The sequence below is a fragment of the Cryptomeria japonica genome, chromosome 11, assembly GCF_030272615.1.
Source record: "Cryptomeria japonica chromosome 11, Sugi_1.0, whole genome shotgun sequence".
NCBI lineage: Eukaryota > Viridiplantae > Streptophyta > Pinopsida > Cupressales > Cupressaceae > Cryptomeria > Cryptomeria japonica.
This window is the reverse complement of record NC_081415.1, coordinates 698,675,797-698,819,975: the sequence shown is the minus strand read 5'-3', so window position 1 is coordinate 698,819,975 and position 144,179 is coordinate 698,675,797. Positions and strand designations below refer to the sequence as shown.

Below are 144,179 nucleotides of genomic sequence, written 5' to 3'. Positions count from 1 at the left end.
AGGGTTTTCTAGGTTATCCCAATCAATCAGTTCTGGATGAATCAAGGGTAGGTCATAGCCATCGTCATTGTTGGGTGTTTCAAGGTTCATGATGTGATATTCATAGTTTGGCATAGTCTCTCCCAAGTGCTCTCCAATTAGCTCTAACGAAATCAGGATTGGTATTTTGTGATTCACTCTCAAGTGACTCATCATCTAACATTTGTCCCTCAAATGAATGAATTATATCAACGCATACATCTTTGATACTACATGTTCCTTCTTGGTTACATTCAATAGATTCATTTGTGGCTTGAAGTTGGCATACTTGTGTACTTGACATAGAGGATTGTTTTACTATCTTTTGTCTTCTCTCGAACTCAACTCCTTCTGGACTAATAGTCATTCCTGCTTGACTTTCTATTAGCCCTTTTATGGTTCTTCCATACCTTGGTATTTCTTGTTCAACATTTGATATAGATCTGATATTTTGTTGATCTTTTGATGATTGATTAATGACTATTTGTGTTTCTTGTGATGTCACTTCTTGATCTTTCTCATCTTCTTTCCTTTGTTGTCTTGCATATTCCTCTTTCCTCTGAATTTTGATTTCTTCTTGTCTTCTTTCCAACTCTATTCTTTGTTTTGTGAAAGATGAGTCTTCATTTGTAACAACTACTTGTTCTTCATCCTTTTCTTCCCCTGATACATTAGATGATGGATCTGGACACTATTCATATTTGTTTGAATATGTTTCTGAATCATTGTCTAGAATCACACCACTATACCTGACAAGAATGTTATATGGTGAGAAGAGTTCTTTTATTTGGCCATCTGTTCTTTCACTGCATTTGGAATATCTTGATCAGGTTCTGCGCTTGCTTGTATTCCTTGGACTTGTTTGCAATATGCTTCTTCTCTTTTGATATCAAGTTCTTCCTGTTGTTTCTCATATTCTTCTTGTTTAGCTATTGTCTCTGCTGCTTGATGTAGCCTTTCTTGCCATGGTTCTTCTTTAGGGATTGCTTTCCTTCGCCACTTTGGATGTTGATAATTATGTTGCCCTTGCTTTGATTTGGGATACCTGTTGGATTTTGCCAAGATCAAGAAGTCATTGAAATGTACATGAAAGAGACATAATATGGGATAAGAATAAACTGTATTCTCATCAATAGAAAATGATCAATCACTTGTTACATACAATGTAGATGAGCCTGCTTATATAGGCAAGGCTAGGGATATGTATGAGCACACAAATATGACATGTGGCTCAATAAGAAACAAGGGTAGGTAGGAAATAGGTGTGGGTAGGTAGGAGAAATAATATAATATTCCACATGAGGTGGATCACCCACCGAAGGTGGAATTATCACTCCACAATAAGTGGATATGATAGTGTAATAACAAGATCAACACCATAAGAGGTGGAATTTCTCCTACACACACTATCCCAATGTGGCACAAACACCCAAGTGTCTCATATCCAAACTACTATGAAATGCATTATCCTAAGTAAACTTAAGTAAGTGTAATAATATCCATGATGAATAATTATTTACACCAACACCCCCCCTTAAGTGCAACTTAGGGGAATGCACTTAAGTCTACAATGCAACTAAGCAATGCAAGATGGGTCCCGGCTACGAGGCCATGTTAGGTACCCATGCACAAATGCAAATGCATGCAAACCAATGCAATGAAATCTCTCACAAAGTGGGGAAAGAGAGAAAAACCCAATGGGAAAAAACCCTCCCCCAAAAAGAGAGATGAAAGCTATACAAGAGAACTCTCAAAGAAGTATGTGAGGAACAAAACCCCATGTGAGGAAAAAGTCCCCCCCATATGAGAGAAGAAGAGAAGTCAAACTGTGATCATCCCTCAATGAAGAATCTGCACCAATGATAGAAGCTCGATGTATGAAGAAACTGCTCCACGAACGTCGAACAACATTCCTCCCCTTAGGAAGAAACAAAACCAAAGGTGTATCCATGAAGTCTCCCCAATCATGAAGGGAAGATGAATGAAGAAAACTCATGATGAAAGGAATCTCTGAAAACTGCTCAAGTGTCCCCATGTCGATGCTGAAAGATACCCCTTCCAAAGATGGTAAACTGTGCCATACTGCTGAAAAAGGAACTCCAACATCTAGTGGAGATGGATGTAGAACAATGTCCAAAGACTCATGTGTCTCCTCAAAGCATAAAGAGACCTCCTCCAACTGCTGTACATAAGTATCCACAATCATGTCAACCTCGAAAGAATGATCATGTAGAGAATAAACAAGAGGGTCAGAGTGTGCCCTCGCAACAATCGAAGAAGGATCATATTCATCAAAGAGAAGATGTATGTCATCAATGATGTCTCCCAAATCTGCAATGTAGGATTCCACAAACAAACCTGCAATATCTGTCATGTAATCATCCCATGAATCTGAAGCTGGAAGACAATGTATATCCTGCTGCACTGAATCACATGTAGGCAAAACTGTCGCACTATCTGCATCATCAGGTACAATAGGTGATGTGATATCAATATGAGGAGATGAAGTACAAGACTCAAGAACTGGGTTACATGTGAGAATCCCCAAATTCAAGTGTCCAAAGTTCTCCTCAAAATCTGAACCATCACAATAAGTGTGATCATCATGTGTAGAATCATCAAATGTGAAATCATCATCATCAACAAAATTTGAAAAGGAGTATAACCGAGATGCATGATCAACCACCCCAGTTGCAATGATAGCTCTAGTCTCCATGTCTCTAATAAAAACTGAGTCAGGTGTGAACTCCACAACTCTCTTAGTTGCGCCATGTGTGATTTGATAGATAGAAAGGAGATTGTTTGTCAAGTGGGGTACACACAACACATCATTGAAGGAGTTATCCCCAATGTCAATAGATCCTTTCCCAATCACATCCATGTATGTATGATTGCCCATCAAAATCTGTGGCATGGTGCAAGGCTCAAATGTAGAGAACATAGACTGCGAAGATGCCATATGATGAGAAGCCCCTGAATCTAGAAGCCATCTCTCTGAAGTATGATTTGTTGTAGCACATAGAGCTTTTCCTTTTCTTGTTCCAAAAGAGTGAGTTTTTCCACTTGTAGAAGCCATGAATGCTTGCCCTTTTCCTTTTGAATGTGAGGAAGTGGAAGTTGATGAATCATCCTTCTTGTAGACTTTAGGCAAATCAATGTTATGCTGCTTGATGATATGTGTGAGCTCATCAATCTTCTTAGTATGGCAACGATGTTCCTCATGACCAATCTTTTTACAATAAGCACAAGTAGGTCGCTCCCTCTTTGGTGAATTATCTCTCTTGGAAGAGGATGAATCTCCTTGTTGTGGAGAAGATGGTGCTTTTTCCTTAGGCTTTGATTGCCATTTCTTCTTGTTTGAGTTGTCCTTTCCTTGATTTCCTTTGTTCCCTTGATTTGCCACTAATGCTTGAGACTTAGAAGAAGCCTTAAGAATGCCCATGCTTATCAACTTAGTTTGTTCCATCATCAACATTTCATTGAAAGCATCAAATGTAGGCATTTTGTAGCTTGAACCCATTGTCATCCTATGAGTTTGGAAACTAGAAACAAATGCTGCATATTCTTGTGGAAGCTTCCCTATCAAGTTGAATATCAATTGAGTATCCTTTTTATTAATGCCACAATCTTTGAGTTGTGCCCTCAACTCATTTGCCTTAGTGACATAATCTTGTATAGTATCAAAGTTCTTGGGATCTAACATGGTGAGATCACTATCAATTTGATATCCCCTAATCTCATCAACTTGACCATACAAGTCTTGAAACTTTTGCCAAGCATCCTTGATTAGAGTACATTTTTCAATATGAAAAATGAGATCCTTTGATACATACTTTCTTAAGGTACCAATTGCCATGATATTTTTAGTGAGCCAATCTAAGTGACCAACTGGATCAGCCTTAGGATCAGCTGGAGCAACAATAGTTCCATCAATGTAATGAGTGAGTCCTTTTTCCATAAGTTTACTCCATGCATCAATTTTCCAAGTAGCATAGTTATGTGGAGTTAAGAGAGGAAACTTAGAAGAACCCATAGCAGCAAAAAGGAAAGAACACAAGAGCACAAAAGCACAAGAGACACCCCCCTAATTCAATCAATCAAAGTACCCCCCCAAAAGTGATGATTTTGGCACTTTATACTTAGTGCGATTACAATGAGCCACTTGCAAAACAAGGCAAAGTGGGCTTATGATGCAAATTTTACAACTTCTCAAATGAGATACAAGAGACTTCAATCAATAGTGCAATGAATCTAACTGAGATTCAAGCAAATATACAAGTACCAAGAGAGCCAAAAATGGCCAAGATCTGAAAGTACAATTTCTACTGACAATGACATCAATCTGATAGCATCATGTGAAAGTAGATGAAAAAATATGCACTTTCAAAAAAAACGGCACCTAAAAAGGAGGTCGGATGACCCCAAACGAAGCCTCTGAAGTTGCAAAAACTGGAATTACTCAGGGACAGTCACCAAAAACTGCATTTTCTGAAAAATCCATGCATCAAAATCAAAAAATTCTTTCACCACTGCGGAGAGCACGAAATTCTAGCCCATTTCAAAAAAAATTGCACCCAAAAAGGAGCAAAAATGAGCAAGTTATGGCCATTTGAAGTTGAACTGCAAAATCAAAAATGCAAATGAGAGGGGGTCAAAAAATTTTCAAACCCTGCTGATGTGGCGCTGACGTCAGAAAAACACTGTGTTAAATTTGACGGCCGTATGACCGTCGCCAAAACTTCGCTGCCTAGCTGACTGGACGTTCGTACTGTACGGACGGATGACTCGGCCTGCTGACTGTACGGTCCGTACTGTACGGAATATGATGTGGCAGGTGATGTGGCTTCTGATGTGGCCGTACGGATTTGACACGTGGCGCTGTACGGAAGGTCCGACGTGTCTGTACTGTCTTCGTGTGCTGCCACGTGGCTGAGCTGTCTCTGGGAACCTACGTGTCCGGGTGACGTGGCACTTGCTCGGACGGGCTGCGTGGAGCGGAGTAGTGGGCGCGTTGCTGGGCGCTGCGGGAGCCGCTCGCGGGAGGCGGCGGAACGGAGGTGTCCGCAGCGTAGGAAGCCTGGGAGCTGCGGCCGGAGCATGGCGCGGGCGGCGCCGGGAGCAGCCGGAGAGGAGGTTGCTGCGGACGCCGGGAGGCGAGGACGCGGGGAGCTGCGTTGCCGGAAAGCGGAGGTGGCGCCGGGGTCGCAGAACGGGCGAAGGTCACTACCGGAACGAGGACGCCGGACGCGAGCAGTCGGTCGCCGGAACGGTACGGTCTCTGCGGGAAACCTGCAACCTGCAGGTACGGAGGACGTCCAACTCTGCAGACAGGTACCTGCAAAATCTGCAGGTCACGGAGGTACGGGGGGGTCTGCGGACCCCCCAAAAAAAGGATTTTTTTTTTTTGATTTTTTTTGCTTTTCTTTTCAATTTTTTGCTTTTTTTTATTTTTATTTTTTGAATTTTTTTTTTGATTTTTTTGAAAACAATTTTCAGAGAACAATGAAATTTTTTTTTTTTTGAAAAAAATTATATAAAATTCGAAAAATCCGTACGATTAGCAAAATTGGGGAAAAAATTTTTTCTCACCAAAATAGGCCAACTTTATAACCAAAATTCATGGAAATGGCCTTCCGGACGCAATGGCGAGGTCGGATCTCATCTAGGATGCCTCCAAATGACGATGCTCCTCAGATCTGCCTCTTGACGTCACAATAATGCCTCTTCAAGACGAATCAATGAGACTCCAATAGCTCTGATACCATGTTGGATTTTGCCAAGATCAAGAAGTCATTGAAATGTACATGAAAGAGACATAATATGGGATAAGAATAAACTGTATTCTCATCAATAGAAAATGATCAATCACTTGTTACATACAATGTAGATGAGCCTGCTTATATAGGCAAGGCTAGGGATATGTATGAGCACACAAATATGACATGTGGCTCAATAAGAAACAAGGGTAGGTAGGAAATAGGTGTGGGTAGGTAGGAGAAATAATATAATATTCCACATGAGGTGGATCACCCACCGAAGGTGGAATTATCACTCCACAATAAGTGGATATGATAGTGTAATAACAAGATCAACACCATAAGAGGTGGAATTTCTCCTACACACACTATCCCAATGTGGCACAAACACCCAAGTGTCTCATATCCAAACTACTATGAAATGCATTATCCTAAGTAAACTTAAGTAAGTGTAATAATATCCATGATGAATAATTATTTACACCAACAATACCCAAGTCCTAATTTATCTTCTTTAGATTGTGTGTGTGGACAAATAGGTTCTGAAATACCTTCTTGTTGCTTGCCAATTGGTCCTTTTCCTTCATATCCCTTTTTTTGTACGATCTTGTAACCATTGCCATATTGTCCTGTGGGAATATCAACTCTTGCAACTGTTTCTATCGTTTCATTTTCATCTTTGTACAACCAACTAAGAATGTCTTTGTCTTCAATTTCTTATGCAAGTGTTCCAACTCTAACAAATGCTCCATCAAACATTTCAACTGATTTCTGTGTGATTTTTGGTTGAGCCTTTGTAGGTTTTTTAGGTGAAAGTGGTAAGTTATGCAAAGAATACTTTCCCATTCCATCATCATTTAATTTGAGTTTTTTCTCAAAGTTTTCCCATAATTTTTCTTGAGTTTCTTTAGTGGGATAGATTGCTTCTCTGTTATGTGGAACTGTTGGATCTTGTGCTGGTTTCAGATTATTGCAATATTGATTGGAATCTGTTGCTATAGTGATTTCTTGTCCATTATGAGGAAATTTAACACACTGATGATAGGTGGAAGGAACTGCTTGCATGTCATGAATCCATGGTCTTCCCAAAAGAATGTTATAAGATAAATTCAAGTCCAGAACTTGACACAATGTATCTCTTTCTATAGGTCCTATTTTGATTGGCAACACCACAATCTCTTTAGAAGAACACTCTTCCTCATCATAAGCCTTGATAGTTATTTTATTTTTTGGATCTACTGCATTTTCCGAATATCCCAAAGCCTTTATTAAACTTAATGCACAAATTTTTAATCCAACTCTACCATCTATCAGTACGCGTTTGACACGGGTTTTATGAATGGTGACTTCAACATGTAAGGGAGCATTGGGAGGGTGTTGCAAGGATGTGTCATCATTTTCAGAAAAGGATAAGCAATGTGGGGATATGAGGTATCCCACCACGTTTTGAAATTGATCCACATCTAGGTCTTTTGAAACCGTTGTTTCCGTTAGAGCTTTTTCCAATATTTCCTTATGCATAGGTGAAACTTTTAGGAGCTCCAAAATTGATATTTGAGCAGGTATCTTTTGCAATTTCTCCACTAAGTTGTATTGTCTTGAAGTGGATATTGATTCATTTATTATACCCGGAAATGTAACCTTCACTTTGCTTCTTGTAATAACGTTGATTGGTTCTGAAGGTGCGTTGTCTTTGACAATGATGACATTTACCACATCATCATATGTGTAAGTGTAGTTTACTTTAGCTTTACCTTTGTCATCTTTTGGTTTGGATTGTTCACCTTTTTCATAGTTTGGAAGTGGAGTTTTGAATGCTATATGTGATTCATTCATCTTATGACCATCCACTGTGACAGTTTCATAAATCTTGAAAAAGATGCTTCAATCTTTGACAATCATTGGTTTGGTGTCCTTTGTTTTGATGATAAATGCAAAAATGATTCTCATTCCACCAATTAGGTTTGACTTGAGGTTCATAATTTCTTGCTTTTGGTAAAGTAATCAATTTATTTGCAAGAAGAGTTTTCAAAGCTGATTCCAAGGGTTCCCCAATGTTTGTGAATTTCTTGCGAGTATTGGAGAAGAAAGACTTAGATCTACTATTCTCTTGATTGTTGTTGTTTGATAGCATTGTTGTCATCATTTCCTCCATTTGTAACATTCCTATTCTTTGACCAAAATTTAGGTTTGTCATTGTTATTGTTACCATTATTGTTGTTGTTGTGATTATTATTGTTGTAGGAACTGTTGCAAAACTTTAACTCTCCTTTCTTTACCATTGCATCGTCTATCTTTAGACCATTTTCAATCATTTTAGCAAAAGGAGGATATTGCATTTTAAGATGGTAACTCATTTCACTGATAAGGTTGTCAATAAATATCTATCTATTGAACATTCATTTCCATCGTTGTAAAAAGACCATGAAAGGTTCACCATTCTTTTGCTTGACATTACATAGATCTAGCATTGTTATCTCATTTCTTACGTTGTAGGAGTATTGTGAGATAAATATGTTCACAAGCTCTTCAAAAGATTTAATTCTAGATGGTAGTCATGAGAACCATTCCATTGATTGTCCACTTAAGCTTCTACGGAATAGACGCATCAGGTAAGTTTCATCATGTGCAAATTCAATACTCATGGTGCAAAATTCCCTAATGTGATCTTGAGGATCGGATTTCCCATCATATTTATCATATTTAGGGATTTCAAAATGTTGTGGGAATGGTATCATGTTTAAACTCTTGTCAAAAGGATATGGGCAGATGTCCTCCAACGAATATTTCTTGGAACTCGTTCCATTCTGCATATCCTGTATTTGTTGTTGTAAGGTTTGTATTTGTTGAGCGAGAGTTAACAAAGGATTATCAATACAGGTTCTCCTTGCATACTCATAAGTTCTTCTGTCACCACACTCTCTTCTTGTATCATCATGGTATTTTCTTGTTTTATCTCCTCTTGTTTCCTCATGATTTACTTGATTTACATCCTCGTTATTGGGATCATCAGTGTTTTGATGGTTACTTGTCTCTGCATCTTGTTTCAAACTTTTTATGTTAAAGTCTTGTGGCAATTTAGCTCCTGATTTTGCCAACATTAGGATGTACTTTTCCTTTTGTTTTTCCAATAAATTTTCCATTAGTTTGTCAAATTTATGCTCTTGTTCAAGGTCTCTAATGGTGTTATTGATTGCCTCTTCATCAACATCCGTGTATCCAAAAGATTGAAACATTGAATCTTCTTCTTCAATTTGTTTTTGTTGTTTTCTGAATTGCTCGTGTTGAGATTTAGTTCAAACTGGCATGTGATTGATTTGGACTTTTCAAGTTTTGATCTTCTAAAATTACACTCAATAATAAGTGATCACTAGTTTAGGAAGATAAGCTTTGTTGATTTTACCACCGTTATTAGTGTGTTGCGATAAAGTGTCTTGTTGTTGAAAGGCACGTGCTTGCAAAATTTCTCCGTCAAACTCCATTTTGTAGCCACATAAATAGTGACAAAAATGGTGTAGGAATGTCCTGTGTTTTAACAAGATTTTACGATTGATGTACAAGAATCTTGCCTTCTTAAAAGTAGCCATATAACTAGGTTTTCTTTTCTTAAGGCGATATTTAAAATTCATATAAGCATGTGATGGTTTACAAGTTTGTTTGATTCCAATGTGATTGCAATCTTTTTTGTTGTTGTTGATATAACCTAAGTTCAAATAGGAACGATATATCCAAGATAATGAACAAAGGTTGATATGATCAAGTTATGTGATAAAGGATTTGATATATCCTGATGAGAAACTGATAATGATGTTAATTTTTGCACTTGAGATGGTTGAATCACTAACTTGTTGGATGTTTTATGCTTATGAAAACCTTTGGAAATAGCCCATTTGATTGATAACCTAATTATTTGACTACTTTGAAGACCTATGATAGTTGAAGACAAATCTACTCGAAAAAGGATATCTGGAAATGATATTAAATTTTTGGTCTGATATGCGGAAATGTTCACTGTTACAAATGCGGGAAAATTTTTGCGCTAACCTATAGATTAAAATCTCTAACTTGCAGGACAAATGTGTTGTTCTGTGAGATAAAAGCACTACTCTATATCATAAATGCACTAAACTATGGTGCAAAAGCGTTGTTTTAATGAGAAAATGCGTGATTCTAGAGCTTAAAAGCATTGTACTATTGATCAAAAGCACTGTTTTGTGCAACACATGCTATTTTGCATAACAAATGCGTGATTCTGTCTGTGTTAAAAAGATTTTTCAATTTTCCAGCAAGTTTGTCAGATTTTTGACTTAATTTAGAATGATGATTTTTTAAGTTTTTGACCATTTAGAGAACGTTTTGCAGACATAAAAGACACAATGTTTGGAAAGCAAAGTGCACAAGTGAGCACAAAACTTATGGTAGGATGAGACAATAATTGTTGAATCTCACATGGGGTTTCCCCTCGAGGCTACACTATTCGAAGTGGATATTTAGGTGCTTGACCCCACTAGCTCCACCCTCGGCACTCACTTCTCTGGGGCAGCCAAGCACCAATTTCCATGAAAACTCCCCATGACAAACTTCATATCTCTACTAAGAACCATATGTGTGTGAGCCGCTTCAGAGGTTTGACCTCCCGTGCCAACAATTATAAGGATTTTGGTAACTAATACAAATGGTTTTTTAGTAAAGGCTTCTATTCGAAGATACCCTTTAAAGTCATGCAAGCGCGATTGAGGCCTATAGCCCAACAAAGTACCAAACAAGATGTAGTCACACAAGCTTGATTGAGACCTCAAGGCCCTATAAAGTGCTCGATATGAGATAACTCAAATATACTCCGTCCCCCGAGATTTTCATCTCAAAAGGCGATTTGATTATAGTGAGTTAGAAAACTTGGTTTTAGCCGTACTCACTTGGGTCGTTCTCTTCTCACTATCCCCTTCAAGGCATTCAGGAAGACATGCCCTCTAAAGGTTACACATAAAGGAAGTAGGTCTGGTTTCCTGATCACTGCATGAGGGTGAGAGCATACTTTCCTACTACTTCAACATGCACAAAAGACAAAGGTTTATTTTTAGCCTTCTAAAATCTATGTGCAACTACTTTAAAGAAGACACTCAAATGCAAGTTGCATGTTGTTGATTATCCTCCTAGTTAGACTAGATGAGCAAGATATGATATGTTACTCTCCAAAATAACTCTCTAATTAACTAGATGTGTAAATGCATGAAATTTGCTTCAAAATAACCCTACACACACAGATGTTAGTAGTTTTTAAATGCTCAGTTCTTGGACATTCGGACCTGCAAAAAAGTTTATTAGCATACATGAAAATTCAAAATTTTGCATTGGAATAGAACAAAAGCGCTAATATAGCGAATGCACTATACTAGAACTCAAAAGCGCTAACCTAAATGATGAATGCATGAACCTACTACACAAAAGCGCTACTTTGAGAAGTAAATGCATGATTCTTTCAACCAAAGCGCTAACCTAATTGCTAAATGCGTTAACCTACTGCACATAAGCGTTAACCTAATGCACAAAAGTGCTAACCTACTATACCAAAGCGTTGTCCTGTTTCACACAAGCGTGCAAACAAGTTACAAATGTGTTAAACATGATTTTATCAAGAAAAAGATAGAATATTAGAAGTTTGTGCAAGGCTTGAGCCCCACGGTGGGTGCTAAAAATGTTGAGGCTAAAGTTGAACTCCAAATAAGTATCCTGAAACTTATTAGTCCATCATACAATATAAATGAAAGCTATAGGAAACTTAGCTTCAACCAATGAAGTAACATGAAATAAACAAGATTATACCTTCCATGATTTACACCTCATTGTGTCCTAACTCCACTGTTCTTGGTTGCAGATGATTTTGCTCTCAGACAAGCACTGGTAGCTTCCAAGATGACATATGAAGAATGGACTGATAGTTAACTGATACTATGATATGCAAATGATATTAAGCTAGCATGCTATGAAAATGATTTATGCTCAAAACTCTAAAAATGCTATTTGCTTCAAACTCAAACTCACGGATGCAAGATAAAGACTCTTAGAATGACTGTAAGATTAGCTAATTAGACTATTAGACTATTAGTTTTTAAAATGGCTTAGGAGACCTCTATTTATAGATTTTTTAGTGCATAAGATTAGGTGACAAAGATCAATGGTCATGATCAAATCTTGCAATTTTGGATGGATATGAGCAAGAGGTTGGGATGTGAGAGAGAAAGGTGGAAGATTTTCCTCCTACTCCTACAAGATGGGGGAAAAGGTGGAAAGGGAAGGCAAGTGTCATTCATCTCATCTTGACTGACGATGAAGACCGAGAGAATATAGGATAGTTGGAGAAGATTTAGGGATAAGAGGACAAGTGGACTCAACTTCCTCCAAAGATGTAGGAAGGTTGGAGAGAATATAGGGAGGTTGAGGAATGTGTGTGCGTACACATTATTTGGAGAATGAAATGAATGTTGAAGATAATGATATATTAATATAAAAAATATTAATATCTTTAGCCACATGATGGATGAGTTGGCAAAATAGAAAGTGATGTGGAGATGAGGGGAGATTTAAATAATTTAAGGAATTATTTAATTAAGAAGACTTATAGGATAGTAGATAGAAGAATAATTAAATATTAGATATTTAATTGATTAGAAGAAATGCTAAATGAATTAATTAATAAAATGTTTTAATTAATTAATAGAAGAATGAATTAAATAAATTAATCTTTTCAAATTAACTATTTAATAAAAGAATAATTATTAAATAAATATAAAATATTTATTTAATTGCTCATAGCCAATTTTATGTGTATACAACTTCATATGTCAAAGACTCGTTGTTCACGGGCATGTAGTGTCATTTAAGTGGAGTTCAAAAGCAGTGACTTGCATGTCAACTGCGACTCCCACCATTTTGCAAATGGGCTATAGGCATAGATTATTCCTAGAATATAGGAAGTAGGCTACTATAATTGTAATGAGTTAGGCCATTACAAGGTTCTGAAAATTGAAGATTGGAGGCCATAGTTAGGATTTTGTTTACATTATTCTCATTTCCAACATTTTAAGTTTCAAAACTTGTTAAACTTTCTAAGTATCAGTGCTCACTAGTACCATTATTTTCACAATTAATCAATGCAAGCTACTTTGTGGATCATCTGTTCCATGACCAGTGTTGAATGGAGTTAGTATTTTTTTGATATGATCTATCTTCTATAATTATAGATAGCACAATTGTTCTGGCTTTTGTGGATATTCATTGCTATGGTATGTGAAGTTGCTTAATCAACTCTTATTGCACATAAGATCATAGACCGTACATGTAGATGGAAGTTTCACCTACTGCTATCTAATTTGTTATAAAAAATATTTGGTATGTGAAGTTTCTTAATCAACTCTTATTGCACATAAGATCATAGACCTTACATGTAGATGGAAGTTTCACCCGCTGCTATCTAATTTGTTATCAATAATATTTAATTATTTGAAATATATACCTTAAGTTTAACAAGCGCACATGGTTATTTCCATTCCTTCTTTGTCCTTTATATCGTTTTCATTTTATTTCTAAGTTATTCTTGTGAATGTCTTCTGTAACCAACAATACCACCTTGGATGAACAAGTAACGTGAACCTTGAGTTATCTTAGCATTGTTGTGACCCAACAAATAGGATGTTGGGGAGTAGGGATATCGTATTCCTAGCTCTTTTAAGGAGAGGCTCCGCTTTGCGAAGCCTGCATGTTAGGTGATTATAAAAGACCCATAAACATAATGACCTTGAGATAACACATGCCAAATGCACAATAAACTCTTATTCGACTATTACTAGGCATCCAAGTATTTTCTTGTCATCGAAAAGGATTTCACACCTTAAAAATAAAAAAATAAACCAGGTAGAGATTAAGTTGTTAGGATAATGATATCATGCAAAGTGAAGGACCAACTAACTCTATTAATATTATTTAAGCTAGGTATTATTTTATTTTATATGAAAGCAATGTGATGACAATAGGTTGAAAAAAATGTAAATATATGACCTTATCCCATATGCGCAACATAGTCAATATGAAAATGAGGACAATGCATCATAGCCTTAAACATAAGCTAGAATCTACACATAAGAACTATTAGTAGATGATATTTTATCTAATGTCTCTTTTGTTTGGAGTTAGGAGATGTGGATATCTTGCTATGTTGCAAACATTTTCCAGACATGTTAAGTTGTGCATGTGGTCTTTTCTCTTGAGTGCTTGATCTATGTTCAACTTCAATACACATTTGGTGCTCTCTATGCCTTATGACATGTATGGATTGCCACATGACAGTTGCTACCGTGGTGTTGCATTGAGATGCATGCATATATGATGGTGCCAAATTGTTTGTGGGAACTTAAAGTATTCCCTACTAATTATATGTCATGAGATTAATGTGATGTGGTTCTCAAATGAGTTTATTATGTTAAAGCAAATGATGTTCAAGATGTTGTTTTAAAATGATACTATATGGATTAAATGTGATCATGGCATTGAAATGTATGTCAAAGTAAAACCATAATGTGATTTTAATCTACTATGTTTATAGATATTAATAATGATGTGATTTGATTTACTATGGTAGAGATACTAAAACTGTTGTTGAAATGTAATGTTAATATGACTAGTTATTAAGATGCAATTAAGCTATATTTATGACATTTTACCCCGTTTGGGAAGTTGTAAGTGCTTTGGCTATTATATCCATTGATGTGTGTTGAGTGGTTGAAGGTATCGAGTATTGACTCCACTTGGCACCATGGGTTTGAGCATACCCTCCCCGATGGTGGTTAACAAGAGATAACACATGAGTCAACTGTCACCAAACCATACCCATCATACTTTATCGAGTGTGAATTCCTATGTATTTACCAATTTATACTGTGGCTACTGCAATTGATAATGTCCAAAAAATCCTACCATCCCCTTGTGGTTGACTAGTAAAGAGTGTTTGCATAATTTGGTTTAATTGTATTTTATCATCAATTTTAATATGGAAATGAATTTCAAAGGGTTTTATTGTAATTTAATATTTAAAGAGTAAAATGTGTGTGTATTAACTGTGATGGTTGCATAACTAGGCCATTTGGGTAATTGGGAAAATTAGAAAATAAGGTTTATTTTATTATTTTCAAAAAGAAAAAAGGTAGAGGGTTTTTATATTGGGAAAATAGTTCATTGTAAAAAACTTAGTCATTTTTAAATATGGGAGATCAAAAACCCTCATACACATGGAAATTGAGATGGATTTTTGAGGAGGAATTTGTGAGAAGATTTTTGTGGGCAATCTTTTATTGGGATAGGAATGTGATTGTTATCTTGATAGTCTTTGGATTTGGAGATTCATCGTGACTTGTTGAAGATTTCCACCCTTCAAATTTGGTGTATGTGAGAGGTAGGAACTCTATTATCTCTTTGTTATCTCATCAGTTTGGAAAATGAATGATTTTAAATGCATTAGATTTGTATTAGGAATGTTTCTTTAACCCAAAGAATTGCATTTTATGGATTGAATCAATTATTATGATAAATTTTTATGAAAATTGCATATAGAAAAATTATCATGTCAAAATTCCTATTTGTGGAATTTAGTGCGGAAATGTAGTGTTGGGTAATTAGGAACCAAAAGATCCTTAGAATTTTAAGTTTCACATTTTGAAATTTTAGTGTTCTTCAAGCTATTTTGAAAGTGGAAACACTATTCCTTGGTTTTTGGGAAAAGTTTGGATGTGAGGGAAAAGGGGAATTCGCATATATTTGATGTTAAGTTGTGATATGGAATGATGGAAAAAATATATGTAATTTAAAATTTGGATCGGTTCAGATTTATTTTCATGGTGATATCAATGATTGAGCTATTGTGTATAATATGTGAATAGTGATGATATGACATTGTATCGAGTTTTTATTTGGATTCCTCTTTTGTGTAGAACTGGATGAGACTTAGGACTAGGTACTAGAGTGGGTCTAGGGAGTGGCTCCCCAACATGCCCTCGACCCACACGTGACAAACTAACAATCGTGGTGTAGGGGAATCTTACAATCGAGTGATAACTAAATACACGAGAAACAAAAATAACCAATATAAGTGGATGCCCCTTGAAATCCTTGAGCACTCTTGTAGGCTAAGGATGGCTTGGGAATACATGCTCAGTCATGGAGTGCTAAGAATTTTCTTGGAGATACATGCTTGCTCACAAAGCATAGGGACTTGTATGACTATATATTCTCATTTGTATGCAAGGATGCTTAGTTTCATGTGATGTCATCCCTTTGTGCACACGTGATGAAACTCCCTATTCTTGCACTCTAGCATCTAGGTCCTAGGAGTTGATTAGCACTTGAAAGATGTTCATTCCTTACCTGTTAGTGTGGAGTAACAGATTATCATGTGATTGCCATGTATGATTGACCTTGTATGTTATAGGTCAGCCTGTGTTTGGATGATGAGTAATTACATACTTTGATGTTGTATGTTTTGCATACTATTATGATTATTATCTACTTTCATGTATAGATTTATGTGCAATCAAATGTATGGTATTTCTCCATGTTGGGAATGTTTACTCTTTGATTGTGTATGATGTGTGTACTTCATGTATGGTTTTTCTAAGCGTATACCCATATGTATTCATTGCTTAAGAGTTTGGACCATGTGAATATCTCCATGAGCATGGTGGGATGGAACTTTGGGTTCCACATGGTTGGGTGGAATTTCTAACCACCATTAGGGATGAAAGATTATGGCTTCAAGGATGGAATCAAGTTCGATCTACTCTCCTTCTCTTATGTTCATATCAATTCTTGCAAATGTAACATGGATATTTGAATCTACATTATGTTATGATGTACATATATTGAACACTCCTCATGGAGGATGATTTAATCATGTGATTTTAGAAAATGGATTAAAGTAGTTTTTATGTTCTGGTGTTGATATCAAGCACGAGCTATCATGCATTCTTTCCTTATGTTTTAATGTGGTACTATGGTTTATGCTTAGGAATAATTCCTTTGGGTTTCAAATGAACTTATTAGTGTTTTGAGTCATCTTGGAGGACCATGTTGGAGTCTCCTCATGATGTTTTTGTGTAGCCTTGTGGAGATTCGAGTAGCTTCGAGTCAATCTAGGTTTGTTTGGAGAATTTTGGATGTGTCTTGTGTAGTCTTGTAAAGTATCCAAGCATTGTAATTCTTGGTTATCTATGTGTTTTAGCTTAGGGAAATAGTTTAGGATGTTGTGGGCGTGTTTGTATCCCTTCCCATCCTCTCCTTGCACACATTGGCAATGCCCAATGTCTAGGGAAGTAGTTTGCATACTTCATCCCCTAGTTCTTTTTAGAATTTTTATGTTCGTTGGACATTCCCAAGGTATTTTTATACTCCAATGTGTCTATGGGACCGATAACTCACTTTGGTTTACTCACTTGTTAGGACACCAATGTGAAATATAGGATGACAATGGGAGTCTGGGCTATCAAGTACACTAGTGCTCGAAATGGACACTAGTGCACCTAGAGGATGCCAACACACCCAAAGCATTAAGGCACATTGTTCTAGTGTCCTTTCGACATGAATGTGTCCTATCAGGGTGCCATAGTCCCTTGTGTGCCCCCTAGTCCTAAGATAGTGTCCAACAAGGTTTTCAAGGCCTTGAAGGAGCAATTTGAGTGCATTGAAGGTTTTTTTAGGGCTCGGAGAGTCAAGGGATTGTCTAAGGTGGTCCAAGTGTATGTGAATGATTCTAGTTGGTGTCAATTGCATCGGTTGGTGTGTTAGTGATCGTACGAAGATAATTGTTGCACTTAGGATCGAAAATAAAACCTAATTTTTTTAGAGAAGTCTCGTAGCTTCTTGTGAAGTATTGCAAGGGTTAAAATTATTTTTTGACCTTACCTAAGGTGTCCTAAGCCTTCCCAAGTGGTTCGTTGGTTTAGGGAATTCAATCTTCTTGTGTTTTGTCAAGTTGTGACAAGATGTCGTATGTTGGTTGTTGAGATAGTGGACTTCTATGGGTAACATTAGTGTTCGTGGCTTGAGTTGATCGACCTAGTGTGATGTACATTGGAGGTTGATGAATCCCTTATCCCATCCTAGTGTTGTTTGGTGAGAGGATGAAATCTTGGTATGTGTTGATCTCTATTGCAGTCATTCTTCTTCCTCTCTCTATTTTATCATTTCTTGTGGTGAGTGGTGGTTTCATTGCTTGTCTTTTTTTATCGTAACCTTTCTTTTATGATGGTATGGTATTATTTAGGTGTGTTGGGGTTTCCCTTGCGACACTTTGCTACATGTTGTTGTGCAAGTGTGATATGTTGTGTCTTATCTCAGGCATGATAGTTGTTGAGTTTATCTAGAATATTTAAAAAAAACATTCCAATTTTTTTTCTTGGCTAGATTCCTCAGGGGTTCCTTGGTGGGGCATTACATCTAGTATGAGAGCCCATGATGTAGCATGAGTACTTGACACACAATTGCATGAGTACTCGTGTTGCGAGTTGGTTATTTGAATTGTTGCTTGGGTACCTTGTATGAAATTTCAATGAGATTAGTGTGAGATAACCCAAGTAACATGTTGTGGAGGGAAGTTACCTCCTAGGCCCTTCTGCACCTAGCAAGAAAGGATAGATACCCTTGTATGAGAGTCTCAAGAGAGGGCCAGTGATCAATTGTTGGTGTGTCACTCCTTGTGTAGGATCTCTTGTTGGGTCTTCATATGGTTTGGAGTGTGTGAATTATGTTGGAAAGAGTGGTAGTTGTTTCTTTGTTTGACCTAGCATGATATGTTTGAAAATTTTGTTGGTTAAGGGTTGGTTCGACCCTCACATGTGCCAAGAAGTTCCTATTAGCATGATGGTCTCCTCAATATTTGATTTGTGCTTAGTATAGATGTTTGGTTTCCCTTGAGTGGTATTTTTTTCTCTTATGTGCTTCTAGTTTAGATGATTGAGATATTTGTTCGACTTGATTCAAATGCCTATTGATAGATGAGTTAGCATTGTGTTTTGGATTACGTGATTATTGCATTTAAATGTGAAAGAGAAAGAAATTGATTCATGTTCATGATATGTTGATATGGTTTATTCTTGCATCGAGTGCATTGTGCATCAATCTTTGTGAGAATGAATTGTTGCTTACATGAAATGAAGTGTTCATAAGTGAAAGATGTGCGAATCATCATAATAGATCATTTTGATCAATGACTCATACCCCTGAATTTGTAGTGTTCATTGTATTCATATGAGAACCTATGTTGCTTATTTCCTTCTAACATCATGAAGAGGTTTCCTCGATTCATCTACATCATGTGTATCATACATTGGTAATTTGTAATTTCATCTTGACCCTAATCGACATAGTGGGTGTAATTGAGTTCATTACGTAAATCCTACATCATGATAGCATTGTGTTGATGTTGCCTAGTGCCTTCATTGTGTTGTCCTTGTTTAGTATGTGGCTATTACTGTACCATAGCCTGTGATAGTGATTTGTGAGGTGAATATGTGCATGTCCCTTGTGTGGTTTCATATATGGTTGAATGTTAGTCATACCCTATATAAATCAATGTGTAAAGTGCCCTTCCATTGGAATCATAGTTTACCTTATTTAGGCTTCATTTTGTGAATATGTGATTAAGGTAACCATGCATATCATATCCATGTGATCATAAATTCCCTCATTAATGTGGTGCTCTAAGTGAGCTTGATCTGTGCATTAAGTTTACCCTATGTGGTTGTTTTAGAATACTCCTACATATGTCTCTTTCCTTAATGAAGTGATTGTACCACATTAAAGTGCAAATGTCTGCAAGTTGAGTAAAAGAAAAAGCATAGTTGAATGTTTTGGTGCTTAAATATTTCATAGTATTAGATTCATAGATGATTCATCTGACTAGTGTCCTTGGGTATGTTCTCTAATGCACTTGGGATGTTGTATTATTGGGTGTCATGTAGCAGTTACTCCCTCAAATGTGGTTGATATTAGTCACTATGTTATGTGAAAGTGTTTCATGTTTGATGATTTATTTTTGTTATTGTTATTGTTGTTATTGTTGTTATTGTTGTTGTTGTTGTTGTTTTTGTTTGTTTGTTTGTCTTTTTTATTTTTATTTTTTATTTTATTTTATTATTTTATAATATTAGACATTGTAAACAAAAATAGATTACAATATAAGGAGTTGGGGTTCCAAAGAGGTCTGCAAGTCAATATCCAAAAACCATATTGATGTTCAAAAATTTCAAAAAAGAGATGTTCAAAAGTTTCATTATGGTCACAAAACCAACAAATATTAATAGGAATACTGAAATACTATAATTAAGAAGACACGACAAGATTTTTAAGGGTGAATATCCACCAAAAACAAGATTTTTTGGTTTCACCAAATTTACTCCAAACAAGTTTTAAACACTTGACCACTCATGTCATTCAACATTCCAAACATTTAGCCAAGCAAAAAATTCCTTTTGAGTTGAAAATCATCGTACACATTTTTTTGACAATATTGTGCTCAAATTTGGTGTCATAAATCCAAGATACCTTGGATAATAGAGTAAAATTTTTATTAACATCTATAGGGGAATCAAATTTAAGAAAAGCACATCATAACATAGAATAGGTCCTTTTTCTGAGAATCTGGTAGATCAAAGGCTTGCTATCGGTCTTCCAAGCATTCAAGATGTCCACTACGTAAAATATTAGCAAAATCATAGATACCAGTATCGTTCCTATTTTTTAAAAGAGCAACCCTAAGTAAGGGCAAGAGGCTTCTAAGCATCCCCCAAGTTTCACCAACATAACAAGAATCAAAACAATTTTTGGCCTAAAGAAAGGAATCAATATGCTAATTTAACGAATGCTTAACTTGCCCTCAAGCCATCCATATACTGATGAAGACAGTAAACCAAAATACTTTGACCTCAACATTCTCAATAAGTTAACCATAATTGTGAAGAGGTTTCCAATACTTGCATCTTTTTGGTTTGGAAAGGGTAACACTATTTCTAATAAGGATCTTCCAAGTTTGTTGACCTTCACAAGCCTTAATAATCCACTTTGTAGTAAGAGCTATACACTGGGTTTTTAAGTACTTAAGCCCCAAGCCCCCCATCTATTTTGGAATGAAACACTAGGACCAATTTATTGGGTGTCTCTTTTTGTTAGCCTTATCATCAAACCAAAGGAAGTTTCTTAGAATAGTTTTTGGATATTGACTTGCAGACTTCTTCGAAGCCCCAACTCCTTATATTGTAATATCTTTTCCTTGATGATATATAATAAAAAAATTAATTAATTAGAGGCTTGATTTTGTTGCAAGTTTCATCTCAGGAAAGGCATAGAGAGTCAACCTTTAGCCTTGGACCTGCAACTTGAAGGTCATGTCAATGTCACTAGAAAATAGTGACTTTGGACATATGTGTGATGACCTTTTTTGCAAGATTTTTTTTTACGAAATTGAAATCCATTATAGATGACAAACTCTATATTTCAAATTTGTAATTTTTTTACTAATTGGATTACTTTTTCTATTTTTCAAATAATCTTTGATAAAACTAGTCCATAAATTTGAAATAACATGTTTTCTTATTTTTTAATTTTTATATTTTTTACACTTTTGGAAAAAAATTTATATGACATCAATCTACACACAATTCTTATCAGAAGAAAAAAAAAAAGAAAAAATGATAAGTTTAGATCTACTTATGGTGGCCATACATGAGGAGTTTTCAAAACAACAATTCCGACCAATAAAAAATTACCAAAAATCATTCATAAAAGATTGACAAAAAAATATCCTCATCAATCTTTAGTGTCTTACAAGTCTTTTTCTGAGAGGATTTAGAAAATACTTTTCTTTAGGTCAAAATATGGTGGTTGTAGACATGCATGGCATGGTCCTAAAAAAGTGACTTTCAAATAGTGGTTTTTAGACATGACATTAAAAATTAATTTGTATCATTTGGATATTAAAATAAATTACACATTTGGAAACTAGACTCTAAGTAATAAATTTCATATTTTTTTTATTTTTTTAAGATTCAGTCTATGCTTCAATTTTTTAGATCAATTTTGATAATCAAGAAAAAAACTTCCTTTTTTTGACCAAAAAGTGGACTCAACTTCTTACACCTACCCCACAACAATACAAAATTATGTCTCGTTGAAAAAAACCATATTGCATGCACTCACTACTTTAAGTATTTCATGAATTGCATAAAAAATATTATTACCTAGTTCTCGGTTGTGTCGATGATTACTTCTCTCTAACAAAAATTTAAAGCAAGAAAAACTAACATGATCATGCCCTTATATGGGTCAAAGATACTCCTAAACTTGATCATGCCCTTATATGGGTCAAAGATACTCCTAAATATGGTAAATGCAGTAATACTGAAATTGAAAGTTTGTAGACAAGTATATTACATGCAACACATACTTGATGACAAACTTGTAAAAGTACATCAACATTATTGTGCAGAAAGTTGTATAAAAACTAAAAAAACATATTACAAATACAATTTTCAATGTTGTCTATAAGAAAGACAACTATACTTGAGCCATTTACCAACAAATCTATATAATGTTATTTATTGTTCAAGTATTGAATAAAAATAATATAACCAATCTACCACTTTTAGTGACTTTCTAAATGAATTGAAAATTAACATGGATGATTGTATACAAGAAATACGATTAGTGTTGAAACAATTAAAATATTGGAGAAAGACCATGAAATTATTTGCAAGAATATGTTTTCAAAAAGGATCCCAAAATTATGACAAACAAATATTGATGCACATTTTATACTCAATTTATATATTGTAGCATCATATTCTTTATTTTTCATGACAAAAGTTGAAAAATTTAAAACAAATTCTTCAAGAGCATACATTAAGAACATGAAATGACAAAGATAGATGCTATACAAACAATGCATGTCCTTGAAAATACATTGTTTAATTTGCAACATCTATCAAGTCATCTTGCAATACACATCATACTTTTAGTTTTGTTAAATTAAAGCTCAAGAAAACGCATCTTTATAAATGTAGAAGTTGATGATCAACCACAAGAGCCAAGAATCATTTGCAAAAGGAACACCTATCACACAAAAGAGATCAAGCACATATAATATGCTTTATAATAACCAAATAATTCTATATTAATGCACAAAGAATGTTTGGAAATACAATTACAATTACAATGAGTGAACAAATGAATCCTTATAAAAGACAAATGAAACCCTAGGCGCAAAACCTAATGCTTAAATTAGGAGAACAAAAGAAATGCAACTTAGGAGCTAAATTAAGCTTAGCTACATCTAGAACTAATGCTAGAAAAGAAAACTCTAGATAATAAAAAAACACCTAAGTTTATCTTAAGTGAAAAATTAATAAAGGACATAATTAATAAATAATGATAATTGTCCTAATTACATTAACACCCCCCTCAAGATTAACTTAGGGATAAACTAAAGAGCTAATGATGAATGCAAAATGCATGCATAAAGGAGTCCCAACAAATAGGCCTGATTAGGTACTCATGTTCAAACCAATGAAAAGCAATGCAACTCACACCAATGAGGTCTCTGTAAATGAAGAAAAGGAGAAAAACCACATGGGAAAAAAACCCTCTTCAAAAGTGAGAGATACAATGAAATGAAAAAGGTACTACATGTGACTAAGGTGAAGTGCTCCAAGTGGCCCCCAACTATTGAATCGGCCAAATAAGTACAATCAATATCCACCCCATAAGAGAGAAAATAAGAGACAATTATCCCCCCCATAATGAAGAAGCTCCAATGTCGAAGATTAAGGCTTGGCAATGAATGTTGATGAAGATCCAAGAGCGACAAACCACATATCTCCCCTTAGGAAGAAATAAACCAAATGTCCAAGGCTAAAACAACTCCATGAAAAGAGATGGAAGGAATAACCTCATGATGTGTGTCATGGAAGACAACTCAATTGTCCAACGGTTTGAATCAAAAGATGCCAAATCAATTGAAGCAAATCCAAACAACTGTGGAGATACCTGATGAACAACCTCCAAAGGCACTGAAGATTGGATGACAAAATTAATCAAACTACCATCAAGGAGGAATGTAATATCCTCAATCATGTCCCTATTGTCTAGAGTGTGTGATGTTTCAAACAACCCTGCAATATCTAGAAAGTACTCATCCGACTTTGATGAAACTGAAAGGGAACAATCAACCTACTGAATTGAACTGATCTCTGAAGAAGTTGGAGGTGGAGGAGGATAGAAACAAGTCTCGGGAACTACTATGGATGACTGAAGCACACATAGGTTCAAGTGACCAAATCTCTCCTTAGATTTTTTATGCACTCTTGATGCATGAGAGATAGGACCAGATACATGCTCAATGGGAGCAAAATGGGAGAACTCATATAATCAAGATGCATGATTAACACTGCCAAATACAACAAGCTCTTTACTGTGCAGATCTCTGATGAGCACTTAATCAGAGGTGAACATCTCACTGTGAGTAATTAAGTAGATGGAAAGAAGGTTGGAAGATATTGTATGGACACAAAGAACATTATTGAATGTGCAACTATCAACCTCAATAAAACCAATCACATTAACAGTCATGTAAGTGTTATTTCCCATCAAAATCTATGGAAAAAGATGAAGCTCAAAAGAAGAGAACATACCCTTCGATGATGCCATATGATGTGCCACTCCAAAATCTAGAAGCCACCTAGAGGACCAAAGATATGTTAATGCAAAGAGAGGATGGCCTTTCTTCTTTGTCTTCACCATATGTAGATGAAGAAGACCCAAAATGTCCATGTCCTGAAGTGGTGGAAGATGATGCAATAGATGAAGGCGGCTAAATATTATTCTTTCGAAGAAGTTATTTCAACTCACCAATCTGCTTTGCATGACATTGATGCTCATCATGTCCCGACTTGGTGCAAGAAGCACACTTAGGCTTGTCCTTCCTAAATGAAGACCTCTTGGAAGAAGAAGAATTTGAATCATGTCCATGTAACTTTGAAGATGGAGTAGTTGTGTACCTCTATTCTTCTGCTTCTTTTGTTTCTCTGTATATGTAGGAGTCTACACAACCAAGGCCTGAGATTTGGAACCTAAAACTAAATCAAGTTGTGACAACTTGTCCTACTCCCATGTCAAGCTCTCACAAAACACTTTAAATGAAAGCATAGCGAAACCGATACTCAAAGCATCCATGGTGGAATATAATGATGAAGCAAATAACTAAAATTGGCCTTGAAGCTTGAACAAAATTGAGAAGATGCATTCCTTGTTAGTCCTCTTCTTTCCACAACCATGTACCTATGATATGGTGGATTTGAACTTCTCCAGAAAGTCTTCAATGGAAGGAAATGAATTGGGTGTCAATGATATCACATCTGTCTCAAAATGAAGTGCACAAATCTCATTAATACCCCTAAAAGTTTGCTCAAATTTGAGCCACATAGCCCTATGAGTGGTGTAGGAATCAATATGGAACTGGAGACTATCTGAAACATGTAGGCCAATCAAACCCATAGCACGTTGTCTTGTTCCTACGCTAAATGATCTCAAACTCACTAGTCAAGTTGGGTTGGGTCTCATTTAAACAAGACCATAAACCCCTAGACCGAAGCAATCTAATCATTGTAGTCTTCCAACTAGATAGTTATGATGGGTGAGTTTCTCAATAGAAGGATCTGGCATTAGGGTAAGGTAAGAGCAACACTGGAATCTAAAAAATGATGATTCTACCACCTCGCCCACCCCAACAACAAGAAAAATAAACCTTTTTGCACTTGTATTAAGTAGAGAAATCACAAAATTGAGATCACTGAGTACTTGGTAAATATTCCAGAAAAAATATGTCGATGTAAATAGGACTTTAAGAGCTTTTCGATGATATGCAAAAGCCAAAAAATAGAATTCATTTTCAATTGGTGCAATATCTAAGAAAACCACTAATAGATTCAAATCGACACCACAACCAACTTTTTGACAATATCTCGTTTGCCCTATTTTAGCTCCGTATCTTTTTAGGTCTTGGAAGGTCAAACTGGTCAAAGGATTGACCAACTATTGATGTGGCATCCTGCTGATGTGGCAAAAGAATCGACCCCCTTGCAAAAAAATCCTCCAAAATATGCTCATTCTAGCTAGAATATTCTTCAGCCAAACATAGCTAAGAGCCTCTAAAATTAGAAGGCCCCCAAATTTAAGAGCATTGTCAAATATAGTGGGGGCCACCAAAAAGGTCAAAGCTGTTGATTGTACTATTGATGCAGGTAGACTGTGTAGGTCCTAGTACGAATTTCAACTCTGATTTGACTCTTCTAAAAAAAGTTTAAAACCCCTTTTCACAAAGAATTTGAATCCCTTAATTTAAAAAAAAAATCAAAGTTTTAACAAAAATTAATAATTTTTGCAAACCAAAAATAATCGTGTGAGAGCAAAAGGTCAGCCTGCAATTGGAGGAAGGGAATCTGCACACCATACACCGTACAAATCCATACAATAGTACAATTTTTTGTTCAAAGTAATAGACCTAAAAAAATACCTCAAAATTTGTGCCCTACTTAGATTTTTGCAATTGGACAAGCAATTCTAGGGTTTTCGGCTGCTTTAAGCATGAAAATGAGGTTAGATTTGCTCCACGATGCCCAAATTTTTTTGCTCATTGTCGGATTTTGCCTCAATTTTTGTGCCCCCACCCAATTTGACCCAAAATTTCAACTACTAGATTTTGATGTAACAACAGTCGATCTTAAGGTTTTTCAACGCTGTGAATGTGATGGCAACCTCCATTTGAACCTAAAGTGCATAAAAAATTCACCGTAGGTTGGATCCATCAAGCACGTAAACATAATCTCGACAAAAAAACACTGATACCATATAGAAGTTAATGATCAACCACAAGAGCCAAGAATCATTTGCAAGAAAAACACCTATCACACAAAAGAGATTTAAGCATAAATAATATGCTCTCACAAAGAATGATTGGAGATACAATTACAATGAATGAATGAATCCTTATAAATAATTATTGAAACCCTAGATGCAAGACTTAATGCTAAAATTAGGAGAACTAAAGCAATGCAAAGTAGGAGCTAGATTAAGCTCAACAACATCTATAACTAATGCTAGGAAAAAAAACACTAGATAATTAAAAAACACCTAAGTTTAGCTTAAGTCAAAAAAGTAATAAAAGACCTAATTAATAAATAATTAAATAATTATCCTAATTACTCCAACAATAAACACATCTCCACCTCAAAATTAGATATACATTCTCAAGTATAGATCACCACTAAACAACAATCTAATAAATCAAAAAATATTGTGTCAATTATTATTGACTATTACATGCATCATTTAGAAAAGCTAAAAGACATTTACCTCAGTCATTTTGTTTGAGTTGATAAAAATGAACAAACTAAGCATCTTGATGATACCAACTATTACCAAGAAGAACTATAGCCAAATGTTCTCTTCCAAGATGATGAAAATTCATTAAAACAAGGATTCAAAATATTCAAACATGTATATGTTTTTCATGAAAAAATTATTAAAGAAAAGAAATCTAGGTAAACATACAACTTCATTTACACATTATTGATGTTGACAATGTACTCACAAAAAATGGAACATTGATTTCAAAACCTATTGTTGAGCAAGAAAAAATAAAAAATATTGCTAGAACATCTAGTCTAAAGACTTACAATGGTTGCAATCATTATCAACAAAAAAATATTAGCTTCCAAATTAGATAATATTAGAACCTTCTTGAGAACATAGAATAACATAAGATAAGACGAATGTTAAACAAAGTATTAACTGATAATTCTTAAATATTGCAATAAAAAAACACATCGATATAAATAAGTCATTATACCTCTTTTTAATTGCTTTAGAAATTGAAAAAATATTAACACAAAAGAAAATCTTCCAAATGTTAATAAAATTCAAATGCATGTTCTAATCCATTTGAGAAAAAAGAGTAATAATGGCATACACAAGAAAAACAACATATCATGCAAGTAAAACAACAATTCATTATGCATTCCTTATGCCATTTAACACATCTACCAATGTGAACATTTAACGAAAACAATGTGAACAATTACAAGTGTTGTTCATAGATGAAGCCTTTTGATAGGGAATCAACTCTTACATTCTATTGATTAAATACAAAAAATAAAATGAAAAAACAATAATATGATTAGACAAAGCCTATATTGAATAGTCTAATGTTTAAAAATCTAGTTAGGGACAAAGAAATAGTGCCACACAGTGATTCCAAAGATATACTACAATGTTATGAATTAAAAATTATTATGCATCAAAAAATAAAACATTCATTTGTATATTATATAGAAGGAGAACTAATTCATAAAATGACAATGACATAACATACTTAAACAACAATCAATTGACCCAACTTTTCCAATACAAATTTTATGGTTCTACATAACACTAAAATGTTACTAATTGTTCCAACTGAGCCAATTGTCATTAATACACTCAATGACATTGATGAAGACTGACAATGTAAACATATGAAAACACAAGTCTTTTAAAATAAATATCAATAATTTAACTCAACATGTTAGTTGAGTTATATGCTAGAAACTATGACTTGAAAGATGAATTAAAAAATGATGATGATTAAATATTTAAAGAACACGTAATAAAGATAAAGGAAAATAGATGTAAATATGAAATCAATTTAATGACTAAAAAATTCCAAGCAAAGCCAACACAAAAAACTAGATCTACAGAATAATTATATGCTTTAAGAAAGAAATATAAATTATAAATCAAATATACTAATAAGACTGCTTGTTAAAAAGTTGGAGTTGTAATGGTCAACTTATATTGACCATTTAATACACAAGCTTCTACAATAATTGATCTTATTTACTGCACACTATTTGGCATATACTTCGATTACAATCCACTACTTTGATGAATTCATATCAATATGTATAGATACGGTGTAAATTCAAACACATTTGAAAAATTTCTCAACGATAATAATATACATTTCCTATTAAACAAGAACTCTTTACTGGAATCTTTCATTGACCATGCTTTGTCAAACAACAAAAATAAATACGATTTCTTCAAAATGCACACATTGGAGTGTGATCACAACACCAATAATGGATTGTCTTTGGCACAAACACATTTAAAAAATTTCTCAACGATAACAATATACATTTCCTATTAAACAAGAACTCTTTACTGGAATCATTTATTCACCATGCTTTGTCAAACATCAACAAAAATAAATATGATCACAACACCAATAATGGATGTCTTTGGCACAAGGAATATTATTGTCTAAATTGCGAGGAAAAGGTCCTTTTCACTTGCAAGCATTTTCTTCTACGGACTTACTATTATTTGATATTTGCTATTGCAAACTCGTTACAAGCTTTTAGTTCACACGGTTTTGAGTGTAAGTTGCAGAAATAGCAATTCCCCACACTAATTACATGAAAGCTTGATTGTACCAGCCTAAATGTTTGTTAATTACTTTTTGTTATCAATTGCACGGCTCATTTTCATATGTTCAACTGTAAGACTTGTAGATATGTTCAAGTTTGTGATTGAGGAATGCATGTCTTACAAATGTTTTGGTACAAATTAATTAATACATTTGTATTTCCATCAGTTCAAATTGAGAGATGTGAGTTGGAACACAGGTAACATCACTATGAGAAGAAATACATGATATTTTAAATAAAAAATGTGCATCTTTCTAAAATAAAAACATGGCAGCTACTTCCCACTACAGGGCACTTGTTAGTATATGAATTTGAAACCAAAATATAGCTGAACTTGCATGTTTAATGGTTCAAACTTGACATCTTAAATTGTCTATAAGCCAACTTCTTCCATTTGGCTCAAATTTAACTTGAAAATCTTAGGAATTATTCTCTCCTCAAAATAAAAATAAAGAAATAAAAAAATTGTGCCTATCCTTGAGCTTGAATGTTTTATGGTGCAAACTTGACATCTTAAACGTTTGGAAATTAAGTTCTTCCATAACGGGCACAAGTTTAACTTAACCCAAGAAACCAGCATCTACCAAAAAAGTTCTGAATACTGATAAAAACATCTGTACAAATTTTCATTTCTACAAATTTGCATCTAATTCACTCTCAATCTGACACTTCTGAAGCTTTGTCAAAGCGTATACCAATTCATAAAGCCTGTGATCTGAATAAATCTATTTATGTATAGCAATTTATATTATACAATGTTCTTTCATTAAAGTTGAACAAACGAACTCCCAACTTGCCCACTCAAGGAAACCAATATGACATGGCAAATTTTAACCATACCTCAAAAATGAATTAAGAATGAAATGGTACATCATTGCCTACTTAACTATGAACGAGGTAATACATTGTACATACATTTACAACTTAATGCAATAGCTTACAAAAAATGTAGATAACATAATTTCTTTCAAGGGGATGAGGATGTCGTTTGCACCATCTCCATGTTTCTCTTGCATACGACTTGATCATTGCTGGAAAATTTCTCCAGAAGCATCTTCAAAATTCGCTCTGAAGATTCTCTCAAAAATAAAGATTACTATTCCCGATTGTTAGTCATCACACTAGAAGAAAAATAATTCTTGTTTTTCAGATAATTCTGGACCAACAACCATCCTTCTTACCAACCTCCTTGTCTGAATTCTATAGTAGCTTCTTGTAGCCTCTGTTTTAACATTCTGAAGCTTCTCTGACCATCTGTACCCCAACGAATTGATGCACTCCTTTTGAGGAGATCGGTCATGGATGCACCAGTAAATGGAGACATTGGTGATGATTCCTTACCAGGTGTATCATCATAAGCTGCCAGGAGAGAGAAGCCAGGCCCATGAAGCAGTTAGGTTAATATAACAAAAACAAAGTAAAGGTTTAAAACATATAATTAACCATGCGAAATTCATGAGGTGCAAATTGGATATAAAAAGGATGTACATAAGAAAAAACAAATAGGTTCTCGTAAGTTACTACCACAATTCTTGAACATTATCTGTCGAGTACTTTTGACATAAATATCATACTGACAGAAGAGGTCAACCATCAAGTATCTACCACTGGGAGAGCCACTTTTTATTTAAGCAACCCAGTTCAATGAGGGAAACAGAATTCTCATTTTGTAAAGGGCTGTACTTTGAATGAACAATACCAGTTTAATTAACTTGTTATTTCATACGCAAGTACTGGCAGAATTAACAAAACCTGTATGTTCTACAATTTCTGTCTGAGCCGGGAGACCCAAATATAATATATTTTTTAAGCAATCAATTTCAATCAATTGCTATTATGTAAATATAATATGGGTTTTGACTTTAACCATTCATCGTAGACATTTTAACAGACGAGTAGATTGCCATTATAAGTACAATGTTAAGTTTGATTTCCTCTCATATTAATAGGGCACATTGATCCTAGTAGTGAAATGAGTCAACCTACAATATCAGTTACTAGAAAAATTGCTATTACTAATTGAATGTTCATGAGTCGTACGATTGTTATGCTTGGTGCAACCCCAAAGTTTTACGGTAGGATATAAGCAAATGCTCTAACTAAATGGATTCCCCATTTCTTCCAAACACATTTATGACCAACCTCATAGAACTGTGTGCAAAGATTTTCTAAATTCTACAAAAGAGAAGTTAAATTATGTTGGCAAGGTAAGGGTTAGTGATGGTTGGAGATGCCAGAGTGCAGTTTTGGGAATGGCAAAAATTTTCCCAAATTTCGGAGAGTGGAAAAATAGCTAGTAAAATAACTTGAATAAACTAAAAGAAGATGAAATTTAAAAAGCAATACAATATGCTGAATTTATGACGACTATTCAGACTCCAGCAGGGCCCAGCAGCAGGTTACATCTGCCTACATCTTAACAGACCTAGCGTGTGAGTCTCCAGCAAGACTTGCAAATCCAGATAGCCAGTTTCCTCACCTTGGCTGTAGTCACATCATACAGTGAGGTCTTAAACTACAGGGGCAGCACATCCAACATTTACTTGGGCATCCAGGGCAGAGACAAACCAACTACCAGGAACCTGTCATCCTTAAAACCTCTTCACACAGGAAATAAGGAGATTGAAGATCTGTAGAATTGCAAGATCCTTCCACAGAACCCTAGCCCTCAGATCTGACTGGGGGGAAGGTGCTAAAACTGAAGTAGTCATCTGCAGGCGGCTCACTGATCATACTAGCAAACCATTAAGTTAAAGCAATTACTCAGATCGCTCCATCAAGTGAATTATTACCATTATACCAGACTATTGTGATATTTAAGAAACCTTATTTCAGTCTACAGATAATTACTCTCTTACTCGTTCATGGGTGCTAGCAGGTGGGTCCTGAGCCAGTTCCAGGGTCTGGGTCTAGTTTGTTGTGGGTCCAGACAAGGTTCCAGCCCCAGCCTGTTGGTCTGGCCCAACCCAAAACGAATTTTGCCTCCAAAAACACATCCACCGAATTTGGTGAGTTTCTATTAGAATATTTAATTCTTTTAGTCAGTTACCTTTTTAGTGGTTCTATTAATGATCATTTAGTTGGTCATTTAGCTTTTTAGTTCGTCATCTTAGTTGTCGACTTATTTAGCTTTTTAGTTCATCATTTTAGTCAATTATTGCTTCTTTAATAAGAACGCATAGTTTGCTTTTTAGTTTTATTTAGAATATTTAATTCTTTTAGTCAGTTACCTTTTTAGTGGTTCTATTAATGATCATTTAGTTGGTCATTTAGCTTTTTAGTTCGTCATCTTAGTTGTCGACTTATTTAGCTTTTTAGTTCATCATTTTAGTCAATTATTGCTTCTTTAATAAGAACGCATAGTTTGCTTTTTAGTTTTATTTAGCATTTTAAGCTTTAGTTTAACAGTTCGTTCTTTTTAGAACACCGTCTTGTAATTCCTTTATATACGGTTGTATATTCATTATTAATTCAAGATCATTCAATTAATTTTCAGTTTCCTTTTTTTTAATTACTTATTTTAATGCAAAAAGGTGATTTCGGCCCCCCAACCCTAATTTTTGCCATAGAAGACATCTAAAAGGCAAAATCTATCTCATTTGTCATGTTGTGAATGAAAAACAAAAATATTTTCCTCCATTGCTAAACTTACTTGACATTGCACGAATAGAGTTGAAGAATTGATTGTTGAATACTCCAAGCTGGTTGTTGTGCTATTCCTACACATTTGCAAATGTTGGTTTATCGTCAAAGAGATTGTAGAGGGAGATTTCTTCAAAAGAGGCAGGTTTTTAATGTTTTTGGTTTTTTTCCCTTACATTTCTTTTTTAAAAATGAACTCTCTCGTTTTGTTTTGAAATATTTTCTTTTTGGTTTCTTTCGAATGTGTTATTTATTGAACTTGTTGTCTTAGGTATTACAATGGCAACTATTTCTAGCTTCAAGAGCCAACCTTGCTTCAAAACAGACCCAAACTCTCCCCTTTGGAAATATGTTGAAATGGTACAACCTCTAGAATGGTGGAGCTACATTTGGATTCGTGGTCATTGCAAAGCATGATATTTGAGCTCATTCAATCGAGTGAAAGGCCATTTGTGCAATATCCCTAACCAAGGCATCAAATTTTGTCTTGGCCCAAATGATAATGGCCTTCCAGATGAACAAGTCTTGGCATATATTGAAGAGCAAGCAAAAGCAAGGCATAAAGTTGTAACTCATCCCTTGCGAAAAAGCCTTGAGCAATTAAGGCCCCTCCGCCACCTTCTCATCGTCAACCTATAGAAGGCCATCCATTTTTGTCCATGCCTGAAGAATAACCTATGACCTCTACACATAAGAGATCAAAGGAAGCATTGGAAACGGCATTTCACAATGAGTCTAGAGAGATTGCCAATGTGTCTATGTGAATGGATTGGCATTCAATGTTGTTTGCTCACCATATTGGCAAAAAATGATGAAATCAATTAATGAGGCTCCAAAGGGGTACAAGGGCCGTAAAATGCCAACTAAGATGTACAAAGCATCACTCTTACAAACCTAGGGTTATCATAAAAAGTGAGAAATATTGTAAAACAGTCAATGGGATTTGGAAAGAAAGTGAGAGAAGAAACCATAGTCTCCATTGTTTCAAATACGCTTTGTACAAATTCTGCAATACTAAAATCTTCAGGTAGTGGAAAATTCATCAATAAATGTGAAGTGTCTTCTTCAATGGCTTTCCTCAAGAAATTTGTTCATTATGAAGAAGGCCTTCCATGATAAAAAACAAGCACGATCCATACCTCAAAGATAAAAAATTTAAGAGAAATCAGATGAAAATTTGTACATCAAACAGGCAGTGGCAATCTATGTTGATGGCTAGATTATTACTGGAAGTTATCCATAACAGTTTGTAGAGTTGACAAAGGCTCTTAGTAAGTAGTTTGACATTGGCAGTCTCATGTGAGTTACCATACATCATTGGAATAGAAATCTAGTGAAATAATTCCAACTCTGTTCATCATACTTTGTCCTTATTTACTTTTAAGAATGCAGTTGAACTTATCTCAAGCTTCATAACAAATCCAAAGCAGGTTTACTGACAAACAAAATAGAATTCTAACATGTACTAGTGGGGCGTTTGGTTTTGGATTAAAAGTAAACTAGCCTTGGTATAATCAATTTACATATTCTGAATGAGGTGATGGTGATTGTGAAAGGTCAACAGGGAGAAAGACTGTTAAATAAAAGTTAATTATGAACATTGCAATGATGATATACATTGTAAATAAAAATAACTTTACAATGCTTATAACACTAAGTGATAGATTTACACCATTGCTTTAAAAAGAAGAATCCAAACAAGAGTACTTGTGCATACACAATATGAGATGAGGATACAAACCTGCAGATTTAGGCAGCCTGTATTGTTTCTTAAGAAACTTTGAAGCCTCTTTGTCACTCCTATGGCACAAAACACGCAAAAGAGTGTCTGCATCTCTGGATGATCTACTTCCATATCTTTTGGGATCATCTCCTATAGAATTGTGTTCGCTCTCATGCATCAAACTCTCAATAATAACTTCTGTCTGCATGTTTGATGACAAAATAAGCTGATTTATCTACATATTTGTTCAAGGTGACCTATGCTTTCTATGCACTAAAAGAACACATGGAGAAACAGTCTTGCCATAATCCCAATTTTTGAACATTTCCATTGAATTTAACTCACCTTGAGACCATATAACTTCACGATTTGTTCCACTGGGGCAAATGCATTTTCTACCACATTTTTTGGAAGCCCATCTCCGCCTGCCATGAAAAAATCCTACAACAGGAAATAAAACAACAATGAGAACTCAAAGAAACATATTCATCAATTCATTCTATTGGCTTTGGTAGAAATCATGTTTGGACCAGCATGAACTTAGCATTCCTCTGATCCTTGCATGTTGTAACAGTTAAACCGAACTCAGTGGGAATCACACTCAAGGTTTACAAATAAAAAAAAAAGTTGGGCATTTACATCAATGCAATAAGATCAAATGTGGCCTGCTTACAATATTCTCTCATTACAGAATTCCAAGTACTAGCCATAATTTATCGTGAATGCAATTTTTCCTTTATGAAGTTGGTGATTCATTTTATTGCATGATTTTTGTATTGTGTGCCCTTTTCATGAACTTCAAATAATTCATCTTATATTTTAAAATAATTTATTTTGTGCCACGTCTAAGCATGACATTTTTTTTCTTGTAATATGCTTAAACTTAGTCAGCAAAACAAATTATTTGATAAATCATAAAACAATTTTTTTCTTCATGACAATCAAATAATGACAATGATGAATTGAAACTCTTAGAAGTAAGAATGCCTCCCTTTTTTGAAAAAAAGATGTAATTCAATATTTCTACAGAACTAAAAATCAAGTTCTTCATTGCCATAAAAAATCTCGAGTTTGTATTGAACATAATTAACTACCATTAGTTGCCAAAGGTCAACATGAATGGATACAATCTATCACCTTCTAGGTCCAGAGCCCATGGCACATTTTATATATTTTAATATGTAAATATTTGCCATATTAACAAAAGTCTGCATTTCCCAAGCTAAATAGAGAGCAATTTGGATATGCTTCTTGATCTGCCTATTACCTCATGGGCACATGCTAAAAATGAACCAATTTTTGTTGTATACACACATTAATATATATTTATATAAACCACAGATAAAAAAATTGAGCAAGCACTCGCAAAAAAAACAGGCTTGGCATGTAACTCACCAATAATTTGTGGATCCTTGAAAACAACTTGGTCAGCATATAAAAAATATCAATCCACCACTAAAAAACAGTCAAATTTCTCATAATTATCACAACAATCATTTGACAGTTATGTAACACTTTTTCTATTTTTTTTACCTTCATTTTAAATTTCTAGCTGCTAGGATCTACATTTTTTAAATTTTCTTTCTGATATTCAGTGAGTTTCTAATAGTTCCTAGGGTTTTTGTTCAAAATTTTCAGTTTTATACATTTTGCTAGGGTTTTGTTTATTTTTTCTTAAAAAAATGTATCATCTAGTGTTGCAATAAGCCCCTATTGGGAGTGACTGGTCACTACATTCACCATAGCAGGTAAAGGTCAAGGCATTGGATCCTTATGAGTTGAGAGAACCATTATTGGAGGACGCAGCAAAAAAACACTTCTTCTAGCTGATGAACAAAAAGAAATTTCGAAAAAGAAGCACTGTAACATTTTATCTTATGGACGGACAGATGGCAAGAACTGCACCCTAATCAACCTCCTCGTGGTTTCATAAGGTCATCTAGTGTTATTGAGGTTAATTGCTGCCTCCAATGAAATAAAAAATGTTATGATCTTATACAGCTTGTTTGATTAGTTGAGGTTATAAATCATAATATAAGTAGGAGTAGAGAATATTGACAAGCCAACTTGAGTGAAACAAATTGTTCCCACTTGAAAGGAGTTTCTTCACCCAAAGTTTTGATTACCACATCTGTGAATTGCTCCACTAAAGAGCCTAGCTACCAGTTTATAGAAAAATTACAAGTATGCTTGGTTGCAACCTTTTCCTCATTTTGCAACGTCTGTGATTCAATGTTATAGACTAGAATCAACAGGGTCACTATATTTGCTCAGTTAACTAGTATAAAAGTCAAGTAATCTAAGGAGCCCAACTTTATCACATTTGACTAGCACCAAACATTTCAAATAATGTAATCCTTTCTTATTTAGCACAATTATATTCACCCAAAGTACCAAATCAACTCTTACTCAAGAAAGCTAAGATTTAAATTCACTTCTACTTAAGCAATCCTATAAAACAAAGAAAAATTTAATTAAAGCAAAATTAGCTAGTTATTTTTAAAAAAAAGAGGTTTGAAAAAAAGAGCGAGCCTAATAATCAAAGCTTGATGACCAATGTCTTAAGTGTTGTGCCCATGTCTTATATGTCCATGATGCAACCAGTTTTTACACAGCTCAACACCAGGATTATGAAGTTACCAAAGGTATTTCAAGAAAGATATGAATGCCTTATAACCAAGCAAATAAAGAATAATCCACTCTTTCCTTTTCTTTTTGTAAAGCTCACCTCAAAATAATATCCCTTGGAAAAACACAGGTTTAGTGATTCTTAAGTTGGTAGAGATTGGTTATCATAATCATTCTTTAATTTCTACAAACTTACAACCATTGCATTGACATAGCTTTGAGGTCAAGTGAGCAGTCCTAGCCCCAACAAAGATTAACTTGATTCGCTCTAAACAATGCTCTATTGCTAGAAGAATGTCCATGACCTGATATTGTTGTTTGAATCACCTTCGCAAATTTTAGTGTTCTCACTTATGATGCTATATTCACGTTTTTAGAGCTTGGAACCAAGGTTGCAAGTCCCTAGTAATTTTTCAAAGAACCATTTGTTTAGTAGCATAATATAGGTTTTATTAATTATTGAAAAGGGTTTGTATTCCTCTGTATTTTAAGTTACTTCCCTTGTAACTTGACAACAACGATCCATGAAAATTTAAGTTTTTCCAAAGGATTCCTCTATCCTTCCAAAGAAAGGACTCCATAAATACAAATTCACAAAACAACCACCAAAAGATTACCATTTGGGTATTTTCTCCTAATTTGACATAAAATGAAACATGCAATTGATTATACTCTATGTTACCAGTCCAACAATTGTAGAGCCTGGGTCTCAGCCCAGTCCAGTCTACGTTCAATTTCGTTCCTTGTGGATCTCAACCACAGTCTTGTTCGAACCCTACAAATCCGTCCTAGGCAAACCAACACGAATTTGGTAGGTACTCATGCCAATTTCGCCCATTTTTAATTTCTTTTTTCTTTTTTCCCCTAAAAAGTGCAATTTGCATCATCTAGGTATTATTGATCTTTAAAAGGTTAGGTAATCTTTTGTATTTTAAGTTACTTCCCTTGTAACTTGACAGAGTACAAGGATCCATGGCAAAAATGAAGCTTTTCAAAAGATTCCTCTATCTTCTTCCCAAGAATGTTATAGAATAATTAATTCTTTTAGTCAATTACCGTCTTTTGTGGTTCTAGTAATGGTCATTTAGTTAGTCATTAGTCAACTATTGCTTCTTTTATAAGAATGCATAGTTTGCCTTTTGGGTTTAAGCTTTTCAGATTTATTAAGCATTTTAGCTTTTTAGTTTTCACTTAAACGACTAGTTCTTAATTTAGAACGTCATCTTGTAAACTTTTTATATACGGTTGTATATCGTTGAATAGATAATCCAATTATTTGAGGAATCAATTTTTCATGGTATCAGAGCGGGTTAATGGGATTTTTTAAAGTTTGGCGAATTTTTTGATAAAAAATCCTATAGGTGTTACCTGGAATTTCTTTCCAGAATTTTTTTTTAAGTGATTTTTTTTTATGAAAAAAATTATTAGTGCTTTTGGGAATCGCGAACTAGGGTTTTTCGGTGTTCGTGATTTGTGCCTGCGCAGCTAGGGCACAATATTTTCTGCAGATTTTCATGATTTTCGTGCTGGTTTTGTGAAGGATTTTCGTGTGAGAAAAAAAAGGGGTCGTGTTTATCCCGACAGCATCCGGTTCTTCTGCAACTGCCGGCATTTCTTTTGGGCTGCCCTCGTGTTTTTTCAGAGACACTTTTTTTTCTGCCCGACGCGTATTTTTCATGGTCTGCGCGTTTGTTTTTGCCCTGTAAAGGTTTTTTTGGGCATGATCTGTGTTTGTCTGGCCGCGTCAATGTTTTTTTTTCTGCGCAACCCACGTCTTTGTTTTTTTCACCGACTGTGTTTCATGGCAGAAGCGGTTTTAGTGGCAGTTTTCTGCATATTTTTGCAGAGATTTATTGGTGCATCTGACAGGGGTGTGTCGGATTTTCTTTTGACCTGCGACTTTTTTTGGGTGCGATTTTCCTTTAGCTCGGATTTATGACCTCCACCTGACGCGATTTTCTGGGGCTGATAAAAAACAGCCAGGGCTTTTGGCGATTTCTCCAAGATCTTTTTTTTAAACTGAACAAGGGTTTCTCTGACGTTTTTTTGTGGATAATCTTCTCTGTTTTTTTCAGCACATTAGGGTTTTGCAGATTTTTACCAGAAAAATCAGATTTTTTCTGCACTGTACTAAGATTATCAGCACACTTTTCTGGGTTTTTCAGAATTTCAGTACCTTGGGTTCCGTGCCCAGATTTGTGCCTCGGGATTTGTCCCAAATTTTTTTAACTGATTTTTTTTTTTAAATCAATATTATTTTCTGCCAATTATTATTTTTCTGTCAGGTTTTAAATTAGTAGAAAAAATTAATTTCTGGGTTTTTCAACAAACCTCGAAATTCGCACATTGGAATTCGTGCCTTGTTTTCCACTCGAGGGTTTCAGATTCATTTTGCAGCTGCTTCTAGTCTGATTTTTAATCAAATTCTTTTGTCTCGTGCCTTCACTAGGTTGACCTAGTTCAACTTCGGTTTTCGTGATGGCATCTTTGACCAACATCATGTTGGAACACAGTCAAAAGTTCAATAGCGGCCACAACACCTGAAACAGCGCATGTTCGCGATATTTGATTGTCGTTGCCTTGATCAACTTGATTTGGGCCAGACCTCTCGTCCTACAGGGCCCAAGGTTTTCACAATTTTCTCCTAAAAAAATTGTCTGTCGGTTTTCTGATTTTTTCCACAAAAAATCATGGGAGGGTTTGGAGTGATTTTATTCCTCAAAAATCAAGATTTTGCCGCGCGACATTTTTAGGGTTTTCACGATTTTTTCCTCAAAAATTGTTGGCAGGGTTTATAATTTTTTCGGAAAAAATTATCATCTGTAATCCGCAAAAATTGCCTAAGATTTTGGTTATCTGGGTTTTACCGTTTTTTTCACAAATTTCTTGGTTTTTTTATTTTCTCCTCAAAATTGTGAATTCTCTTTTGGAGGGTTCCTATTTCAAGGTTTGATGGGTTTTTCCACAAAAATCATGCTTTGTTGCAGTCAAGTTTGGGTTGCACTTGGAGTTGCCGGAGTGAACATCTGCAACCATGGTATCTTGCAGTCTGTTTTGGAGTTGTTGGAGCAAACAGTGCTCAATACTCTTCTGCAAAAGTGTTTGCCAAATTTTCCTCAAAATCATGGTCTCAGGCTTCTATAATTCGCATGTGAGGGTTACATCAGTTATCCAAAATCAGCTATTCTTGGTCATCAACACTTTGCAGATGTTGGGAGGGTCTTTGTAGCAGCAGAGTGTTCTTTGCATTGCATTTACGATCACATAACCTGCAGTGTCTTACAATGACCATTAAGGGAGGGTATTAGAATTATTAATTCTTTTAGTCAGTTACCTTCTTTTGTGGTTCTATTGATGGTCATTTAGTTGGTCATCAGTCAACTATTGCTTCTTTTATAAGAACGCATAGTTTGCTTTTTAGCTTTAAGATTTTCAGCTTTATTTAGCTTTTTAGTTTTCACTTAAACGACTAGTTCTTAATTTAGAATGTTGTCTTGTAAACTCTTTATATACAGTTGTATATCGTTGAATAGATAATCCAATTATTTGAGCAATCAATTTTTCAAAGAAAAGGCCCCATAAATACAAATGCATGAAACAACCAAAAACAACCCAAAAGATTACTATCTAGTTACTATCCCCTAATTTAACATAAAATGAAACATGTAATTGATTTTACTCTACGTTATTGATCTAGCCCCTATAAAACCTAGGTGTTGATCCAGTTTGGCCTAAGTTCAAGGTTCGAATTCCATCCCCTATGGATTCTGGCAAGGACCCTTTTAAACTCTCTGAGTCCGTCCCAAGAAAACCTAGGCAAATTTGGCGAGTACCTGCATCAATTCACCATTTTTTATTTTATTTTACTTTTTCCCCTAAAAAATGAAATTTGCCCCCCAAACCCTAAAACGTGGTATACAAAACATCCAAAAGGCAAAAGCAAAGTCATTTTTCATATTGTGAATGAAAAATAAAAATATTATCCTCCATTGTAGGACTTATTTTCTTGCTTGCCATTGCACAAATAGAGTTGAAGATTGATCATTGTGCGTTCCAAGCTGATTCTGATAGTCCTACATATTTGCAAGAGATTGCTTGTTGTCAAGGAGATCGTAGAGGAAGATTTCTTCAAAAAAGGTAGTTTTTCAAGTTTTTGCTTTTTATTTCATACATTTTCTTTTCACAAATGAACTCTCGTCTTGCTTTGAAATTTCTGGTTTGTTTTCGTGAGCCAACCCCACTTAAAAATAGAACCAAACTCCCCCCTTTGGAAATATGTTGAAATGGAACAACTGAAATGTTAACCCCTAATTTTATTTTTTCGAAAAATTATGCAGAAACAATATAGAAACCAAGGCAGCTTGGCTACTAAATGTAATATCCCCTACTTGGAAGCTGTCATATTTCCAACGATTATCATACATTACTGAATGCATTACCAAGTTATTAACTTGTTATGCCTTTTAACAATTAATTCTACATTTCCATAGCCTTCTATATTATGATCTAACCTCGTTACTACTAAACCCTAAGGGAGGAAGGGATGATTATGTTGCTAGCGCACTGAGAAACCAAACTACAACAGGCTCCCTCAAGGTTTATGGATGCAGACCCTTACTCCATCTTGGGACTATACCCTCAAGGTTTATGGAATCTGTTCCTTACCCCATCTAGGGACTACCTAAATGGTTGGAATTAGACAGATTATTCCCACCCTCCATAGGTATTAGCAGAAGTCTAGAACTGGGATATATATATGTATTAGTCTTTCATGTACTATGAATGTTTCTGAAATTAAGTATGACTGTCATACATATTGCAGTCTATATTAATATTACTACTAAATTCTGCATAAGAATATCATCAGGCTTCATATATTAAGCATACATATTCAGAAATTTCCCATGTATACCACCAAGAGCAAGGATGTTACTGCCTGTAACTTAATAATAATTCTGATCTAATCTAATCGATGGTGATCTCACTGGATGCTTTGATTACTTTCCTTTATATCTCTCAATGTGAAGGGAGATGTCACACCTCTTCATCATGTATGCCCTTTGGCAAGAGACGTACCCTTTCACCATTAGCACCCTTTGAAAGAGAGCAACTCTTCATTATTTCTGCCCTTTGAAAGGGACACAACCTTTCACAATCAGATCTGCACTTCTGATTCCCAAATTATCCCCATCCTCAAATGAGATTCTCTTCTCCCTTTTATATCTCATGGTTGATGGAGTCACAACTTTTCATTTTACGTCTTTTGACCATTCATTAACTTAATTAAATTATAATTTAATTTTTCATATTTTAATTTTATTATTATTATTTATTATTAAATTCTATTTCAAAGTGAGGACATTACACTAAAAGTTAGCTTCAGATGCATGCAATAATACAAAGCTTTTAACAGGAAATCACTCTAACCAATACATAACCATAGGAGATATTAGTATATACAACTACTGATGTTCAATTCCTCGCACGTGTTATAGCCCAAAACAATACCAAAAAGACAAGCAGCTGAAATCAGAATGTCCTGATAATAAATTGGAACATAATAAGGGCAGTAAACTTACTCCCATGGAACAAGAAAGGGCACATGTGAGTGCCAAACCAACAGCAATCAGCTTCTTAAACTTTACCAGCAGCTACCCCTTTTAATGATGCCACAGTATGCAGATTTTAGACCCCAAGTAAGACTGATTTGAACTCAGTCTGAAACACCAGCCAAGGGCAGGCGGTACAGCCACCTTGAGGAGCGATTTGCCCTAGTAAAATCTATACTTTGCCAAACAATGCAAATGATGGCACAAAATGGATCAGCCAACTGTGATAAGTCAACAGAAGTAATACCCAGATTAAAGAATCTCCAGCCTTCAAGAGATAAGTGAACAAGTTTGCTTCAGCTACTTATAGTAGGGCATTTTCCAGATTTCTGAAAATCAACTCCAACATGTAGAAAATATAACCAAGTCCACACCAAACCAACACCACACATTCAAACCACACACCAAAACTGGAAACCCAAATCAGAAAACCTTGAAAATCTTCATTATTCCATGACTGAAAACCCTACACAGGCCAAAATCACCGAAACTTCAATCTCTGATGCAATGACCAGTTAGGGTGGATCTCTCACCATCCAAACTAGTGTCCCAGATGAGGGTTTTCCTCCTCTAGCCAGCAGTTTCTGTTCTCTGGAGAAATTCCAGCAGCGTTATGTTATATTCACCAAAACAAAGATGCACAAATGAAGGCTCAATCTCCCTTTTAAAGAATGAGAGTGAATTACGGCAAATTTAGGGTTTTCCCACTTTTTTGCCTTCTTAAAATATTTTGTATTTTAAATATTTCCTTTTCTCCCTTAGGCATCCACTTTCTAAAGCATTATTTTAGCCTTAAGTCGAGGAAATATAATGGTCCCCATTTTAAAAACAATGTTATTCAACTAGGCCATGGTGTACTTTTTTGAAAGGCTTAAAGGCAACATTAAAAAGGATTGAAAGGGCCAATAACACAAATATTTCTTTGAAGCCTTTGAGCTCACCAAAGTTAAAGATAGGAAGCCCACACCGACTAAAGAAACTGGGGGTCCACTGACTTACTATAAATAGTAAGTACAAAAATAACTCCCTACCAAAAATAGAGAACTTTGTCGAAAAGCTCAAGAAACTCCTGCACGAACTCAACCAAGACACAAAGTCCCTTAACCAAAAACCATTTAGCCTACAAGGACTCGAAATAGGCTAATGGTACTCCCATGCCGACTAGGCACAAAGAGGGGACATTACAACAACTTCCAACTGGTGGATATGTTTGGATTTGTAGTGAACATGAAGTTAGATATTCAAGTGATAGGTCATTTGTGCAAGATCTCTACACAAAGCATCAAATTTTGTCTACACAAAGATGGTACTGGCATTCTAGAAGCACAAGTCTTGGCATATATTGAAGAGAAAGAAAAAGCAAATTAAGCAACAAGTCATAAATCAAATCATCCTTTGGTAAAGAAAGGAACTTGAGGGATGAAGACCCCTCCACTGCCTTAGCATTTTCAACCTATGGAGAGCCATCCATTTTTGTTCACACCTAAAGAACAATTTGTGGCCTTTCCACATAAGAGATCAAAGGGATTGGCATTCAATGTTGTTCGCTCACCACATTGGTAACAAATGGTGAAATCAAAGTTTTAAAACTCAGACTCACCACGGACTTGACAAACCAAAAAATTGGACTCGTGAAAGACTCGAGAAAGACTCGGCAAAAAAATACTGTAGTTTTACCAAAAAACATATTGAAATTAATGCATTTAGAGAACATAAGAGCCATATTTGAAACATTACACGTCATATGATCTACAAACACTCACTATTTGAAATTTCATCATTCATACTCCTAGTTTCAAACTTTAAAATGTATAATAGCAGCATAAGTTTATAAATGTTTACAAAATTACATATAATGATATGTCCAAATGTAAAAAACAACAATGAACAAACTAAAGAGAAGACTGCATCTTCCTCTTTCCAGCTCTAGTGAAAACCAAGGGAGAGATAGAACTAGAGGGTCTAGTTCTAGGAGTCCGATGTGGGTTCTCCAGCTCGCCAAAATTAGGTCGAGGGTAGCACCACTTACTGGGGTTTGAGGGTGAGAGAGAGAGGGGCAGAGAGATAGGTCTAGATCTTGGGAGAGAGAGGAGAGAGTAAGATAGAGAGTGGTAGAGAGAGGGGATAGAGGAAGAGTGATAGGGAGATAGATAGGTCTAAAATTCGGGGCAGATAAAGTGAGTGAGATAGAGAGAGCAAGAGAATGCTAATAGGAACCAAGTTAAAAGATCTTCTAAAACCTAGAATTTACATTATAACTCCTAGAGATCTGAAACTACTCTCAAACATCCTGCCAATATATACATAAAATATAACTTAAAGTATAAGTCACATTTCAATATGTCTTTCTTATACTTAAATGTTATATTTCATGTATATATTTTGATGAAGAGAATGAGGCTGTTTTAATCTTGTTTCCTCTCCTCCTTCAAAATCTACAAACTTGTTTTCAGCAAGCAACAAAGCCAAATGAATTAAAAAAGTTAAAAAACACTTAAAATCGTGGTTGGGCGTGTTCAGTGAATGGCACGAGTCCAAGTGAAAGACTCGCAAGTCCGAGTGAGACTCGCGAGAGTCCACTCAAAAAACTCGCGAGTCCTTGGGAAGGAGCCAAGTCTTGGCGAGTCGACTCGGCCCGCCAATGGACTCGCAAGTCTTGGCGAGTCTGTGGCGAATCCCACGAGTTTTAAAACTATGGGTGAAATCAATTAATGAGGCTCCAAAAGGGTACAAGGCCCGAGTTTTGAGGTGTGTAGCACCTTACTGGAAAAAGAAGTAAAATTTGTAGAAGACTCCTTGAAGCCCATAAGGGATTCACGAGTTGACTCAAGGGTGTCCATCGTTTTTGATGGATGGAAAGATGCAAAACAATGACCATTGATCAATGTTATTGCAATGTTCCCTAAAGGGGCAATGTTTTTTAGAGCTATGGATTGTGAAGGGTAGGTGAAGGATGGTGCATTTATTGCTAACATTTTTTGTCAATCCATCGAAGAAGTGGGCCCTCAAAATGTTGTGCAAGTTGCAATAAACAATGTCAAAAAATGCAGAACAACTAAGTTATTGGTTGAGGAGCATTATTCACATAGTTTTTGGACACCTTGTGCTATCCACTCCCGAAACCTTGTGCTACAAAAACATAGAACCAAAATTGATTGGATCTAATAGGTGTATATTGACGCTAAAGAGATCCATCTATTCATCACTAACCACCATATGTCACAAGGCATATTGAGAACATTCTCGAAATTGGAGCTCATGAAGGTAAATCAAATAATAAATGTTTCATTTTAGTAAACACTTTTAATATTATTTTAATTTTGATTTTGTAATTTTTTTTAATTCTGATGTTCAAATAGGTTGAGACCGTTTGCTTCCAACACAGCTATGTTGAGACAACTTGTGAAGATTCATGAGGCACTTTCAAACATGGTCATCAACCCAAAATGGTCCATATGGAGGCAATCCCGCACTATAAGGGCAGCAAAGACTAAGCAAATAATCCTAAATGACATTTGGTGGGATCGTGTTAAGTATCTCCTCAGTATCATTAAGCCCATATTGAGCATGATCCGTTAAAACGACATGGATGGGTCTTGTTTGGGTGAGGTATTTGATGGCATTAGCTCAATGATTGAGATAATGAAAGTCATCATAAATGCAAAAGAGCAAGATCTTGAAGAAAAAAAAATTCAAACAACTACACAAAATCATTGAAGCAAGATGGAACAAAGTGACCACTCCACTATATCTTCTTACCTTTTCATTGAGTCCCAAATATTATAGTATTGAGCTCCTTTCTACGACATTAGAAACTACAGCCTTTAATATTATAGTGCTGAGTTCCTTTGCAACTTCGTTTTGAGGAACAATTTCATGGACCTTGTCCCAAATTAAAACTAGGTCTGAAATATGAAAGGCATTCACTTTAGCTCTCTTGTCAAACCACATCTTGGTGTTAACTAAAGTATTGTTTGTTTAACCGAAATAAATTCAATGACCTAGCGTCAATTTTACCTTCTGCACCAACATACTCACACATGAATTGCACAATAGGAATCTTCAAATTAATGGGAAGAATAGAATCATATCCATAAACCAGATGATAAGGAGAGGTTTCAAAGGATGATTTAATCCTAATCCACTTAAACATTATGTAACAAAATGTCTTAAACAAATGGTTTTTTGTCTTGAATTTTCCTAATTACTTCCATCAATATCTTGTTTGGTGGACTCTACTACTCTACTTCCTTGTGGATAATCATCACATGGTTATTATAAGCCTATTAATAAATGCAATGAAAGCAAAAGTAGGGTCATTAATGCATATCGATGCATATGAAATTCCAAACCTAGTTATTATGTGTTCCTTCAAGTACCTAACTACAGCCTTAGTGATACAATTCTTTAAAACTTGGACTCCACTCCACTAGGTTCAATAATGCATTGCTATCAAAACAAACTTGTGGCCAATAAGAGAATTTGAGTTAATTACTTCAGCAAAGTCCAATCCCCATTGTGGGAATGTATGAGCTTCGCTAATAGGTTGGAATGGCATTGCTAGGGTTTGTTTTCAATAAGCAGAGGTGGAGTGATTTTGAATTTATTCGTACCAAAGAAGCACACGTTGACTCAAAAGTACTTGAATGGAATTGTCCTCGTGCGACTTAACATACAATTGCATGTAATGAAGGGAGAAGGACAAAAGACACTTGACCTTAATGACATCAATCCATATTCAGATTGTATTATTAAGGACATGGATCTCATGTTTAGTATTGAGTCATTAACGATATATGGGCAATAAATGTTGTAGCAAATGAGGCAGCAAAAGGTGAGGCATCAATGGGCGCTTCACTCCATTTACATCAAGATCATTTGCCTAAGGATTCTATTGAATATGATAGTTGTCCTCAAAAATAAGTTGCAGCACTACCATCCAATTTGAGGACACTCACACAGCCATTTAGAAGTATTAATCATCAAAGAAATTTTTAGATTCTAATTTATAAACATTGAAATTATACTTAACTGTTATTTATATTGAAAGTTGATATTTATTGGACTCATGTTTTAATCTATAATGTGTATTGAACTCTACTTTTTATCTTTATATGAAGGAAATCGGTAATGTGTTCTCTAAATGAAAAATTCAGTAATATTTCTGTTTTTTAAGAATATTTTACAAAATTTCTGTGTTTTTAATGTTGGAAAAATTTTGCAGAGTCCAAGTTTGAACTACGTACATACATAAATATTCTATATGTGCCATCTTGATGCCTTTCATGTTGATGGATTGCTGAACACATATCATTTTCCTTGCCCAACACTAAACTGTCTGTATTAGTTTCCAATTTTTTATTGTAAGTATTCATGTCATCTACTTAAAGATTTCTGCATAGATCATTTGGAGAATAACTGTAACAAAAACTTGTGATCTGAAGCATAGAAGAAACTATTTAGCAAAATTAAATTATGGAAGCTAAATAAAAGCATACTTTTCCCATAATAAAACAAGCTCTTCCAAAATTACCTCAAACTATTACAACTATTAATTATGTGCAATGCAAATTCATAGTTTATAATACACACCTTTAATATTTGCAAATCTTCTGCAAGCAATCTTCTATCATCTTGAGAAAAGACTCGAGAAGGGCCTCCATCCAGCAATACCCGAACATAACCATCCTGCAACATGTATACCTCTATTGTAAGGACTTATGAAAATGAAAATCCACAGATGCTAGAAATTAAATATTAAGCATGCATCACAAATAGATCTCTTTTGACAGCTCAAGACAATATTAAAATTAGTATATTGACAAACCAAAGAGGCTTGAAGAAGTCCAATAACAACTTGATCTCTAAGAGGGCTTGCAATGACATCACATAGTTGTCCAAGGACCTGCCATAGAGCCATTATCAAAAGTCAACGCAAATCTCTCAATTTCCTGGGTCTGCAGACCAATGCCTTAAAATATATGTACATGTTTAATTAGTTAAAGAAGCCTTTCTGTAAAAATTTTTGGAAACACATCTTTGAATGCAACAAATGCCTTCTACTTCTCCACAAAATATGTAACTACATATATTTTAGACACTAGATGCTTTAAACTGAGCCATCTTACCGAATCAAGAACTTGAATGACACTTTCTATTCGAGCTTGTGAGACACTGCCTCTATACAGATTGTCTATGAATTTTTCTCGCATATCCCAAAAGATTATCTTAACACCTACAAAGAAAAGGAGGATAAAGCCAATTCTTGAATTATTATTTAAAACAGGAGTACACTTCTTAGTCAAAATTCTTACATGTTCTAATCTAATTGCAATGCAAAAGAAGTAAAGGAATCCCAGAATTTGCATTCACATACAAATAAGGTCAAAGTTGACCTCTTGGAATCAATTTTTGAAATACATGCCAAAAGAAAATAATCAATAAACTGTCTAATAACTAGTTCACGAAGTCACAATGGACCATAAGAATGTCAAGTGGGAAAGAATTCATGAAAAGAAACATGAATATACTCTAAGATCAAACATTTTCTAAAAATTTAATAAAACAAAAGAAACAACAAGCTCGACTGACATTCAGGCAAATCCAGATTTATGCTTTAGACATGCCAAAAGAAAATAGTCCATACACTGTCTAACAATGTTCCCTAACTAGTTCACGTAGTCACAATGGACCATAAGAATATGAAATGGGAAATTGTACGTGAAAAAAAAAACACAAATATACACTAAGATCAAACATTTTCTTTAAATTACATAAAACAAAAGAAACAGCAAGCTCAAATGATCTTCAAGCAAATCCAGATTTATGCTTTACACATGCCAAAAGAAAATTATTCATAAACTGTCTAACAATGTTCCCTAACTAGTTGCACTTAGTCACAATGGACCATAAGAATGTGAAGTGGGTAAAAATTGTTACATCACACTTGTACCCTAAATATTTTGATGATGTTTATACGCTGATAATTGTCGCTTAATATTGTTGAATGGTGATTTGCAATGCAAATGTTAATGATTTGGTTCTAATTATTATGACACATGAGAATATTTTTTATCAATATATGCAAATGTTAATGTTATGCTAAGATTTTGGACTAACTACATGATTGACCTAGTGGATGCAAGAAAGTCGTCATCCTCCGAAAAGGGAGGGAAAGTATCATTAGGAACAAGAGGTAACAAAAGGACCTAATGCCATCTGGTAACCCTAATCTGTAAGTTTAAGACTAGGTGAGATGAGTAAGGTTTGTTATCATCATTTCAGTGTCTATCCAGGTAAACCCTAAGTTCAGTCTATTGGTTAGTATTGTTTCATCCTTGTCATGAATTATGTTTATTTTTTTAAAACAAATTATAATCTAAGACAATCGAACAAATGAATGTGATCCTTGGGTTTAAATCTTAATGATTCTTTCGATAGGATGAATAAATACATAATTATGTGTGAGTAGTGGGAAAATAGTTATGTGTGTGTGGTGTGTGTGTAAAATGACATTTAACACACACACACATATATATATCCTCACATAGGATAATGTAAGCATTAACCATATAGCTATGCTATGACATTAGTGGACTTTGTCCCATGTAAAAATAAGTTTGATTAACATCAAACTATTCAACTTTGGATTAAATACTAATTGCAATGTGTTGGGAGCCATCGGCTCTTAGTCGATCAAGTGAGAAGAATTCATATTTCATTCTAAATTATCCAAACTATATCACCGCCTTCACACAGGAGTGCCAATTAAGCGACATGGCTAGAATTCAATGAAATGAACTCTAATTACCTCAAAACGAATTGGGATGCATATAATTGTTTCATTAAATCAAGATGAGAGAAGTCTCTGAAACCCGTAAGTTATATGCGGAGAATAGAGTTATTTTGAAAACACACGGACTTTCTTTTGAAATAAACTTTCATTCAGGATATCTATCTCTTTATCCACAGTAGCTAGAAGCTTATGCTTTAGTAGTCTCATACTAAGCGTGTCTTGCAATAGCCATAGCCAGCTATTCGATTAAGACAAGAAAAAGAAGTACGTTTTCTTTCCTTTAATTTGAAAAAGCTATATATCTCTACTTAGATGAAAGCTGAATGAGATGGACTGAATTAATGGAATAATAAAAGATTATAGCCTTTACGGAATGCACAGTTAGTCTTTGTTAATTTAGTGAAATTTAATTATATCTATGGAAATCTTATAAGAATTTTAGAGTATGCATTATCATTGTCCTCATAAGAACAATACTACGGCTTAATGAGGCAGCCATAAACAGAGACAAGAGTACCATTGTTGAATGAAAACTTAGGAACCTGAAACAATACCAGTGGATGCTATGGTTCTTGGTGTCAAAACTAAAACAGCAATGAAAGGATAAAATTGGTTTATAATTCAACATTAATGTCAGTTATTAGTGGCCAATTATTGGCTACATATCATGTGTAGAGGAGGGGATTTGTCACCTCCAAGATGATGAATCTCAGAGGACAAATCGATCCGCTGCTACCTCTCTCAAACTGGCGCTAAGGTGAGCCAGGGGATAAAAATGACAAAGGTAAGTAGTTAATTGCAATCCGAGGCTCTCAGACAACTCTGTCAAGCCTCTGTCCAAAGGACGAGCGCGCAGGTCTGGACACGAGCACGGCGTGCTATCTCTTGTACGAACAAGGTACATAATTCGTACAAGGAGTTCAAGGTGCGATTATAATGCAATAAAACACGGAAAGTAATGAAGCTAAACTAGTAAATGCGATATACGAAATAACCAAGATAAAATGGAAGGAGAAAAAGGGAAGAAAGTAAACAAACAATAGGTCCACGCTACGAAGCCTCCAACCAGATGAATCTTCTCTAATGCAATCCTGCACACAAGCTAGAAGGGAAAATGTTGGGGGTTGTGTTTTGTAGTCTGCCTCAGTCAGACCCCCGTTTTAATGTTTCCACCTCCACGGACAACCCAGATAGATTGAAAGAATAAAAGATAAATGCAAGATAAAATAAATGATAGATGATAAATGATAGAAGAGGGATGTGATAAATCCCAAGATGCTCAAAGACGAGATATATAGAATGATTGAAAGATATTACCAAGGAGGCTTCAGAAAGCCAAGAGAGTTGCACGAGATATTATGAGAGCCTGACAGTGTTGTAGCAAACTAGAGATCGCTGTAGCAAGTGAGTGAGAGAGCAAGAGCAAGCTGTGAGAGCCCAGAGAGAGAGTCTAAGAGAGGTTGAATAACCAAGAGAGCTTGAATGAAGTGAAAGATGGATTTAAAAGAGAGAAGAGGAGGGAAAGAGAGGGTCGCGAGCCGTCTAGAAGATTCCAAGCCGTTTCCACTGACATGCGCATGTGACAAGTGGAAAGGCACACTCAGAACTGACATTCGAATGTTGAGATGTCGTAAGACTAATGCGTAGCGCGCGGACGTCCACGTGGCACGCTAGTGTCCAAATGAATCACGCTCGAAAACAGCGGGAGACAAGGGAGACACGTGGCTAAGAAGAAATAGAAGCTGAAGGATAGCCACTAAAAGGTGTCTTGAGCATCCTGAGAGGGAAAAGGCTGATGCAAGGGCTGAAATGAGCCTACTCAGGTGCTAGGGGAATGGACACCAAAGTGGTTACAAAAGATGTAGGTCGAATTACAAAGGGGTATGCAATTTTCGACACTACAATGTGCAAACAGTAATAAGACTGCTGCAATTGTGAATAACCATAACTACTGCAAATTAAAGACTGTTAAAAACAGATAAGAAATACGACATATTTAATGACGAATAGACGATTCTACTTAATTTTTATATGAAGGATTTCATTCTTGTACTCATGAGTGAGCAGATTGCCAACTTATGAGTACAAGCATGAATCCAATTATTAAATAATCTAAGTAATTGTCAAATGAAGGTTAAGCCGTAAGGGCAATTGTCACCACGAGTTTGTTTGATTAGCATGTGTAAATTAAGTCAAAACATGTATGTCAACCAATGAGCCTCCATAGAGTCAGTATGTAGTTAACATAAGAGACAAACATGATGACTTGGGAAACTTTCTAGGTATAAGTCTACTCGAGTAGGGTGATGAATAATGACTATAGGCATTGGTGTGTTGCAACTCATAAAACCTTTGGCCAAGGTCATGCTACAAACTATAAGTGTCAGTCAGTTCTTTTGATCAAGATATTCAACCCAATCAAAGATCATACTAGTTAGGAGTAGCCTATGGTGTGTGATCGACTAGGGATTGTGTAGAGTCAAACACTAGTCTCAGATGACATTAGAACCAACTTATTTAATTCCCTGTGAAGGGTCGGGCCTCTCCATTTTGGAAGTGGCACAGGGGACTAGTAAGTTCGTAGTTGGGCAGAAAAGCACCCTAATGAACTTTCCATCTTTCAACATGGTAAAGATTATCCAAAGTCAATGAAATCCAGGAATTGTAATCACTAAACTCCTCTTAAATATTTGCTTATGTTGTACTATATTATGTTTATGTAATCAATCTTAGGTATATGTTTTTCATCTTTTCTAGTTTAATTTCTGCTTTCTATTCAAAAAAGGGTTATCTAGATTTACAGTTACAATATTGCAAACTTCTAGTTGCTAGTTGTTGCAAGTTACATATGGTTCAATGTTGCAATTTTAAAGATGCTAGAATATGCATGTTACAAACATTCATGAAAAGAAACACAAATATACACTAAGATCAAACATTTTCTTTAAATTTAATAAAACAAAAGAACCAGCAAGCTCAATGTGACCTTCAGGCAAATCCAAATTTATGCTTTAGACTAGATAGTAAGTGGGATGAGAATTTCAATATAAAAAACCGATAACTTGAGCAAGCTAAGTTTACATACATATTCTAACCTCAAACCTGTTCAATCATTAAATTGTCAGTCAAATCTGCAGTGGTATGAAACTGTTAGGGTTGTGTTGTGAGGTATTCACACATCACCCCATCACAAATGGGGACCCCCACTTTTTTCCTGCTTTCTAGGGTAGTGTTAAAGTCCTTAGCAACTAGCCTTTGCATCGAAGAAGTATAGATGGTCAATAAGCCAAGAGTTAGGTGGATAGCCTTGAGTGAGTTTGTTAACCTTTAGTAAGGTCTAGATCACATGAGAATCAAGTCTATCATGAGTTCAAACAAAGAGTGTGAAGGACTGCTGGTTAGGGATACTTCAAGTACTCGAGGTTGAGGACGAAAAGCTTCAAGTGCTCTTTATGAGGAGCGAAATTCGTTTTGAAAGGTAAGTCAGAGTTCCGATTTGAAATTCACTTCATGTGCTTAGCCTCAAGAGCGAACTTCATGACCATCACTTTTGGAGTGAATTTCCCTTAGGAGCCTTGTTTGAGTGTGAATTGGAGCGTATGAATGAGGATAGTGAGTATGATTTCGATTTGACATCACATCAAGTACTTCTTCTTCAGAGCAAAGTTTACTTCATGTATTCTTTGATAGGAGCGAATCTTGCATTTTAGGCCTTCATAGGGAAAGTTTGATGATGAAGACTTGAAAAAACTAAAACTAAGGATTGAATTGATGAAAACAATAAAGTGATTGGAGGAAATTTTGTTTTAGTTTAAAATTCACTTTGTGTACAAGCCTAGGAGAGCAAACTTCATGTCTTAAGGATGGAGAGCGAACTTCATGTGCTAAGGATGGAGAGCAAACTTCATGGGAATGAGTTTGAGAGCGAATTTTATGTGGTGACCTCCAAGAGCGAACTTCATATCCAAAGGTAATGGAGCGAATTTTACTTCATGTACTCCTAAATAAGAGCGAATTTCTTTCATTTGCTCGAGAGATGATGTGAGAGTATTTATCTTGAGCCGATTTGATCTCTAGAAATAGTGATTTTGAGTTGAAAGTGAACTTCATCTCCAAGCCTAGGGGAGCGAACTTCATCTCCAAGCCCACGAGAGCAAACTTCATGTTCAGGCCAAGGAGAGCGAACTTTGGGTCCAAGCCAACGGGGAGCGAACTTCATGTGCAAGCCAGGCAGAGCAAACTTCATGTTCAAGCCAAGGGGAGTGAACTTTATGTCCTAGGGTAGGGGAGCGCCAAGCCAAGGGGAGCGAACTTCATCTCCAAGCCTAGGGGAGCAAACTTCATGTTCAGGCCAAGGGGAGGGAACTTCATGTCCAAGCTCAGATACTGGTTCTTGGGGAAAAAGGTTGGGCCCGGGTCCTGGTTCTTGCCCGAGCCTGGTTCTCCCTAGGTTCCACCCGAGTCCTGCCTCGGTGGTCGGGTTCTCTGTGGGTCCTACCACGCAGGACCCACAGAGAACCCGGCCACCTGGGCAGGACCCAGGTGGAACCCAAGGAGAACCCAGACAGACCCGGGAGAACCAAGGCCCGTGGGTTCCCAAAAACAGGGCCCATGGGTCATAAAAGTCAAAAAAGTATAACCAAACATGAAAATTATAGGTCAAAAAAGTTTAAACAAACTTGAATCAGTTTGAAACTTGAAACTTGAATATTATCTTTTTTGCAAATTATGAATGTGATATTACATTTACGGTATATGAATCAAAGAAACGGGAATCGGACTCGGACTCGGGACTCAGCGTCAGACTCGGCTCCAAACTCGACTGAACTTGGGAAAGTGAAAAACTCAAGAAATTTAGAGATTTTTAAAGATTTAAAACTTGTTTCAGGCACCCTTTATTGAATACACCTTAAAGACACAATAACATCATCAAACTCGGCTCATTTGATTACATACACAAGTATACATCAATCACATAAGCATAAACGCAAATTGTAGCTGAAAGAAATAACAAACATAGATATATAAATATTGTCAAATGTATACAATATTACAAAACTCATGAAATAAAAAATCCATGTCATCATATGATCATCATCAAATGTTTCATACAAATACCAAAGGTAAATACAACTACAAGCGCCTATGGCTCAGAGGAGCCTGTACCCTCCAGCCCCGGCCCCCTGCGAAGGCATCTAAGGTAGGTCTTGGATGATTCAACAGCCATAGCCGCTCCCCGTGACACCATGCCATGCTCACCAACATCAGGAACATCCGTTTCACTATCTGCCTCTGAATCTCATGTTTGTGCTCGTGCTCTCCGCTCCTCTGCCATGGCTACAGTCTCAGCCTCTATATCTACCTGGTCGATCCAATCAATGTCAAACTCGGAGCCTAAATTTTCCCTACTTCTATCGACGCAGTTTCCCCTCATATTTTTCGATGGGGGTTTGGGGGCAGCACCCCCAAGGTGGGGTCAAGGGGCAGCGCCAAAAAAACTTATTATTTAATAAAGGTGTCGGGTGTTATTTTTCTATTGGCTGACATGATGTAACCCTAATTTTTCTCATTCTCAGGCGAAGGTTGTAGTGAACAAAGACGATACCATTCATTTAAAAAAAAACTTTTTAAAATGTATTTTTTTTGTCATTTTACTAACCCAGCCAATAGCCGAGTTTGGGGCTCGGGACTCGCTGAGTTTGGCGAGTTTGAGCGAGTTGGTGAGTTTGCTCGCCAAACTCGGTGAGCATGACTCGGACTAGTTTAGGCGAGTCCGGGCAAGTCCCATTTCTAGGATTTGTATCCGTACCCGAATCGATAACTTAGTGTCCAAGCCAAGGGGAGCGAACTTCATGTCCTAAGGTAGGGGAGCGCCAAGCCAAGAAGAGCAAACTTCATGTTCAGGCCAAGGGGACCAAACTTCATGTGCACCATCCCTAAAGTGAATTTCATGTAGACCATCTTTGGAGCGAAATTGCTTACAAAGCCCACTTCCAAGTTAATTTGATGCCTCCACCTACATGAAGGATAAAGTATTCAAACCTGAAGTGATGAAAGACAGAATTAGACTAAGTTTGAAACAACCTCTATTGCCCACTCTTAGGAGCGAAACCCTCTTATCAGACCTGCAACACATGAAAAATCAGAGATTATATTAAGGTGTGTAAAAGCTATATGTCATGAGTATTTGATACCATACTTGTTTTGTTTTGCAAATATGACAGGAAGATGATGCAAATTGCAAAGCAGCACCTTGAAGGAATAGGAGAAAGGAGATTGCAAGATCTACACCATCATGCAACTTCAAGGGAAAACTTTATCAACAAGCACAGTGGTATCAAGGAAGGCGATTACACAAGAAGGAACTCAAGGTATTCAAGAACTCTCACTACATCATAATGACATGAGGAAGGCAAAACCCCAAAGTATAAGGGAGAGATTATACAATCATCTCAAGGCAGGATAAGCAAACAAGGATGCATGAATGATGCTCCCCACCATCACAACAAGCATTGAGCAAGCTTGTAATGTTGAGTATCAAATCTTCCAAGTCTACAAGCGAATAGAAGTGGCATCCTACTCATCATCCCAATCACTATCTCCACCAATCAAAGAAGTTCCACATCAGCACGTCCAAATTCAATGAACCAAGCTCGTCCATGGTGGCACAAACTTCGAGGCACCTACCCCTATTATCTATTGGTCGAATATTTCAGAGATGACATGTCTAAATGTTGTAATTATTTCATTGGCCAGAATAGAGTTTGTTGTAAAAAAACCCTAAATAGGGTTTCATTGTAAAATCTCGACCATTGATCTCAAATTGATCTGAGCCATTGAATTGTATTGAGAGCATTATAAAAGGCTCAAGCTCTTCATTTGTAAAGGTTAATAGATAGTTTTTGAAGAATAGAATAGTGAATAGCAATTAGAGTAGAAGTTAGATTAGGAGAAGGCAAAGATCGTTGCCAAACCTTGTTGTAAAGAACAATTGATTTCATTGAAGTTAAGGTGAATTTGATTTGTTGCTTCAACAGCTTGCATAGTCTTTACTTCTCAATTTATTTTCATGATGATAAGATTGGATGGAGGAAATTGTTGAATGCATTTATGTGGAATCCGTTTAATCCACATACCACTAGCCTCTTGCTGATTGTAAGTGCGCCTTGCGTGGTCAACTAGAACGATATGAGCTTAACTTCAAATTGTTATGTGTCCATTGTTTATGCATTAACTTGAATGGTGTTCAATGTTTAATGGTAATGATTTGAAGACCATTGAATTATCCCTTAGAAGATTGCACTGAGCTTGTGTCAAATTGTTCGAGTTGATGGTGAGACCTTGCCCAGTAGGATTCCATCTAATCATTCACCCATTTTCTTACATTTGCCCTCTTTTTTCAACTCAAGCTAGTTTAGACAAAAGCATCACAAGATTGCAGCATCGGATGATCGAGTTCTAGTGATTCAAGCATTCAACAATTCAACGTAAGCCCCTTTGTGATTCCAACAAAATCACATCAAACCAACGAGCTTATACACACGTCGTGACCCGACATACCAGAACCTTGGAGTTATCTCAAATGATCCTTAAGCTAATCTTCAGCATTTGAGAAACTTTGTTCAAGAGAGGATAAGATACTTTTAGGTATTTTATTATGTGTTCGCATGTGCATGAAAAACACATCAACAGGTTGCATTCATTAGGCTGGGTTGTTACTATTATTGTTGACAACTAAGTTAATTGAAGCAAACACTTAATCATGTAGAATTATATTTCAAAACAATGTTGCTCTAGATGATAACCTTTGTAACCTATTTACTAGTGTTTTTATACTCTTTATCATCAAGTTGTATCCAGTCAATATCTGACATATGTTTCTACGTGCTTGCTGAAATGTTGCAAATACATTAATAAATATTGCTGTTCAATTATACCATTAAATGCTTAGAATGGCTTTACACATATTTAAGGTAAATACACAGTATAATTTCAAGAGAGGATCTCAGGGATCATTTTTGAAAAATAAATCCTTCGTATATGTGAGTGTAAAGCTGTCCTGGGGACCAATATGCCAGTTAATTTCCATCTTGGCGTCTTCCATGTTGATTGAATCAATTTCCTACTTGGTTTAAATATCACAGCATGTGTCTTGTTGAACCCCTAAGGACTTCTCAGTAAATTAGGTCAACATAACGGCAATAATTGTCCAAGTTAATGTTTGTGACGATCGTCAGTATATATAAGGCCTAGTTTCTGTGTTCGAAATTAATTAGGGAAACAATAAACAACTACTGTTTCTAGCATAGGGTGAACACACCAGTATCTTTTTTTGCACATTGTTTTATATTGTTTGAACTTTGAATGACCAACAGCATAATAAATACCAAAAACATATGGACAATGTCATATACCTGTAAAATCACAAATTTTTCTTGTAGCTGCATCAACAACCTTTCTTGTTTCATCAAACATAGAGGAGAATCCATCCATCAGCTTGTCAGAAGAGCACCTGATATCATCATCAATTGACCTTCGCCCTGATGAAAAATCAAAGAAATCAAATTTTCAAAACATGAACTAATGAACACCAAATTTCATACTATTGTAGCCAACAAATTAAATTCCAGTTAGTTCTATGCTAATGTCTAAAGTTCTAATGCTCCATCTCAATATCATAATAGTAGGATAAGTTCTGAAAAGTACAAACTAAAAGGCTCCCATGCTAACAAATTTTAAAATCCAAAGGACAGTCAAAAGTAAATGCGTTTCTGTGAAATGCCATAAGTTTTGGTTTTCCCTGGAATAGCATCCACCCATTTTCTTACCACCTGTAAATGATTTGGGATCCCACCCCTGCCTTTATTTGGTAAGAAATCTGCTTTGAGAAATGTAGAAGGGCTTTCCAAGGATTTGGAAAATTGGCATTCTACCTTGGATCTTGAAAAGCATTAGAGAAACCTTCAGAGTTGCCATTAATAAAAATTTTGAGACAACTCTGCAGGAAGCAAAAATTGTTGTGATAATAGGTTTAAGTTCTCAATTAAACCCCTGGGGATGGTGTTAGTCCATAAGAAATGTTGTAATTGAAAAAAGTGTGGGTCCTATTCTCAAGAGACATGGCTAATAAGTTTCAAAGATTACCACAAGAGAACAGTGAACTCAAGCAAGAAGGCAATGGTGGAGCTCCTAACAACTACAGTGAAACACTGTGCTGGTAATCATGGAAATCAAATTAACAACATGACCTCAACTAAGAAGCTCTTTGAAAAAAGCTGGATCTACTTGAGATTAAAAGGAAACAATTTGGAGTGGTCATTAGGTAGACTTCTTATAAAATTCTGTGGGTCATCTATTTGGTCATTTGATCCTATGAACTTGGCAATGCTGCTAAGAAAAACCTCATGCTTATGGATTTCTGTGGCTACAGCCTTGAAATATTATTTCCCTCTTTCCATGTTTTTGCTAGGTTATTTCTGGATTATGGTGCAGGGCATGGAGTTGTATCACTACTCTATCTGAAGTAGCCATCCATACTGTTACAATTTATTCTGAGTTTTCATGGTTTATGTTTAAGGTTTTGTAGATGGGCTTAATTAATCTACCTTACTATTGTTTCTTTAACAGATTTTATCAACTGTAATGCTGTTGGCAATTACAGCAGAAATTACACAATGGATGACTGGTGGATGAAGAAATGCTTTTATTTTAGTTTTTACCTTAGCATAGCTTAAATTATGGATGGCAATACAACACTGTAAGTGCATTATATATAATTGTAAGAATGACAGGTTAGCAAGCTGAGTGAAAATTTTGAACCCTGGTCAGCCACAAGGTATTTATAAAGTAAGCTACGAGCTAAAATTTAAAAACATATATTTGGCTTAACGTATATTTATGGATTAATAAACATAGAATTTTTTGATTGCCTGATAGGTAATCTTGCAAATCTGGATGCAGTAATGTTGATATAGTTGCATGTTTGCCTGATTGAAATCCGGAAACTACTTTTCTATACAAGGCATATCTTAGAACAAATTTCCCTGTAAATAAAATACAATTTCCTTTTCTGAAAGTTAAATAATTATGGAATCCCACTGCAGGATGAAAGTTCTTTAAAAGGACGCAACTAGACCTATAATTTTGTTAGAGTTAAAAACACATGCACTTAAGCATAAATCTTACTTGGCCTTGCCTGAACCCAACGATCTTTAATATTGTCTTCAAGTAAATCCAGTTGTTTCAGCATATACTGCAGGCAGGAAACTACAGAAGTTAGTCCTTTGTCCTTAAGTAATTTAGATAACTTAAAAAGAACAATATGCTCAAACTTTCAGAACCTTAGTCCTTACACAGGAATTTGTATCAATTTTATCACTGAAAAGACGCTAATAGAAGGTTTTGACTATGATAATTTTCGATAAAAGAAATTGCAAATGGTATTTTTTAAGCATAAACAGATCAAGGTCTGTGGATTACTACTTGAGAACCAGCCTTCCAGCATAGCCTCATTCAACTTTGTTGAACGATTATTTACTATCCAGAATTTGCCTCACAGAATTGTTTAAAACATTCATCTTCTCCATCTAAATGTAAAATTCCAACTGAGTCAAGCTGATTCCAGAGAAAATGTGTTGGAATAGTTGTCATTGATGTCAAAAGTCAGAAGACATAACTGTCATTGATGTAAAAGGGAAATTAATGCTACAATGATCTAATGAATGGCAAGCAGAGTGAAGATGATACAAAGAGAGAGAAAATCAGTTATCAAGACATATGAAGAAGAAAACAATTAAGAGTCTCATTAAGATGACTCTATGACTAATGAAGATTATAACTATATGCTTATGGACCGCAATATATGCTTATAGTCGACCACCCACGAGCAAGCATTCAAGACAGCGGTTAAAGTCAGCAATGAATATATTAACAAAGTTGGTGATATGATAAGAAAGACGTTGGAGAAAAGCCTATCATACAATGATATAGCAATTCCTTGAAAGATGGCAGCAATTATTTTTGGCATTTACCTAGAAAGACAGTGTTGAGAATGAAAGGAGATGCAACTATGTTATGTGGATAACAAATGACATAAGGCAGTGATTGTGATCATATAAGAGCAACGAATTTATTCAAGAATCTACAATGACTATAATGCAGTGATTACATTTCACAAGGGAGGGCAAAAGCTTAGAGATTGTAAATTAGTCTCAAAGGGAATGAATGAGAAGTTTGCAGTGACTATAGGTGCAGCAATCCTTGCATGAAGAACGTGGTGATTTGTTGTAACAAACAATGTGATATGAAAACGTGGAAATCTGTTTAAAGCACAGTTTGAGGAACAAGACAGCAACCTCCTTAAAATGGACAACAGCTATTATGGCATTGATGACTAAAAAGATAATGTCACTCAATAAAGGAAAAAGTTTAATAGACAGAACTCAGGAAGAAACGATTAATATATTACAAAACGATTACAGCGATTTTATTAAGGTAATGGTTGCATTAGTGAAGGAAGCAATTTCATTAGAGAATGCAGTAATTATTTGAAAGACTATGATTACATGTTGAAATGCAAGCGAGATGTATTGAATGAAGGAAGCAACAATCCTTGTATACAGAATGAAGCGATTAAGGAAAGACTAAGGGAAACAATCTCTATCCTTTTTATTGATCTGCTTTGTGACAGAGACATCAAAACAATACAGCAATCAAGAAAAGGTGGCAGATGAACTTTCTTCAGCCATCGGTTACATAAAAGATGTATCTATGTTGAAATAACAAAAGCAGCGATTAGAAGATTAATCAGCTAAAACAGAAATCTGAGCAAAAAATGAATTGTAAAGGACTAGCAATTACAATGAATTCATAAAAGACAGCACGACTCTATTAGAACGACGAGACATGGTGTTTAAGATGTGATTTGTTTTATGTTCAGCCACACAACAATTAAAATTAAAAAGGCGTGATTATAAGTGTAATTAACAAAGGTGCGATTCTATATGAATCATGATTTGAATAAAGGCAGTAATGAAAGGGTGCGATATTTTATTAAGATGCAGATTTGTAATAAAATATGAACAAATATTGAAAAGGAGATATTACAAAGGTAATGCGATTTGGTTGTTTTTTCATTTAAAAAGTAAAGACCATATCCAAAAGGTACGATTAGCAAAACAAAGGTAAAATTATTTTTAAATAAGTGATGTGACCATTTAATAAATCGTGATGTCTCTTGAGAGATGTCTAAGTTCAAAAGATACATACGTTCAATGCATATGGAAGATAGATAAGGCAAATCTAAATTATTTTTGGAGTAGGTGTGTTGTGTTAAAAAAGGCAAATAAATAAGGAGCATACAACTAGTCAGGATGGTATAGAAGAGAGATCAACACACAAATCAAGAATATATAAAAGGAGTTAATGGAGCATATAGTGAAGGATTTGTGTAATTCTTGTGACTAATTTGTGAACAAATTATTGGCAGATTGGAAGGTGATATAAGGACTTCATAGAAGATTTTGTGGCGGAACTGTGGTCAGATTTATATCAGATTTGAAGGTGATTTCACTATAAAAAAAGAGTGAAGAGAATTTTTTGGAAGTTTTATACGTATTTCATAGCAGACTTAAAAAACAAGTTGAGAATAATAGGATCATCCATTATCCGTTAAAAGGTGGAAATTAGAATGAGGGGTTGGTGCCTCTAGTGCGTTGATAACTACGAATTTGTAAAAGAAGTTTTCTATATATAAGGAAGCTATTTTACCGTGGTTTTCTCCCGTAATGGTTTCCACATATATATCTCATGTTCAGCTTGTGATGCATAATAGTTCGATTCATGTTAATGTTAATATGCAATGAATATATTAATAATATTGAATTGAAAAGTAAAAGTTTGTCGTTATACTGATTCACATGCCAGACATCTAACTGGTAAAAAGGTTCTTGTAAGAGAGATCTGATATCTTTGCCAAACATTCTCATGCTTTGAAGTAACTCATACCCAACAGGAGCATAACAGAGTTTCAAATCATATAGCCAAGGAAGCTTTGAGTATGAGGAAAGCACTGACAAATATAATCATGCGTTTGCCATAGTTCTTTATATCCACTAATGTCTGGAACTTGTTGATGGGTCACATTGAGACCAAGGACCTTTTGGGCCAGGGGCACACCTACGATGGCAAGGGTTTTATTTTGAAGGATGGAGTTGCTTAAACCAGGGGCTGACATAGAGTATTTTTAAGATATCCTTTTTCAATGTGTTCTTCCCGATCATCACCACCATCATTGCAATGCTTTTAGGAGAACTTTTTCTCAAAATGATTTTAAAAATTGTTGAGAATCCCAAAGATGGAAATTTTTATTCAGGCTCCCTAAGCAGTCATGTCTAATCTTGCCCGGTCACCCACATGAGAGGTAAGGTAACTCTCCCTTTGCTCAAAAGCCCCTTTTCTATGCCTATTATGGCCACTTTATTGTTTTATTTTTTCATAATTGATCCTTTGTTTTGTAGTTTCAAAAGCAAGTGCAATCATTAACATAATTTCTTGTATTGTAGTCTATTGATTGACTCATGTCCCTTCAAAAACTAAGAACAGCACACCAAACTCCTCACCAAGGAATATCGTAAGTTTGATTTGCATGGCACAGAGCAGGAGTACCTAGCTGATAACAAGACCCCCAATGGTACTAAAAAATTTTATATCAAGGCAAAAATTCTAAATAGAACAGCAATATACAAAGAATCTTGAAGCTCACCAAACTCTCCTAACAAAACCTCTGGAAGGGATTCTATGGGAACTAGAATAGATAGATGTAATCAACCTAAGTTACCAAATCACCAGAAAACTAGGTTGATTTTGGGTACAAAAGGTCCCAAAATCGGAATCAAAATTGGCATGGAATAGACAGGGAATCTGCACACAATCAAATAGTTTTGTTTTTTGACCTCGAAATGAAGTCAAGTTAGATGACAGAAATGAAGGAACGGTCGGGATCTCCACCAAAGAATGTGCAAGTAGGATGGATCGAGTCCGCACAGCAATAAGGATGGATCGAGTCCGCACAGCAATAATTTTTTTCCTTTGATACCTCAAACATTTAGACTTGTTCTTTTTGACCTGAGGATGGGGATGAGAAAATAAGCGATGAGAAGGCCTAGTTATGACATATCTGCCCATTTGGGTCATTCAACCAATGGGTCTGTGTAATGGGGACTCGACTGATAAGGACATTCATCTCTTAATATAAAGTATTATTTTTTTATATTGCTAATCGTTTACAAATATTTTGCTCATATGAGCATCACAATGAGACCAATACAAGCTCTTGCAAACACAGCCAATAGACTGATGTCAGCTTCTTTTGACAAACCACGATAGAAAACACCTACGGAAGACCAAGAGTCACAACATAGAAATTCACTTATTTAGAAACCACTTGCACATTAGAAGCCAAGTATGCAAGACCAAGAATCATAACTTAGCATTCCATATTAGCTGTCTCCACATTGAGAACTCAATGCTTTAACCAATTAAGCTCAACCCCTCAGACAATGTATATTTTTTATTAAATTACATATTGATAATTATATAATTTTTATTATAAATTAATAATTATATAAAACAATTATAAATTAATAAAAATTTAAATTAAAAAATTATACATTAAAAAACTTATATAAGTTATACGTCAGTATTAAATGTTAATATACTTATTTTTTATTTATAGATTTAATTTTAATTTTTAATGTATATATTTATGATTATTATATGTTTTTTGTACAGATGTACCTAGCAGCCATGAAAATTTGACATACCACATGCCCATACCCATACTCGATTTGGCGACTTAGTGTTCAATAATAAAGAAGACATAAGCAAAGTGCTTTGGGAAAAGCTGCATAAAATTTAGAGCTTCTCTCCAGCTTAGGTGACTTTTGTTGGGATACCTGCAAGAGGTGAGAAAAACACCTTTTCCACTCCCCTTGCTTTATTTCTGCTAGTATAACTTCTCTAAAATTTGCAAAGTTGACTTGCCTTTCCAGCAATGAGGTGATTAAGGTGAGAACTCATCAGAGGATAACAGCCTCTCTGTCTAGCCATGCCAGATAAGCAAAAATCTCTTGAGGAAGTGAATTCCCTTAAGAATATTCCCAGATACCTCTATGAAACAAAGATGGACTGTAAGAAAATGAAGTGGTTTCCCTTGAGCAGGAGAAAGCAGATTCAGGAGGCTTGTTATTCCTAAAGGAGAACATTGGGGTTATAAAACCCCAGGCTATGGAACAAATTCCTGTTGAATTTAATGCTTTTAAGATGATTTTAACAGAGTCCTGCAAATTTTATGAGAAAGGCCCTTAAATTTTGCTCTTCATGGCTTTTGCAATTGGCATGCTTCCCTGCTAATAATGTTTTGACCTACAGAAAGCCAAGGTAATGTTATTGTGGCTGCCAGATTGAATTGAGTTTCTATGAATGATGGGGTTGCTCATGATTAGATGCAGATATATGGTGCTTAATGACAGCAAGGAAGCATTGAAGAACTTGATTACAAAGATGGAAGGCTCTTGCTTTCGTCTTTTTTCTCCAGTCTGTTAGTGTTGATTTTTCATAGTAGTTTTATATTTTAATATCATTTTTAAAATTATTGGTAAATTTTGATTGTGAGATCATAATTTCAGAATTTACTAAATTTTGATGGTGGGGCTTATGGCCCACCTGAGTGTACATTTTGATGCTTTTGATAATGGCTCTTTTCTAGATGCTTTAAAATACTTCTGAAATTTCAAATTATTGATAACATGCTTTCTCTGACCTCCCTGATGGCCAGATTGTAACATATCGCTCCTTTGTTTTATTTTTGAGATTTATAGATGTTAAATGACAAGATGAAATTTGAGATGATAATTTAACTCCTAGAATTATTATGTCATATCATTTATACAGAATTTGTATCAAATATAACTTTATATCTGCTTGTGTGTACTGTACACTCAAAGGCAATGGATAGCTCTTGTTTTTACATTTATAGATGTTAAAGGACAAGATGAAATTTGAGATGATAATTTAACTCCCAGAATTATTATGTCATATAATTTATACAGAATTTGTATCAAATAAACTTTATATCTGCTTGTATGTACTGTACACTCAAAGGCAATGATTAGCTCAAATTCAATTTTGATTTTATGATGACAAGGCTTGGACTCAGCAGGAACCATATGTTTATTAGCCTAAGAGTTCAACCTCTGCTGCTGGAGAATATCTCAAGCAGGAGATACACATCACAAATCATCAGCAGGTAATCACATTGACCTGAGGATACTATAGGCAGTAATATGATCTAAAATTCTCCATCAATACTGAGATACCCCTAATTGGTTTATTTCTACACTGGTCTTGGGTTATTCATATATTGCCTAATTATAGGAGGAATCTCAGTGGTGTAACCCCTGCATCCCTGTCACCTTCTGTTTACAAATGCCCATCCTATATCCCAAAAATGCTTAGTATTCATCTATGTCCCACCGAGTTTTTGAGACAGGGACTGCAGGGGGCAGTGGGACATGTTTCCAGTGTGGGGGTACTTTTGAGCCATTTTATGGGGGATGGCAGGGAATGGCTGTTAAAAAATCAGGGGAATTTTAAAAAATACCCAGAAATTTCAAATATGCATATCAGAACATTGATAACATTCATCATAGACATTGTAGAAGATTAATACATACCATTGAGATTCCACATGAGGATCAACAAACAAATTACCAAAATTCAAATGCTTTCATTGTCAATGTGCATACATATTATATTAGAATTATAACAAAAATGCCCAAATGCTCCAAGTATCAACTATGACATGACATAAACTGTAAACAATAAACATAGAAGTCCATAATCAGCTGCATAGAGCTAAGAAAATATATGGCTGACCATAATCAGCACATGGTAGGTTTAAGAGTCTAAATCAAAATCAGAACTCAAGTCTGAGTCACTGCTCCTTCTCTTGGTGCTCTTTTCCTTTGCAAATCTGAAAATTAGTGTCTTTTTCTTCTTTTTGGTTATTTTATGCTTAGATTAGGTTTTGGTATTGTTTAATGTGGGCCCAGCCAGCCTTTTTCCAAATTACAAAATATGGCTTGGGGCATAGAGGACGGCCAAGACGGCTGGATCACTCCCAAAGGTGTCCCAGGGACGTTTCTGAAACTCTGCTCAGTTTGGGGACGGAGATGGTACTGCTAAAAGCCATCGCTGCATCCCCCAACCATCCCCAGTATGGGAACAGGGATACGAGCACAGGAGACGAATCCCCATGGAACATAGGTATTCATTAATGATGCACTTCATATTTTTGCACCACGGAAATTATGCCCTAAAGGAACAAGGATATTGCAAAGGAAGTATGATAACCTCTATATGACAGACTAAAAAACAAAATTTAGGAACCATACATTGTCTAGTACTTTAAAAACAATCTGTACATTTGCAAAAATTATAAAGTACTCCAAATGGAATGTATCATAAATGGCTTGGACCATTGACAAGAATTTTTGTTCTTTTTTTCTCAACAAGCCAAGAAAAAGGTGGTTCGATATGACCAATGGCACACTTTTAACTTTTTAGATGTCCTAAAATTAATTCAGTGAATGTGCACCCATGCACATATACAAGCACAGAGTACACAATTTCATAGTTATCCAATAGCAAAATTGCAGATTACTGGCCATATAAAATCTAAAAGACAAACATGTTGACATGGAAAATGAATCTCAAATAATTTTAGGAATGCAATACTTGAAAATACATTTCATCACACATTGCAAGTAAATTTTTAATAGATAAGACTAAACTCACATTCAAAGAATTTAGACGAACACAGAGCTTAGATGTTGACAAGTCAGTAATTTCACTAACACGCCCTTCATCCCGTTCTCTGGTATCGCTTACTTTCTTCTTGGTAAAAGCATTGACTGCAGAATCCTTTTTGTGTCGTGTTAAAATTGGAGTGGGTGGTAGAAGATCACCTTTATCAACTGCATTCAATTAAATGTTAAATGAGTGTCACATTGATCCCATAGCAACCGATAATAACCCAAGGACTCTCCATAAACTAGCAAAGATGATTAATGAGGAAGAACAGAAGAAGAAAATATAAGGTGTAGAATATAATTATCAAAAGTTTAAAATATCAAAGAGAACTAAAGCTTGGCAAAGACGTATGCACTTAATAGAATTTCTTTTTATCTCTTTGCTCAGACCTCATTACTAATGTAAATCCAAAAGCAGGAAGCAATATCCAATTCCAAAAATAAAACCATTTTCCTCGTTGTTTTTCAGTTAAAAATGTACTTCTGTTTACTAAAAATTGGTGCATTGTTTGCTTAATCCATTTAATCATCTAACTGACTTAAAACTAGGCATCCTAATTTGTAAATTGACTCAAAAGTAAAACAGAAGCCAATAGTCGAATGAAGAAAAACTCAGATGTTCATTCACAAATTATTATTAACCAAGTAGAAAAGTGATTAATTCTTGAGAGCGTCTCACAGATAAGATGCCCAAATTATTATCAGACAATTCAGACCTTCAAGTCAAGCCAGCTAAAACACTTGCATACGTTCTTTAATAACTTTTTATCCACATTTAAGCTTTTTTTAGCCTGTATAGTTTTCAAATCATTCATCAACACAAGAGACTGATCACATTCTTCGTTGAAATGGAATACTTAATAAATTTTAGTGTTCTACTTTGCATATTGTAGTGATTTTCTTTCTAATAATTATAGTATATTGCACTTAAACATTCATCCAATATGCTAGAGAACGTTACTCAAGACAATGGTAGACGGTACTCATTCACAATGTGTGGTGACTCAAGGAATGTGCATTATCATCACAATTGATGGATGGCTTGACCAGCCTAGGTACAACGTCTTGCTAGCCAAGATTAATTTTTGTATCACTTCTGCTATTATTTGGTTCATATTGACTTCCACACAATTAACATCTCCTTAGTCCAAGTTAATCATAAGCATTCCTTAGTCTAAGTGGTTAAGTAAAACCTTAAAAAACTAGAAGGGATTGGCTCCCAATATCATATGAGTTCTGACAAAATGTTTCAAGTCCATGCATGAGACTTGGTCACCTAACAATTGTAGTGCCCCTCTTGTTTGCAGCCTTGAGGTGTGGATCTTGACAATGTGTCAAGGGATAGATAGGTCGTCTTTGTGCTTGTACTTCTTGTTGTGAATGGCCAACAGCAGTTCAGCTTCACCATTTCCTTTATTACTTATATTTTTTCTCTTTCTAGTGTGTTGGATCATCACATGCTCAAGATGTGGTTCCTCGACATGTCAGCCACTTGGTGTTTTGCAAGTTTAGATGCATGTTGTATTTGATGCTTCAGTTTAATGATGTTTGAGTTTTTCCCCAACGGTGGTTATTTCGGAGATGTCAAACTGGCTCACCCTATGGTGTCCCTCAATTGTACTCATATCAAGTATGGTGTGTGTCATGTTTGACCTTATATTAACGGTTTACCTGAAACCAAATTGGTGATGATTTCAGAGTTTGTTTATGTTGTGAATACCCGTAAATGTCTACTTTAATGTTTCTATGAAGTTCTATGTTTTCTGTAAAATAAATGAAGAAGTATGCTTTATGGAATTAATCATAAATTTAAATGTTAGACATTAATTATGGATATGGTTAAATGTCTTATGTGACATGGGTGAAAATTAGGGTGAAATGCAATTAAATGAAATCGAAATAAATTTATATTTTACTTTAGAAAAATTCAGTGGGTTGGGAATGCAGGTTTTGTTGAACAAAAGTTGTCATTGATGTCAGTATCAGGCACAAGTTGTCTCTAATTAAGTAGCTCATACTGACTGAGCTTGTTGTATTTGGAAGAGTGAAGAGTTATGGTAATGACATGCCATTACAGAGCATTTTGAGTAGTACCTAAACTTATGCAGTCCCATTGATTGATATGACTATGAAATTAATTGAAAAATGAATTGACGGTAGTAGTCTGAAAGTTTGTTCCAGAATGTTTGATATTGTTACCCACACAGTGAGCTTGTCTTGGTAATCTGCAAAAGATTTAAATTTTCTAATGAGTAAGCATAATGACCTGCAGTTTTAATGGTGAGTATGCCTACACAACATTGTTAGTATCCAGAATTTCTGAAATCTTGGAGTAGCAGAAGGTAGTGTTTGGTTCACCAGTTTGTTACTACGATGCTAACAAACCTGGTTTATGTTTCAAAATGTTGTGACTGTTGATTTGAGCATGGGTTATTAAAAATTAAGGATGGCTACTCTCTATGATCAGTTTGACTCTTGGCTTGCTCCACATGACAACTTCCTCTGTGTGGAGCTGAGTGTGGGTCATTTGGTCCAGACCTATTGGATGATTGATATGGCAGACCTGTGGAAGAATTGAAGCATGTGCATCTGCAGGTGATTACGCGAGGATAACATTTTGGACCTGTTTAAACTTCCTTGTGAAGTGTGTGGAGTGTTCTCTTGCATTGGGATGTGAATAAGCTAATTGGGACCTAGCCCACAACATGTTTGATGAAATAAATTGTGAGGCTCATTGTTGAAAAACTTGGACTCGGCAAAAACTAGATAATTTTTAGATAATTTTTTGACATGTCTCGGCATCTTTTTTTATGCAGTCTAGTTTTTACCGGACTCACTGAATTTTTGTGAAAAAATCAGCAAGTTTTCTTTGTGAGTTTCTAGCTGAAAAACTCGCAGAGCAAAAAAAAAACTCGTGAATTTTAAAAAACTTGCAGAGTACTCTACGAATCTTGCATTATTAGAATGGCCGACTTGTACATGTGGCCACCCTATGTTTGTAATTGTAATTGGATCTCATACATATGGGTGTCCTAGAATCATTTGTAAGGAAGTAGTTCAATTGTAATTTACTTTTGAGGATATAAATTCATAGCAAGCAAGCAGGAGAATGGATCAGGGGGGGAGTTCCTGATTCAAGTGCACCTATATCAAAACATCCTATGAGGAGAGAGCAAGGAAGTGTTTTAAGTTTAAATTAAGGAGTAAGCAGTATCAAAGGTCCTAACCTTATCTCTCATATTGTTGAGATTGAGGTCCTATATTCTGAGTTGCTGCTCAGACCTAGGCATTTGAGATTGGTGTCTCTAGTGTGTAGGTGCTCACAGTACTTCAAGGAGATTGGTGTCTCTAGTAGGTTGGTGCCTACAAAATATAGTAAATGATTTTTATTTGTCAGGCTGGATATGGGTAGTAGATCCAAGTAGCTATTCTCACCATGGTTTTTCCCATCCTAGGTTCTCCACGTAAATCTGGTGTTCCTTGTGTGAATGTGTGTTCATTTACTTAATGTTTCATTAAGTAACATACGATAGTAGATATGATATTTGCATAAATAAGTTATTTATGGTAATTATTGTTGGATAATAAGAAAAATTGAATATACTGATTCACCGCCCTCACCCCCTACTCTCAGTACATTGTGTGCCTATCGTGCGAATCGCACACCCATCCCCATCTTGGAGAGGGACCCCCAGTTTGTGCCTTTCTGTCCTTGCGGAAGAGGAAGGGGATATGAAGGGACAAGTGCTGCTAAAACCAAATTCGGCCTCTAAGGCCATATTGCGAACTTAAAACTCCCCAATTCTCGCAAAGTCGCCTAAATGTGAAATCCCGAAATTCGCCATAATGGGGCAGAAATGTCAAAAGTTTTTAAACCTTTCAAAGTGCCTAAAAATCTCGAAATTTACATTGGAAGGCTTAAACTGCGAAAATTTTGAACTTTGCAAACACCCTCAAATTGCCGAAGTTTGCAAATGGCTTTAAAATCGCGATTCTTTTTTCATGAAATTTCTAAACCTCCCCCATTCACCGAAATTCGCACTATGGAAATAAAGTGTTAAAAGTTAAAAGGTTTTCAAACTTTCCAAAAACGTCGAAATTCGGAACCCCCCCCCCCCCAATCGCGATTTTGTTTAGGTAAGTTGTGAAAGTTTAAAAACTTGCAGAATATCCTATTCTCCCAAAATTCACCATAAAGGCGTAAAGTGCAAAACGTTTATAAGTTTGTGAATTGGCTAAAATCCCCTAAGTTTTCAAAAGGTCTAAAAAACCCCGATTTTCACTGATTAAGGCAAAATCGCGATTTTTGTAAAGTTTAAAAAAAAGACCATCCAAACCCCGAAGTTCGCTGAGAAAGGGCGATTTCGCCGAAGTTTCAAGAGAAATAAAATCACAAAAGTTTTTCTAAAAAGTTTTCAGAACCCCCCTCATTTCGCAGAAATCGCGCCACAAGGGTAAATCACTATGTTTAAAGTTTCAAGAGGAAGGAAATCGTGATTTTAAAGTTTTCAGAAACCCTCTCATTCTCCGAAATTCGCCAGAAAGGGTGTAAGTGTTAAAATTTTAAACTTTGCAAAAGGCATAGAAATCCCGAAGTCTAGCATATCGCGCAATATAAGAGGGTTTTCAAAAGATCATAAACCCATTTTCAACGCCAAAGCTAAAATCGCACAGAAGTTTGAAGGTTTAGAAGGAGAGTAAAACGCCCAAGACGCCATACAGGAGAGAAATCGCAGAAGTTAAAGTTTGAAGAACCCTCCGAAACCCCCAAACTTTGCCACGTAAAAGGAAAAAGTATTTTAAAGGCGTTCGCAATTTGGCTAAGGAGTCGAATTTTGCCAAGAGGTCAACCAAATGGGAACTCGCGCAATTTAATCCTAAAGCCCTAACGAATTCAAAAGAAGTAGCCTCAAAACAAATCTCTCAACTTGCCTAAAGTCTTGAATTCCCAGAGGAAAAAGTGAAAACATTTAAAAAGATACATCTCACAAAGAGCTTCACCGAGACTAAGCCAAACGTTTAGAAATTTAATGTTTGATTTATTAAATTAATTAATTTTTCAAATTGATTTATTAAAATGGGATTAATGGTTTGCAGGTCGCAGGAGGCCATCGCAGAGAACCAGGAGAAGGCCTGAAAAAGCAAATTGAAGAAGGATCGCAACCAAGGCCAAGCATTGGAAGCTAGAGAAAAAAGATGCAACGCAAAATCAAAGCGATGAAGCATTGGGAAGCGTGCCACCTGGACAAGTTAAAGTTCACCACCAAAGACCGAAGAATACTCTGAATACTGCAAAGTATGCATTCTCAGGAAAAGTGCACAGCTGGATTTAATTCCAGGAATTTAGTTTTAAACTAAAACTGTTTTAATGTAAAACTGTTTGTTGTTGTCGAGTAATTAAGCAATAAGACATTTAATGTAATTAGAGTTAATGACGGCAGTTAACCCGTCGGTTGTCGACAGTTGACACCGGGTAACTGACCGGTCACCTTTATATATTAGCGAGTCCTTGGTCATGGTGACAGAGTTAGTATGGTCATTGTCATCGTACTGACATTATTATGAATCAATGAAGATCTGAGTTTCTTTATATTTTGTCATGATGTATTCTGTCATGTCTATTATTTCTGCAATGCATTGAATTACACTTTATTGGCAAAACATTTGTGGGCCCCACTTAAGATATTTTGATAGAAAGGGGAAACAGTCAGTTGTGAACAGTTATGTCCAACTACCGGATAGACTCAAATTAATGCCGAAAGAGTTGTAGGTGGTTGAAATTTATGGTTGGTTGGATGAATGAGAATTTAATGGGCATGGGTTAAAGCTGCCAGCTTCTGGAAGGCAGATCAGGACCCTTGGATGCAGTCCATCCTAGCCTTCGATTCAATTTTGTAAATTCTATAAAAGGCAGAGGCCTTTCTTTTGTAAAAGAGTTAGAGATTTTTGTTAGATAAGTCAGACAGTTGGTTAGAATTTTGTAGTTAGATTTTAGAAGGTAGAGTAGGTTAGATCTTAGCAGTAGCATAGAGATGCTGCAGAAATTGTTGTAATAGGCAGCTGAAATCAATATATAAACATTGATTTGGTGTTTATTGTCTTGTTTTCATCATGTTTGCATGGTTTCTTTCAGCTGGTTAATTTTAGAGTGCAAGGATTTTAATGGTGAAGTGTGGAGGGGTATTTGATGCATTTCTGGTTCATACCATTGGGGTTTGCTGATTGTAGGTCATCGTGCATGGTTAGTCTGAACCCAAACTGTGCTTAGTTCAACTACAGGCGTTCGTCTTAGGCTGCGCCAGAATTGGGTGCCTAAAACGAGTGTCTCCAGTCTGAAAATCCTTCATTCCTTGGAGCTTGCACCGTTTTTGTCCAGTTGTGAGGGTATTTCTGGCGAAACAAGAACTGGTTTATCGAAATCTGTCTACCCGCTGCATCAACTGTTATCATCCTTGTCCTTAGGCTTCCTGAACCTATCCCTTTTGATTTTATTTCGTAGTCTGAGAATCACAACAAACCACCTTGTTGCAAATCGTAAGTCCCCTTGTGCTCCCAGCAAAACACATCGATCACTGAGTTATCCTGCAGTCAAGACCTGACAATCAAAACCTTGAGGTCGTCCCCATTGATCAAAGAAACAGCATTAGGGATTTCCTTATCTCAAGAGAGGATAGGATACTTGGCGAGATCATTCTATTCTACGTTGGCCAGATGAAGTCGCAAGTTCAGCGATTTTAAACACGTCAACAGTGCCCTTATGTTTAAATTCAATTTAATTGTATTTGATTAATGACTACAAATGACTTGATTAGGAATGTCGTATTTGTGTTCGAAATGTATCTGGAAAGGTATGAATTAGAAAAATAAATAGGAAAAAGGAAAAAAAGGCTTAGAGTTGATATTCATTCTTTTCTTTTGGAAGAAATTGCTCCCAAAACCACCCTCTTGCCAAAATTGAATTGGGAGTGCAATTTTGGGTGAAATTAGATGGGATTTGAAGCATTGCATTAGGAAAGAAAATGTGATTGTGAATGTCATCTTTCTAGCATGCGTGATGTTCTTAGGATTTCAAATTTTGGCAAATTTGAGGTAAGTTATTTTTTTCTAATTATCCTTCATTGTTGATTTTTTTTCTTTCAAATGGCATCTAGAAGATTAGTGGAGTATCAAATGCTCCCAAAGCATTTTAAATTCAAAAATTGAGAAGATATAAAAAAATAATAATAATAATTTTCCATGGATGTTGTGTTCATGTTTGGAACTAGAGGGTATCTTTTGGTTTTAGAAACTTTCAATTTTTAGAAATTGTAATTTTTGAAGGTATTATATTGGTGGAATTGGGAAATTTCTATTTTTTGTGTTAATTGAAATCTGAGAAAATTTTAATTCTAACATAATTTTTGAATGTTTTGGAAAGGGGAAAAAGTGGTCTCCCTCGTGGATTTTCATAAGGATCATGTTGGAAGTGTTGGATTGGTTGAATAAACTGGAATACTGAGAGGGGGGTGAATCGGTATTCCCACAGATTCTAAAATTTTCACAACTACTTAACCTTTGATGATATATCAATATTATCAATTTAGTTCATCAACATGAAATAATAAAAACAAGAAACACAACCACAAGAGGAACACCGGATTTTATACGTGGAAAACCCAAAATGGGAAAAACCACAGAGAGTGTTAACTATTAAGATAACATAACTAGTTATATTGTGTTTACAAAATGAATGGCTCACTGCCAGATGGTTCACTGCCAAAATACAAAAGCGGCTCACTGTAGAAATGCTCATTGCAACAGATATAAATGAACTAAGGAAAGTTGCATCTCCAAATGCATGAAATCAGTTCCAGGTTAAGCTCAAATCACAACTCACAAAACTTACAACAGATCCACGTACCACTATCCACAAACACTTTGCAGCAGATCCGATGAAGGATTACTGCAACACTGCTCTGTCGAACCAATCACTTGTAACAGATCCAGTAAAGGATTACTGCAATGTTGTCTGCACTCTGAATCTGCTCCAACTGCTTCGCTGTCCACAACTCCCACTACAAACATTGCACTTTTATCTACCAATTCTCACACGCTTCTTTTCTACCTCCCATATTTCTACTAAGAGCATACACACATATATACTGGAAAGCTTACACGACGGGATAATATGTCGGCCAAGCATAAGCAATATGCTTGCTCAGAGCAACACATTATCCAATAAAGCCTTAATCAAAAACATGATAACCAGGTCGGCCTCTGCAAGATCTATACACGCTTCCTTTACACAATTTAATCACCGATGCTCGTTCCTTAATTATCGGAATAGAACAGGGGTCAACCGGACGTATAAGCACAAAACTCAAGCACAACAACTCCAAACTCCATAATACAGATACCACACATACCACGGATATCGGATGACAAAACATGAAAGATACAACTGACATAATTGATTCCAAAAAATACGACTTTGTCAGGACCATAATAACCATAACTCAGGATTCCGAAGATGAGGATCTTCCGGAAATTACTCCAGTAGATCATCTACGCCTTACTGCATCATATCCACTACAAAAACAGCATACATCATCTACACATACCATCCACATATACCATCCGGACCAAACTGGAATCAGGTTTGACATCAATGACAACAATGACACAATTCACACAAGTCTGACAAAAACCACGTTTTCCACTTTTCAAAAAAAAATTATACCATGTTTATGCATTGTTTTGTGTGCCAAATTTGAAATTTTTGAAAAATATGATGAAACTAGGATTAGGTATCTAGAGAGAAGTATGGGAGTGCCTTCCAACATTTGTTGGGGCACAAAGGGGCCACCAAGATAACTCATTCAAAAGTCTTATAATTAAGTCATAACTAATGAGACATGAGAGTAAAATAAACCAAGATAATGGATACCCGTTTCATTCTTGGGGTGCTAGTACAAACTCAAGATGATTATGGAAGATATGGCCGTTTGTGGAGCATGGATCTTGTAAGATCGTGTCTTCTTGTCTTCCTGGAAGGACTATATTTCATTGGTATTCATGCCCAATGAGGAATCATATTTATCCCTCGATGTTACTTGCATGTACTTTGCATGATGTGTATGAGTGTGTATGCATTGTGTATGGCGTGTGTGTAAGCCCTGTTGGAATTGTTTGTCATTGATGTCAAGATGGGAAAGCAAGAATATTGAAATTTGTCATTGATGTCAAAGAAGCAATTTGATTGTCCACAAGATACCAAGGTCTAGACTGGTTGTGAAGACAAGATGTTTTGTAAAGAACATGCAGTAGTGAGTGCAAAATATAAATGACAACGACTCCTGGTGTGTATTCTGTAATGCATATAATAAGAAAGAAGTAGTGACTTTGATAAAGTGAAGCAAGGTATAATTCAGCAAGTAATGTATCTCAAGGCTATAAGTAAAGCATAATATTGCGGCAATTAGAAGTGTGCACGATCGAACATAATAGCAAACTAAATCATGGACAACAATCATAACCAGTGATACATGATAGACGATTATATGATAGAGGAAATTGTTTTGATAAAGTCGAAACAGGATAGTCAACTTGATTGTCAGTGGGTTGATGTTATAATGAATCGAAATTCAGATACTTACGATGAATGTTGACTAACCAAAATAGTGAAACAACAGTGACTTGTTTATACAAAGAACATTATGACAAAGTAATGGATAAGATCAACGCAACAGCGGTTACCATGAAGATTGGACAGCAATATGCAAACAAAGACTATTATTATCTAATGTCTGAATTCATAGCCGACATAGAAGAAATAACGGCAGCAAACTGTATAATTATTATATGCAGCAGTTTTGTTTTAAGGTGCAGCGAATCACATATACAAATTAGACAGCGACTCATAAACCTGGACAGCGATAATATTAAAGAGATGAGAATTGTTTATATTAATTATAAACAAACAGCAATTAATTATCAAATGTATTAAACAAATGCAGCAATAGAAAACATGTAGCAGTAATTGATTAAAGACAGCAATTTGATTTATACAAGTAGTGATAGTGATTAAGTATCGGTTGAATCCCAACTACTTCTATGGTATGTTCTAAATCAAGTTATTAATCGTGGTCGACTGGAAAGTCAATGGCAGCGATAAAATTCAGAATAGTCAATGGCAGCAATAAAATTCAGAATAGTCAATGCACCAAAATGCAGTTTCATCCAATTAAGCAATGATCAACGTGATAGACAACAAAGAGCATACGAAGTGGTTGAACGATGACAATATAAAGGAAGGCAACAAGTTTGGAGATAAGTTAAGGCATCGAAGACATACATAGTAATTAACAGTTCATTATATCACCGATTATAATGGTAGTTAAAATGAATATTAGTTAAAGTGATCAAAGGGAGCAACTCATCAAGAAGATGCTGAACTGTCTACACAATTAATATGCTGGGTGATAAGAAATAGAAACAATAAAGTGTTGTTTGACTTTGATAAAGAAAAGATTATATACAAAAGGTGCGGTTAGTTATGACCAAGAGATTTACTTTGTGTTAAGAAAAGGTGTGATCATATATAAGAGTTGTGGCTATTTGTGAGAGAGGTGTGCCTTTTGAAGCAGACTGGAAGATATAAATGATATGAGAAAGTCAGATGGAGAGTTGTAGAATGTGTGTATGATACTAAAATATATAACTCAGAAATCTGTAGGAAGATTTGTAAAAGAAGAATAGATGAATATTTAAAAGAGAAGTATATACATAAAAAGAGAGTATATGCAGATCAGGAGGAGTATATGAAATTATAATAGAAGATCATTAAGAAAGATCTTTGAGCATAACAATAGCTTTATGGCTGATCTATGAAGGGCAATACATGCAGATTTAAGTAGAGAATTCTGAGCAGATTGGTAAAGCGTTTATAGCAGATTTATAATCAGACTTATAGCAGAATTGAGGGTATATTTGTGAATAGATTTTCATATCAGATCAGAGATTAATTAGGAAGGTGTGAAGATTGGGATTGTCCATCATCCTTGAAAAGGTGGAAATCTGAATGAGGGGTTGGTGCCTCTAGTGGGCAAGTGCTCACAAATTAGAATGAAGGGTTGGTGCCTCTAGTGGGAAAGCATCTCACAAACAGAATGAGGGGTTGGTGTCTCTAGTGGGTTGATACCTACGAATTTGTAAAAGAGTTTCTTGTATATAAGGAAGCGATTTTGCCGTGGTTTTCTCCCGGAAGGGTTTCAACGTATATATTTTGTGTTCTACTTGTGTTCATAATAATTAGATCACATGTGAATGTTAATATGCAATGAATATGTTTTGGGATAAAGATATATGTTTATAACATTAAGTTCAAAAAGTAAAAGTTTGTTATACTGATTCACACCCCCCTCTCAGCATAACCATGTTCTCACCAAGCCCGCTTCCTATGTGTTTGGTGTGAGTGTAATTGTGGTTAGTGTGACCATCTCCTAGCATGGTGAGAGTGGATCCTTTGATCTCACAAAGTTAGGTGGCATAGAAACCACAATTGGCGATGGAGGATAGTGGATATAGGCCAAAGATGGTAATATCATAGGTACTAGTTCTTTTATGTTTTTATTCTTTATTATTTAATATAATTGTAATTTGGAAGGACATTTGAGACCTAATTGTGTAAGTTGTATTATTGATCATTGAACCACTCACAATGAGATGGATTGTAAATGGGAATCCAACATGGATGATAGTGAAATCGTTATCATGTTTATGTGTCTCAACATTGGAGTCAAGCACAATTATATCATCAATATCCTTTTATACTTGAGGATTGAAATCTCTATTTGGCACTATGTTGTTTTCGACTTTCGTAGGTACAAATCGTGTCTTGTGTCATCTTGGGTAGTTCTCTGGTGTTGATCAAACCCAACCCTGGCTTGGGTTTTCTCATTGGTCAGGACCCCAATTCTTTTCCAAAAATACATTGCCCTACCAGGACTACAATATAGGAGTGGACTCCAATGCCAAAGTTGGACTCTAGCGCTACATTGGAACTCTAGCGCCAAAGTGGGACTATAATGCCTAGGTATGAACAAGGTTTAGATGATTGGAAATTGTGGTCATTGATATCAAATGTATGAACAAGTTTGTTGGAATTGATAATACCATTGATCTCAAAGTTATGGAAGTTACCATGCCTAGTCTAATTATGTGCAACATGGAGCAAATGAAAAATACATATAAACATTCATATATGAAAGAATGGAGTTGCTGACTATGTAGTTCAGGAGTGACAATTGTGAATTGATACTCCATGAGAGTTTCAAGTGACAATTCATGATCCATGAGGTTTTATAAGAAGGTAGACATTCTACAAACCTGTAGATGATATTTCATTGCAAGAATAGGGGATTCAAGTTAATATTAGTGATTCCATTTAAAGACAAATAAACTATTAATGAGCATGGTAAATGCGTGCACAACAAATGGCATAATGTAAGAACAACAATTATCTTTAAAAAGATAAATCAGCAATTGTCTTTTATTATGAAACAACAGCGCTTACTTTTGTGAAAGGGCAGAGGCATATGGAAATATTTGAAGATTAATTAACTATTACAAAAGCAGTGATTAATATGTCTAAGGCAGCACTACTCACATGAGGACAAAATTGTTTCCCTAGAATTATTTACACAACCTAAAGAGGTGCAATTAGTATTCAAAGGCAGAAAAGGAGCAATAATAAGACAAAAAGCAGCATTTCAAAGTATATTAAAGGCAGCGATCATGTTTTGAGAGGCAGTGATTAATATGTGGTGATGATTATTATCCTTAAAAAAGAAATCACCTTTCTAAAGAGATTCGATAACTAAAAGATTAAATAAAAAGCTAGTCAAAAGGCTTTCGACAAGGTATGTCTCATAAGGAGACGATATATATAAGAAGAGTTTGTGGAATGTGAGAAGAGGTAAGTGAGTCATCCAAGAAAAATAAGAAGAGGAAGGGAGTGAGTGTACAGGAATAAAAGACATATCATCAAACACATGCAGATTAAAAATGAAGAAAATAATAGAAGATCACTGTGTGAAAGAGGACATATGAAGATTTAAAAAGAAGATTATATGCAGATTTCTGAAGAGTATATGCAGATTTTTGCATGAAGGAGATATAAAACATCATTTATAAGGCAGACTTCTGTAGAATATAAGAGCACATATTGGAGCAGACTTCTGTCAAATTCAACTGGTCATACCATTTCTTACAACCCATTGTCCTGCACAAGAAACCCATGTTGGATTTGGCTTGCATTCGTTTTTGCATATCTTGTTCTTTGATGTAAGATGCTAAATTGCTAATCCATATTTGATTGCAGAAAAACATTTGTGAAACCGTTCCGAACAATTAGCGTATATCAAAAAAGATGACTTAAACTCCAAACATAAGCCAAGAAAATTATTATTTATTATATCATAGAGAAAACAGACCTCAAATAAAACATTTACTAAAACAAGAATCAGTCTGATATCGATGAGGAAACTACCTAGCTGATTAATAACATTCTTGCAATATAATTGGAAAGTGTTATCAAAGCCATTAGCAAGGACTTTAAGCTGTGAAAACCGCATTGGCAAGTTGAAATTGAAAAATTGTTCCGTTGTCTGTCCATCACAAAAATATGAATCAGTAAAATAGACAGTAAGCAATTCACATATGTGGTTTTGACCAGTGGAAATGATGAACAAAATTGAATTTTCTGGAAATGATATATTAACTAAAAACTGGTAATTCAAAACTGCATTAAGACATCAAATCAAAGGCATATTATTGAAGATAATACTAACAGTAAGTAGCATTTCTACATATGATGCAGTCAAACAAATAGATATGGATTTCATGAATAGAGAATGTTTAATTCATAAAAAGAGATTGCATGTGCTTGGAATCCTTATCAACATAAATTGCTAACATTCAGCACCCCCAAACTATTGGCCATACCTTGTTGTAAACTTGACAAAGATTACCATATGCATCTATTATTACAGTAAAATTGCAACATGATACATGCTCATCAGTCAAAGTACTACCTCTTCTGATAACCCACCACAATTTATTTTAAGTATATTCTCAGTTGCCAATTGAAATTCAATTAAAACCTTGAATTAAAACAAATTAAACTTGGTCAATATTTCCAGTCATCCACGTTGAGCACATCATTACATTGCCTATTTTGAAGCTTTACTACATGTATGCCCTAAATTCATCTTTTGCATTTTATTTCTTCCCCTCATAGTGGGTGTCAATAACGTGTAAGTTTATTGATTCTCACTCCTCATTACAGGAAATTTGATCTTCCAATTTCACATCATTCATTCAAGGTGAAAAAGACTATCTAAGGGCGCCAACTAAGGGAAAGGCTAAACTTCTTGTTACTCAGATCAGAACTGGGTCCCACCATCTAAGATGCAAGACAGGTAGATGGACGGTTCCAAAGGAGGATTGGGAGGAAAGAACTTGTCTTTTCTGCAATAAGAGGTGGTTGAAACTGAATGTAACATCATCTTTGAGTGTGCAGCATATGAGGATATTTGTACACAGCATGAGGACATTTTGAAGGGGTGCAGTCTAAAAGAGATATTTGAGGCAAGACTTCACAATACCATTGGCTTATTGATCAAGATCCAGAAAAGAAGGGCTGAAGATGAAAAGAACTTCAAAGTTGTTAATGATGCTGCTCTTGGTCCCATAGACTGATGGTCTTGTGGACGTCATTAAAACTCATTATTTCATTCATTAATTTAAAATCACCATTCTTTTTTATATTCAATTCATTACCACTTACATTTTGGCATACATTACACACCAGAAGAGTTCAATGCACACTTATACGACACCACTCAATCCACAAAGCTTTTCATTGATTGAATAATCAACTCTTTCCCATTGATTACAGTTCCTAATTTGAGCTAATATTATAAAGTATATGTACCTCAAGACGTAAAATTATAAAGTATATAAATGGATGGAGATGCCAACATATCATACCTTAAGTTGGTTATATTGGATCATTTTGACAACTTGTGTAATTAATTATATTAGGTAATTAGTAGGTCTACATTGGGATTAGTGGTCTACCTGGTCATTATGTGATTAGAAGAAAGTCTATATACAAGAGATGATTATCATTGTAAGTACATATGAAGAGTATGATATGTGCTTGGGATCTCTTGGAGATAGACCTCTATTATGTTTATTATTAGGAATTCTATATAAAAGAGATGATTGTCGTTGTAAGGATACATGAATAGTCTGGCATGTGTTTGTCATTGTAAGGATACATGAATAGTCTGGTATGTGTTTGGGATCTCTTGGAGACACTGTGGTGTGGCTTCTTCCATAAGAAGTTTTGTATGTGATTATCCTGTCTATAAGCATTTATTCTATTTCTACATATATTGGATATTAGGGCATCTCAGCTTACAAACAATTATTACATGTTTAGATCTTATCAAGTGGTATCAAAGCTATGATTTGGGCAACGATGAAGACCAAAACCTAATCTTTGAAGATTTGCCTAATCTTTCAAATGGCTGCAAACTTTTTTTGAATATTTTTTGCTGAATTTGGAGGATCAGATAAGAAAATTGCATTCAAAATTTAGCTTTTGACAATCAATGTTGAGTGAGTTGTTGCAGTTTTAAGTTTTTTCATATATTCACTCTACTAGCAACAAATCACATAATTTTCATGATTTATTTAAATTTTTAGAAAGCTTGTCAAAATTAATTAGATGTTGGTTATTTGCATTTTGAATTTGAAGTTGGGTCAATGATATGTGGTAGAAAGGTGTTTAATTGAAGAAAAAAATTCTTATATCCCTAGTTCTAGTGGAGATACCTATTTTGACAGTAGTGAACATTGCATAAGAATCGTTGCTCAAATTGAAAAGAGTTCATGGTAAAAGTATTATATGGAAAACATATATTGCCTTATACTTGAAAGATGAAGCTAAATTTTTCGAAAGCTTGTCAAAATTAATTAGATGTTGGTTATTTGCATTTTGAATTTAAAGTTGGGTCAATGATATGTGGTAGAAAGGTGTTTGATTGAAAGAACTTTTTCTTATATCCCTAGTTCTACTGGAGATACCTATTTTGATAGTAGTGAACATTGCATAAGAATCGTTGCTCAAATTGAAAAGAGTTCATGGTAAAAGTATTATATGGAAAACATATATTGCCTTATACTTCAAAGATTAAGCTAAAATATGGTATTGTCAATCAAATATGAACATTTCTTCTATAAATTAATTGCAACAAGTGTTTTTTGATACATGGTGTGCCAAATCAAATACTAGTTGATGCAGATATGGATGACAACAAAAAAGAAGCAAAAAATAAGGATGACGATAATCAAGGGGAAGAAGAACAAGACACAAGTAAAAGGAAAGAATATGAAGGATATAAGTACATGTATTTTAGTTCCAAGGAAGGAAGATTCAATTTATCAATTTCATGGATGCAATCAAAATGCAAGGGTTATTGTTTTTGTAAACCCCTAAAGCAAGTATAACTTCATTAGCATGGCCTTAGCCAAGCAACTGTAGGTACAAGAAAAGCACATCAACGACGACCAAATTGAGCATAAAATATTCATCATAGAAGTAATTGTTATTTGTGGTAGAATAGGACTTTTACTATGATGAGTAATGGAATCAAATTGGTGCAGGGAAATGTAAATCACTTGCAGCAATCTTCTTATTTGGCTTCTTCTCATGTTTTGGGGAGTAAAATGTCAAGGGATGGCATTTTTAGGTGGATGGAGATGCCTACATGTGACACACATTCCTCAAGTTATATTGGGTCATGTAGACAACTTGAGTAATCAATTATATTAGGTAATGAGTAAGCCTACTTTGGAATTAAGAGTTGCCCCTCCATTAAGTTATTAGGTCTATATAGAGGAGGTGGCTATAATAAAAAGGACATGTCAATAGTATGATATGCATTTGGAATCTCTTGGAGATATAGCATGAAGTGGCTTCAGGACTATTGCATGTTGGTATTAGAGAATCTTGCCCGCGAATATCTCTTGGAAGATCTATTTTCCAATTTCTAAATCCGAGGGTTTTCATCTGTGAATCAACAAACCATCTTTGCCTATTGTAGCCACCCACCCATTCCAGGTCTAAAAAATATGTGAAAATGACCATAGAATGAATCCCTCAATGTTGGTCTCTATTTATTCATTGGTGTGCTCCAAACCCTAGGCACCTAGCCTTGGTGACAAATAATAAAGATGTCTTTAATTGATATGACACTAATATCACTTAATAATAAAGTACTATATAACATGACACTATTGCAATAATATTAATTTTAAATTGTCCAAGTAACCAATAAACATTGACCTCTTGTTAGTAAATCAACCAAAGCTTGCGAACCACTTGCTATAAAGATCTAAACTAAAGCATTATGAATAGCTAACTCACACTCAAATTTAACAATAAGAAACAAGTTTTCCCATGGTACTTATAAACCCTCCATAAACCCCTATGAAATAGGAACAAGCTTTCCTATGGCACTTATAGAGGACAAGTACTCATAAAATTTCAAAGGGCATGAGCAATGTTAACAATAAAAAGGTATCCTTAGGGCCTAAAATATAGGAAATAGTCCAAAACTAATAAATATATCAAGGATAAATGAACAAAACTAATTCTCAGCAATATATATACTTCTCTACTAATCACCCCTCGCCCGTCATGATGCATAGAAATAAGTTCGAGTCCCAAACATGTTGACTCAATGAAAATGGGACATTACAAAGCAATTAGAGAAGAGTTCATATATGCCCTTCAAAAGATATTGAACATTGAGGTATCTAGACCTCAACAACTAATCCTACTAGATGGTGACAAAGGCATGGTAAGAATATAATAGAGTTGAAGGTGCTTGCCACTCACCTCCACACACAAGTTGTCAATTCCTCTATTGTAGAAAGGAATTGCTCCACCAAAACTACATGCAATCTATCAAGAGGAACAAACTTACCCTTTCATCAGCAAAGTTGGTGACCATGCATGGTGCCCAGCTATTGGGATTAGCCAAAATTTGAATACACAACAATCTTCTACAAGTGAAACCAAATTAGCACAAGCAGCAATATCTATCATATACAATGAGAGCGTAAGTAATGTAAATATTTCTTATATAGGCAAGGTTGATGAGGTGAGAAGGTAAGAAACAATGACTAACTACCCCTCCAAACATGGGACTCTTGTGAGCTCACTTGACAAGTGTGTGAGCAAGTGGCAAGTGTCTATGCACTAGGTGTCTCTCTAAGCAAGTACACGTCTCAACTAGATGAGGTGAGACAAATCTCTAAAAGTCCCTAAGTGAAGACTTGAGCAATGCGAATAGGACTCTCTCATGCTACAAGCTAACTAGTTTGGAAAAGTAAATATTTACACCAACACCCCCCTTGGGTGCAACTTAAGGAGTAATGTATGCAATGATAATGGGTCTCGACTACTAGCCATATTAGGTACCCATGTACAAAATTATCATAAAACAAAGTAAAGGAGAAAAAACCAGTGGGAAGAAAATCTCCCCTCCAAAAAAAATGATACAACATGAATGAAATGTACAAATGAAGAAGATAGGTCATAGAAGAAAGGACTCATGATAACGCCCAAGGACTACTTCTATTCACTAGTAGAATGAATGTTCTCCACTAAGAGAGAAATGAGAGACTATGTAATGTCCCCATAATGTGATGCTCAAATGCTACATGTGTTGTCATACTAAAAATAACCTTTGTATAAATTTTCATGCAACAAGTGATATAGAACATGAAAAAAAATGTGAAGTCATGATGAATCTTTAAACGCTCTCTATGAAGCATCTCTAAACTCTATGCAAGAATTGTAAACAAGAAGATTGGTGTCTTCAATGATGTCTTCCAAATCTGCGGTACTGGAAAACATGTATGAATATCTTGTAATGAATTGTCAATGCTCTCTGTGAAGAATTTCTAGATTCATATGTGCAACAAGTGTTGAGATTGCAATGCATGTCAACGGACTGCATTGTTCATCTCCACATAATGTAGTGATAATGAGTTCACAATGCATGTCATAGTACTACATTGATCATCTCAATATAGGGTAGTACTCACTTAACAAAAAAAACTCAATGACACAACTCAAGACAACCTTTCAAAAGAAATGATAATAAGGGAAAATATGTAAGTGTTCATGACATGACTCACATAAGTGCTCAATGGCACAACCCCAATATTTGGTGACCCCTTGCCCCGAATTTTGGCACCTAAGATGAGTTTAGACCTAGGCTTACAACTACTCGTTGGAATTGGCACAGAAAATGCTTTCCGATACTATGAATTTGTCGAATTTCACCTCCATGGGTAGAAATGATGACAAAAAGAAAAGAGCACCCCCTTACAAACATTTTGACAACTCAAAAAATACTAATTTAAAGTGGTCAATTTTAACCAATTGGACCGATCAAATCCAATGTTAATTTTGCTACTAGAAAAACATGTGTCAATTGCCTTTCTAGATGTTGGAAGAGACCGAGGCTTGGTAGCAATTGTACTCATGTGTGGAAGTCCTTTGACAAGTGCGAAAGTCCATGAGCTTGTATGGAGACAAGGTCCAATAAAGAAATGTGGCAGACAGCTAAAGAAGTAGTTCACCAATGAACCATTTTGATCTCCCTTTATGCTATGCCTCTATCTACAACTATTGTGTTGATCTCATTATCCTTCTATGTACTAGGATTGTGTTGACCAAGTGCCTCATTAATGAGTCCATAAAACTAGTGGAAGATCGCTCAATGTCTATAATGATAGCCAAATGACATAGAGTGTGAGTGAAAATGTCTCCAAGAAGCAACAACCTGCCCATGTATAAAAAATTGTTGCAAGAGAGGGAAGCTTTAATATGATAGCACTAACATCCCTTCAACATTCTATAGCCAAAAACTATGGGTCTAAATAGCATGTGTCTCACACAGATGGAAGAAATTGTCAACTAGGTTATGATGCTCTTCGATGGATACCCAATGATGCCTTTATTGCTTTCAATGCACAACTTGAGAATCCTTGCGACTTCAAACTTTCACAATGTCGCCTTCGTGCAGAATGGGTGAGCAATTTTTGGCTTCTTTGGGCATGTATGCAAAAAAACAATGATGCCCTTCAATTGATAATAAAATCATGAGGTCACTATTCTAAATGGTCACTACTCAAGAGGCCATTTTAGGGTGGAGATCTAAGCACCTCGGCTGCTCAAGGTTAGTTGTGCCGCCATTAATTTGCCAAGATCCCTCTTGAACTGCATGAAGGCCCTCAACACCACAATACAGTTCCCAAATAGGACACAATAAATAATGTGAGCCAAATGGTGATATGACGCTACTGGTTTCAATAAAAATCTGATTTGCTTTGCACATGACCTCCTACTTCTAGATTTTTGTCTGTAGATTGCTCGACATCTTCACGACAACAAATCGCCCTCTAATGCTTTTATCATGCCTCTAAACAAACTGATGTGAAAGGCAACAATATTAATGCCACAAACAAAAAAAGTTGACCCAAAATGGCAAAATTATCATAAAATGAACAAAAAAAAATTGCTTTTCTACAAAAAGATATCATCCAAACCCTGCAAAATAGTGACTACACAAAATAAATTTGCCTTCCAAACAAAATTTGCCTACAAGGGCAAAAAAGTGCAAAAAAAATAAAGTTACCGTTTTTCATCAAACGAAGAGTTTTTTTTTTTTCTAAAGCCTTCTAGATTCTATGATGATGACGGTTTGACTCCATGACACTGTATGATAGAGCTATGTGCAGAATCACTTGGATGCAAGGAGATGTGCAAACTTGGAGAGAAAACAAATAGGCGAGAAGCCAAGAAAGTCAAGAGCAATCTTTACACAAACATCATCGCAAAAACCTTCAACCAAAACCAGCTTTGATACCATGTTGGGATTAGCTAGAATCAAAATACACAACAACACTCTACAAGTGAAACCAAATTAGCACAAATACCAATATCTATCATATATAATGAGAGTATACGTAATGTTCATAGAGACCTTGTTTATATAGGCAAGGTTGATGAGGTGAGAAGGTAGGAAACAATGATTGACTACCCCCTCCAAACATAGGACAATTGAGAGCTCACTTGACAAGTGTGTGGGCAAGTGGCAAGTGTGTATGCACTAGTTGTCTCACTGAGTACACATGTCTCGACTAGATGGGGTGAGTCAAATCTCTAAAAGTCCCTAAGTGGAAACATAATAATGTGAATAGGACTCTCTAGGTATGCTATAAGCTAACTAGTTTAATAAGGTCACTATTTACACCAACACCAGCAACCTCAAAATTCACAAAATCTTAAAATATCATCAAACTCTAGCCACATGTTGGCATGTTGATACCAAAGATGTCACACAACTTGATACGGAGGCACATAAGAGATTCGATGAGGTGCCATTGGAAATACGAAGTCTTGCTACCCTTTGACTTTGTTAATGGAAATGCCAAAAAGTTTATGTTAGATTGTTCATTGTAATGAACAAAGATATATGTGAAGCTCTTGCAATCTAATATAATTATTGTGCTATTAGGAACTAGAACATATGCAACTAAACCAAAAACGTGAAATGGTGTTACTTTTGGTTTGAGCCCTAAACATGATTTTTTATATTCACTGCTTCTCCCCAATATCTATACAACACACCTTTGTGATCCATCATGCCCTAGACCATCTCCATGATAGTTTTGTTTTTCCTCCTATCCATTACATTCTACTAAGGGATGCATGGATTGTTAATTGTCTCTCAAGACACTCTACTAGGGGGTGATTTGAACTTGAAATTTTTTTCGAAATATAATCAAACTTTTTCTTCCAAAGACCCACAATTTTCTTGAGAAATCAACATAGCAACAAAAAGTACAACACACCAAAAATTGTTGATGACTTCCAAGATGGCAAGCATTGTTGTGACCATTTCACACATCGCCCCATTAAAATGGGGACCCCCTCTTTTTGCTCGGTTTTGCCTTGTTCTTCGCTCTGCTTTTTGGGGTTTTTGGGAAGTGAGTGAGTCGTCTGGACTAGGGCTAAGCCTTAGGGTTTCTTTTTTTTGATATTTTCAAGCCGCAGTCCAGTCGATTTTGAAGGTTATTGAGCATCCTCGTATGGATTGCAATTTTGGAATAGGGTGAATCTGTCAAGGGGTCAAGTGAATCTGTCTAGATTCAGTCAGAATTTTGAAAGCAAGTCCAAATTTTGCCTAAGTGTTGATGATGGAATTGTGCAATTTTGTCCGGGTGAATTTTGAAAAGTTTGATAATTGATCCTTCGCCTTGGAGATAACCTAATTTTGCCTTGTGAAGTGACTGAGAGCCTAATTCTTGATATTTTGGCCTATAGAGGTAAAATCGCTCCTGTCCCTCTGTCAGGGACCAGGGCGAAATTGGTATTTTATGCGTCTGGGTTATTGACTTGCTTCATTTGTCTTGTGCAAGGTCGCCAGGAGATGCAATAATTGAAGATTTAGAAGATTTTTGAGACTCAAAATGGCAAATTTTTAAAGTTTAAAGTCAAATCGCTCCTGTCCCTCAGTCAGGGACCAAGGCGAAATGACTTACTTAGACCATTTTTGACCTCATTTTGATCAAATTGAAGCGTCAAGGACGCAATGGAAGGTGAAATCAACATGATGGAACGCCAGGATTTAGCCGTTTGCAATGAAAAGTTGAGATTTTGACCTCAAGGACAAAATCGCTCCTGTCCCTTACTGAAGGACCAGAGCTTGTTTCTTAAAATTCAACTGTCCTTGCAGGACCAAGACGTTTTTTGGATTGGAAGATATCAAGGAGGGCATCTTTGTCCATTGAATATAATTTGAAGAAATTTGCAAACAAGGAAATGTGCCAGAAGGACAAAATCGCTCCTGTCCCTCACTGAAGGACCGGAGCTTGAAATCCAAGATTGCTTTGTCCTTGCAAGATTTTAATGATTTCGCCATTTGAGGAGAACAAAGAAAGTGTGTTTTATCAGTTGAATGTAACTTGAAAATGCCATCATGGAGAAAATCTACCCAAAAGGTCAGGATCGCTCCTGTCCCTCTGTCAGGGACCAAGGCGAATTTCAATGATAGCTCCTGTCCCTCTCTCAGGGACCAGAGCGATTTCCTTAAAAGACAAGTTTGTGGCGAAGGTGAAGAAAGTTTTAAGTTTGAGGCAAGCAAAGGAAAGCATAACGAATCTATTGAAGATAATTTTGAAGGTTGCAAGACGCCAAGTAAGCCCATATTTGCCTAGGCGCTCATGTCCCTCTCCCAGGGACCAAAGCGATTTCCTCCTAAGACAAATTTCCCACCAAGTTGAAGCGAGTTTCATGTCAAAGATGAGTGAAGGGGAGCATAATAAATCCATTGAAGACAAATTTGAAGGTTGGCAAAACACGAATAAGCTTGCAAATGGAAGTTCGCTCCTGTCCTTCAACCAAGGACCAAGGCGAAATATAGAATATCAAGTCTTTTTCCTTCAAGATTGGTCGGATCCAAGCCAAGACGCATGATGGAGATGATGTTTGGAATGCTTCGAAGAAGAGTGAAGTTACAAAGACTATGAGAATTTGAAGGAAATAGCTAACTCGCTCCTGTCCCTCTCCCAGGGACCAGAGCGAAATAGTCAAGTATGCTTAAATTTTGAATGCCACTTCCTTTTCAAACGTTCAAGAAGGAGTAAGAGACACTATTTTACGCTTTGAAGACAATTGGAGGTCGATATGATCAAGGATTAGCACAAGGAGCAAAAGTTCGCTCCTGTCCTTCAGACAAGGACCAGGGCGATATTCATTAAAACAATCATTTCCTTCAAAAAACCATATCAAGGCGAAGTCATGCAAGGTCCGAAATGTCATTAGAAAGGTGATGAACAAGGAGTTAATATTAAAAGTTGACAATTTTGAGCTAAAAAGCAAAGTTCGCTCCTGTCCCTCACCAAGGGACCAGGGCGAAAATCACTCAAATATCAAATATGCCTTGCAAAGGACAAGTTAAGTATGCGTAGAATGAATGGATGAAGTTATTTCTTGCCTTGTGACGTAAGTTGGCAATTAAAATGATCAAGGATCAAGGAGAAAAGCAAAGTTCGCTCCTGTCCCTCACCAAGGGACCAGGGCAAAAATGGTCTAAGAGACATTCATTCAAAAGATTGAATAAGATCAAGCTCAAGGTTCCCAATTAAAATGCCAGTTTGGACGTAAGGGAAGTGACTTTGAACGTAAAAAGCGAGAAATTCAAGAACAAAATGCTAAAGCGCTCCTGTCCCTCTCCCAGGGACCAGAGCGATGAGGTTAATATTCATTATTCTTCCCATGTCTTGGCGCCAACATCATTTTCAAATTGCATTAAATGCTAAATTTCGATGAACCTTGATATTTTTAATTAAAATTGGCATTTAATGGGTGCGCACGAGGCATTTAATAATTAATTTTGCCTTTTAAAAATCGAAACAATTAATTACAAAGGTATTTTAATTAATTAATTAAATAAGAGGGAGAGCGCCTGGGTTTTATTTTTATATTTATACAAAAGTCGGCCTCCTTTTATTTTAATTTTTTGTTATTATTTGCCTTATTTTCAAGTCGGCCTAGAGGTAATTAAAGAGGTGAGCGCCTATAAAAGGGAAGTATGATATCGCATTTCAAATCATCATTTAATCATTCATTTGCATGCGATTTGGAGAAGGCAAGGAGAAGTGCGAAATTTCCATCCAAGGAAGAGTGCGAAATTTGTTGCAAGTGGAGCGAATTTGTCCTCAAGGTGGTTAAATTAAGTAAGGAGGCGCCTTTGCTAGAGGAGGATCACGTTGAATACTTCAAACTTCGATTTTGCCTAGGCGAATTTCCTAATTTTGCATCCTTTTGTTAGAGTTAGCTCTCAAAGTGAGGTATGGCAAGATCTCCCTTGTCCAAATTTTGAATTTTGAAACGTCCTAGTCTTAATCTAAATTTTGAATTTTGAAATCTTGAATTTCCAGTAGCTCAATCGTATTTAGGAAATGATAACTCAAGGACTTATCATGAAGTTTCCTAAATTCAATCTTTAATCCAATCTATATTTATGCATTGCAAAATCTGTTACTCATTATGAAATGTTGTGTAGGTGTTACGATGGCGACCCCGAAGGCAGGAGCATCCACCAGTCGTCCAGCTCTCATGAAGGAAGATCAGAAGAACGAAGAATTGGAGACCAAGATCGTGTCGAAGTGGAGCAACATTGGAGATACCAACTTGGGAAACTTCAGTACGAAGAAGTTTCGAGAGGTCCCTTACATTGGCAAGCCATCACCTGTCGCAAGGAGAATAATTGAAAGTGGCATTATCAAGGCGGCTGGCTTCCCTCCAGCAATCCAGTGCCATGAGTTGATGATCGAGTGTGCTCGCCATTATGATCCACAGTCCAGATCGATAGTGTCCAAGGAAGGAGACACTTTTGCTTATCTTTCAGAGGAGGCTATCAGTGAAGCTCTTCACCTGCCAGAACATAAAGATATGATTTATAAAAGCTTAGAAGGAGCCAGGTCCATGTATGAAGATGATCCAGACACTTGCTTGAGCATCATCAACAAGAATTGGTTACTCAAGAGTCGTCCTCGCCTGAGCAAGATTCCGAACACACCACATAGGATCGACTTCCAAGAGGAGTACAAAGATTTGATAACACTACTCAACCGAGTTACAAGGGCTCCTCAAGCCTTCTATTTTGAGAAGTGGATGTTCTACTTCATCCAAGTGATAGTTCAAGGAAAAGGAACAATTCATTGGGCTAGAATGATTAGCCATTGCTTGGACGTGCAGTTAAGAAGACTGAAGGCTACCAAGTCTTTCCACATGAGTTCATACATCATATGTGCCTTGATCAGGAGTTTTGAATATGCAGGATTACCTCACAGAGGAGTGATCGGGAGAGGGCCCAGGGAAGTCAGAGTTTGTGATTCCTATGTTCACTTGCATCATCCGCCAGGAAGTAACTACAAGTTAGTCAATGATACCTTCACGATGAACATCACCAGGACATTGCAAGGCGGGATTCACAATCGGCTATCTCAAGATGCACAAGAGCTTGTAAAGAGGTACGGTGCATGGTTTATCCAATTCCAGAAGTTTACATATATTAGAGTTCATGGATGTCCTTCACCTCCCTACATGTTGCCAAGATATCCGACAGACAGAATAGTGTTACTTGAGGTAATGAGACAGTTGGCAGCGTATGCAAAGGCATTCAGACACAGGCATGGAAATGGAGTTCTTGTGCCTATCATACTAGGAAATTCAGTTGAGGTATGTCCTAATGCTCTAGCCATGGATGATGCAGAAAAGGAGTTAGCTTTGTATTCATTTTCGTTCTTTGCCATGAGAGAGAGTTTTGATCCTTATGGGTATATAGAAGAGACAGTCGGAAGGAAATACAAACATGAACCTCAGGTAGAGGACTTCGTGATGAATCTCTCAGATGATCTTGAAGTGAAAAGAAAGATGCATTCCAGATTGCCTTTAGACTTTATCAGGAAATGCAAAATTTACAGAGTGGCCGACCAAGCTCAGGACAGTGGCAGACATCTCCAATCATCTTATGACCGAGAAAGCAAAGCAGTGAGGCTAGATTGGAATGAACCTGAAATTTTGGATCTAGATACCTTGATGGCTCCAGTTTTGTCTTGTACTCGCAGATGGGTTGATGTGCAACATCAAAAGTTGAGAGAGCAAGGCATATCTATGACTTTTACTTTGGAGGAAAGGTCATCCGAAGGGGGAGCAAGTGTAAGTGAAGGTAATCCTAATCCCAGAAACACAAGTGAAGGCAACCTTCGAAGCGTAAGTGAAGGCAACCCCCATCCTAGAGGCTCAAAGAGAAAAGAGAGACCCGAGAAAAGAGAATCCTCCAAGAAGAAGCAAGAAGCCAACAGAGATCGTTCATCCGGCACATCTTCTCGACAGGAGAAGAGGACACTTGAAATAGAGGAATCTATGGAATCAATGGTACAGAACGATAAACAGGAAGAAGGACAGGCACCTCAACGTTCATCAAGCCAATCTCTCCGAGTTAATGAGTTACATGAAGACAAGAACGATGATGAAGTGACATCTCTCAGAGAAGAAGAAGCATTGCTTAAGGAGATACAGGTTAGAGAAACAAGATCTACCATTCCAGATTGGTTAAAAGAGAGACTAACAAGGGTGATTGTGATCGAGGACGAGGATAATGTGATTGATTTAGAGAGCCTTGTTGGAAATTCTCAGGAAGTGACAGAAAAGAGGAAGGCTACTAAGATGTCCACGATGATCAGAGATGAGACGGGATCCAGGAAATTGCAGATAGCTACACCAGCAGTGGACAAGTATGAAGGTGAGATCCTAGCAGAGGAATATGATGTAGAGACATTTGAGCTTGGTCCACTCACAGCCGAGCAGACGTTGGTTGATGCCACTGATTCATTTGAGGCACTTAAGGACAAGCTTAGAGAAGAAATGGAAAAGAATAGGAAGCTTGAGCGAGAGGTCAGTGCTTGGAGAGGCTACTTTAGCCATCTCAATCAGCCTTTGAGGCATCAGGATCCAGCGGTATCTCCTGCACAGGCACTTCCCCTTGAATCAATTGGCGAGGCAGAGAGAGTCAGGAGTTTGGTTCAGCTTATGAGCTCTTGGATTGACAAATCCCATACAGTTGCTATTGAATTTGCAGCAAGGATGATGCAGACCATTCACCGAGCTATTCAAGTTCTTGAGGTCATCCACAACCTAATGATAACTGTAACTGCTTTTGCTCATACTAAGGATGTTATCATTCCTGTCCTGCAAGTAATCAGACAAACATCAAGGAAGGTCTTGGCACAAGAAAAGATAATAGATGGAGGACCTCATAGTTTACTCCAATGGTCAACTTTACTTCAGATGAAGGAAGTTCTTTTTGAGGACATCAGTAACAAATGCAATCAAGTTGAAGAGATTATCCATTCGATCCAGAACAAAGTGTTCGAAGTATTATGTACTATTCTTGGCAGGAGGATTGCAGTTGAGACAGATGTGGATTTGCAAGAATTAGAAGATAGAGTCAAGGTCATCTTTTGCAAAGATGAGAATGTTATTACAAATGAGCAACGGGATCAGATGTTTGCCACCATGCTCCTAATTGAGAAGATCAAAGAACTTGAACCTGGATGGGACGCTGCTCTTCTCAAGGCTTTCGATCAGGTCATCCACTTGGAGGAACGAATGAAGAATCTTCCCGAGATTCCAATTGCTCAGATCGAAGGAATTGTGTCTAGATTCATTGCATATGCTAAGAAGGAGCATTGGAAAGGGAATAAGATTCTAGAAGAAAGGTTGTTATAGATGATGTGGCACCTTAATTGTCATTGGTCTATGTTTCCTAGATTTTTGTGCCAAATTTAATATTTGGCTATGCATTTAATGTTGTGCAATAAAAGGGGACTTTTTGTAATAAAACCCTAATTAAGGTTTAGGTGTCATAATCTTGGCCATTGATCTTCTTTTGATCTGGACCGTTCATTGTAATCGAGGATGCTATATATACCCTCATTCATTTTCATTTTGATATAGATAGATAGATGGAGATAGAGAGATAGAACTAAGAGAGAGCAATAAGAAATAGTTGGAGTTTTAGAAGCAAGTTATTTTGTAGCAAGATTGAGCTTTGAGGAAGGAATATCAAACAATTGTTGTTTATGATGGCTTTGAGATCAATAAAATATTGAAGTTATGGTGTTTTATTGCAATTCTTGTGGCTATTTTCATGGTTGTTTACTTTCTTGAATCATTCTCGGTCGAAGTAGTATTTAAATTTGAAGGACTAAATGTTGGGCTTGATCTTTGGTGAGATTCATACTCCAAACCACTAGCTTCTTGTTGATTGTAAGGACGCCTTGTGTGGTCGACTGGAAATATTTGGATTGCATAAACCTTCATTCATCATTGAGTCATTGATATGTACCTTCATGGTAGTGCCTATGATTCTTGATGATTTGAAAATCATTATTCACCTTAGAAGATCGCATCAGTTTCAGTAAAGTTGTAATTCCTTGGCAATACTGAAGTTGGTAGAATCTTGCCAAGTCTAGCCTACATTGAGTCATTCTTAAGATTAGATTAGAGTTTATCTCTTGCAAGCCTTACCCTTTTGATTTTTTTGGAATTCATTAGTATTAGGAAACCTTGTTCCCGCATTTCAGATACGTAAGTCCCCTTGATGAAACAGCAATCACAACGACCACTGGTGCTTATCCACACGTAGAGACCCTACATAAAAGAACATTGGAGTCATCCTGATTGATCCTTTTTTGCGACATCTTCAGCAATCAAAGACTTTATTCAAGAGAGGATAAGGTACCCTTGGGTATTTTATTCTGTGTATGATTGTGTACAAAATACACGTCAACAAGCATGCATTTGCATGAATGAGAGATCTAAAGTCACTATAAACTTCATTTCTACTTACTAACCAAATCCCCTAAATTCATAAAATGCTTTTCATGTAGACAATCAACCATGTTGGTTCTACTTATAACTATTGAAGGTTAAGATGAGCAAATCTCTCAACTAGCTTGTACAAACTACATTGCCCAATGTCTAGGGCAACAATTATGTCACATTTCAAATCAATCACAATACAATTCTTTCCACCAAAAATCACAAGGGCATCCAAGTGGAACTCGTTTGCCTATCAAGACCCTAACCTATTTGACCTACGTACAAGGTGGGGTGTGCATACCCAATAACATAACTTTGCACAACAAATGGAAATGTTTTGACAACAACAATTCTCCTTTCAATATTATTCTTGAACAATGTACTCTCTCCATGGGCTTCATCTCTCTATAGCAATGTACCCTTCTTAGAGCTTCCTCACGTTGATACCAATTGTTGGAAGAATACAAGCATAGAGTTTGAGAGAATTGGATGGCATGAACTTCAACAAGTGTGGCTTGTATATAATATTTTTTGGGGAAGTGACAAGGTGGTTGTAACTTAATTGAAAGTTACTTTTAGACGTAACTTAAGTGGTGTTATTACATCACTAACATAAACAACAAATGCCTATGTATACAAAGTTTATTTTAACATTATATTGTATTTAATGACCATTTTTATCACCTTTTTGGCCATGCCGATTAGGTTGCCTCCATGTTTATTAGCGCATTGACCATAACAGCAGCATTGATAGCTGGATTAGAATTAGCTTGATGTTTACATACCTCCTTAGGGCAGGGGTGTCCAAGATCTGCATATTGAGGTTAATGTGGTAAGGCATACTCATGATCAATTTAAAAGGGGATTCTCCAAACACAAAATAAACTTTTGCAAAGTAGGGTTTATTTGGACCCATTGTTTTCATTGCATATTTCAAGTTTCAACTAGTTTTTGCTTAAACTAGTGGTTGTAATTGTTCAACATATAAGTGCATAGACACGGATGAGAATGCTGAAACTTTGTATGTTGAATTAAGATGGCAAAATGGCATTAACATGAATGTATTTCAATTTTTTGGTTGATGCATCGACGAGATAGGAGCTCTACTACCATACCAATATGCTCCTTGTAATCTGAGAGATGAATTTGATGCTCCTATACTTTTTAGGGGATGTGATTTGTAATTGTTGGAATCAGGGATCACTGAGAGGGGGGGTGAATCAGTGATCTACCGGTTAGCAGATTTTCAAACTTAACTTTTAACCACCGGAAGCAAACACTTAAAACTGAAATGCAGAAACATGAAACAAACAACCACAAGATCATAACACCGGTATTTTTACGTGGAAACCCAAATGGGAAAAACCATGGTGGGATTTGAACCCACAATATTATTCCACTATGGCCAGTAGCAAAACAATATTACAAAATGGGAATACACAAGCATTCAAGCACACTGCCTAGAGCTCACTACTCAATTACAATAACCCAGAAGGCTACAACCCTCAGGGAAGTCTCACTGACTTACAAAGTTGTTACAATGATGAATTACAATGTATGAACTCTGAAATAGCATCTACAATGCTTGGATGAGTTCCGATTAAGTGTTAAACACTGACTGGATCACCTTCTCTGTTTTGTCCTGTTCTCTGTCTCAGTCAACTATCGGATCAAGAATGTGCACGTGAAACTGCACCAAAACGGATTCTTTATCACACCTCTCGCTCGCATACATTCGCTTCGATCGCACTCAGGGAGAACCCAAGGCAGACCCAAGCTGACCAAGGCTCGTGGGTTCCCAAAAACGGGGCCTACAAGTCAAAAAGTGCAATTTTTTAATTTTAAAAAAGTTTTGTTTTTTTTTTTTTCCATTCAACCCTAATTTCGCCCTTATTATCCATTTTATTCCTCTATACAATCATTCTTCTCATTTTACTTGCATCTTTCAAGTTTTTTCTCTCCAAGCAAGTTTTGAAGCTTTTTGCATTTTTCTTCAAAGGTGAAGGCTATGAAGGTGTGAGACACGCATCAAAGGTGTAGGAATCATTGGAGAAAGAAGATTTAACCATCAAAGGTGAGTGAATCTGGATTTTTTTTTTTAAATTTAAGTTTTTCAAAAAAAAATTTAATGTATTGTATATTTTTTTACACTTTATATGCATAGTATTAGAGTTATAATGCTGATATTTCTTCAAGTTTTTCCAATGATGTTGTGTTTTCTCTTTTCGTTTTAGGTGCATTATTCATATAATCATGCATAATGACTTAGACTGGAAGTGCAAGTGCAAGCTCTAGTTCAATTGCCCAGGCCCAAACTCAACATAACTACTTTAAAATTGATGTTGATTCACCACTTTGGCATTATACAACCAATGATCAAGCAAATGCCTCAAGGTGGGAGTTTTCTTGTGGGTATTTTTTTATGTCATGTTAGGTTGCTGAAACACGATTTGCATCTCACACACTCGTCTTAAGGCGACTTGTGAAGGTGCGAGAGGCCTTGAGTTCTATGGTCATCAACACCTTATGGAGTGTATGGAAGCAATCCAACACAGAAAGAGCTCAAAATCATAAATGAGAAATGGTGGGATAATGTGGAATATGTTTTGAATTTCACCGAGCCCATCATGAGCATGATTAAGCATGCCGATACTAATCGCCCATGTCTGGGTGAAATTTATGAAGCCATGGATTGCATGGGGGAGAAAATAAGAGAAGTATTACATTTTTCAAAGTTGTGCAACAAATTGTTGTTGACCATTGGAACAAGATGACCACGCCCTTACATCTCTTAGCATTTGCTTTAATGCCAATATTTTATAGTGCGGAGATGCTTGCAACACCAAGGAGGGTGCCACCATATAGAGATGCAAAGGTTGCTACTGGCTATACGGCTGCCTTTAAAAAGATATATCAAGACAAGGAGACAAGAAATATTTTCTTGAGGGAGTTTGGCCAGTTTGTATCCACAAAATATCATGATGTTGTAGCTCTTCATGCGAGATATGGAATGGATGCTGATGAGTGGTGGTATGTACATGGTCAAGGCTCCATTTTCTTGCAGCCTCTTGCAATTAAACTTCTCTCCCAAGTATGTATCTTTTTATTTTTTATATTTATAGTTTTCCAATTCCATTTGATGCTATCATACTAAAATATTTTTATTTTATAATTTAAAAATTTCTAATTATGTTTTAACTTTTAACAGGTTGCAAGTTCTTCTTCAGTTCAGCAGAATTGGAGTACGTACTCCTTCATCCACTCAATCAAGTGTAATCGTTTGGGTGCAAAGAAAGCAAAGGATTTGGTCTACATACACTCCAACCTTCGTTTGTTGTCACATAAGAAACCTGAATATAATGCAAGTGCAACAAGGAATTGCTAGCCCCTGAGTGTGCTGATTTAGATGCTATAGTTGCACAGCTTGCCCAAGTCTCTATGAGTCTATAGATGAGGCAGCTATGGGGGAGACATAGCTTGTCGGAGTGGCATTCCAATGGATAGTGGTTCAATTGATGCTGAATTTGAACCAAATGGTGGCCTTGGGCTTGGCTTGGGTGCTTCAGATGAAGATGAATATGGAGATTAAATCCCATAGGCAGTATCAAAATGGCTTGTAATTTGAATTTTCATTGTGTCACGACATTTTGAAACTTGAATATTATCATTTTGGCAAATTATGAATATGATATTACATTTACGATATATGAACATTTATTGGCAATTATGGATTTATCATTTATGTATGGGAAAGTTACATTGTATAGATTGTATCATTGTAATAATGGTAGTGATAGTTTATATTTTATAATTTTGATGTTTGAATATATATATAGTATGTGTACGGACATACCTGTACCTGTACCCGTACCCAAGGAAAAAAAAAATTGCCGATTCCGTATCCGTACCCGTACCCGTACCCGAATCGGTAACTTAGCATTAAATCCTTCAGGGAATTAATTTTATGTTGTAAAATTCCAAGCACATAGTGGCTTCATCCAGTTAATTTCTGAATGCTTATTTTGTGAACTCTTTGATGGAATGAAAACTTCCAACTTCCAAGTCATTCATTTACTGGTACTTCAATCTGCCAAGTCATTAAGCAATAAAGAGAAGTCCTTGTACTCCACAAGACATTTTCGTTATGAATACTTTGATATATTATACTTTACTCAAAATATTTGTTGTTTTTGGTTTACATCTAGACAATAGAGATATAAATGTTTGAGTAGCAAACAAGGAAATAAACTTTGAGTCATGCTAGTCTTTAGAAAGTCAAAACTCTTCAAACTATTGGTAGACCTTTTTGTGAGATTGAGAGAAAAAACAATGTTTAATAATTTGTGGCATATTAATAAATTCACAAGTTCATTCTATATCTATTAGGCTACTCTTTTTAGGTCATTGCCTGACCCATGACTTTAACAATCCAGACAGGTTCCAGCTTGCATGCAATCAAGAAGAATGAATTTTTTAAGTTGGGGATGAAGTTCAAGATTTTGAAAGCATTTTTCTGACAATTGAGATTCTTAAAGCCTAAATTTGTTCTACAAAATCTTGTGTTGTTACCTGAAAAACAAATGCTTTCAAATCCAAACAAACTTTCACTATAGACTACATGACTTTTATATGAAATCACATATGTCATAAAAATTACAAATTGTTTTCCAATGTATTGACAGTATATTAGGTTATAAACAGAATCAACTCCTGGAACTTGTCAGCTATTTACCCATTCAAAATGGCATACATCTCCATAACTTATAAATTACAAATTTAGAATACCAAACTCGGTAATGCCAGAGAATCCTTTAATAATGTCAACATATATGGAAAAACTTGCAGCTAAGAGATCTGACTTGATGGACAAGTAAAATATTTTTTAACTTCCGTCTACTAGTTTTTGACTTTCTGCAACCTCAGTCCATCATAAGAGCTGTGTTAAAAAATTTCCTTGCCTATTCCAGTGTAATATGAGAAGAATTTCAGTTGGCATATATTAATTGGTGCACATTTCCCATTTTTAATAGCTAGATCACTTGTTGGACCACATCAATTTAGTCATGGAAGTTTAATGGTAACCAATGCCTTTAAGTTTACTATGAACTTATTTGGACAAATAGCATTTAAAAATAATAAATCCAAGTGATGCACTGAAAGGAATAATCTGCATAATTATGCCAAAACTGTGCAAACATGTCAAAATTGTAAGGACTAAATTTCAGTGTTCTCTAAGTCAATAATGACAGCAAAGATGCAAGTGAACAAATTCAAAAAAGAAAAAATTATTGTAAGCAAAGTAACCTCTCTATTTTTGACAGAATAGTGAAACAATACAAAGAAACACATACCTCCTCCACAATTCTAAAAACTTCAACAACAGAAGCTCCATGTCGTAGCTGAGCTGACAGTGGATCCCATCTCTACAACATTATCAACACAAGCCAAATGCAGAGCTCATGAGTACCTTAATAGATGCTGTCAAAATAATATATATTGAATAATCAACTATTAAAAGATAGAAAAAACAGCTCATCCACTCGACAAGTAGCCTTATCATTTGATATTTCAAACTACTATAAAGCAATAATATAAAATTCAAAAATTCAGTTCATAAATAAAACATAAATTAAATCCCACAAAATTGGCTGTAGTTAAGTCTACAACAACTATTCTCAGTCCCTTTAAAGATAAGATTTTCAATGAGCCACATCTTAGTTCATGATAAGTTTAGCCTTTCAAACATTCATGAATCAAAATAGTTTAAGAGGGAGTTCTCAAAGACTAATAATCAAGAACAAAGATTGCATGTCCTTCAATTGATGATTCCTATACTCAAATAAGTCAGGACAAAGATACAAATACAACATTGAAATGGCATATAATCTTCAGTCATCATTTTATTCCATTAGAATATTTCCAAGAAAATGAGAAACAATCAGTTCTTGCACTCTTCCATCTTTATTAAAAAGGAAGGAGGGTGAGAGTTAAGGAATATTTTACCTGATTTGTTTGAATATTACCCTGGTAAATTGCCAAAAACATAGCTATTCTGAAATTCTTCAAAAATATCAAAATCAATACTACAAAGATCTAATATACTCACATTATACAAGCTAGTGTGTCAAATCAAGTTTTTTGTTAAATCTCCAATTCAATTGTAATGTTTATCCATTCATATTTCATGAGAGTTTCAGTGGCATTTTCCCATAAATGTTAAATACCCTCCAAAATCCTAATCAACAATATCCGCTAGATAATAAGTATCTCCCATATATTCAGAACCTTGTGCAAACTGTACAGATGGATTGAATCTGCATTCATATCAAATAGGAAAAATACTTTCCTTGCTCCAAAGAACAAGAAAATCGATATTAAATATAACATCATAATACTAAATATGGTTGATGTTTGTAAAAATGATGACACCATAAGTGATTACCTTCTTTTGTACTCTAAGTTGCATGTTTTTATTAAATCCTATCCTTGAGGTTGTTTTTCCTTATTCTTTAATTTACATCATCAAATTAAGAATATCATCTCATACATTCAATCCCAGGCATATCCACATCCTCATGTATGCATAAAAATCTCACATCAAAGGCAACAACCGAAAAACTATTTCACTCTAAACTATAACATAAATTGATGATTTCTTGTGTACAGGAAGCAATGTCAAATGGACATTACTTGGAAGGAACTTTCCCTTTTTTTTCCACTATGGTAAATTGTTAAATAAACAAAACAATTAGGTCATATTTCAACACTAATACAAAAAGATTGGCCATCAAGCGAAAATGATTGACTACAAAAGAAAACAGTTCTGTATCGTCATGGTTAACATTTCATATTCAAGGAATTGACTCAGAAGATAGAAAAAAAATTAGAACTCTCTGTCCAAACTTCACAGTAGATCACAACATAATTGAAAATTAATTTAATTTCTTAATTTTTATAAATATTGACTAATTCATCTTATGCTAGTTTTGCATAGCTTCAGGTTCCTCCTAATGTCATTTTCTGTTAGTATTACCATACCTGTCTCCCTAAATGCTTGCCAAAAATTTTAGTCTTTAGCATTTGTCCCATCAATTTCTTATCTTTACCATTTTTGCCCAACATATCACACAGCCATCATGAAAATTACCAAATTGAAATCAAAATACAAAACAATTATGTTTCAAAGGGATAGGAAGAGGAAATCACCTCTTGTTGAATTGCCCGTTCAACCCATTCTACAATTCTCCCAAGTTGAATGTTAACCCAACGTGTAAGCAATGGAGCAGAAATTGCTTCAACCTAAAATGAAGCATTTACAATAGGCAAAGAGAAAAGCATAAGCAACCATAGTTTTGAAACCTTAAATTCATGAAAGAAATTCAAATTTAGGAAGCATTAATGCATCACCAAACAGAAAAGCAGCAGTCTAACCACAATTACAAGAAAATAAAATATGAGCAATATTGGGGTTGGTTACTTTGACACAACTCCATCATTTAAGAGATGTTCAACAGTATATCCTCTAGTAGGAATGTTTGTCAACAAAACGAAAGTCCTTTTAGCTAATTAAATTCAAAAAATCTATGATAGCTAAAGAGTGCCTAAAGATATTCACCCCTAGCTTGTCTTACATGAAGAACCTTGTGCAAAACTTTCTAGAACTAGAAGAGGCTATCCCTCTTTGGCCATGTTTTCATACTTTCATCATATGTTTCTTTTCCTCATTATTTTCCAACATACCACTTAGCCAATGCAAAGCAACACAAAGTTGTAAGATGCATAAATCAAATTTATGCCGAGGTGAGATTCACAAGGGTTTCAACCATGGACTCCAAAAACTCTTCTAGCTATAGAAATGCTACTAACAAAACAAAAATATCACTGTACCATGATGTGTTGACTTATATCAACAATGTCTTCCATCATTATGAATTATCTCATATAAGAACTAAAAATGCTAATCACTCACCATGGTATTATGATTATCAATCAAATTAAGGGCTGATGGAATATAAGTAGCTATAACTTTGTTGTGACTTCAAAAAGAAATATTACACAAAACTAAGCAAATCCTTCAAGTTCTCAATGAGATTAATTAATCAACTTTTAGATTCTAAATAGCCATTCAATGTTTAAGTTTCTCAAAAATGCTCTAATTGTTTTTTTTGCATCCACAAAACTAAGAAAGAATTTCACATTTTAGTTCAATCTCTCATTATGCACAAAGTAGTTAGATCATGGATGAGAATGCTCAAAAGTACAAATGCTTCTATAGACTTATACAAACAAAAGAGAAGATGCCCCACGAGATCCAATCAAAGAGCCATTGAACTTGAACCAAAGCTTTTGGTAAATAATTTAAAACAATCCTTATGAGATTTAACAATCATCTCAAGTCTACAAATTGCCACAAGATTACTGTAAAAGCATGACAATTAAGATCACTGAAGGCTTCATACACTTTCATGCTCTAATATGTATAAACTCTAAGTTACCGGGTTCGGCCCCCTAGACCCCTGGTACTGGTCCGGTACAGTCCGGGTTCCGGGTTTGGGTTCAGTTCGCTTGTGGTTCGAACAGGGTTCGTGGTTCACAGGCCTGGTTCGAACCAGGGCGAACCCAAGAGGACCCAGGGTCGAACCCAAGAGGACCTAAGTCGAACCCAGGGGTCTGACAGCCCAAAAATGGATTTTTTTTTTTGCAAAATTTATTTATTTTTTTATTCCACCACATAAAAAATTAAAATTCCAAGAGAGAAGCACAAGTCTGTATGAAAGAACAAGTCAGAAAACACAATTCCCGTATGGGAGAATGCACCTGATCAGAATTTTGACTTCTTTGGCCTTGTTCCTGACGTCTTAAAAAAGCAGAAAAATGATGCGCTGCCCCGGGACCCTGCAAGGGGCGCTGCCCCTCGACCCCACTGGGGGCACTGCCCCCAGCCCCACAAGGGGCACTGCCCCTTGACCCCGTTGGGGGCGTTGCCCCAAACCCCCATTAGAGAATCCATTTAATGATCAAACTTTAAATTGTTGAAAGTTGAAACAATGATACTTGAATATTTTATCATTTTGATATTAAACTTGATGTATATGATGTTGTTATGGTATGATCATGATGCTATGATTACAAGTTTATGTTGGTTTTGTTGTTTATCTTAATTCATGCTTATAGGCTGCATATATATATAATTTACATGTTTTTGTACTAACGAACCCAAACCCCTTTTCAAAATTTTGCCGTACCGGCGTACCGGGTTCTTCAAACCCAAACTGGTAACTTAGTATAAACTTATTGAAGCAATTACACATTGTACAAGGGCATTTGAGAAATGAACAGTTTATTTAAAATGTTAAGCTGATTTGTGAAAAGGAGTCTCAGATCCAGTTAGTGTCTTCAATAATTGCAATATGCTCCAATTACAATCCTGCATATCATATCAGTTCAAAGCCAGCTGCTTCTAACATCTTGACCTGCAATTCTATTATACCCCTCTACAGCCAAAAGCCAACAGCCCTACATAGTTCTGCTGTAGTCTTTTATCATTTCCAAAACATTATTGAATTGAAATATGCAGAATTTCAGTAGCACACTTGATGGATTACATTGAGGTCAATAGATCTAAAAATAATTTGAAGGCTCATCTTGGAGCTAATTTCAGAATTGATAAATCTAATTCTATGTATAATCAAATTGGATGGGCCATTATAGGGTAGCAATCAAGCCATGCAATATGAGATTGCTGCAACATGGTAAAATATTTTTCTAATAACAGAATTTTTCTTGTACCTAGCAAGAATAAGGTGAGGCTACTGATTGTATCAGCCTGCTAGCCCATGGTGATTTCGCATCAACCTCATCATATAATGCTCCCTAGAAGACCTAAGGATAATCATCACATACAGATGGAACGAGAACATAGAAATGCAATCACAAAGACAAACAAAACAATTTTAGCAAACAGCTGTGGTGCTGACATAAAAGCTAAGACACATTATTGGGTTTATGTCCATCATGATTCCTTCCCAAGTTTCAACACCACATTGTCTATTTGCTTTTTTTAGGCTACATTGCAAAATAACTATATGATGTTGTCAATTTACAAGTGCTTAAGATGTTGAGAAACCAATCCTTTTAAGTTAACCCCAAAGATAATACCTTCAGATTCTAGAAACAGAATGTTTATTCAAGCATCTTCAATATGAAAAACACTTCTCTTACAAAAACTAATAAAAGGTTCTGGATGCAAATTTCATGAAAATCAGATGGAAGTTGAAACTATTTGCCTTTGTAAATCAATATACAGACCTGATATGGGGCCATCCCTTGCATGTAACAACCATTCACCTCATCCTCTTCATTTACAGAATATACAAGCTCAATTAGATACTGCTCCAGTATGTCTGCTGCTGGAAATACAGCTTTAACATCTTCCGAAAGATGTGACACTCCATCAAGGAAAGGTTTCTAATATACACACATAAAAAAATTTAAACTGCAATTAAATCTTTGTAATTGTTAGTAGTATCCATAAATCTTAATTGAATCATGAATGTAGGCAGCATAATCAGGGATAAGATCTTAAGAGAAAAATGAAGCTCATAATGTCTTTAGATCGATATAAACTTGCCAGTTCCCTTCCATATAGACTGTGTAAAAGTGATGCAGAAATGGCACTACTTTGAGGATTCCAACGAGATAAAACAGGGCTAAAGACAGTTGAAATTCTTTGAGCAATATTCTTCACAGCTTCTGCAAGTGTTCTCAGAGGGTGCTCATGTACAGTTCCATATTTGGCATTAGAAGTTGCAAGTGCCTGCATAAATGTTAAGAAGAAGTATCAGATTTCCAGTTCCATAACATTCTGTAGCACCTGTACACAAAACAGTGAAGATAAAAATAGAGAATTCTCCAGATATTAAATAGGATAACAGTTCAAGAAATGACATGGATATTCAAAGACAAACCCTTTCATATGCAGCATCAGTGGAGGATATAATGTAATCTTCAATCTGCTTAGCAGCTAAAGCCATCTCTGCAGCTGATGTCATCCTAGATACCTGCAGCCACCAAGGTCATTATTGAATCACCTTTGCTATTCTCAATCAAAAAAGTTAGCTTTCTACCCAGCGGATGCCATCACCACTGATTGTATCAAATTTTTCTGGTGAATAGCCAACTGGCCAATTTCATAAATACTACTAATCTAAGTAAAGGTATCAGTGTTGTGTACTCGTTATCAAAAACGATTGAAATGAGCACCATTAACCTTCAGTCCAATTCTTCATTTACAATATAGTAGATTTATTCACATTTTGTCTTAAGTTTATTGAAATTGTACTTTCAGAAATGTGATCTTTCAACATCAGGACAATTTACGATGCAATGAACATGCTCTAGTGTGTGCGTATTACAAGTTCAAATGTTAAATCACAAGAAGAGAATTAAAGGTACATAGCATTTCCGGCACTAATAACTGGTAAGTACCCAATCATATGCCAGTTGCTTGAATCACTTTTGATATAAAAGAAGAAGTACATGAATGCCAACTCTACATGTGAAAAAGCTGGTATTCCATGGAAAACAAGGTGATATGGAGATGTTAACAATGGAAAATAGTCATATGGAGATTTTTCTTCACCTTGTCCTGATTATGGATCACATAGTATGATCTGAAACATTAATTCAAACGTTTACAACAGTTTTCTACCAGAAGCTCTGCATTTAGTCATAGAAAGTTTAATGATGTGGAACAAGATGTCACGCCTCCACCACCAAATCCTAAACGCAACACATTTTAACTCTAATGTGATTTAAATAAGTGCCGATGTGAAAAATTAAACGGGAGCTCATACATATGAAAGGTTGCAACTCTTTTTAAGGGCAATAATGGTGATGAAGAGTTGTGACTCACTCGAACATGATATATAAAAGGGAGATCATTTCATTTGAAAAGGGAATCCATCAATGGGGAATGAAGGAATCAATTCGGAAAAGAATTATTCTTTTCAATGGCAGCAATGAAGGGAGGTGAATCAATTCTTGTGAAGGGTGGTGACCCAATTCTTGTGAAGGGTGGTGACTGCTTCAAGAAATGGGTATAAAGGGCAAATCAGTTTATTGACAAACAAACAAACCGTACATCCATCAAGCAAGCAGATCAAAGCAGAAAATTAATTCAAGCATCAATCATCCATAAAATCATTCAAGCATCATTCAAAAATTGACTTGTCAATCCATCAATAAATATCAATCAGCAAAACCAATCAGCAATAATCTAGCAAAGCCAAATACATCAAACAGTCAGCTTTGAATTTAAGGAAGTTTCTTGCAAATAGGAAGGACAAAATCGATCCAAGTTCATAAGAGGATAAGGACAAAAACCCTTATTACTCTTATCAATTTTAGACGAAAACCCAAATCATGGTCGAGGAGTACAAAAACCCTCCAAGGTGGACTAAGAGTTGGAAGGACGAAAAACTTTTCATGCTCTTGGCAAGTTAAGAATGAAAACCCTTGATATTGCCACTGTTGAGTTAGGAATGGAGGCCTCTAAATCAGGAGATTTGTAAGTATTTCCAAAGAATTCATGATATGATTGATTTTGAGAATAGTGCTATCATTCACTGATCTAAATATTATCATAAATTCTTAAATCTTCGATAAAACTTTTATCATTGTGAATAAATATTATTGTTTTAAGGCAAAAATCAGGAATATCCCAAAAAGAGACATTAGATTTAAAAATATGCATGCGTTTAATAAGAACAAGAAAGCTCACCTCATGGTGATCACATTCATCTGCAATAAGCCTTCCAGAAAGCATGGCTGCAGTCAATATCCCCTCAAAGTTACTTGATTCCTGGCAATCGGAGGAAAAAAATCTCTTTAATCAAATTTATTATTCAGTGAAGAACCCAAATGCAAAATTGTATCTACAATTGATATTGCATATATATTTGAAAAAGGTCATAGAAAAATGTAGAACAATAGTCAAGATCAACAGAGAAAATTCTGTTTCATAGATTGACAATCAAGAGAAAACCAGTGAGGAAATTAAACAACAGCTTGATAGTGACCAAATATAATCAATACAATCATCTTTAATTTACTTTTTAACAGTATTGATATAATTTTGGACGAGACTGCCATCAAAAATCACTCACTGACTAAATCAACGTAGAAAATACAATTTAACTAGAACCTCATTGTCTGCATGAGAACACAAATGAACACTAATAAACCCAATACAATTTAACCAAAGCTTCACTGTCTGCATGAGATGTGGAATACATTTGAAAATTATAAACATCCATTCCTTCTTCTGCAAAATACTACATAGTCACACGAATCAGATTGTAATGAGATGCTGGGTTTGACCCAGAAAAGCCAAGTCAACTGCTAACTCCTTCATGTAACCAGTTATATTAATTTCTTTTTAAATATTCATACTCAGAGGGTGTACGACCTCTATCAACTATGTTTGGTATTACTGTTTTTTGGTTTTGTGGTGATAATTATCATAGGATAAGAAGTGTCTCACTTTAGGCTACTTATGTTTCCCTAATTTGGTTTTGTGATCATAATAATAGGACCTGTAGTGTCTCGCTTTGGGACACTTAAGTTTCCCTATAAAGTTCGGTTTGTATGTTTTCTTATATTTTACTAACTCCATGATCCTGTTCCATCTTATTCAAATTAAAGAAATAATCTTTCTTTTTATATTTTACCATACTGCCACATCTCTTTCCAAATGTTGGTACTTGAAGAAGTTCCTTCTTTCCATATTTCCACCATACTGTCACATCTCTTTCAAAATCTCAATACAGAATTTAGTTGCTCCATGTGACAGAAATCTAGAAGGCAAAACCATAGGAGAATTAACCAGAGAAATCTGAGCTTGCCCAGACACATAATGCAGAGGTTCCTTATGAGCACATTAAGTCCCAAAACTGTGGGTCCACAGTCCTAGAACTTCTTCCTACCTTCAAGGCCAAGGATAAGTAGTCAAGAAAGCAAAGCAGGAATTCATCAATAGAGCATGGATGATCTAAAACTTTAAAGCCTATGACATTAGTGGGTAGTCTCTCCTATACTTTGGGCTCAATTTAAACCCATGACGGTATTCCCAGAGATATAGCGTAATAGGTATTAAGATGAGTTATAATTTAAAAATGACTCTAACAAATAGCAGCTGTACCCAAATGTACACTTGCCCTCTATAACTGTCACTAGATCAAGATCAACTAGCTGCATAAGACCTCTATATAGCTGATAATACACCTTGCACATGCACCTATAGGAATCAACTTCATTATAATCCCTAAGGATAGTTTCATTTATCATTTTTTACGCAACAGCAAGTGCAAACACACATGTTCAAATTTTCTGATGATATGAAATTTAGAATTGCTTAAAATTAAATTTGCTGGTTTGCATTACTGAAACATTAACAACATGCATTAAACCTAATATATTCCCTCTAACTAACCAAAACAAAGGCATTGATCTATCACCAAACTACAAAGACCAATATACAACAAAAGAATGACTAATGCATTAGATGGTGTCACACCTGTAAAAATTCTAATGCAGTTGCATCAACAAATGTGATGAAAAGAAAAATACAGCTGCAACAAGACAATTCCCTTAATCATTACAAACAAAATGGATACATCCATTACAAAAGATGCATAATATCAAACCATTCCTACATTAAACAAAATACTTTCATTTTATTTGATACCCCAGAATACATTTGAAGCACAACAATCCCAAAAAATGGCTCCCAAACCAATTGTTTGAAAGAACAGCAAATAGTAAATATAAATCTATCATGTCATAGAATTCAACAACTCATGAGAGCCTCAAGATTGTGAAATTGTTGAAGATTTGAAGAAAGCCACAATATCATATTAGCAGTTGTCCAAGCGTCACGATTCACATCTCAAATTCGATGAAAACTTCTTGCAAGTACATAAAAAATCCACCCAAGGGATGGAGAAATAGACAACAAATTTGCAAATCTTCTTTTCATTTGATGCACCTCTAGATTTGGTGTACCAACCCATGGAAGAGCCATGAAATCTACTGCAAATGAGACCAAGAGACAGCACCCAGAGCGGATCATGAAAACATAACTGCTGCATTAAATATAATATAGACCATATGTATCTTTTATTTTATTTGAAGCTGCACCTTTTTGATTTAAAATGATTTCCAAGCACAGTCTAAGCTAATTTGGCAACTACTAAGCTTCATTAGATCGTTAATGGCATTCCTAGATCATTTTTGCCTTCACTACTACAAGTTGCACGTGAATCTGCATACTTTTGATGAACGGTGGTTTTTGGGCAAAAGAAACCCTACTTTAGAAAGTTATGACGTCAACCCTAGTAATAAATGGTTTTTCGAACACGCAAGGAGGTAGGTGAGTGTTACCATGAAAAACAATAAGGTACATGAAATGGGGGAAGTTTGAACAAGCAACTTTGAAAAGGTAACAATGTATTTAAGTGTCAAAGATTAAGGGGTTCAAGACAAAATTTGAGTCAAAAAATATATACAAAGTAATTGATGGAGCAAAAGGATGTTCACAACTTCGACTTCAATTGAGTACTTAGGGAAAGGGAGCTTAAACAATCCAACATGGAAAGAGCAAAATGCATAATGGAATAACAGGAATTTGAAATTCCAATAGATATGCTTAATAAACTTCTGGAGGGTGAGGAATCAAGATGTCAAGGATGATAGGGAAATGGTATCAAGGAAAGCACAAGTTGAAAACTTTGGCACCTCAAATATTCTAAGGCAATAAATCGCAATTTTGAGCCTCAAATGGCAGGTATGTCAACATGGGAAGGCTTGATAGTCTGAAATCTTAGAAAAATTTAAACAAGGGCAAAGGGGAAGGCAGAGATAACAAGGATGGCATACTGGGATGTACAACCCCAAAAGTCCAAAACTTCAAGATCACACAAAAAATGACTAGAAAATACCCCCGACTTAGAATTTTTGGATCTTTTGCAACTATCAGTGCATGAGGGATTACACAAGGTAAATGTTGTCATTTTATGGCACCCTTGGTCCATCAACAAGAACCGATCAAAGATATGTTCCATGAACCAGTGCTGCCCCAATTGATCAAGCAAAAAACTTGGAATCATGAAATGTTGAAGTGTTATCTTGTCAGGAGGCGACATCGGGCCTTCCCCTTTGCATCTTGCCCTCGTACCTTGGAGTCTATTGGTCCCTTCTCCTTCCCCTTTTCTTTCTTAGGAATTCCAAATTCCGGAGTCCAAGGAACTGATCTACCCCTTCCCTTTTGGGGAGAGGTATACCATTTCCATCGGACCCCGAAATCCCGAACTCTGGGATCCTCCTCCTCCCCCTTGTTCCTCCGGACTCTGGGGTCCCGCCTCCTCTTCCCTTGCAACATTTCCCTGAAGGCTTGACATCTGGCCTCCAATGACATCAACACTTCCAAATGGCATGATCAACACTCAAGGCTCTTAATGCTCCACCAACTCTTGTGACTTGTCTACTTTCACTTATAGAGCTACAAGGGCGCATTTAATAATTTGCGCAGGATTGACATCAAGTGGAGTCCAAGGCCATGCTCATTTATGGTTACTTGATGTCCTTCATGTCAAGGTTGAAAGATTTGACTTTGGAATGCCAGGCAATCTACTTTCTAGAAGAGCTTTCCTTCTTGGGATTGCCTTGTTAAGATATGGATGGGTGTCTTGCACACACAAATCCGTGCACTTCCCTACCTTTTCGGGCTAACATTCTCCTGTGCACGCCTAGGTCAAGGTTTCCCCTGTTTGACCAATGGTCTCTTCTCCACAACCAATTTGCTACATATAGGCTATTAAGCCTCACTGTAAAGGGTTCTCTCCTTGTTGGCTTGAGCTACTCTCTGCTCTTTCAAATCTCTTGAAGATTTGTATATTTTCTTGCACTTCTGCAATTGTAAGTTGGCCATTGGCCCGAGAATAAATTGAAATCATTTTCTTGCCTCTCTTCAACTTATGCATGTTGTGTATGTTTTCTTACCTTCATTATAAGTGTATGTTTTGTGGCTTTCTCTCACTTATATGCTGTGTTAACTTGTTTCTGAGTGTGACTTGTGGGAAACCTTTCTCCCCTTTCGACATTCAACGAATCCTAACCTCCATACGTGTGTTTGGGCCCTGGGGTCATTCATGCAACTAACATTTGTACATCTCCAAGGTATTTCGATTGATTCTTTGTGTCATTTCGGGTGGGGACAAGAACATCTCTTATCTTGGTGCACCGCCTCCTTTAATTTTTGCATTTCCTTCTTCCCTTTTCCTCTGCAAGTTGTTGGGATAGGCTTGGAGGTAGAATTTGGAGTGTTGAATTGGTTCAACACCTACACTTGGATTGAGAAGGAAGCTGACCTTCTCCGGAGATTCAACCTCACTGTACAAGGTCCCACACTTCAGGGTTGTTTCCATGTTTCACGAGGGCTCAGCAAGGGTCAGTAACATTTGGGCATTTTTTACTCATAGAAGACCCACTAAGCATATCTCAAATCGATTATAAAGGGTGTGTTAAAAAGGATTAAGACACACAAAAGGGATGGAATTCAAGCAAAAAAGGACATTACAGATTTGAGTCCCAATAGAGTATATCAACATTTCATGCCCAATGTTGAATTTTAAGACCATCAAGGCTGTGATCCTATCAATTTGACAAAGATAACAGGGGATTACGGCCAAGAGACACTTCCACTATACAAAATCTTGTGTTGCAAAAACAGATAGCAAAGTAACTAAAGTTATTGCTACAAGAATGTTGAAATCTTTTCATAGGGTCACATAATCAAACCTGTATCAGTTCCCTAAACCTAGAGAAGTCATGCAATTACTAATGCATGTTTATGCTTTCTTGATTACCTTATACTTGAAATTTACATTATATAATATGCATTTATTATTGATCAAAAATAAAATATGTGAAATGGCAAATGAACCTGGGAACTTGTCAAGATAATACTTTGAATCAGCTCTTCAGAGACTACCAATTAAATTATTCAGTACATCTTCTTTCTAGTAACATTCATAAACAGGAGTGGCCACACAATGAAAATATTGCCTTATATTCACAGCATATATTCCATCAGTATAAACAATTAAAAATAAATAAGGTAATTGTGCCTGTTAGCAAACCTTAGAAGACATCAAATGAAAATCCCGAAGCCGCTTGTCACACCATTTCTTGATCGGTGAAAGCAAAGACTCCACAAAGGTTTGTTCCCGATGAGCATCATCATTTTCTACTGAACAACACAGACTCTGCATATATGTGCATTCTTGGGCACTCCGTTGTCCATGTGATGATATCTTTTTCATCTGCAGGATTGCATGTTGAAGAAGGGAAGATTCACCTGTCATAACAAACTTTCAAACATAACAATTTATCAGAACATCTTTAGCTGTTAAAATAAATTTAACCTGTGTAAAAATGCCAGATGGTAAGAAAATACAATGTTCTATTATACAACATTTCCAAAGATATTCAAATTAGAAATGTTCTATATATCTTACTGTAATATCTGAAGTTTAAATCAAGAACTTACAGAAATGCAAAATTCTTAAAACAATTATTTTATTGCATATTTTTCAAGACAAGGGTCCAGATTTAAGAAATAAATCTTACAAACAAAGAGATGTATGGATCAGCCAATTTGCAAAATGTCAGGGTCGGAAAAGATGAAAAATGCATACTCCTAGGCATATCAAGGAGAATATTGGCACAAATTGACATGTAAATATACTTCCAGTTCCCTGTGAAGGCTAATTTGATACATCCAATCTGACTCCTCTTATGAATATTGCACACTGCACAATGCATGTATAGTAAGCTTGTATATCATTTCCATATTGTGCCATACATTTTAAAATATACTACATCTAATTATTGTGGGTTTTAAAAGAGACGCTTGTTACAGTAATTTCTTGGCAGATTTCTATCATGAATATTTGTTATATCAACAAAATGGTCTGGTGCAATGGGTAAGCTTTGTGCCAACAATGCCCTCTTTTAACTGTTAATAGGTGTGAAGGTTGATTCATGGATTGCTTTCACAAATATCAGAGAAATTTGCAAGCATCCAATCGAAACTTGTATGGGACTAAAAAAAAATTTACACTTCATAACTGTGGAGAAGATTTTCCATATAAAATGTGAGTTGAAAGTTTGAATTTAAAGAAAGTTTAGTTAATAGTAGCTGTCTCTTGAACAAGGAATAAGATTGTGAATATATGAAATATTGAAGAAATGAAGATTATGTTTCGATGACTATGCATTAAAGACAGCTGCTAGAGATCTATTTCAATACTAAGATTGTAGCCTTTATAGAAATTAAGCTAGGGCTGAACAAAGATTAAAGGATAACAATTAAATTAAGGGCCAACTAGATGAAATAAATTATATTATCACTTCACTGTTAGGGGCCAACTAAGATCCAAGGCTATAACCTTTTATTAAGGCCGACCAAGGTGCACAAGGTTAAATATAGAGCCAAGATATTTAAAGCAAAGCAATATTTTATATGGAGTTGGGCACAGGCATTTGTTTTATGAAGAACATGTATATGCTGGCCGACCTGCAAGATATGTAAATAAGATTAAAATCAATTTAAGTTTAAAATATTATGGCTGACTCCTTGGAGAGGAATCGCCTCTAAGAAGATCAGAAATAAAATTAAATATATGTTGGAAAGGCTGACCTCTCTTGAATAGCCGCCACATTACATAAAGCTGCATCTCTTGGGCTTTTGAAATAGTACAAGTAGAAGATAAAATGGTGATGGAAAGGGGGAAGAAACGGAACGCAACATAATACAAATTAGAGCAGGCTTATTATGGCAGACATATAAATGTATTATTACAGCAAACATATTAATATATTATTGAACAGATTTGAAAGGTAGAATATGCAGATTTGAAGATCTGATATGGATAATGAGGCAGTAAGAAATTGGGATTATTAAGCAGTAATAATCTGAATTATAAGGCAGTAAGATAGTAATATTCTGCAGTAGTTGGTATGCCACATATTTGAATCCAATATTTATTAGTTTGTGAAAGAACATATTTATTTATATAATTAACATGCCAATCCATCAAGAATCTTAGGATTTTGATTTTCAATTGGCAAGGAAATATAATAGGGAGATGCAGGAGTACAAGTCCCCTCAATTAAGTAGACACCCATTGAATTGGTTACTTGTGGGCCAAAGTGATGCAGAGGTCGGCAGCAATAGGGTGATAAACCCACCTACACACCTTGGTCTTCTTTACCTTGAGTCTCCCTCACGGCTATGATTCACACCTCAACTGTGAAATCAAACTCTTACCCCTAACCAGGGATGGCACAACACTTCTACCCACTTCCTAAGACCTATCAAGATCTTCCACAATGCTATTTTGAAGTACAAGACAAATATTGGCTTTTGAGGCCTAGACAAGCCTACCGGTACAGGTCTACCGGCACAGGTTTCACAGGTTTACCGGCACCGGTCTACCGGTCAGTAGCCCTATTTCACTGTCTTTTTGGACTTTTCTCCAGATAACACCAAACAACACCCTAAACAAATTTAGATTTCAAGACTTTTCTCCAGATAACACCAAACAACACCCTAAACAAATTTAGATTTCAAACACACTTTTGGGATTACTATCAAATTCCAAAAGATAGGAATTCCACCCTATTGCTGCACTCTTCAACACCTACTTGGGTCACAGGTCTAATTGATCAAGTTAGACCGGTTTCACAAAAGAGGTATATGAGAATGGGATCACAGGAAGGTTCTAACTCTTTAGGAAGTTTCTTCTATGTTCAAATACTCCAATTCCATCAATTCAACTCATCATTGTTCATTGTATGCTCAATGAAACTCATCTAATCTAATCTAAACGGTCAATCGGTTTAGACTAGGGCTTGGTGGTAATGTACCAACCAACTCCTCTGACCTCGCCCCTCTGGAATCTCAAAATACATGTCCCTAACTTGCATTCTACCCATGGTCATCGGTTCCCAATGAGTAGATTGCGAGTTAGGGTCTTAATTGCATGGTAACCCTTGAAAATGGAGGGTTTCAAACCTGCAGAGGATAAAACGCTTATAACTTATGGCAAAATCAAACTTGTTCTATTCACTTTCTCCACCAAACTTTACAAAACTTTCGACCCCTCTTTCGACTCCTTTTCTTCCTACGGTTGTCCAAGCATATATAAACCTTTTCCAACGTCCATAACCAACTTTTGAATAGTTAGGACCGTTGGAGAAGTAGTCGGCATCCTACTGGCAACTTTGAAAAGTTGTTTGACAACAAATGCAACATTTTGCAACTTAGGACAACATCGGTTATTAACCACCTAGACCTTATGGAAACACATCCAAGGTCATTATTTAGACTCCAAACACCTAAGACAACATCTAGGCATACTAACATTGAAAATCCAAATTCCAAGCCTTCATGGCCTAATAGACCTCTAGGTTTATATGCTCACCTAAGAGATTATTGACCATACAAATAGGCATTCAATTACATCAAGGGTGATCATTGATCCAACCCATTACTACAACACAAATGAACCTGTAGACACTACCATGTGCTTGAAAATAGATGTGTAATGGAATGTGCTCTGCACCACAAAGGGTCAGATTGACTTGTTGGTTATTCAACGTTCTTGGGCTTAATTGTAGAGGATAGTCTCCTGGCATCCTATTGTGCTTTCCCCTCAAGTTTCTAATATGGTTGAAGTTATAGTGTGCATTTATCATTTGTTTGATGTTAATTGATTATTTTTCCTAAGTTCGATTGCTATTGTGAAATTTAGCGAAAGAACACTTCTGTAAATATATATTGGATTTGTTATTTTTGGGCAAAACCAGGTATAGCCCCAAAAGGGGGCATTACAATTGTTGATGTTCAAATTTCAATGCAATCATTGTCATGTTTTTAACGTTTATTAGTTTGAACTTTGAACTTTACATAGTATGCCAAAGCTTCAATTGCAATTCTTATAATTATTCCTTACACATCTATTTATAACTAATTTTTCAAGTAACATCCACCCCACCTCCCCCAACCCTCCAGACGCCATCCCCAAACTTCGGCCCTTGGTCCCCTCATCCCCCTATTAGGAAACTCCATGGAACTACGGAAAGATTATAATATGCAACTGTATTTGAGATAATGATAATTGAAATCAAAACAGCCCTTTAAAAAATGTTATTGCTTTTTGCTAGCATTTAGATCCAATCATACCTGACGAAACAGCACCCATGTATAGCATGCGTCATGCATAGTTTGTGTGATCCCCAAAATACGCCATGTCAATTTGAGCAGTTCAAGGATCTCATTTACTTCCTGTTAAGAATTGCATTTTGATCCCAAGATGAGATGAAAGCATATCTCTATCAGAATGGTGTGAAGGAATTCACTAAATAATAAGAAATAGAATTTCTTATTAGCATGAGATAAAGACAATGGTACCTCAAGCAGTCTCCCCTCCTCTAGGGTGTCAAAAACACTACACAATAATTTCTCATAGAGCTGAATGTTTAGATGATAGCCATCTGCCCAGTGACAGACTTCCCCAGATATATCAACTTTTGCTGGCCTTCCACCAGCTTGAATAGTAATTCTTCGCAACACTCTTAGAGCTTCCGCTCTCTGAGCTGAGCCTACTTGAGAAGGAAGTCCCTAAACAACAATGCATAAAAACATGGGAATTATGGCTTCAATAAAAGTTTCAAAAATAAAATCTCAGAAACATGCACCAAGCACGCTGCACTACAATATTTTTAACTGAAAAACAATTATAATGATCTTCTAATCCTAGTACTTCTGTGATGATTAAAATTGAACTCCTCTGAAATACATTCAAGAAGAGTTACCTCTTATAATCATGTACCTCAGCTTCTTCAATCTTCAATAGGAGAGCTCTGAATTCAGTTGCCATTGACTCGGTTGCCTTGAGCCCAAATGCAGGATGATTTATAAGCCCTTCTTCTAGAATTTTTAGCTAAAAAAAACCAAGAAAAGGTTACTTGTTGTAGGTAAGTATTTTTATGAAACCACTTCAATTATTTGCTAGCAGTGCATACCTGTCGCTTTTGCCATCGTAAATAAAATCTTCTGTCAGAAAACTCGGCAGCTGAGATACTGCATAAAAGCTCCAAGGGAATCAAAAGAGTGTCCATTCTTTTGGACACTGTACCTGCTGCAGCAGAAAGCAAACCCTCTCTTGTTTGCATATCTATTGATTCTGAGATCTGTAAATAAACAGTATTTCCAAAAGAACACCTTTTATGAGCAGAAAATCAATCTAGTAATATAACCTATAATTCAATCCACTGCAAGTGGAGATGTGAGAATATTTAAAAGTGAAAACTCCAACCACAGTTACCATAAAAGTTTCATGAAATCCATAAAATATCAACACATACATGAATGACTCAATTAACTGAAATTATTTAACAATTTGCCGAGGAACATAATGCCTGATATAACACAAATACATATGATAAACTTTCTGAAATTATTTAATGATTTGCAAAGGAACATCATGCCTGATATAACACGAATGTATATAATAAACTTTCAGTTTGTATATAAGGAACATAGTACAGTCACATTCACCAAAACTGCTTTTGTTGCTAGTATCTATAGGATGAATCTCCTATAAAATCCATTTTCATAGCCATATTGAAACAAACCTCCATGAGACTAATTCAAAGATAAGACTGTAGTCACATATGGTTTAAAATCTAATTCAAAGACAGATTGTAGTCACATATGCTTTAAAATCATATTTTCTGATTGAAACCACAAGAATTTACTTCTTACAACACCTAGAATGTAACTGGAAGGACTCATTATGACATCATGTCCACAAATGACCTATGTAAGTCAATATGACTCTAAAACAAATTCAATTACCTTTAAAAAGTACTAAAGTAAAAGGAACTCTGGGTTTTGAAATGTAAATAAAAACTATAACACCAAACAGTACACAGTTACCAGGTTTGAAATATCTGGACCAAATCTGAAAAACCCAACTGATATAAAAAATTGGGATCCAGACAGAATTGGTAACAATGCCAAATAGGACATAGCTGGAGGGACTAAAGACAAATTTGTTAACTATTAGCCCTATTAGCCTATGTAAGACAAGTACAACTACAGAAACTATGTGAGGGAAAGACCCCTTATTGAAACAAGGAACTGGTGAAGCTCAAATCTGGAGAACAAATCTAGAAACTAATGCTCTCACATATTTGAAGCTTAGATCAGACCATAAGGGCCAAATGTGCTTTAACTCTCGATCCAGTACTCATGTCCAGTGGCCAACCAATAAAATTTCATTCTGTGGTCCTGCAGGAGCTGTGCCATGTAGTATCACAGACACTGAATCACAATTTGATCTAGCAAAAACTAGACCAAGTAGCTTCTGGTCCAATAGTTGCTAGAGCATTATTGCATGTCATGAAATTAATAAAGGTGAGGATATCAGTGCCTACCAACAGCAATTTTTACAGGCCATTCCCCAGCATGGCTCCCACATTGCTGTATCGGTCACAACGGAATCGTTGTAGCATTCTGCAAACAGGTTGTATCCAAGACAGTGGACAATCACTGCTGCATTCTAAAAATCAGTTAATCTCAGGGCTGTAAAAAAATTATGAAAAATAAAACCTCCTTATCGTAATTATTGCAGGAGACATACACAACGTCTAATCTTGGTCTGAAATGTAAAATTTTCTACTCAAGGATTTCCCCACATTCAAAAAGAGGTGTTTATTTGTGATTGCAAAGAACTCTCAGTTTTTGGCAGCAAACTGCAAATTGAAAGGCAGGGTGAATAATTGGAAACCCATATATATATATATATATATATATATATATACCAATGTGGAGAGGACTAGTGGTATAAGGGATGTATCTTGAGACAGCATCAGAGCAGATCTTTCATCCATAGTCAATGTCAAGAGACGGGTAGTTTAAAGGGAAATCACTAAGAACTATTACCCTAGTCCTCATCTTGGAACCCCTCCCAATTACCATATCATTGTCATTTTTATAAGTTTGGAAAAATGGGATGAAAATTCCACCATTAGCAATAAAGGCCTGTCTTTAATCTTCCCTTATCTCACAACAGCTTAATTAATACCACAGACTGGCATGACCTCTGCTTCCTCTATACGTATGCAACCACTTGATCCATGAAGGTATCATTTAAGTTGTGATGTCCTCAATTAGAACCCATCTTTCAAACTCTACTGTCCACATAATTGCCCTAATATATTTCACTTGTTTCTCAAAACACTTTCATCCTAGCAGTTATGGTTATCTTTTGCTAGAGTGGATGTTGTGCTAGAAGAGCTAAAGAATCAGTTTGTGGTGTGATGGTGAAACTGTGGTTCTCATGAGGACCTTCCTGCTTTCTATCAATGATTGGCTTCGATTACATGCTAGTTCCTTGACTATCTCCCTGCAGAGGTTTCTGTTGGTAGAGGTTGGGTGATCAAGTTAGTTTTGCATACAACTTTCTTCTTTGGTGAAGCATTTTCTTTGATTTCTCCCTGCTTCAACATGACTCAGAAAAACTCAAGCAAAGGCTCTCAGACTAGTAAACTCAAGGAACCCTGTTCCCCTGCTCCTAAATGGGCTAAAAAGCCCTACTGTCAGAATAATCTTTGTGGTCATAGAAGTTGTTTTTCTGGGATAGGTATAGCCGCATCGCATCATGTATCAGGCTACAAGGTAGATGCTTGTTATTAGAGATCTCTGTGCAGCTGCTTGCTGTAAGGCAGTTAGACTTTTACACATCCCATATTAGGGATTGTAATATGCAATCAGACTCTTCACATGTTTTTCAAAACAACAAATAAAAAAGAAAAATTCATATAGATCAGCCAGAATAATATGTCAACATATGCTGTAATCCCATACAGTTGAAAGACAAATAATCAACAATTAAAGCATTTGTAACCATCAATCTTAACTAAAGCATTTTTCATTGTCAATTTTAACTGCAATCTAGCTATGCACGTTTACTTGTGGAAAGGAGATTAAAAGCACTGCTTATCGATCCTCCTGAAAGAAAATAAAGTGAAAACAAATATAACATCATCAGAATCATTATAAACAAAAAGAAAATACTATGTCACCACTTGCCTCCATTTGTACACGTATGGTATTGAGCAATCCAACAAACTCTGATGTTTGTTGAGGCTGAGGTTTGTGTTTTCCATTCTTGCTACCTGTGAGCTTCCTCATAAACTTGGACTTTTTCTCCTTTTTATTTTCTTTGTTTGCCATTACCAGACCACTTTTTGTATTGACAATCATAAATGCTGAAATGTAAGATGGACTACACAAGAAATATTTGGAAGACAACAAATCTGTGCAATCTTTCTAGGAAATTTAACCTAACATGACACAAAATGGAGTTCAAATTGTACATAAAATCAAAAAGCAAACCCTTACAAAGCATCCCCTATAGAAGCTAATAGGACTTCATAAGCTGTTTCTCGAAGATCGTCGTTGGATAATCCTGAACAATCCAATAAAAAGGTAAACAACATCAGATCAGAAGTGGAGAACATTTATCATCCCACATACTATCCTATTTTCTTTCCACCATCAAGAAGTTTCATATTGGTCATTTGCATCTAATGCCAAACAAGTTAAACTCCATATCATAGCATCAATTCTCTAACTTGGCACATTCTGCTACTAAAACAAACACAATAGAAAACAGTGAATCTTCTCTGCAGTACCTGACTTGAAAGGTGGCAGCTCCAAATGAAGCTCATTAGCATCATTCAACTGGCGTCTTGGAACATATTCGCTCATTGATTCATCATCTTCTTCACCACCCTCAAAATCATCAATCTCCTCCTCAACAGATGATTGTTGTGAAGGTGTAGAGTAAAGAGGATATGATTTTGGATGGTTTTTTGTTAAGCGGGTTGACGAACTGACAAGAACTGGAGGTGGTGACCGCCTAGGTGGTGGTCCAGATGACTCCGGATTTGAAACCAAAAGATACGATCTACCAAGCTCAGAATCAATCTGCATGTGCCAAAAATAAAAAGCACTTAGTATTGTATGGCCTCTGTAGAAAATTCCACTGCTTTAGATCCATTTTTCAGCCAGCAATGTCAATCAGAAGTCTGATAAGGATGAATAGGCCAAAATCCACATATAGTAAGACATACACTCCCACAAGAAGTAAAGTATATCTAGAATCTACCATACAGTGTTTAAAAATTTAAAATGAAAAGGTGAAAGATAGTGAATCAAATCATGAACATCCCAAGGGAAACAAACCAATTACTTCAGATAAAACAAGGTCAAGAGAGCATAGTGCATAATCACAGCCCTTGCAAAGTAGGCCTCACAAGAACATGTTTTAATCCAAATCAATGCCAGGAATCATAGCCAGCTGACCTATCCTAACAAAAAATTACTTAAAATTGCACATAAGGTTACAAATAAATTCCAGAGTTAACAAATTTCTGTCAGATAATATCTTTAAACATACATTCTAGCTAGCAATTCTAAACATATAAAGATGTTCATTCAAGCAGAATGGCTCAAGTTAGAGAATTAGATTTCCACAGTCCATTTTGATTCGTATCTTTTGCTTCTGGAGTCAACTATGTAGGACATTTTTGTATCAAAAAAGTCCTACACAGTTGAATCCAGAAGCAAAAGATATATGGCTCAAGTTAGTTTCAGCACAGAGCAATTACCTTGAAACCAGCTTGCAGGGAAAGCATTTCTATCATATATTTAGGAATCTAAGAATGGAGTTCTTATTCCATCACTAAATAAAATAATACTAGGACACAAGTATGAAATTCAACAAACCCTCACCATAAGCGGATTATTCAGCTCATCGTAATATTTCTTGACTGCTTCTGAAAGGTCCAAAGTCCCACCTGTATTTACAATATGCAACAAAAATTGTCACCTATTTTATTTTTTATTACTCCCAAGTTTAAGAATTTATAGCAGAACAACAAAGGATTTACAGAGAGACCAAAATTTCACCTTTCTTTGCACACTCAACGACATAATCCACACTCAATTTGTCAAAGTCAACATCATCCAGTGAAACAGTGCCAGGCTGTGTCACAATCTTCTCAATTATACCTGCTGAAAGAATGAATCTAAGGAGTTCTCGCCGATCACGACGGTAGCGCTGTAACAACTCAACTTCCAATTGCCTAACAATATGCACCTCATGTTTTTTAGTAACACAACCACATATACAGTAAATCTTTATTCTTTCTGTTTACAAATAACAAAGAACCAAGGAAACCATACCTTTTCATGATTTATTGGACCTGCTTTCAGAAGGAAATTAATGAGACCCAAAATTCACCCCAACAAATGGCTTTCACTCCATGTATTTACATAAAATTGATATCTGAATCAAAATTGAAAAAAAGGAAATTATGAAATTAACACGATTGACCTTAACAAATTATTCAAAAAACTAAAACAAGATGATTGCAATTTAGACAAGGACATGTTTGCTTTAAGTAATCAATAAATATCACGGATAGTATAAAAAGATTCATTTGAAATATTAAAGAGGCGGTTGAGCAGAAAAGAAGTGGCACTACATAAATGGACATAGAAAATATAGAAAGATTCATTTAAAAATTTAGTAAAAATTCCTTGTTACCAGAAACAACAAAAAGGTAATTAACAGAGGCCAAAAAAGGATCCTTCATGAAAAATAATGTAGAATTTTTTTAGCAGAAACATATAAAAAAATCAACTGATATAGCTACAATTTACGAATTGCACTTAGAAAGGTCCAAATGGCTACTCAAGTCTCAAACACATAAATTGAATTATGCAATCTATAATACATCAAATTGCATGGCAGTATATATGATAAATCATTAGATGTCGTAATGTCAAACTAAAATGCATAGCAACAAGCTTTAAAAAGTCTGACAGTGTTGACTAGGTGAAACTTTCACCACAGTTGGGAATTTTCAAACTTTTGAAAGGTTCTAGACTAATCCTTATAGACATTTTTATTAATACAGTAAAGTCGGTTTTCAACTACAAGTTATGAAAACTCAGAAATTTATGTATCAGTCTCCAGAAGACAGAGATATATAGAAAAAAAATGAAATACAACATTCATCTTCAACTTTTACGCTGTATCATTTAATTCATCTTCATCAATCAGGTAAATTCACAGCTAAAACATGAGGTTTTTAGAAGCTGTAATGATGATACACTTTTGTGATAAACAAAACAAAACAAAACACTACCCTTAAGAGGTTTGTGACTTGAAAAAAGAGTTAAAATATAATATATTATTCATCTTCAACTTTTATGCTGTATCATTTAATTCATCTTCGTCAGTCAGGTAAATTCACCGCTAAAACATGAGGTTTTTAGAAGCTGTAATGATGATACACTTTTGTGATAAACAAAACAAAACACTACCCTAAAGAGGTTTGCGACTTGAAAACAGAGTTAAAATATAATATTCATCTTCAACTTTTATGCTGTATCATTTAATTCATCTTCATAAATCAGGTAAATTCACAGCTAAAACATGAGGTTTTTAGAAGCTGTAATGATGATGATACCTTTTGTGATAAACCAAACAAAACACTACCCCTAAGAGGTTTGTGACTTGAAAACAGAGTTAACATTGAGCCAACCTTTCTTTTAGAATTTCAGTGTTAAGTAATCCTAAACGTAAATACAGCATGGAGCTTGCTAAAAATCAAATTAGAAAGTTTCCTGCTTGATTGATTAAATTTAAACTATTTCCTGCTAAAATACAGAATAATAAAAAATACCAGATTGGGCAGACAAAAAATCTCCCATGCAAGCTTAGGTAGGGCTGCCACCAGAACTGTTTGCTGCCACAGCCTTTCCCCCTCTAGGGTACCATGGCTCCTCCTTCCTACAGGGACAAGATACTCCATCATGCTCTGCTTAAGACAAGAACTTGCTGCTGAAGAAGATTGTCCTTCATGCTGCTAATAGTAAACCTCTAAAGGAACAAAATGATCTATGAATAGTCACAAGATGGGATGAAGCCCCCACTGTAGACATTTCACTTGGCATTATACATGAATTGCAGATTGATTTGTCCAAGTTTGCCCTTGTGGGGAAATTTTCTAGAGCATTGCCTTCTCTCAAAATGCTGAAGCAATGGATCCGTAGAGACATCCCCACTGTGGACATTCTACTTAGCAATATAGATGAAAGGCTGATAGATTTGTGAGAGTTAGCACTTGTGGGGAAAATTTCTGGAGCATGACCCTTTCCAAAATGCTGGAGCAATCAGTCAATAGAGAATGGAGATCAAAATCATTGATAGCATTGAAATCTCCGTGTGGCAGGGTTTTTTCTTACTTCCTTCTCTAAGAATAAAAAGGATATGATTTCATGACTGGTCCCTAATTCCGAGGTCAGTGTGATATATATTTGAGCAATTGGAACCCTAACTTTCACCTCTTGAGGATGCTCTCTCCAAGGTGAGTGTTTAGATCTAGATGAAGCTCCCTTTCCTTCTTTTACATTTGTGGCATGAAGATGCTTTTAAGGCTATTGGAAACAAGATTGGGATCCATAAAATGTGGGCTGAACCCAAAGAAAGAAACTATGAACAAATTCCTTTCAAATGCAGCCTATGCCATGAACATGAACACTTTCAAAGGGATTGTCCAAAAACTCAAAATAAGCAGAATCCCATCACGTTTAAAATGAAGCCTAATAAAGTAAAGGTAAAAAAAGAAACATAGAGGTGAGCTTAAAAGAGGCAGTGGAAAATTGTGTTGCTTGCATATAGGCTACTATGTAACCGGCCCTCAAAGCCAAACATAAACCAGGCAAGCAATACTAGTTCTTTCTTGGAATGTTGGAGGCTTAGGGGATAAACATAAAAATATTGCCTTAAAGACCTCTTGTGCAATATTTGCTAATTCAAAAAATAATATTTGCATGTTCAGAAGATACCTCCATAATTAAAAAAATTGGCCTTCTTGTGAGAGCATTTCCGTCCTTCCAAATGGAGCTTCAGGTAGGATATTTACTGCCTGGCCCTCCAATTTCTTACTTCAAGAATATTTTTGAAGGTTAACTAGATCAGAACCACCCTAAGAGAAAAGGCCACAAATTTCTTGTTGACTATCACTAATGTGTACTCTTTAAATAATCCTCCAGAATACAAGTCAAAACATTCCTACAAAATGAATCTTGGGACCTCAATCTTTTGTTAACTCAAAACAAAAAGCGAGTAGGCCTTCTTGTTCAAAACTTGTTAGACCTCAAGCCTAGGAAAGGGAAATACACTTGCTTCAATGAGAGGATGGACCAGTCATACATAGCATCCAAGTTGGCCAATTTCTTACTCTCTAGAGAACTTTGGGAGATATCTGCTTTCTCATTTAAAAATTCTTCCAAACCTCACCTCTGATCAAGCCCGTCATTCTGATCTTAGAGCAGAAGACAAGCTGGGGTCCCATCCCCTTGAAATATTCCTTTATTTGGCTCAAGGCATTGAACGTGCAGTAATTCAAGCCTGACAAGAATAACTCTTATTATTATACCCCTTTTGAGGACAGCAATGGGCGATAAAAATCAAACACACAAGGACTTGCATAATGAGATGGCCCCAATCCCATATTAAGACTCAAAATAAATCTACCCTTAAGCTCTAGTTTGAGGGAGTTTAAAATATAAAAGAAGAAGAAGGCCCTACTGAATAATCTTATAATACAGCAGCAAAAATATTACAGCTAGTTGCTCAATCTTCTTTACAAATAAGACTACAGAGGCAGAAATCCAGAATTGGCTTTCCAAAGAAGATCACAACACATAATATTTTTACAATAAAACAAGAAGAAATTCCAACACTGTAAAACAATTCCTATCTGTTGATGGTCAGCATTTTGATTCATCTTACACAAGTCTACAAAGATGAAAATGTAGACATAAACACTGAGCTAAACTAACTCCTGGCTAATATCCTCTATATCATCTCCCAGGAACGATATAGAGACTGTTTTAATGAAGTGACTATGGAGGAGCTGAAAAGAACTGTCTTCAAACATGTGCAGAGACAAAGCCCCTCACCCCAATGGATTTCAAATTTTCAATCAAATTTCTTCCAAGATTTCTAGGAGGTTATCAAAAATGGTCTTTGGGCAAAGGTGGAAGTTTCTAGATTGCATTATAGACTCCATGGGGCGATTAACTATCCGTTTTAGCCTCTATTCCAAAAGGAGCACAGGTTGTGAGTATAGAGTCCCATAGCAACAAAAAATGTTTTGGAAAAAAATTGGCAAACCAGAAGTATATGAGTTTTTGGAAAAATAGGATTTTACAAAACGTAAAAAAGTCGTACAAGCATGTGCAGAGACAAAGCCCCTCACCCCAATGGATTTCAAGGAAAATTCTTCCAAGATTTCTAAGAGGTTATCAAAAATGGTCTTTGGGCAATGGTGGAAGTTTCTAGATTACATTATAGACTCCATGGGGTGATTAGCTATTCCGTTTTAGCCTCTATTCCAAGAGCACACAGGTTGTGAGTATAGAGTCCCATAGCAACAAAAATTGTTTGGGAAAAAAATGGCAAACCAGAAGTATATGGATTTTTGGAAAAATCGGATTTAAAAAAATTGTACCAAAAAAGGCAAAGACAAACTACTTTTTTTTTTAAATTTATGGGCATTTCCATTGCATAGAGATATAGAGAGCAAATAAAATAGAGTTTAAACCATGAATTGTAGAAAATGGGATTTTGTAGTTTATATTCATATTGCTGATTGCATTGCATTGCACAAAGCATACTCCATGGTGCATGATAATAACTAGATGGTTACACTTGACAAAACTTCAATTACAATATAGTTTGTACAAAGTCAACCTATAAACTAAATGCAAAGTTCCAAAAAATCAAATGTAGCCAATTACTTTTGCTACTACAAATAGAGCTATGCTAGAGGGTTGTAGGTCTTGATGTGAAGCTCAAGTTCAAAGCCTCTCCTAAGTAGTTCAACCTCATGACTATACAAGTTGGCCTCCAAGATCTCAAAATCCCCAAACTCAGGAAAGTCACTAAAAAGACAATTTTCTTTTGCTGAGCAGACATCATAAATTACAAAATGGGAATCGACTAGTTCATATTTGTGATTTAATAGTACTTGCAATTTCTAGAACAGTGTGAAAGAGAACTATATTAATTGTGTGAAAAGAAATTATATGACAAAGGAAGCAATTGCAAAGTTCAACTTAATAGGTTCTGAATCAAACAGCTCAGGATAGAGTAATAGAAAATGCTTTTGAAACAGAATCTTACATCTCAAAAGACCACAAATGATATTGAAATGTTCTCATTGATAACTATTTTAGCAGATTTGTAAAACAGTAAAGGGAGTGTTAAATATTTTTCCATTAGATAATAAAGACCTGCTAGTACAAAAGACGAGAGCAACTATTTGAGCCACAATTTTAGCTATTATTATTCAAGTAAATTTTCCTTGATTTTGGGTATAAGTGGATGATGGAGTTAAAAACATTGATGGACTTTGAGTTGAGAATTTGAGAGATTATAGGTACAAGTTTCAATGAAAAATCGAAGCATGGCAAACATTCCCTTTCAATGGGACAGTTGTTGCTGAAATCTATCTGAATCATTAAACAGAATATATGAGGCCAGCTTCAGGAGGGATTGAAGCCCGCAAGACAAGGGCATGACTTCTCTGAAAGCATGTATTAGTTTATGTGATAACTATTTAACATGTATAGAATGCTATGATGTATGTCTAAACCATTCATGTGCTACTATTGTACTTCTTGCAAGCCTTCTGAACCTCCATGATGACAAGTGTAAATGGAATTTAGTTCCCTAACAATTGCAGGGCATGCATTTAGCAGTGATCATCTTTTAACAAAGCATTAAGAGTGTAGAATATATGGGAAATTTAAGTATAACCAAAACGATCCTTCATTTTAATATAAAATATTGCTATAGTTCATTTTTTTCAGCACTACAAGCTGATTTCTATTATTTTGATAGGAACTATTCTGCTTACAGTTCCACAATGTCTATATATTATGTATATACTTTTGCTTCCCACTTGATCAATTGTCACTACCCTACTTTTGCTTCCCACTTGATCAATTATCACTAACCTACCCGCTTGTCATTAAAACTTGATGGCCAATGTCAAATTGAAGTTCCAAATTATCAGGCTTTGTTAGCATCTGAAAAGGAAATTTATCCCAACCTAACCATGATAATCCAAACAGACACCATGGTATTATTGTTGACAATTGAAATGTTAAAATTCTTCTGAATAGTTAGGACCACAAGAATTCCAAGAAACAAACCTCTTTAGGTTGATATCAATCTTTAATGGTGAACCACATCCCAAAGCCTAGTGCTCAATTTTGTGCTAAAAATAACCGAAAAAACAAAATTAAGTAGCAATTTCACAAGATAGGGTATTGCAACAGGTTGATGGATAGTAAATGCATTTCTTGAGCGATTTTTTCATGATTAAACCTTCAAAAAATCATTGAAAATTGGAGCTGATTAAATCAGGAAAAATTGTTTCATTCGGGGATTTTTAAAATTTGTGAAAATCAGATTATTTTGAGGATTTATGCTTCTTTGGTATAGACCAGTATAGACAAATCTCTCTTCCAACCCATCTTCTCAAATTGTTTCCATTATCATTTCCAAAAGGCTTAAGAAGATCACACCTTCCTTGTTTCAAAGAGCAAACAAGTGTTATTCCACATAGGCACATCTCTAAAGAATCATCCTCACTTAGGAAGTCATTCACTCTAGCAAACAAGATTAGAGAATAATCATGGCCGTCAAATTGGAAATGGCCAATGCTTTTAATATACTAAATCACAAAGCAGTTTATAGTACTATATTCAAGTTGGGATTTGACAACAATATTGTGTGATGGATAAAGTTGTGTATTAAGTTCCCATAGATTGTCCCCTTGGTTATTGGCAGACCAACAAATTTCTTTAGACTCTTTGAAGGCTCAAGGCAAGGGCACCCTCTCTCCCCCTTTTATACATCATTTCAGCTGAGCACCTTAGCCGAACTCTTGAACAAAAAAGGCAGTGAAAAATCCCCCTTGGGATTCCCAACTTCCAAGGCAGTTAGGAGCTTAATTATGCTCAATTTGCCGACACACCATTTAGTTAGAGAGAGCTACACCTCAAATTGCCAAGGGTTTTACTTCTACTCTCGATGTTTATTCAGTTGCAACTGGTTGCATGGTGAATAATATGCAAATTGGTTATATAGATTTCCCATTTCCATCTCAAGGAAGCTACTGTTATTTCCAAATTTTTGTATTTCAAGGTTAGTCTTGAGCAATTATTTTTCTATTTGAGGGGGCTCATAATCCCTATTAATCTTCCCAAAATTTTCAATTGCTTGTGAGAGAGATCAATTCATCTTTACCCACAAATAGAAAGTTCTACCATTGAAGATAAATCAGTCATTAACAAAACAATCACTAACATTCATTCTACTGCAGCCATTTCCAATCTGAAGTTGACAGATGAAAATTTATAAGGACGACAACGGCATTATGGTTTAACTGTAGCAGATGCAGTGATGGTTGAAGGGATCCCAACCATCAACGGAGGTCCAAAAAGTCACAATACTGAAGGTATAGTCTTGAAGTTTTCAAAGACGACGACTCTATATAAGAGGCACAGACGGATGTCACAATAAGCACTGATCAAGCGGAATTTAAGACCACAGCATCAACAACAACAGAAATTGCAAATAAAGGTTATGGAATTTGTTAGACTCAAAAAGAAAATCAAACAAAACAAGAACTGCAGCAAGCTTCAAGGTTTCCAACTGTGGAACATATTGGAGTCCCTAGAAATGGCAAGTAAAATATCGTGTCAAGAAGCAGCAATATGTTGACTCACTTCTACACCACAAGCACAGAAAATGGGAAAATCCATCTCTGGTGGTAGCAAATTTGCCAAAAACAACCATTGTGACAAAAGACTCAATCTCCCATGAAACTGACAGCATAATACTCGCTATTCAACATACACACATGCATGCATATTCTTTTATTCATTTCATATATATGTATTAGTATCTTAAAACATAAGCTAGCTCATAATGGCTTAAGTTATTTATTGTTTGTAGCTAATTTAATCTCTCTCGTATCTAATATATATATATAATTCTTTTTAACTTTTTTACTTCTTATATTCTTCTCTTTTTGACCTTTTCTTTTTACTTATTCCAATTTCCATTGTGATATAGCATTTGTTTTCTCCCTTTTGATTTCATTCTTGCTTTCTTTTATTTTTCAACTCATATTAATTTATTCCCTGGTTTTTAATTTATTTCTTCTTTTTTCCTAGTTTTTTTTATCTCCTTCTATCTATTGTCTCCCTTCTCCCTTGAAAGATCTTCCTCACCTTCTCACCTTCTCAACTTGTTTTCCAATCCATTTCCCACATGCTCCTCCTTTTAAGTCGAAGTTTGCAATCCTTCTGTTTAGTTTTCCTCTTCCTGATAATGGATTGCACCTTGATTCAAAAATACACACAATTTCTTCCAGAAGCATTCTGGCACACTGTTCATGTTAAGCATATGCATCCTAAGAAAGCCACACACCTTTTTCAAAACAGAACAACAGAATCTTATCAAAAGAAAAGTTATGCTTGCAAGTAACAAAGCCCTAAACATCAAAAGCAACAGAAATAACAGAAACATTTTATATGGGATAATTCAAGGGTGTTTCTTAAAACAAATTTGTTTAAAATTCTGAACATAAGTTACTGAAAGTGCAAAGGTTCTGAAAACAACTCCGCATTTACATCCTAAAATCACATATCAAACCCCTGTTTTAGGTATAAGTTGGCAAAGCTTTTATAGATAAACTGTGTCGAAGATTTTCTCCAACATTCCTAATGAACCTCACTCATCTTCAGGGCACTGAAGTAGATAAAGAGAGTTTAAAGATTAATGACTATACTCATTCAAGCATTTGAATGGGGAATGTCCCTGAATGCAACTTTTCAAGAATGAAACAAAAATTAGGATTAAAGAGAGATTTTAGATTAATGACTAAAATTAAATAAAAATTTACTCACAAGTAATTCACAGAACAGACAATGTTCTTAATATTTCATCTAAGCTTCCTGATAAGATTGAAAATCTGAGAACCTATACCATCGTATTATCATTCTCTGTAAAACTTATACTAGGCATGCAAATAACAGAGTTCTAAGCCTGAAAACTGAAAAGTTATAAAATGTAGGAAGTATTAGATAAGTTAATATCGCCCTTAGTATTTCACATTAACATCCTGGAACATGTGAAAACCTTTTAAATTCAGAGCACCATACTCTTACTTTAGGTCAATTTAAAGTTCAATCATTAACGTAAAAACTACGCTCACTTCGTTAATAATAACCAAAATTAAAAAGATCGTGCGCTTTTAATTCAAAGAAAAAGAAATGCCGTTCAGTTATAATGAAAAACTACGTACCTTTTTAAACCAGAACATGAGGCAGTTATTTTGAGTTAAATTCAAAGTTAAGCTTGTCAACAACAGAATCCTGAACATAAAAATCAATTAAAAAAACTCTAAAATCATAGACAGTTCCCTACAAACTATGTCAAATACAAAAAAAGGCCACTGACCGTACAGAACAGCAAACGAGGCCGAAAAACTTATACCAAACCCTAATTATAGATAAACTTAAACTTGTGAATAACTGTTTAAGCAATTTCATTTTAACGTTGAATGCTAAATGAGTCGGAATATAGAACCAATACTCGAGCACTGTGCTCACTAAACATTTAAATTACACAGTCAAACAATATAACGGCTAAAATGGAGAAAAAGAAAATACTCACTGCTAATTCACAGAACGAAAAATACTCTCAAACAACTACTCAAACGGCATGAAAAACATGTACCTAATCCTCTTATTTCCAGAGCATTCAATTTACATTTCAAATAATATTAAAATAAAACTTCTGAACAACAAAGACCTAAAATTGAAAAAGTTAAAAAGCATATCATAAACTTACTCGAACAAATCTGATTCTCCACAGATGATTAGCACTTCGTCGTGCTTATTGTCGAGCCAAATAAATTTGTTATTATGGAGCCAAATGAGAGCCGTTAGCAAAACATCTTCAATCAATGTAACGTTCGTGGTTTTTCACAGACTTCGGTATCTTCGCCGACAGGAGTCTTCCTCCGCGGAATAAAGAAGATACACAGAGTTATAATTTGTCCGCGTAAATATATGGAATGACGATTGCCTGGGAATTTTTCCGGTGTCAGCTTTTTACTCATTCAATAGAAAAAGCGGGCCCATTGTAATGTAGACTTTTGCCGGCCACTGCCTGTTTCCAGGAGGGTGACTCAATTAGAAGATAATAGGTTGAATTGTATCAACGCTCGTGATCAATTCCTACAGATTGGGAGTTAGTACGGTCCGTTGGAGAGGATACAGCTTTCTTCGAGATATTCTCCTTTGATTATGGTTGTGGACTTTTATGGCACTACTTAGTTAGACATGCTGCACGTTCTCGGGTGCCCTCGGCATTTAAACATTTTTAAATTTTATTTTGCTTTGTCTGCGGAGGAAAACGCGTTAGGCACTGTGTGACCGTTTGAACGGGTAAATTCTGGTTTGGGAGGGGGCTTGGCATGCTATTTATTTTGATGGATTGATTTTCAAAGCAGACTTATTCAGGTATTTGAAATCCTTGTATATACGTTTGAAGTCAATTTCGAAATGGGAGAACCAGTCCATTTAGATATATTATTTGTTAAGAATGATCATTGGGTGGGTATTTTTTTGTGAATTATTTTTTATCTATTGGGAATCTTTAGATGGATGGTTTAATGAGGAAACTTATTATCATTTTTATCAATTGTATTCAATTAATTAAAATTCAATTTTTTTAATATCAATAAAATTGTATTACTTGTTTTGATTAATAAAAAACACTTGAAAATTACACAATATATTATGGACAATGATTCATATGCAACTATTAAAAGAGTTATATCCACTCATTAAAGATGAAAGCACTCATTATGCTACCACTTCAAATACACATTAATAAAGTAAGTTTTTCCTTGATTAAGAATACAACGAATTTAATAACATTTGTAACAAAAAGTGGCCTACCTCTCATAGTCTAAAAGATGGGTATCTTATGGTTAGATAAATAAAAATATTAAGGAATGGTTGATTTTTAGGTTGTCATTAAATAAACCATTGATTTGATGATTGATTTATCTTTTTAAGTGTACAACACTTCTTAGTTACTATAGAAGATGCATGTCTTTGGCATCACACTAATTCAAGTTGTACTTAAGTAGATTTTAATTCAAACCATCAATTGCATATGTGGGCCTCGCTTATCACTATAAGATATAAGATCATTGTGTCCTTACTTACATAACCCCTCACTCATAATTTGTGGGTGATGTGGCCATCTTATTATGATATATGAGTATAACAGTACAAAATGATTTAGAGTTAATTATAAAAATATAAACATATTATCTTTGAGATATCTTGTAATATAATTCATTGGTTATTTAAAATGTCAAATAACTTAAAAAGGGCTTGAAATTTTTAAAAAGACAAAATAAAAATAATATGCAATATTTTAAATCTCATCATATAACTAATCATTCAAACTCAAAATATCAAAGCACAAGGCTTGGAGAGACCTTGAAGCAAAAATAGCAATACATGACTACAAAATTGTTTGCTAAATTTTAGTTGTTATGAACTAGTCATCATAAACTATAAACTATAGCAAATTAATATTTCTAGTGTGGGTTTAAGATCACTCCTAACTTTGTGGTTGATCAATCAGTGTGTAAAACTTAATTCTATAACTTTATTCTTATTTAAGTTATTATTTAAGTTATTGGGATGTTTCATTATTTCAAGTGCCTCTCTATGTCTTCTCTTCATGAAGTGATATTCCTTTGCACTATATTTTTTGTACCCATATTATAAACAAGATGAGAGGAAGATAACATATTTAGTTAGAAGCTAATTTTACAATTTTGCTATGTTTGAGATATGTTAGTATTTTGTGGCCTCCATTTAAACATTTTAAATTCTCCAACATAACGATGATTGTGGAAGCACACAATAATGTAAATGTTGTTATTCTTTTTGCAAAGTCGACTTTTGTTGTTTTTAGTTGTGAAGTATGGAAATAGGGATCCACAAATTAAGGTATAAATTCACGTATTTCGATACAAAATATTAAAAGGAGAAGAGAACCTAATAGATTTAACCTCAATTTTATTAAGAAGAGGGTTGAATAATGATTGGATCTTATATTCCCCTTTTGATTAAATCGATGACACAATTGAACTGATGTAATTTGAAAGCTAGATCTAGGGTAAATGATGAGAATTTGACATAAAATAGCATAAACAACAAGCTACAAAGGCAATATGTAGACACGGAGCTAAATATGAGCAAAAGGAATAGAGAGGCACCTATGACAGCAAATTTGGCTCGAAGTATAGGACCAGGAGGCTTTGGGCAACCTAGTCCTCTTTCTATCTAATGTGGACAAATAGGAAAGTTTCAAAAGCAAAATGTTGCTCAAAACTTATTTTTAGAAGCTCATCAGAAATTCACAAGACTATGTGGCTCTAGGTGACTTGGTCCTCTAAATTTTGCTCCTACAAAAGCTAGATCTAATCATTATTGAATTCTCTATTAGAATCTTTGTCTTTGGCTCTTAGAATCTATTGCATGTACATAGAAATAAGGGAAACGGTGTTGTTAATAGGGGTTTGCCTAGGTCAAACCCCCGAGTTTGGAATCAACCCATGAATTGAATTAAAAATAAAAATGGAAATACTAAAGTAAATACTAAACGATATACCTCAGATGTGTTGCAATTGACAATGGATGATGATGCAATGCTCTTTAAATGTAATCACAAGTGTTGGTGCAATAACATGGCTTGACATGACATGAACATGAATGACATAATCAAACACACATGCTTACATGAAGATTGATGTAGATTTTCTACTTCATGATGTTGAAATGCTCAGAGAATATACTGGGATGAAATGCTACCTTGAATGCTTGAAGAGGCTTGATGTGGATGTTGTTAGAAACACAGTTGTCATTGCACCAAAAGATCAACCTATTAATGCTTGATACAACCGTGTGACTTATAAATTCATAGGAGGTGGTTAAGCCATCTCACAAACCCAGGCACTGTGTTGCACAACACAAGGAGACCAAGTGCACACACCTTGCAACAATCCCCCTAGCGAACGTGAGGGGTTTAAACCCATGACCTAGGCTTTGATACCACTTGTTAGAAACAAGGTTGTCGTTACACCAAAAGATCGACCTATTAATGCCTAATACAACCACACGACTTAATGAATCCATGGGAGGCGGTTAAGCCATGTGACAAACTTGAGCATTGTGTTGCACAACACAAGGAGACCAAGAGCACACACCTTGCAACAGATGCACGAATGATTGATGTAGATGAAGTTATGGAAATGAATCAAAAGGATGCTTTTATATAGGGTTCTCAAGGTAATTTACTAGTTAGGCTAACCTCCAATGGGGAAATTGAGAAACTTAGAACCAAAATCACCAGAGAGGAGAAGTACATCAACATGTTCAAATTAGGTCCTGTTTAAGGAGGATCAAGGCGGCCGAGGCACCATGGTCCACCAAAAATAGGAAAAAACAAGTAGGAAAGCATAGTGCATAGCCCAAGGCACATGCTTAGTTCTTGGTGCAGACAAATGACATTAAGTTTGACATAAAAAGGGCCAGAAATGGAGTTGGGGGAGAGCTAAGATGAGACAAACTAAAGTAGGGGCACAAAAGGTAGTGTAAATTGTTTAGGGTTCCAATTTGCAATGCTACATTAGAATGCTTATAGTACAATTTAAAAAATAATAATATTGGTAGTGCGACAAACATCAATTTATCTATTCTAAACATTACAAAATAAATCTAACAAACACAACAATATCTTTGTTTTATTCGTAAATAAATACATCATAAATTCTCTTAAGAGATGAGTACAAAATTCAACATATTAATCAAATCTTTGACATCAATTGAACATACTTTTATTCATTAGATATTACATCTTATAATGTATTGCTCAATAATTCATTATACAAGTACATTTTACAAGTGTCATAATGATTGCATAAAGTGCAAAAAATCAATATGAAAATGTCGTGAAAATTAGATAATATCTTTGAGTAACTAAGTCTTGATATTTCTTAACTACAAGAGGGAGAGCATCATGCAACCACTTTTTTGCCAACCTTAGATTAGTGATCTCTCGTGCACCATCCATTGAGAAGTCACCCCACCCTTCACAAGGGTAGCATATCAAGGAAATCATCAAAGTCATCATGTCATCTAAGATTTAGTGTTGTGTTTAAATATAAACAAAAGTCTCATCACTCTAGATTCCCTCTAGCTGAGTTTGACACAACTAACTCATTTGTTACAAATAGGCACTACACAAATCGATAATGCAAGCCATGATTTTGTATTACTTTGGTCAAAGATTTAATTATCAAATATATATTTTGTAATAAAGATGTACACTGTATGTTCACATACCTCTATCTCAAGCTAGTTATCGAGAATTATAATTTTAAATTCAAGCTCATAAATTGGTTCGATATAATAAGTATATATGCATTAACATTGAAGATTATCCTTCTATTCTAGGTTTGTCAACATGTTTAAAAGTTGATTTCAACTAAAATCACATAGGAGAGTATGTTATAGGGCTATGACTAAGTATATTATTATTGTTGTGAATGACAGTGCATTTCTAGCATAAAGGCAAGATAGCAAATTTAATGGAATAAGTTTTGTCTTATATGATTTTACAAGCATTCATAACTCTACCTCATAATATTTAAACTTGTCTAGTCTAGGCAATAATCATGTTTGTTTTTACTCATATGATGGCATGGTTTTCTAACTATAGTATTAGTCGAGTATTAAGATCAATCCAAACAATCTAAGACTAAAGTTTAAACCTGTATTTTTTTCAATACACATGCTACAAGATTAGCACTAATTACATCTTTTCCTTTAGCAATATTCACAATTATATCTAAACATGGATATAAATAATTTCTTTGGGTGTGTGTTTCTATACATTTACGTATGCATGTATGTATTTATATGTATACGTGTGTATACATACATACATACATACATACATACATACATACATATATATATATATACATATATATATATACATATATATATATATACATATATATATATATACATATATATATATACATATATATATATATACATATATATATATATATATGTAAAGCGGAAAAATCGAACCCTAGTTGTTCTCCCCTCCCCAACTCCAAGGAGAGAGAAGGGAGAGTCACTAGGGTTGATGGTTTTCACTTAGGAGAGACTTTACATTCAAAAGAGGGGTTGAAACCCACAAGATCCAATCCCACGCAATGCAAGATTGGATTCTAAATGAGTTTCAAGGGTTGTGACATCAAGGATACCCTCTTTTGTAAAGAATGTAGATAGAAAGATTGAACTAGGAATGCATGTAAAGTAGGAAAGATTCGCTTATAAACAGAGATAGGGATATGGGATGAAGCTACAAACCTGGAATTAGCAATAAAATGTCTAGACGGTGTTGTTCTACAAATTTGAGCGAAATTTGACGGGACGATGGCGCCCGGCGTGCACACGGTCCTTCGAAAAATCCGCGAAACGAAGGTGGATCTGTTCGTCTCTGCACAAGGATTCCAGATCTTCAATTACAGTCGCGTACCTGCAACCTACACACAGAAAAGAGAGGACGATTAGGGGGTTAGGGATGAGGGGTTTGCCTTTAGGTCAAACCCCGGTTTTGGAATTAACCAAGAAATGAGAATGTTGTAAATGTAAATGTTTGTAATGTAAACAAGTACTGATACCTTGTTGTAAGAATGTTTGTATTCTTACATGCGAAGGTGTAATGTATGTAGTATGTTGTATGTTGTATGTGATCTCCTCTTCAATGGTTGAATCCTTGTCTTGAATGCAACACCTAGCCTTGAATGGAGACTTAGAATGCTCAATTGCTTGAAGGAATGCTTGAATGCTTGAATGTTTGAATGTTTGAATATCGCTTTCGCCTTTTGCACACATATGTCCTCCTCCCTTTCTAGGAGAGGAAAAGTAGTTTATATACTTGTCAATTAGGGTTGATAGACTGATTTTCCCGACCTTAGGCCGACCAGGAAACATTATTTTCCAATTTGCAAACTTAAAGACCCGAAGCCCCAAAAGAGACCGGGCCCAAAATAGGGTCAGGGACCAAGGCGCTGGGCGCCATGGTCCCACCTCCCGGGACAACAGGGTGCAAGGAGGATCAGGCCAGGGTGCTGAAAAATGCAGTTCTTGGTGTCATAAGCAAGTTTCGGGGTCTCCATTCAGGTTCAGTGTTGCGCCGCCATCGTGAAGACCCAAATGCAGTCGAAATTGCAAGTGTCGCAATTTTAGGATGCTACAATATATATGTATATACATTGTATATATATACACGTGTATATATATGCATACATATATGTATATATACATATGTATATTTTTTATGTATATATGTATTTGTGTGTATATGTATATGTATATGTATATGTATATATGTGTGTGTATACATGTTTATGTATATGTACATGTATGTGTATATGTGTGTATATATACATACATATATATGTGTGTGTATATTACATGTATATGTCTATAAAATTATATTATGTATGTGTGTGCATATATTATAACACTCCTCTAACACTAACACGGTAAGGAAGGTATCATGATACTTGTGTTGTTGAAAAATTAGGGTTTCCACAATTAGATATATGAAAACCGCTAAATGGATTTATTAGATTTGAATTGACCACCCTCTTTTAAATTGAATTGTGAAATTGTTGAAATTAGGGTAAATGTGTTGGAATTGATGTAGAAAAAGCATAAACAGTGAGCTATAGTCGTTAGATCGAGCCACAAAACTGGATCTGAGGAATGTAAATGTATTTGGATCCATTCCTAGAAGGAGCTCCTGATTAGTCGGGACCGAGATGGTGGTTGCTATGTTCCTTAGTACTTTTCGCACTCCAATGGGGGATCAGTCTGTCACTGTAAATAAAGCCAATTATGAATATTGCAGCTTTGTACTTGTTCTTGCACATAGCAGAGAAGGGAATAGATTGGTAATAGGGGTTTTCCTTACCATGAAATACAAATGAAAGTAATTGAATTGCAGTAATGCAAATGTTGTCCTTTTGAGGGAGACGTTGAATAATGACTAAAAACACTAATGTTATATCTTTTAATGGAGTTTTGTTTATCTCAACAACGAATTAGGGTTTCATGAAGTCTTTGATAACATAGATCATGAATGTCAACTCCAATGCTTGAAACTTTGACCTTACTTTTGCTCCAATGCTTGAAGGAAGATTGATTGCTTGCTCACTTGAATTTGAATGCTTGATTTCTTGATAGATGTGTGATTGCTTTTTCAAATATATCAAAATGAGAGGGGTAGACCTCCTTTTATACCTGCTCATCGAAAAACATCTTAATATTCTAACATGAGCCGACATGGGATCTAGGTCCTCGCCAAAATGTTATGACCATTAAGGGGCCTCAAAATAGGTCCTAACCAGTGCCCTGGTCCTGACCAATCAAGCACCAAAAAATGAGGGAAAAATTTAGTGCAGGGTGAAAATGACAAGTTTACATAATGCGAGCAAAATTAGGACTTTGATTAGGCTTTAAGACATGAACACCAAGGTGAGGGCAAAAATGAGGACAAAATTGTAAGGGAGTACAATTTAGGACACAACAATACTAAACCTACGCTTAGAGGCAAATTAGTAAGTATATTTGATATTTAAATGATAATCAAT

At 35.6% G+C, this 144,179-nt stretch overlaps 1 protein-coding gene across 3 annotated transcripts; it reads right to left on the bottom strand.

Annotated features, from left to right (window-relative positions):
* Positions 1–30,043: 30,043 nt before the first annotated feature.
* LOC131067153 (protein unc-13 homolog) lies at positions 30,044–136,574 on the bottom strand. Of its 3 annotated transcripts, XM_058002092.2 has the most exons (29): positions 136,265–136,574; positions 135,717–135,786; positions 126,502–126,604; positions 126,226–126,401; positions 126,049–126,113; positions 124,947–125,241; positions 124,654–124,720; positions 124,342–124,495; positions 121,269–121,436; positions 121,076–121,186; positions 120,655–120,864; positions 120,427–120,528; positions 116,318–116,548; positions 110,902–110,982; positions 109,088–109,180; positions 108,751–108,936; positions 108,429–108,587; positions 105,327–105,419; positions 103,472–103,543; positions 82,128–82,245; positions 68,586–68,764; positions 60,915–60,981; positions 59,144–59,269; positions 49,063–49,169; positions 48,762–48,839; positions 48,527–48,622; positions 35,043–35,138; positions 34,716–34,899; positions 30,044–30,691 (listed from the first exon to the last, which is right to left on the bottom strand). In XM_058002092.2, exons 3-29 carry the CDS (start codon positions 126,507–126,509, stop codon positions 30,510–30,512), a joined length of 3,504 nt encoding a protein of 1,167 aa, XP_057858075.2. In that variant the 5' UTR covers positions 126,510–126,604; positions 135,717–135,786; positions 136,265–136,574; the 3' UTR covers positions 30,044–30,509. The 3 variants fall into 3 exon arrangements, with proteins under 3 accessions (XP_057858075.2, XP_057858076.2, XP_057858077.2); XM_058002093.2 differs by lacking the exon at positions 135,717–135,786; XM_058002094.2 differs by lacking the exons at positions 135,717–135,786; positions 136,265–136,574 and adding an exon at positions 128,010–128,028.
* Positions 136,575–144,179: the final 7,605 nt, after the last annotated feature.

Bases quoted from the DNA above. Each gene is read 5' to 3' on its own strand.
- LOC131067153 (XM_058002092.2), bottom strand. The intron at 126,114-126,225 runs GTGAAATTTTGG...TTGTAAATACAG, and splicing joins CGTTGAGTGTGCAAAGAAAG to GTGGGACTTTGGACCTTTCA. The intron at 108,937-109,087 runs GTTTGTCTTTGA...ACATTTATGCAG, and splicing joins CTGATGCTGCATATGAAAGG to GCACTTGCAACTTCTAATGC.